A 144,179-nucleotide genomic window follows, 5' to 3' on the forward strand; every position below is an offset into this window, starting at 1 on the left:
CAGGTGTAGAGTGCAGACTTTGTTTTAAAGTGCATTATAGGAGAGGGCGAGGGCATCACACAGTGTTTATTTTGAGAGTTTTAAGTACATAGTAGGAGATAGGGGCCATCACAAAGGGTGTATACAGTAGAAGGATTTTACTGACACGTACCATCAATCAATACTACAAACTACCGTATCTATAGCATATGATTTGATCGAAATACGATAACGCCGAAGTTGCTAAGCAACGCAAACCATGTGTATCCAAAAATGTCGGCGCAAGGTGTTTTAAAATGTTACAATTGATCAATACAAACAGATTGACGAGAACCGGTTGATTCTGTCGTGTTAACCGCTGTGACACAAGGATGATGAAATTGTTTCATTTATTTTCAAATCGGGCATAAGTCTCACAAATAGATAGCGGCATGTAATTCTTCGACGAAATCGATACAATGATGCGGTACGTGTCTACAGCTACTTCCTAGGCAATCTGGCTTTACGGAGATTTTGTGCCTGGACGCCAAAAGCCTTTTGCCTTATATACCATTCGTAGACTGCAAGACTTCAAAGTTTAAACCGCTGGGAACCGGTGAACAAGTGATCCTTATTCTTAATAGAGAAACTAAATACTACAAACAGCGTTTACGAAGTGTGGATATCCGACATTGATGTATGGGATTTTTTTAAAAATAATTCTCCGGTGGATTCTGAGAAATTTATTGTTCTGTCTTGAGGAGAAAGCAAAATGTAGAAGCGAAAAACCTATATATAGAGAGTATATGCCCTCTATGACGTCATTGGTCCAATATATTGAAAGTTTCTGATCGAGCATCTAAACAGATCTGACAGTTGATATAAAGGGACACACTTAATAGTTGGCCAAATGTGAATTCCCTAGTTTTCCCTTGGTGCGATAAAGCCGAGTGCTCCTAAGTTCTGCGTCTCTAGAACATAACACAATATAAAAAGACTGCCGTTAATTTTAGAACTCCCAGGGTGTAAAGCCATTGACAGGAAAGAGAACGGACATTTATCTGGACTTGGTAAAATCGATTGGAAGTGGTGACCGGTCGCACAAAGCACTCTTTTTGCCAATGGAGGGCAAACGACTGTCATCGACCGGCTTGAGGATGACCAAAGAAACAGCAGCAGCAGTCTATAGGCAAAGTTAATTTAAAACACAATTTATTTTAATTATGTGGCTGACTTTGAAATATCCAATTTATTCACATGAAACAATGATTAATTGGCTTATAGTGAAAGAGAAAAGTCGTGTTGTTTCCCTATGAGAGTAAAACTTCGATAAAACGCACATAATGCTCTCCACAATGTACCTCATTCGTTAAATCGCCAAACCTACTTCATACAAGATATTCCATTGTAAACTGTGATACAGGTGTATGTAAAGCAATCCATGTTCTTGTCTTCCATTTCATAGATATTACGTCGAAATAAGCTTTTCTACGAAAGTAAAAAAAAATCTCCATAAAACTCATCAATATGCCTTGCCTTGAAAGATTTTAATTGGACTATTTGAGACTAAAATATTCTCAACAGCTACGGTTATTAAAAGAGAGCATCGAAGGCGGCCGTGGTCACCCAATGTTACTTTATAGTGTTGTCACACTGAAATGTATTAACCGACATTATAGCATGACACTTCACGTGTTAGCTATACTAACGACAGGTTAATCAGTCTTAATATCTTAATTATATCTTAATTAGTGTTGTCACACTATAACTCAGTAGAAAACGAAAAATATAAAGAGGAGCATAGTTTATGATGTTTTGTTCTATATATAGGTTCCGATGTTAAACTGTATGGTAACAAACGCATGGCATCAAAATATTAACATCATAGTGACAAAGGACTGAGTGATATCAAGGTTTTAACGACGGCGAGATGTCGAGGTTTTTATTGAAGAATGACGAGGGCGTGATATCGAGGTTATACTAAAGAATGACAGACGAGGCGTAAAACCAATACTTTAACATAAGAGTGTTAAATGATGTGCTTTTATCGAGGTTTTGTTGTAGAATGTGAAACAGGGGCGTTGTACTGATGTTTTATTTCGGAGTGATGTACGAGGGGTTTATATATCGAATTGTTGATATTGAAGGACAAATGAGGGCGTTATATCGAGGTCTTAGTCTAGAGTGATAAGCGAAGAGTTTGTGTGGTTCATTGTTAAAGGACAAACGAATGCGTTGTGTATATCAAAGGTTTACTTACAGCGACTAAAAGTGGACGTTGTATCGTGGTTTTACTGTAATGTAAGGGACAGCGCCATGTCGAAGTTTTAATGTAGAGCAACAAACGATGGACATTATTTCAACGTTTCACTGTAGTTGGTGTAAAAAGACTGAAGAATTTGGCATGTTATCAGCATTTTGCGGTTCAGTACATAATGCATACAGACAGCAGTTTACCAACAAAGTATTATAATTCCCCTGGGAGCCGACATGTGGTGAGGTAATTATCTATGGCTCCGTCCATTAACGTGTAGACCAATCATAGTGGGAGTCTGAAGCCGGACATTTATATCGTAGTAAGGACTGGAGGGCAGTCACTTGGGACGAGTTGTCTCGTTATGTTGGCAATATGCTCCTTAATTTCCTCTCCAATCTATCTGCATTGACTCTGGGTCTCATGCAGTAGACGATCTGCCTACTGACCTGTCTTAGACTTTGATACAGACGCGGCGCATTCGAATGTGTCTTAGATAGCACCATTCCAACTGATATCCTGTCGATACCACTGCTGTAGCGTACAGCCAAGAAGTACGTTAGGACTTCTACGATTACAGATAAACCTGTTTAGTTCATTAGGAATTTATATGCACTTGTTTTGTCTCCACACATATAATGAACGATTTTCGTCGTCGCCGTCGCCGTCGTCGTCATCGTTGTTGTTGTTGCTGTATTTTTAACCAGTATACATTTTGTATATTGGCCTCCTATTTACTTAAGTATCCATCAGTGTTTTAGGCATAGTCACTGGATGTTCAAAAGCACATGACAATTACATTACAATAACTTTAACGCTATGTTGACTAAGTCACGTCGATCGACGCATTGCACGTCGCCTCAAATAGCACACACCATAGCTTTTCATCAGTCATGAAACGTGCGGGGAAACCCCTTATTACTTTAATGAAATAAGACCGATGATATTTCAGGTACCGAAAGTTTAAGTCAATTCAATGAGAATCGATCCCTCATTTTACTGTGTAGCCTATATTTCCTTACTGTGTAATTTACTGCCTGAAATATACTGAAATATACATGTGAATATAACGGACGAACGCAGCCTCCGAATTCAGAGTACACACGGCTATTTTGTGGCGTGGTAATTCAGAAAATAGCAAGGACGAAATGGTTTTATGAAATTCTTTAGCATTTATTTAGTGAGCATGTTTTCGTCCTGTTAGTAAGAGTCCAGATCTCATTTCTCACAATTTCCTTTTTAATTCAACAGATTGTTGATGAAACTGTCCTATATCTTTTGTGAAATCGATCACACTATATATATATATACTCTAACGTTTTAGTGGCCGTGGTGTCCGAGAAAGCGTCTAGATATCTACGTCACGGGTACGAGGCATACATGGGGCAGTCTCAAGGTGCTAGGTTTTCTTTCAGGGTACTCCGGTTTTTTCTGTATCATAACTATTAACCCAATACTGGCGTTTTTTTAATGCCGGATCCTAGATGTGAATAGGTCTCTCAACATTTGAACACTTCTTGAAAATTATCAATATTTCTTTCACAGCTTTTTTTTATTATATTTTCCATTTTCGTATATAATTTCAAAGTGGCAAAAGCAAATCTCAAATTTAAGTTTTCTGGTCAATGTTAAAGCAACATGAGGATGAAGACCAGGCAAAATTAATTTACATGTATTTGTATATAACAATTCCTAAATCATTTCTGTTCTCTCTTCTTTTTCGTCAGGATGCAGGCATTCATTGAGGAGAACACACCAGAAGATGGCCTGGTAGTGACTCCGGACAAGAAGAAAAATCCCTGGACAGAGACTCGCAAATGTGTTGTTATGTAGTGGCCGAAACGCACGCACAGGCGCGTTCGGGGAGGAACATGACGTGTGCATTTTCAAGTTCCACATAACACTCGAAATGATTGGAATGCAATGCTCGTGATATTCGTTCTCAGCAGACTATAAACGATGTATTTAATATCGTCCATTGATGGTTTTTACTGCAAAAAATATCATTCCTTTTCCTATGAAATTCTCAGCAATGTCGCAAAAATCAGGTGACGTCATTACTTGTCATTCCCGATCCAGTTGTGTGTATTCTTTTTTATAATCCATTATTTCTAACGAGACGGGTGGGACATATTTACAGAGTGTATGTGTGTATATATAAATATATGTATTTAGTTAGACAATTAGATGTCATATTGTATATATATATATATAGTTTAGTGTGCGATCTGGAAGGGAGACAACCAGGAAAATATTATACCAAAACTACGTGTAAATTTAGCAATACCGAAACATCAGTGTGTGTCATCGGCAAACAAATATTTAGCGAAAGCTTTTTTCATTGGCAGACAATTAAACATGGTTAGTAATTTTGACAAGACAAGTGAATACCTTCGTCCAGCAGTGTGTACTTGGCTATAGTAGGGCGCGACTGCCATTTATCATCTGCTAAAGTTATTGCGTGTTCCTTAATCCAGCGCATCGATCCGAGTGTGACGTCACGGCACCGCTGAAGGTGTTTTTTTCCTGTTACCGGGATTCCTATTGGAAAAAGAAATGAAGACCAAGCGCTCCACGCACGGCTGTGAAATTTTACTGCTTTGTGTCAGGAAAGTCTGTTAAAGTTATCAGCGATGAGCCAGTCACAACTGAATGACGTAATCAATTGTTTGATTAATTATTGACTTGAAAAGTCACAAATGAAGTCTCATTAAAATTTTACATGGAAATTATAGTTTAAAAGTCATTTAAAGCTTTTTAATTGAATGTGTATTTTATAAAATGAAAAATCCATCACGAATGTACTGAATCATTAAGCTTTGCAGTATTTGTAGCCAAATATACATTGATTACACTTAGCTAGTGATTTAAAAAAAAACAATGAATGCATTTATTTTGCACTGAAACCTCGTTACACTGCCATCGTTGATCAGACAATATTTGGATATTATAAAGAGGTTTGGCGATATACCAATGAAACTATATTTGAAAAGTGATGATGGAAAGGGGAAAAGAAAAAAAGCGATAATTTATACTTCGGCAATTGATGGCCGGTATATTGGGGTATTCTGATATTATTTTTGTATACAAGCAGGTATCGGGGCCGCTCATCTAATGCTTTAGAAACGGTATATATATATATAAAGACGTTATATTGGTAATTATTGATACCACGTCCATCAAAAATTCTAGCTCATTATTTTCGAGCTGTCAAAATTTATATTTAAGATTTATTAGTGTTAAATGTAATTGAAATTCATATCACTTTATGAAAATGATTAAATAACATGTTAACGATATAATGTTAATATAAACATGTGTTGGCCATGCAAAATCTCACAAATTGATAACTGGTACATACACTGACATGTTAAAGTTATGAAATGGATCCCTTTTTTTCAAAAATGCATGCACTTTAATTCTAGATGAAAATAGATGTCAGATTTAAAAAGAAAAAATAAATGGGTACCCTTTTATAAAAATAAACTAATACATGTACTTTATATCTAAGAGAAAATCTTAATTATCATTGTGAAATATCTTTCCTTAACATGTATTTAATCTTGAATGTAAAAGGAGAAAGGGAAGGGGGGCAAATTTCTAGGTTCTAAGACATCCTGTATTTGGTAACCTGTTTGTTGTTGTGTACACTACAGTGATGTATAACCGTTTTAATTTTTAGAGTACATGAATTGACAACATCCAACCGATTATGTTATACTCTTGTGCCCGGGTAGTTTGCCTTTATAGTGGAAAACAATCTCGCTATACTGTCATTATTTGTCACCAGGCGTGTTGGCGTTATAATATTGTCATAACGTAACAGCAGAACACAAATTAAGGTACTATAGTTAGAATTAAACAATGCATTAGATATTAAAATCAAGTTATTTCGATTTAAAGATTTTTAACAACAATCTAGCTTACTGTAATGATTAGTAATTAGCAAAATAGTAACTATTATATTACCAGTAACTCATAAATTCTCCAAATTCTCGTCACCATTGAGTTTGTTAAAATATCGACTGTAATTGAGAATACTGCGTTTGTTTACTTTATGTAAATCAATAGGAGATAATATAAATTGTACCCAACTTAGACTGAGTTAGATCTCAACACGTAACATATATGTCTTATCTGAATATCTAAATCACGAAGTAAAAATTCTGTCGAGAGGATTTCACTATTAATCTTGAATACTTTTGTGTAGTAATTAGTTAAACTACAAATGTATGTACATCTAGACTTTAGGTAACGTTTAAACTAGGAATTTGATAGTAACATAGTTAGTGTTACATAGAAAAATATCAAAAGTTGACGATGATGTAGGGTTAGTTTCAACTCAAAATATATCATTTCAAACTATCGGATATTGCAATAAGCGATGAAAAGTTCAATGCAGTGCAGAACATTATTTTGGATTTTCTGGCGTAGTTTTTACTCCTCTCCGCTAGGATTCGCTACTAGTAAAACATGTACCCAGACAGGCAAGTCAGTCTTTAAAAAAAACGGAGTTCGTTGTAAGTACATTCCTGTTTTTGATATGGTTGATGACGTGAAAACATTATTCAATATTACATTTAAAATTTGATTTTATTTGAACACAACACAAGCTTCTTCAAAAGACTCCTTTCTAAGAGAGACCACAGCGCAGATCTATAAATCTATCAAACCTAACACGGTAACAAAGAACTTCATTTTTCATCGATCAGTTTTATGTTTTAGGGTGATATTATGAAAAGGTACTTCATATGAACGAGTACTTCAAACAGAATTGAGTATGTTCATGATCAAACTTGATTCAGTGAAAATTCATTCAACCATGAAAATTTCGCACTTGTCGCCCTTCACAATATTATAAACAAACTCCTATGCAAAAAAAATGTATAATCCAGTCTGCGTAAAAGACGTCCATACTGTGTGGTGCTAACTGGCCCAACCTCCAACACAAGAAACCCGACCCCGGGACATCGCCGGGTAAGCACCGCCCACCACTGTCTCTGTATGCACAAAATGTACTTGTATATACAAACGTTTCATGCGATGCAATAACCGAAAATAAAAACTGTTATCAAATCTTTATACTGCCACTTCTTGTTTGTTTGTTTGTTTGTTTGCTTTTTAATGGGTTGTTGAATATTGACTTAATGAACCGTGGACAGATAATAATTCCTTATATGAATATTAACATTTTTTCTTAACATTTGTAACAAAGACCTGACCCCACTTGTATAAAACATCTCAACTTGAGATTTCCTAAAGTCGAGATTTTCCTCAGCTAATATCTCCTTGAAAATATCTTGTATGAAAATTCCTCAAGGAATTTCAGGACATCCTAGCCGAGGACTTCCTCCTGTTCCTTGAGAAAATTTTATACAAGCCGTTTTTGAGGAGATATCAGATGAGGAAAATCTCAACTTGAGGAAATCTCAAGTTGAGATGTTTTATTTTTCGAATAATAAATATCCTGATTTTCATAAGTCAAAATACTTATCAATTTCATTTTTTTTTTTTTTTTTTTTTGCAAATGTTTGAAGATCAGATTATGTTTTGTTACAGTAAATCTAATTTTCGTTAAAATTGTTGCTGCCTATATAAATGGCATACTCGCGAATATAACATCACTTGAAGTATTTCACAATGTAAAACGAATGCTTTTGAACGTTTAATTTTCAGAATAAGGTTCAACGCATGGACAGCCTGTACAATCGACGTTAATTCCATTTGAGAGGAGATTCTGGTCTACTGTCATAATAAGCAATACTTACGACACGATTTAAGTTTTGGAATTGAATACAAACTGAAAACAACAACAACAACATTAGGCAAGAGCTATACAACAAGAACACAAATACTTTTAACAGGGTTTAGTTTAGTTTAATTTCGTCTTTTGGCTTCGTTTCGCAAAAAGAAGAAGAAGAAGAAGAACACACGCTGAACAAGGTTGACAAAATTAATGGCGACACACCATCAAAGTCCAGTCTTAACAAACACAGATTTTTCTGTCTTTAACTTGGTCAGTGCTCCAGGACTGTTGTTTGATGTTTTCACCGACCGAGACGCCACTTTGAAATTCGTTGCATCTGAAAATCAAGTTACGTAGCTATTTTGCAAACTTTCGTCTCCCGTATTACTAGTAATGATACTGTATGCCTATCTCGACATCAACATAGCTACGTTAAACTTTGAAACCTGTGTCGATAATTTAAACCAAACCTCACGTGATTAACAGAAAACATAACTGTTATGTAAATTCGATTTGTAATTATTTCAAAATGCACTAATGCACAAACATTTTTAAAGCCTTATTCCGGAAAACGATAAAAAAGATATATTAAAAACTTGAGTTGGTCTTGTTCCAGCACCCAACACACTGAACTAACTTACATGTCTGTGTGTAATTTGCAAGGGGAAGGTAATTGCGTTTGGTATACGATCACAAGAAAATAAAAATCCTTAAATGATGAAATCATTTTTAAAATTATACAAAATTTGTTATGATTTGGCAAACGAGATTCCCCAGAGAATCAAATAAAATTGAAATTCTTCGTTCAAACATAATTTCCACATCAACCTTATCTCTGTAGTGTGTTAGTAGATTACGTGTAAACGATGTTAGAATATAAATCAGGATGCTGGATGTACATGTCTATAGATGTCTGTGTTGGTTATTACCGTCGATTTTTTTATTTTATTTAAACAAATTTATATTGCAAAAAGGAAGCAAACAGATTGGGTATACGCTATCACAGCATCGTGTACAAAAGCTTCCTCCACAGTATATCTGTAGCAATAGAACAATGTCTCATTATGATCACAATGGAGAGATGCCATTTATATAGAATAAGATTTAAATGAAATAAAAGTACCACAGATGAAATTGTGCTTTTGAAACAAATTGTAATTTGGTTTGACATTTCGTAAAACATTTGTTCGATTTGGTATAATTTTGATTACATTAGCTTAGATGGAAGGCGTGTTTTTTTTTATTTAGAAGTCTGGTCTGCTTAAATGCGATTTCAAATTGCAAAAAAGGAAATCGCAATCCAACATATGTAATTCGCATAAAAATAAAAACTTTATTCGTTAAGAAATTACTTGTAATAGGGTACATACCGGCCTAACGATGGGGGTATCGAGAGCAACTTTTAAGTGATAAGCCTTTCCGCTTTACAAATGCCGTCTAGTCACTGCGTGTGCGGAAGGTGAATGCTAACTAAGATTTTGAAAAACTACTCCATTAGAATAGCTGAACAAATTTCGACTTAATTTGTAAACAAAAGACCTACGAGCCAATGACTATAATATATGAAGACCAATCCGCTATCAACTAAGTTTATTAACTGAAAAAGATTCAAACTTTTTGAGTATTTTTATTGTTGCTTTACATCACATTTAAGGATGTGCAAGATTTGGTTAGTGGAAGCAAAACCAGAGTGCCAGGAGAAAAACTACCGACCTGCGGCCAGTACCTGGTGACTGCCCAAAAAAAACTAACACATTCATTAACAAGTATATTATATCTCAACTTTAACCATTTCATCTTCTTAAAAAACATATCTATCATCACTAGCAAAGTATTTCTTGAAATGTTTAACCTTATTTTGACTTCGATCGTAAGTTAAAGCATACCGTATGGATTTTCGAACTGTAAATTTGAAAGAAAAAAAAACGTAACGGTCAGACACCCAAACCACTTGACCACAGCGGTCCCCGTATTTTATGTTGTAACGGAAACAGAAACAACAGTATTTATTTAAAACCAATTTTCATCTCAATAGCACCATTGGAACTAGATGATTAGTTTTTACTAAGTTTTTTTTTCAATATGGCTGTTATGATGGATGTATTTGGATTATGGACCAACCTAAAACTAACGTAGGTCGAGACCATCTCGGCAAGTTTATGTTGAATCCGAAAGTCGGAGTTGAGAAAAAGTTTAAAATGTCTTTTTAGGTAATGGCCATATTGTATTTCGAACAAACCTGAAAAATAACTAACACTTAATCAGAACCACTTCGTTACCAGTTCAGGCAAGTTTGAGTTAAATCCCACGGGATGAACTTGACAAATTTTGTATAGCCTTTCAATAACAATAAAACTTTAAAAAAATAACGCTCGGTTATGACTATCTGATGGTCATTTCAAGTAAGATTAAACTGAATCTCACTAACCGAATTTGAGAATTTTTCATGTGAAAAGTTTACTCGTGGCGTGGCGGACGACGACAGGCGAAACAAGCGGCTATAGCAATTAAAGATCTAAGCATTCGTTGACCAAACCAATGATGGAGAGGATTAACCTGATTACGATTCCAACGAAAATTGATTGGAAATAACTCAAGTCATTCTACTGTAAATAACCATTATTTTCTCTTGCCCGAGATATTTACTCGAGCGAGATTTCCTTTTCGAACTCTTAACCATTGAACGGTCGTCAAATGTCTTGTCAATATGAATGACAAATGGATAGGACGCCATGATTATTGATTTGTCACCTAGAATGGACTCTATGGAAGATTTCCAGAGGTCCAGTTCGAAAATTCAACCAGGACCCAGCGACAGAGTCAGTTACTTCAGCAGTAGAAACTAGTCTGGGGTTGATAGAACACAGAACGCTGTCAAACAGATGTAACAGTGAATATTTATCTTTCTCTATCGGCATAGATGAACCACGTGACTATTTCTTTCGCAACACTATGCCATATACAAAGGATCCCGACAGAGTCTGTTGCCTGCCGTAGTTTTTTTCTACTCTCCATTAGAGCGCTCTCTAGCGGAGAAATGTTGTACTAAGGCAGGTAATCCAGACAAAAGAAACGAATTTCAGCGAGCAGGGCAGCTTTCATTCCATTATCCGACGTTTTTTTTTAAATATCATACATTTATTTTCTGGTGAGTGTACATTACAAGAGATTATTTGCCCCAAGAAACAATCAAGAGTACCATTGAACAAGGTTCGAATGCTCATTGTACTATCCCGCAGTAAACGGTACTGTATACTGTATCATTGATAACCATGAACATAGTTTATGAACGCGAATACAACACACTAATTACATTTGGTCAACGACTATGTACTTTTACTATTATTGCGAATATTCGCATTATTTCACTTATTCATTTTTTAATTAAGATTTCGTTTGGCACCAATGGGCTTCCGTAGAAAACACACGCCGTTAGTTAAATAATATATGGTGTCCATCTACTTCTATTGGAGATACAATTTGTGTTCTCCTCGTTACCGTTCCGTATTTCCATAGGCTCAATATTTTATAATGCTTTACTAAACGTACCGGCAAACTATTCCTTGACGAGGGTTCCTGTGCGCCAGACACAATAAACGTATGGTCTGGCATGTGAGTAATAGTAGTAACTTTTCTCGGCGAGATACACGGAAGCGATTTTTGTAGGTCACGTACCGAGTGGCTTAGAGTATCTGGGTCAAACTACGTCGTAAAATAACAGCTCTTGGCAGACAAATCCTCTGACGTAAAGAATAATCAAAACCGCTTTCGGATAAGTACACTTCGAATGTGCTGTTTGGAGTCTTTTCAAAAACGCACATGGGTTGTATTATATGTTTAAATATTACCAGCGGTGGGAAGAGTTAAGGAATGACCGAGAAAATTAACAGAGTACTCGTAAATAAATCCATTCTAGTCTCCAAATCATAAAAGATGGAACTATGTCCAACAATCGTTCTTTATTTCATTATTTGAGGCCAGGTTCAACAATACACTGTGTTAAGGGGTTAAAGGTATCTGACCGTCATCTTTAGCCCTCCTCCCTGGGTGCCTACGTGGGGCAGTCGCCAGGTACTGGCCACAGGTCGGTGATTTTTTTTCTCCGGGAATTCCGGCTTTCCTCCACCAACCAAACCTAGGACAATCTTAAATTACCCTCCTGGCTGTTAATTGGAAGTTAAGGAACAATAAACGAAACCAAACAGGGTGGTGGGTTCGATGTCTACGTGGGTTAATTGTAAGGTACTGACCGCAAGTCGGTTGTTTTTTTCTCCGGGAACTCCTGCTTTCCTCCACCATCAGCAACCCCTGACACGACCTTAAATGACCCTGGCTTATCAGGTCGTTAAGCAACAATAAACCAAACCCGGTCAAACAATACATCGTGTTTGTTTACTGTGTTGTATTATTGAAGATATGTTTTTGTTTTGTCGTAACATAGAAAAATGTGTGTACTTTCAGTCTCATAATTATTTGATTAACTATGAGAAATAAAAGATAACAATGTTACATTTGTAATATTCATTCACCTCTTCTTTTATACTGGCAAGTAAAGCGACAAAGATGTTGGGAACATTACGCGTGATGTTTCAAAGGTTCGAAAAATATAGGAGACAACTTTGATCTGGCAGAGGTGATTTTTATCGGATTTAAAAAAAACTGTGACCTCAAATATCCAATACAAATAAGATTCCATATATACACATCACTTTGAAAATCCATAAGTCTTAGATACATGGAATGAAGAAATAGTTTTGTCGGCGTCGTGTTGAATAGTACAATATGTAAATAAGCGGATTTGCGTGTAACTATATAGGTCTCTGCTTTGAAGTACATTCATCTTTTGATATTAATTACATATCATAAAAAAGTTGACAATTGATAATGATTTTGTTGTGAAAACCGTGGACATTATCACCGCGAAATCTCGTGGGGCTCCCGTGACAGGTTGGCGCGAACCCGTGAGCAGGACAGCGTGCTCCAATCGGAACGCCTCGGCCGATTTCAGGCCCCACTTGTATAAAACATCTCAACTTGAGATTTCCTCAAGCCCAGATTTTCCTCAGCTAATATCTCCTTGAAAATATCTTGTATGGAAATTCCTCAAGGAATTTCAGGACATCCTAGCCGATGACTTCCTCCTGTTCCTTGAGAAAATTTTATACAAGCCGTTTATGAGGAGATATCAGCTGAGGAAAATCTCGACTTGAGGAAATCTCAAGTTGAGATGTTTTATGCAAGTGGGGCCAGGTCATCTGTTATGGCAGACACTGTGCTCGAAGCAAGGTGTTCCGAACGAGAGTGGACTTGATTTCTAACTGGCGCGACGATTTACCCAAATATATCCAAATACATCCAAATCGTACCCAAATATACCAAAACCTTACCCAAATACATCCAAATAAAGCCAAATCGTACCCAAATATACCAAAATCTTACCCAAATACATCCAAATCGTACCCAAATATACCAAAATCTTACCCAAATACATCCAATTAAAGCCAAATCGTACCCAAATATACCAAAATCTTACCCAAATACATCCAAATCGTACCCAAATATACCAAAATCTTACCCAAATACATCCAAATCGTACCCAAATATACCAAAATCTTACCCAAATACATCCAAATACATCCAAATCGTACCCAAATATACCAAAACCTTACCCAAATACATCCAAATCGTACCCAAATATACCAAAATCTTACCCAAATACATCCAAATCGTACCCAAATATACCAAAATCTTACCCAAATACATCCAAATAAAGCCAAATCGTACCCAAATATACCAAAAGCTTACCCAAATACATCCAAATCGTACCCAAATATACCAAAATCTTACCCAAATTCGTTCCCGTTTCATTTTTGTCCGTTTTTTGCCCGTTAGCCTATATGGTATTACGGAATTTATATGAATTGCCTTAGTAAATGGAAGCTAAAATTAGACAAAGATAATCTATTTTATCATGTAGTTTATTAGTAATAAAATATAATACCAGGAACGTATATAACAGATATACGTCCCTGATAATACAGAGCCTGTTACGACACGTTCCTGTAAATCGGTTTGGCTTTATTTGGGTATATTTGGGTAAAATTTGGCTTAATTTGGGTGTATTGGGGTGTATTTGGGTATATTTTGGTGTATTTGGGTAAATCGTCGCGCCCATTTCTAACCACGAAATCGGAGAGATGTATTCTCTATCATGAGTAAACTTCACTCTACCAGCTATTGGTTAGGAGCTAGGAGCTATCCTAGAAGATACAATGTGAATTACACACTGAAATTATCTGCAACATTTAAAAAAAAATATATGTGTAAATGAACAAATTCTCAAGACGAGGCTTACGAACCGGCTTTTGTCACTCTTCTTGTTTTATGTGTAATTGTCTGATTACATCTCACAATGTTACATATATAAAATATGGCATTTGACGGGTTAGGAAAAGTTGCAGCATACATTTATTTAGAAAGTAGATAAGGAAATATATTAATTGATTTTACTAATTAGTACGTAACGTAATTTTGTTGTCACCATGTCAACGAGGCTGATGTTTCGCTATGTATTACTTCCGGTAGAATATGGATGTTCACCGCTGTTCAAAAGATTTTGATATGTTGTAAGACATACTATACTTTTATGTAAATAATTCATACATTTCTGTCATTATAGGCCTACTGCTTTACTTCGTAACGTCATGAAATACATACGAACGCACCGACGCCAGACTGAGGATGGTCAGCGAATGCACCGATTGGTTTCTTGATCTCAACTGCGTTTAATGCGAACGGCTAACAGATACTCGCCGCGAAGCAGTAAATAAACTATGGATGATAACAAAACAGGGAAAGAAAAGTAATGCACTCCTAAAGAGTAACCACAAAAGTAATTGCAAAGATGTTAATTAACGCTAACACAATCGTGGAGAGCAAAAAGATTATACTAGTACCTTATGAAGCCCACCACGTCCCACGGTACGTAACAATTGTCAAAGTCTACATTCTTCAGTTAGTTACAGATTACTCGTACCAACATGTGATTGGTAAAAAAAGTATATTTGAGAACTGGTGTGAGGTTTTCAACATATTGTGTTATGTCATTCGTTAGAATCTCCATAAGTTCATAAATCAATTATGAATATGGTGTTGTGAAATCGAATTTCATTTATTTATTAGTCATATGTAGATTCATCTCGCTTCAAGTTTAACAATAGCAGATTACATGCAGAAGAAAAAGTCATACTAAGAACGTCAAATGCCATAAAATATTAGATTATATGTGTTTTTGTACTTATTAATAAAACTAATGAAGGATTTTGATATTCCAGTTATCATCAATGGATGCAGTCGGAAGAGCTCCAAAAGCTGACAGCATCGGAATCATTGTCATTGGGAGCTGAGTTCCAAATGCAGCAAAGCTGGAGACAAGATGAAGACAGTAAGTGTAATTACATTGTCATAATTAGTTTTATATCATGACATCTGTCTACAATGAAATGTTGCATAGTTCACTTGAAGCATTTGTATACAGAGGATAACCCGAAAGCAGATCAATAATATAAACAAAAACACATATCCCCCACCCCCAACTCCCATTTTTACCAGTCTGAGATATTGATACATCTAAAGAAAACAAATGTATCAAATTGAAATATGCTTCATACAAACCTGCACAATCAAACATTGAATTAGATCTATATTGTTTATCCTTCCATTTTTTTTCAGAATGCACTTTTATAGTACTTGACCTTGGGTTGTACAATGACTCCGAGAAAAGCAATGAGGATGAAATTTGTAAGTTGTTCTAAATGTCTATTTCGTCATTTCTTATTGAAGTGTTTCCATTGCTTTCAATTTTGAGTGGAAAGAGGCAGTAACAATAGTTCTATTACACTTAAAATGCATGAGATATTTTTGTGTCATTTATGATGATTTGACTGATTAATATTCTTTGAAGAAAAAATCCGTGTTACAGTGAAAAATATCTTTTTCCTTAATCTGTGGACAATATGTTGATTGCCTGACTTTGTTGATACAGCTGCAATGGTTGGCGATGTGAATCTGTTTTTCAATGACAAGGATAACAAGCATTCTGCAGAAATAGAAATCATGATTGCAGGTGAGAGATACACATATCTTTTTAGTGGATCTATCATCGATGATACCGATATTGATTCTTCATAGATACCAAGAAAACTTTTTATACCTATGTCACTTCTTTCTATAGCGAGGTGTTTTAGTTTGTGTCTTTTTTTCCCAGAACCAAGTGCTAGAAGAAAAGGCTTTGGAAAGGAATCACTACTATGCATGATGAAATATGGTAAAAACTTCATTAATTTAATCAGAATTCTGACAAAAGAATATGTTTTGTCAACTTACAAAGTATATTTTTTGTGAATAATTACATAGTTTATCAAAATTATGTTTTGTAGATTTTCCTGGTAAACATGATGTGGCAGACATTATTTCGCATATATGTTATGCATTGCAGGGAAAGAGATATTGAAGATTGAGGAGTTTACAGCTAAGATTGGCTTCAGTAATGAAGCAAGCATACAACTTTTCCAAAAACTAGGATTCAAAGAGGTATGTGTCAAGAGAAACAACTCTTATACTGAAGTAAATAGTATACATAGTGGCCTTGGACAGGTTTTTGGCATTAAAAAAAAAATTAGGGGAGATGCAAGGTTGTATGATTCTTCTTTTCAGTGAGTTTCTGATGAAACCTGAACTTTTGGCGGAAACCCAATCAGAAAAGAGGGGTTCATACACTATCTTAGGACAAGTGTTTATTAAGAATGCCTACTTTCTATTATTCTTGCACTTTCTCTATGGAAGTGATGTTCTTCAACTAGTCAAGAGAGATAACTCCTGTCCACTAAACACCATTCATGTCACCCGTTTCTGAAAATTTTAATTTTCATATAACTGCCCTAAAAACTGCAATGTAAAACATCTTTAATAGATAATCAATAATAGGAATTCAAAAAATAATGTATACAACAATTAGAAAAAAAGGTTCGATAAATTATATCAATCAACAATGCACAAGAAAGAGATGAATTGCTTATTCTCAGAGAGATTAATAGAATTGTCATAGATTTGCATATGGAAATATATTTTATAACGGAGAACTTTCACACAGAAGACAAGTATGTGTTGTTTTGTTTTTGGTGAGTTTTTTTTTTCTGTTTTTTTTTTTTTTTTTTTTTGTTGGTTTTTTTGGGGGCGGGGGTGGGGGCTTGGGTTTTAATTAGAATTAGTGTTGTTCCGATTAATCGAGTTAATCGAGTATCACTTGTTTGATATGTTTGATCAATTAATCGATTAAGAAATCTGTAATCGATCATCGTGATGTATGAAAATAGATTATTTTAACATTGAAATTATTTTCAACATTAATAAAATTATTTTTAAAAAATGATATTTGTTTATATTAAAAAGTATTCTGTGCAATAAACGAATAACAAGCACACAAAACGATGGTGTAGGTACAACAGTTTTAGTAATTACGTGAATTGCTGTTAAAACATAACACAAAATACATATTTAGACTTGAATAATATCCAAAAACACAATTAAGAATTCATCGATTTTAATGGATTTTAATCTATCAGTGATCGGTTACACAAAGTTGATGATAGATCAGGAAGTTTCAACCGATTCCCAACACTAATTAGAATTTATGAAGTTTTTCTATCATCATTAAAATCAGATCGCAATTTAAAAGTTCCTGAAGTTGAAATCACCTGCCTATTTATCACCTACATGCATTTTTTGCATATTTTAACATTAAAAAATTGAGCGATGTTACAATTACATCTGTACTGTCATCCTCTCGTATCAAAATTTGCTAAAGTGTTTGTCAGAAAAAAATGAGAATGTAGCTGAGAATTTACAGAAATGCCAGCAACAAATTTATTGAAATATTGTTTTAACTCTGTCTTTATGCAAGTAACAGGTAAAAGAAATATGTCATCATATTCACTATATGCTTTGAATTGAAATGAATGGGGTTATACAGATGTGTATATTTGCTGTGTTATATCCAGGCAAAATTAAGTTTTCACCTAATTGTAGAGATTTCTTAATTCTGGCTTCACTGCACCACCTCCCTCTCCTCCAACCCTAGCCCTAACACATTCCATCTTTCCATACGAAAATTGCCCCTCTATCAAGAAATATTTTGATTATTCTTAATTATGCAAATTACATATTAATTTATGAAGGGTCAGTTGATTTAACCGATAACATACCCTTCAACATTTTCAATTAAATTTATAGGAAACCCACAATACCATCATACCTGAACCATATTTTTAGATTGGTGTCAAGAGAGATAACTCTTCCACCTCGATAAAATGAATAATTATTGGTTGTTTTGTACAGGTGTCCAGAAGTGATGTCTTTGAGGAAGTCACCTTGAAGTACTCAGTACCAGACCACGCCCCCACACCAACAACAGACCTACAGGTGTTTCAGATAGGACCTTACCGATTAAAATCTGCTGAATAAATTTCCTGTTTTTGTTATGTTCTATGAGCCACAAATCCAATAATTTCCAACCAGCACTGCTTAAGTTCTATTTAAGGATGTACCCTTCTGTGAAGTGAAAAAAAAATCCAGTCTTAAACTTTTTTTCTGATGATTATTTTATGAAAGGTGTGATCTTAACAAGTAGATTAAAAGCACGATAACAATATGTTGCTGCACTACTTTTTTCAGTACAGGTTTCAGAATAAGTATAACATGAAATAATTAATTTTCATGTGTATCTTTTTTTTTCTGAATAACATACATTTCTTGTTATTTTCATGGAAACCGTTTTTTTAAAATATGTTTTTTGTCTTTCATTACAAGATAAAGTAATGATACTTGGATATTAAGAAAGAATATCACCAAAAATGCTAAGTTTCCATTGGCTTTAATGATAGCAACCAATAAATGAAAATGTTCCAAAATTACCTAAATCCTTTATTCCACTTCTTTCTAGTTTTATACTTTTTAATACTTTGTATTTGGAAAGAGAAATTTTCAATTATACTTCTCATGATTAAAAAGGAGAGGGTACTTAGGTTTTATTGCTTTCCAATTTTCACCCAGAAGAACAGTTTTCCAAAGATCAAGAAACAAGCTAAATTATTTGTTTTTGGGTCCTAAAAATCCAGAAAAGTGATCAACCATGTCCGAATTTACGAATCTGAAATCTGTGATTTGTGGTGATAATTAATGCAATATTGAGTTGAAGTCTACGTAAGATTTCCAGAAAAATATTCAAGAGAAGTACCTTACTAACCAGAAAACGTTGAAATTGTTGATGTTTATTTTCTTTTGAATGATGTCCTACTTCCGGTCAAAACATGAGTGAGCTATTTTATATTGAATATGTCCTACTTCCGGTCAAAACATGGGGGAATGCATGCTTAAGTAAGAGATAATATTAATAGGTCTTCGTCTTTTTTTTCCTCTGCACATTTCAGTTTTTGCACTGGCTTATAATCATGAAGAGTAATCACTCAATCATCCTTGTGCGATGTATGACCCACCTTTACCGTCAAAATGATCATATTTTGTTTTTTTTTGTAATACAGATTTACATAAAGGAGTTATTTCCCTTCTCCGCTGAAAACATTAAGATATCGGAATTTAGATTTCTTCCACGATCTTTTTTATAGATCTGATCGAAATCTTTTGTTTAGCACATTAGCCGGACTGAGTGTAAATGAAATATGAAATCTGAATTCAGTTGCATTGAATAACAAGTGGTGGACGTCCAGCATGGTTTTCAGTGTCTCATATAGCCATTGGCTACAACATGTACAAGAAGACTCCGCAACTCCGCATTACTGTTCATGGGATAATAAGCAAAGCTAATTAGAACCTAGTTAAAACGCCTCAACTTAACCATGAAGCTGTATAACTTGGTATCTAACTGCAGTTAGTCCTTTACAACCAACCTTGTGTCTGACCTTTATCTTACCATAACCACATCACATATCTTGATTTACCACTGATTATTACACCTTATCATTCAGTGTTAACTTCTTTATATCTTAACCAGGTTTTAACTTGTCAGTTAACCTTCATGTTTTTAAACCCCTTTTTAACCTTTGTACACCGAGCTACATGTATATCAACTTATATCTACCTTATACTTTTCTAGCCTGAATGCGTAACTCTGTATTCTGTCCTTTATAACTAGGTCTTACCCTGTTTAAGGATAACGTATAACTAACGAGGCGATAACCTAGTTAATCGATTGACTCTAGTTATGGTACAAGACTCTAAGTAATTCCGTAATTGTATTAGGGAACCTTCCGTACACGGTTGCTACCACAGCCCACGTATTTTCCCTACCACTCCTTTTTTTCGTTCAGTCTTGCCATATCTTGTCCAGCATTCCTAACAATAGACATCGTATTTATGACTTCGATGATGATCAAATTGTCTTAATGTCTTTATAAGAGTTTATATGTTTTCGACGTATTATTTATTACAAGATGCAAAAAAACAATTCCCTCGCTAGCGTCTCTTGCCAATCAACTAGAAAAGCGCACAACGCTGTTATCCCGTCTGTAAAACGCTAGCCATATGCCCAAATATAGAAGCAATGTTACCAGATAAGTGCTTTTGAACCTCAAGCAGATAGGAAATATCGAATGTTCAATTATCCTTGTTAATAGATTACCTATAAATACAATCACTTCCACCAGATGTAGATAGAACTTATGTTGCTATCTAGAGGTGCTCGACTCGACAAATGTATCCTTTGTTCCCTTATTAACGGCCCGTCCTATTTACTTGGTATCAGTTACTGACGACTGAAATGAGTTCACAAGATTTGATGAGAAAAAGAGGCGCATACCTATTAATGGACGTATCATCCCCTGTACTCTCTGTTGTCAGCCGTCCAGTAATGGCTGGCATTGATAATGACTAGTACCTGAGGACAGTTTTGATAAAAAAAAAATGGTAAATTGCTATAGGTTACATGTGAGAGAGTGCCCTCATCTTCAATAAAGCCAATAGGTCTTTACATAAGCTGTACAGCTTATGCCCAATCTCTATGCTATTGAAAGGCAATATCTTCCATACAACTACTTGTTATGGTTTTTTGTCCGTTATAAAGGGCCTTCGGTGTCCATTTCCCGAAGGGGATTATCGAGACACCTAAACTTACATTACCGCTCTCGATTTAACTTTATAACTTTGTATTTGTTTTTTGTTCTATGAATGTAATGTAATTTATGTAATATTTGTGTTTTGCTAAAAGGGACAGTTTGTCTCGAAAAATTGACAATTCACTTGTCCGTACTGTCGTTATTACTTCATTGATCCTATATATATATATATGTATATATAATTTCAATCTGAATCAACCAATATTGTAGGGAAAGGATGCCCTCGCTGCACTAGGAATATTATATACACGCAACATTATACTTACATAACATAAGATGCCAACATCACCGTTTAAATTTAAAGATCCTTTTACCGTCATTATGTAAGTGCAAATATGACATCATCATCACTTCCTGTATAAAGATGCACTCAATGCCATTTTCTGTATAAAAGTACAAATTACCCTTACTGTCATTATTTTATTGTAAATATGCCCCAACTGCAATTGCCTCACTGTACAGACGCCAACATGAGCAAAACTGTCGTAATAAAAACCCACGGTTGTTCGTGGTGTGATACGAGAATTGATAGGCTCTATTTAGGCCATGTTCTATATTCCCTCTTTATATTAATTAAATTTTGTAACATATATCTTGTGTAATATGATGAGAAGGAAAGTAACAATGAGAGAACACGTATAGATTAGCTTTGTAACGTGTCCCTCTGTTGTGGCTTTGTGCATGCTCTTAGTACAACGCATAGAGGCACTGCACTCTTATTATTTCTATCATCCCATGAAAGATACGTCTTCTGCGCATGCTGTACAAGTGGCAAATGTCAAACGAGATTTGGGGCGAGAGCTTCTCTAACTGGCAGATTCGGTCTATTACGTCTGTTGATGACCCTAATAACGGACAACATCTATTGTCTATGACATGAGTGGTCATGATAGTGCAACATTTGACTAGAGTTTTGACCACCAGGTCAGCGCCCTCGTTCGCCTTTATACGAGAGTCAGTGCTGGAATTATCGGCATACACAGACCAGCATATTGTTTTCTCTTGAAGTTTTGGGAAGAAATCAATGGACATTTTGGGAGTTATCCCTGTACAGATATCGGAATCAATAAGAGACCTATAGTTATAGGGGTCCATTATACTAGGATGTCAGTGTATCGACCTGGAAACGTTTTCATGAATGTTTTTCATAATAACACCCAATTCAAAAGTTAAGTTGAGAATAAAGAATTCAATGTTTGGTTTGCATTTTCAACTTTCGTCGCCCGTCAGTCGTCTGGTTTGCCAATTAAACGAACTCTTCTCAATAACCAAAGGACGTATAATTCTGACATTTGACTAGAAATCACCTTGACACATATTCAATGTAACAGGGGTCAAATTTATTAAAATCTTCAAATGGCTTTTTCTTAATAACAAAAAGGTATAGAATCGCAATGTTTCGTTAGAATGTTCCTTAGTTGAAGCATGAAAATAGTTTGCAAAAGGTAATTATATTGAACTATATTCCAGACCACAGGGGCTAAATCTGTTGAAACATTTCACACGGCTTCTTCTGATAAATAGGAGGCCTAGAATTTGATATTTGGCTTGAAGGTTCCTATGATGAAGCCCCCGAAGGAGGTAAGAAATACCTTGACCTGTATCTATGTTGTAGCACGAAGGAAGTAAAATGACCTTGACCTGTATTCAATGTCACAGTAGTCGAATTTGTGCAACATTGAAACGTCTGATTAACCAAAGGTCTAGGATCTTTATATGTAACAGGTAGGATTTTTGGGATAACACCGACAAAGTGTGCCAAATGAAATGACTTTGATATATGTCAAAGGTCAAAGTGGTCATTTTTTTTTAATTTATATGACTTCTCATAAACCAAAAGAACCTCAAAAAATTTTGATATTTTTTTAAAAAAGAAAATGTTCTTGACTCACATTCAAAGTTACAGAGGTCAGCTTTGTTGAAAGGAATTCTTGATACCAAGGAAGCCTAGAGCCTTAGTACAGTTGTCTGACAGGTTCCTGCTATTAAGTTTGGCAAAACATTTGAGAAGTTCTGGTGCTTAATTCAGGTTCGTATTTTCCTCGATATTTTACGAGGATATATGATGATGTGTATAAACTCACTGACCAAACTGTAAAGGGACTGCCTCAAGTTTTGTTCTGCAATTTGTTTTAAAGAATTACAGTTAACACATTTAGTAGCACATTCAGTGGAGTTGCAGTAAACTATAAGTTACCAATAATTAAACAGGGAATAACTTAGATATGCTTAAGAGCAAATAGGAAATGAAGAAAAAAATAAGCGACATTCAGAAATGGAAGGTGATTTTTCCACTTTGACATTGAAAAACTATGTAAATTCGCTGAAGCGATAGACCATTCATGATCTTAAGTAAAAATGACTTCAGGGTTATTTCTTTTTAATTTTCGAATAACATCCGCGACTGGCACAAAACTACATTCATTTTTTATCATTATTGTCATATAAAAATTAATGAGATCTACTGGTATCTGTACATCGCGGCTCCAAATTAAGCTATTTTAAGAAAATGGTACTCAAAGATCTAGAGCGAAACAAATGAACGATGATTAATTTCATTTATTCGTTTACAAACGGAGATCGATTACTGTGTTTGTGTGTGATAGCTTTGTTAATCAATGTCACCGCAGTGGACGGGTTTCAACGTCGTAAACTCTCAAAAATAATTACAGAAAATTTGTTTGATATCTAAAGATGGCTGAAGGACATGACGTGATTAATGCATGTCTCATATTTCAAAAAGAGGCTGTCAGTACACGATCTCAAGAATAAAATGCCAATGCCATTAATGGTGTGTTTCTCTGTTTTAATGGGTTACATAATTACAACGAAAACGGCATAATTGCTTATGTCTTTAGACGTGCCAGGTAAAATAGTTATGTGACGTGCAAACGATTCAAGTAAAACGCTTAATTGGAAATAAGTGTTTAAGAGACTAATGACAATGTACGTTATTTCTTATTCTGACGTCACCAACGATGTCAAAGGTCAAAAAACCATCAGATCGAAAAGACGTTAAGTGTCATCTACTGATGTAATTGGTAGCCATAAGGACTTGCGCAACTAAATCCATCACTATATGTTCTTAATCTGATATTTGACAACTGTCTAGATTCGTATAAACATATACACAGCAAAGGCCATGCAAAAATATAATTTAGCAGGTTAAATGACATTTTGGACTGTCGTTACCTTCAGAATCAACAACCGGAAGTTTACAACCTAATTGCTATTACTATAAAGGGGACGCTAGGTTTATTATGAAATCAAAATTTAGATATGGACTTCTATCGTACGAAACAGAATCAAAGCCGTTCATTGGCTGATTTAATTAACTTTAACAATATCAATGTATGATTGCACAACATTCGGTATTACAGAGTAGGAATCATTACAGAATACGACATTGATGGCACAAACGTAAATGCATTTAAGGCTCTACTTCAGCTGTGTGGATTAGTGAAGATAAATTGGTAAAGATGAATGTTGTATTCTGGTGGTATGCTCTTTAGCGAGGTAGTCGCCAGCTGCTGCAAGGAGACCCCCACCGGGACCCTGGTTGTTCACAACGCCATCTATCAGCAAACTCTCAACGAATTTGACGCAAATGATTGAGAACCATGTATGTCTATGCAATGACCAAACGTAACTATAGACTATATTTGTCAATGTCAAGAGTGTTAGATATTGTCATTACGTCATCGATGCAGATTTCAATAAAGTAAAATGCCGATAATTGTGTTTTGTTTGCATATACTTTCACCGAAAGGCCGGGTCCTTTTCCCATTGCGTGAGGTTAGCTATATGAATACTGTGTAAGCAACATGTCGCCCGATGATCCTATAGCTTTTTGTAAACGACTAGAAAATCTTTTCTAGAACTGAGGCTCACTATTGATCAGACATCGGAAACTCTCTCTCGTAAAATCTGAGATAGCATCAGCGTGTGTGTAACAATGACGTGAGTTGTGACCCGTATAGTATAAAATTCTCATTCTGATGTTCCAGAGTTACTTCCCTTGAGTTCACGTCATCATATGGTAATTTGTAATTTTATTCTAATTTACAATATTCGCTATAAGCCGATTACTTTTACTTATAACTCTTGTTGACCTGTGCAGTTTTGGCAAAGATTCAATATGAAACATATATAATACTAGATTTTATCTCAAATATTGAGTCTTTTTACCATATTAGAAAGTTAAACCCAGTTATATGCCAGATATCACTATTTTGACTACCATATATGAATATTCAAATTATGACTTTACCGGATGAAAGCACTTTGACTAGTTCTGTAATGGATATGAAACATTTTGATACCAGTACAGTATTGGATTGGAGAATTTCGGATTGGACTTGAATTGATAGTTTTAAAATGGATAGCAAAATGCTGATTCGATTTGTACTTGATATGAACATTTCAATCTGTACTTTTCCGGATATGAGAACTTTAAGCATACTCAGTGTGAATTTCTAACACATATATATTGCTTACGTCTTGCCTTTAAATAACAAGTAATTTATTGACTACAATGTACGTCCATCGTATATTTTGCGCCAGAACTAGAAATCAAAGATACGACAGACTCTTCTACATCAGCTGCTTATCTCGATCTTTTCCTAGAACGGAACCAACACGGACAGCTTTCAATCGAGCTGTATGATAAACGTAATAATTTCAATTTCCCTATTGTAAATTTTCCATTTCTGGATAGCAATATCCCTGCATCTCCAACCTATGGTATTTACATGTCACAGTTGATTTGGTATTCCAAGAACTGTTTCCATTATCATGATTATGCAAGAAGTCTTCAACTCACTGACAAACACATAACAAAGAGTTCAAAAGATGCAGGTTGATGAAAATTATGGGGAAGTTTTATGGTGGCCATGTTAATATCTCATTGAGAAATATTCTGTTTTGCGACATGAAGCTGGACGTATTTGATGCTCGTTAGTTTGCCAGTTTGTTCTGTTGTTACATACCTTGTTCTCATTTGAAAATTTGACATCACTTACTTGGATTGACCAAGGTTTTTACATGGCGGGTGTCATCGATGAAGCAGAAGACGCTTACTCTTCCGGAACACCTGGTTTTATTCTCCTTGTACTTTTTTGTTCATATCTTGCCCTAGTTTATGGAATTTTAGTTTGAATTAGGATTACACTGCCATGTTGGTATCTTCTTTATGTTTTTTTTTTTTTTTTTTTTTGTGAACTTTGATGTGTCTTTTACCGAAGATTTGGCTACAATTGTTACAACAGAATATGAGATTGATATGAGAGCATATCATAAAAATGTAGTTAGCCGTACGCTTTAAGCTAGCCTTTATCCAAACTGACCTTCATTTATTTCTAGGTTAGCATTTAGCCAATAGCGGTATTTGATACATCGACCGAAGCAATAAATTTAATTAAATATTCTTAGTTTTCCGCTAATGCCAATGAACCAGATAAAAAGGCGATACGTAAGTGATATTAGCAGTTCAAAGGGACCATTAGTGATGACGGAGTAAATGTCAGAGGTGTCATCATACAACCACGGCAGGCAGTTTTTCCTGCAGTCATCAAATCGTGATGACCGCGGACTACTGCCTCGATTTATGTAGAAGGAATATAATTCTATCAGACAGCACACCCAGATCTGATATTTGAAGTATGATCGGCTTAATGGATCGTCACTGTTAAAAAGAGAGAAAAGAAGAATTAATGAATAAATAAAATTGACAAATTTCAATTACCTATTTTATCTCTCGCAACGCCTTTATTCGGTAACCCCCACCTCCCCACCCCCACTCTCCCCAAAAATGTAAATAAAAAATATAAATAAATACAGTAATGAATCTAAAATTTCAAATGATTTTCTTTCGTCAAACTAACTAAGCTTTGAACTTTTTTTCTGATCGATTTCTGCGTTGACACTTTGTACTGCCTGCTTAGCCAGTAAATACTTAAGCTAATATAAGATATCTTTTACACGATTGTTAATAATCAATCAGGTGAAAGATTAATTTTGAACGTATGTATATATATATGTTCAAAATTAATCTTTCATCTGATTGATATATATATATATATATACATATATATATGTAATCCTGCAATTGGCACAGTCATTGTTGGAACACACCTGTCTTTTTTTCTGTATTCGCCTTGGGTAAATTAGCCTGGTTTTACCCAATCAATTTTTAGGGGGTCGCGAGGGGGAATATGCCCAGCATAGGAAATGTAATGCTTTATCATTATGATAACGATATGATGGTTATAATTCACCTCACTTATTTCCGCCTTAAAGGAAATTGATAGAACTCTGCATGCAATGAGGCCGGTGTCATTGTTATTTCAACGCTTCTCTTCTCGCCTCGTCAAACATGAAGCCATCCCTAAAAGCAAACATTTGGATGACATTGTGCTGTCTAAAGAAAGTCGTTTGCGCGTAGAGATATGGCATCTCGTGACAGTAAATATTAAGGAAACCTGCATTTTTATGAAACGATAACGACTAAAAGAAAATGCATGTAGACGATATTTAGAAAATGATTTACTAGATCGACTTAAGTCAAATCACAAAGATCGATCCTTAGTGACAAAATAAATCTTCTTTGCATCGACATGTTTCGACGCGGGAAAGAAAAATGTGTCTATCATCTCAACAAATATTACGACTTCCCATGTGCTGTTTACAAATCTGAAGACCGAGTTCTCGTTCCCATCAAACTCGAGACTCGGGCTGGTCTAGTAGTGATGGATAATTATCATGAATGATGTGCCAACCATGTTAAACTTAACCGTGCTATGGAAATAAAAATTAAATCCGAAATTTGTCAACGCCATAAGCCGATGAATGAAGGCCGACTTCTAGGAACGAGGAAGCAATCCATCAAAACAGGGGAGCGACAGTTGATACACAAATCTTACCGTTTAGGACTAGAGTTTGTTCTGCTACAAGCATCTAATCCTGCGAGAGCTTCTTTTTTTTCTTATTACTGAAATAAGTTCAGGCAAATCAGTAAGGGATATTTTACACAGAGACCAAATTAACATCACATTTTCACAAGGTTTAAACAACAGTAAACCCACCAAGTTTACTAACGTAGGATGAACATGACAAATTTCATTTTGAAGAAGGTAACGAACGCCTTACATTTCTGGAAGCGTCTATTTCAACTTAAAGCATTCATTTAGCAGAAGGCAATTTCATGGATATTGAGATATTGTGAATACTAAGAAATGTCCTGTATGTGTATCGTAATGTTGTTGTCTATGAGAACTTTAATATCGCTATTTGAAAAGTCAGTTATGACAGGTTTCACGGTATCCCGAAGGAAATATTCTCCTCCGATTGTACAATCAAAGTGTTGTATTCTAGCATTCATTACCTTGCTTTGTAGTTTGCAAACAAATTCGTGTTTATATGCAATAAGTAAGAGATAATGTTTTGCGCTCTGGAGGAAATACAAATTATGAAACCATGAATAAATAATTATTTGCAGAAACAGGAGTGGTACTGCATTGAGAGTCTACGTACGTTATACAAACATCCTCATTCGTAACGTTGAGATTCATGTCAATAATCTTTTGTAGGGTTTCACACAAAGCTAATCTTTGGATTTGTTTTTAATACATGATAGCGAAATGCGAGAAAAAATAATACAAAAAATCCGATGACTGCTGTCTACCTAGGACGTTTCACTTAGGACGAAATCACGTTTTCCTCAAACATAAAAATATGCAATTATAGACCACTGACAAGGTAGATATAGTATATCAACTTCAAAAACAGAATTCAAATAGTGTGATGTCATAGTTGTGTATCATACGCATAACAAAACGTTTTAAATCACTTTACAGTAACACAATTCGTTATTGTATTGTATTTTCTATTTTAGTTAAAATGAGAAACAGATGTATGATTTTATTGAATTGTGAATCACCAATACATGCATGTCGATAGGTCTGGATTTTCTGGTATGTCATTGTTGTGGTCAAGCGTTTGTTAATGCACAATTAAGATATTTCAGGGACACTCAAGTTAAAAGGTATGTTTGGCCTGCTTTGTTTTGAACAGGTCGGTCAATATGCCTTCCTGTAAGTTATAATGTGATAATATAGTTTGGAAAATACAATTGTTTTAATAATAAGCAATTTTTTGTTTTTTTTTTTTTTTTTGTTTTTTTTTTAAACGAAACCGAACATCTATCTATCCCTAGTAAACACCGTGCTGTTATTTTTAAAAAATCCTACATTGGTATAGGGGCATTTAATCTTTTTAACTATCGGTATATATATTTATTGCGTACAATACAATACATGAAACTTGATATGAGAGAGAGCAGAAAAGTACAAGGACTAATTTTCATCTTGTCTATCGTTAAACGTAACTTCCGGCCTGTTCTTGTAATTGATGTTTCGCACTAGAACATCAACGAATGTAAAGTACTTGGCGCAGAGCACGGATTGTCCTGGCGGTCGATCAATGCTGCAATACTGAATACAGAGGTATAAACAGTGATCTTGGCCGGAACATCAGTCTGTTTTCTTCCGTTTCTTTTTTTATAACAGCATCGTCCTTATGACCTTCAGATATATATATACAATATCCTTAAGACTGTGTTCAGTTATTCCATACATCAGTGGACGTGCGAGAATGTGCTGCTCTTTTCATGTTCTTTCTTTCCACAGATGAACTCTTCTCGCTAGTTTTGGTAGCCATGAAAATGAAACAGAATAACAAAGATCAATTCTGACTATGTGGTGATGTGTGTGTGGATGTTTATTCGTAGAATAGTCAGATTGGAATGTTTTGTCGTTGTTATGGAATGGTTTATTGATTTATCACAGTATAATCGAGTAAACATTTCTCGTTATCGGATAAATACTTAACACAGCATCCTATATGTTTATATGTAAAACGACATTTTTAAAGACAAAAGAAGAAACAGGATGATAAAGTTTTTTTTTCTGACTATATATCATTAATCAGTGTTGACTTATTGTGTACAACAGATATTACAATCTGACAATATTGACAATCCAAGATATTGAGTCTGAAGCGCTAATCCCTTGTTGAACAGAATTGATGCAAACTTTTCAGAGATAAGCACGGACTAAGAATCGCATGAAGTAATTATACTGAAACTTGATGGATATGTAACAGTTTGAATGACAGATGTATTGCCATCCAGATGTTGGTACTCGCACAAGCAATAGTTTTGATACACCATAGGTTATTCACATCTACAAAGATAGGTGATGATCTTATTTCCGGAATTGTGAACTTTCCATGTCTGGATAGCAACAACCCTGCATCCCCAACCTATGGTGTTTATATATCATAGATGAGTCGATATTCAAGGGGTTGTTCTCAATATCACGATTTCCGTGCAAAAAGGTGTCGACAAATGACAGAAGGTGTTTCGAATGATAAAGGTTGATGAAGAGCACGGGAATTTTTCTTTCTTTTTATCGTGATAATGATCTCATTTGGAAATATTGTGTTTCATTGTGAGATATTAAACTGGTGTTTAATGCTTCATAGTGAGTCTAGTGGTTCCGTTGTTATTTACCTCGTCCTCATTTGGGAACGTGACATTACTCACTTGGACTGACCAAGAGTTTACGTTTTGGGTGCAGTCGATAAAGTAGAAGACACTTACCCTTCCGGAATACATGGACTTGTTTGAATTTGGTTTTAGATGAAAACTTGATTACTTGTCGGTTTTTAGAATACCTGTTACGGAGAAAAATTGGAATATGAGCTAAAATATCCACGAGTCCCAAACGTATCACACCAGTACACCTACATAATATCAAAGAGAACACAATCTATGTAAATAGAGTATCGAATACCGTGGGGTCACTGTCTGCGCTAGGATTATAGTGTCTAATAATATAGTGAATGCGTCTGGTGGACAATATAGGCTATGCTATATAGAATGTAATTTTTGAGAGTTTCTATTTTTCGGAAATTTTGAGATTGCAGTAAAACCGCGGAAAATCTATTGAAAATAACATTTCTAGTAGAAACCATTGTCCGTTTTATAAGGAATCCGTTTTAATTCAAGCTCTTAATAAAACCGCAAAAATTGAATGTCTCTGTACCTTAGGCTAGGTACTTTATCTCACTTGCTTTAGTTGACAGGAGACAAGCTTCTTGGTTCGCGGTGTGAATTTATAAAGGTTTTGGCAAATAATTCACACTCATGTTTGTAAGGATTCCTTCGATAGTTTTACCCAGTTGTCATCATTGTATCAGTTTCAATAGTAGCTTCAATAACTGGTATTCCTCACTTTGAAATTTTCAGAAGTAGGAGATCTTGCATGACTTTTCTTTTCATGCGAGAATCAAGCAAATGATCATTTTAATCTTACCTCATCTCTCTAATTCGAAAAAAAAAAATCAAAAAAATAATTTGTATTATTGTATTATAAATTTCTTAATAATTTGTCACTTAACTAAAATACCTTTTAATGTAACTCATATTAAGTTTTCCTTGATAACATTCTCCTATCTACTCCTATCTTGAGTGACGTCAAAATGCGTATGACGCTATATGAATATGACGTCACGATTGGACGATGGAATCTTCGGCCAACCAAAGCACTGTTAGGCGTTACTTTACGTCACAATTTCTGAAATGGGTGTTATTACAATGATAACAAGGTAATGATGTAGTCAACCCAAATTATAAAAAAAACTGTTCCCTAAATAACTACAAGCACAACACAGATAAACATTTATGACGAGAATTTTATTAAGTCATTGGAACATATACCGTATTAGGCGTTTGGTATATTTATTTATTTTCAAATTAAACATAGATTAAAATAGCATGAAATTGCTCTTTTGTTATTCAAACAAAACATCAGTACAACATGAATATCAACAGCTGGTCAATCCATGTACCTACGGACCTAAAACAAATCACAAGTGACGTCATTGCTATAAATACCTTTTAATATCAGAGACATTTTTGTTGAGACAAAATAAATTCGCACTTTTAATACTCATCGCTGCAAAAGCGTTATTGCACAAATCACTTTATTGCGATAGTTTTGTGTATATGACAAGCAACAATAAAGCACCGGATGATATATATACATATATGTGTGTATATACAGACGTTTATAAATTGCAAACAGTCTAAAGCTGTCCACTCTTCTATTTTGAAAACAATATTGGTCTGGTCACATGACCCGTCAAAATTAAAGACAAATGACAATGGAAAAATGAAATTTACTGGGAATGGTTTAACAAGCCAAATCAACATTTATTCAAGAAGCAATGTCGACATTCAAACTGACGCTAATTATCTATAAGCGTCAGGCCTAAAGAATAGCAATGATAATATGTTTCCCGAGCTAGTTTGTTTTCCCATCTTTTGAAATGGGAAAACTGAAATTTAATCGTTAACATTAAGAGATGGCTACATTAAACGTAAAACATCTCCTCTTTAACCGTTTTAAGGCTGCTATAAATACCCTGTTTTTCGCTCAGTACGTTGAAAATAATTCTGAATGATTTTTCAACATATCTATTTTTACAGTAGATAATTTTACAACTTAAGCGACCCATATTGGATAAATATTACGTTGGCATGCAATGAAATAGTGTTGATTGTGATAGGGAAATCAGAAACTGATGTCTTTATCAGTATCATTTGTAAGTAAGATAGTTTGCATTTTCTGGTAAAACTAATACTAGCATGTTCACATTAGGAAAAATCTTCCTTTTTAATCGATTTTTGCTCATTTCATTGAAACATCCGTATAACTGTGTAATCAAAAATACCTTCTCAGCTCCAGATTAGAAATCTCTATAAAAACCGTATCACAGGACGACTAGACATGCCGATATCATCCGTATCGGACGATCAGATATCACAGTAGGACGACTAGACACATTGATAACGTCTACATGACTGTCGATCAAATATTTTCATACAGATTTTACCATCGCAGATTTTATCTCTTTTACCAAATGGTGACCAGACGAGCAGACCGAAACTTTAAATATCAGTATCACACCTCCTTCATTATCTGTATCACACGGCAACCGGTCGGGTTCAAAGAGCCAGTAACCATTCTGAGATCCTTCGTTCGCGAAGCTTTTCGTCTAGTTTTGTGTCGATACCATGGCTTTGTAGAAATGAAGTGAGTGGATTGATATTGTCCGCATCGGTAGTAATATCTTCTTCTGTCTCATCGGATATTGATTGGGCACATGGTTTTAACCAAGTATCGCTGAAGTATTTTTTAATTTCCTTTACATCGCATCTCCTCTCTACTTTTGCTTCCAAAGTTTTACGGAAAAATCGGAGGATTCTTGGTGTAAATTTTCTCCATTGCGAAGGTGTTTTTGTACATTTGCGTCTTTGCCACAGCGAAAATTCATTATAATATATATCACTTATTTCCGCATTTTCCCAAGGAAAATTTCCTGTCATCATACAGAATAACAACACCCCAAATGCCCAAACATCACCAGAGGAAGATACTGTTATACTTTCGTTTTTAACCGCTTCACACACTTCCGGTGGCGTGTATGGTATGCTTCCGTTAACTTTACGTAAAATGAGTCCTTCTTTTCTTGTCATACCAAAGTCGGTTAGCTTTACCTTACGAAAATCTGGCTCGAAAATGAGAATGTTTTCGGGTTTTATATCCCTATGTACGAGATCATTGCTGTGCATGAAATCCAAAGCAGACGACACCTGCTTTATAACGTTTTTCACGTCATTTTCCGCCATTCCTTGTTGCGGAGGAATTTTCTCAAATAAATCTCCATACGCAGCAAATTCCTGCGCAAAGACAAATGCTGTTCTGGTTTCGAACGCCACATTGTAAGTGTCCACAACATTGGAGTGAGGCGAAAGAAAGTAGCTGAAGCGAAATTCGCGCTCAAACTCACGCAGCTTCGTATTGCTCTTTGACAACACTTTCAAAGCAACGTTCTTCCCTGTTTCTCTACACCTTGCGAAAAGCACCTGACCGTACGTGCCCCTTCCAAGCTCCCTTGTAACGTCATAATGGTCCTTAAGTGTAAGTCTGAGTAGGTTATCGGCCGTGCTGCAACGCGGGGATCTTGGGATGACTCGGAGAGAGTCTGTTTTCAGTTCAGTCATCATCTTGAAAAAAGTTTGTTGTTCGCTTTCCTGTAAAAAAGGTAAAAAAGAGGTTAGGAATTACAATCAATCAAATTTCGTAAAGCACATTTATTCATCAATTAACATTATTTTCTTCTTTTTCTTCAAATTCTCAGGAATATCTGTCAGTTTCTTGTTTTGTGGAATCTACGTTCAATTAAGTACTTAAAGACGCTTTCGTAATCTTTGATTAAATTTTACCTTAACTTATACCTAGAAACCATTTTATTTTTGTTTTACTTACTTAATTATTTATTTTTTCATTTACTTATTTATCCATTCTACAAGAACTAAAAAACAACATAACGCTTACACGCCCACTTAATTAAGGATATTGACATCTATAGTTAAAAAAAATTGTTACCATTTCATGGTGAGTAAAAGATCGAAGAATAAAGCAAGTGATGGGAAAAACGAAGGAAAGTAACACCATTGATTTACACAAATAGTGAGCAAAAATACCTAAAATAAAATATTCTAAACTCCTGTTTTGTACTTACACAAAGGGAAAGGTATTTTGAAATAGATACTGGTTTTTTATCAGATAGGTTTGCGGCAGTTATCTGGATTTCCATCTTTTGTCTTTTGTTGTTTTTTTTTTCGCCTAACGCGACCAAAGACTTTTTGATATGCCAAAGAAGACACCGCATGTATGCTTTCTTTTTTGCACGATATTTTTTATGTGAATTTGTTTTGTTGTGCAATACAGAGAATAATATTTCGGAGTACGGTTACACCAGGGAATTTACAGGTACTTGAATTTGTAGAGAATTTAATGTGAATGATAAGTGTATGTAGATTTTCAGGATGCTGTTGTAAAGTGCCCACCGACAAATTTTAAGCACGTAATTTAAAACATGCCCATTGTTACGTTTCGGGTTAGAATTACAAACTTGCTTACCCTAACCATTTATACAGAGACATAAATTGTTTACAATTCTCAATGACTTATGTGAAACAACTAGATTTCTTCAGTCTTTAAACACAAATATTTAAAAATGCAGGTTTTGCTTTAAAAAGTAACAACTACCTGTATTTTGTAACATTGAAAAACACAAATATATTTTTAAATGAGATTTTTAATGAAAATTACCACATTCCCCTTTCGAAAGCTAGAACCTAGTAATGCCGAATTAAATGTTAGTACATTTGACATATTTGAGAAGACGACATTGACAATGTGTGTGTACTATGAGGCTTTGACTGCTGTTAGTAGTGTTCAATAAAATAACTGAAGAAGATGTACTCTAAGGGCTAAAATAACCTCAAGCAAACTAATCTGACAATGTTAATGACGCGATTCGATCAGTTTCGTGTGTTTCCCATTTGTATCCTCGTATGGCCAGATAGTGCAGTTCTATAGATCTAAAAATACCCACCGATTATACCGTCAGTGTGCCGAAAGCCATTTATTCTAATTATCTCAGATTGACCTACATGATAAGAACATGCTAATTCATTATCTTGGTTCTTTGATCATCAAAAAAAATTGACTGGATCGTAAAGTCCTTTCCATGTTTTATTAAGTGCGGCCAATAAACGATTGTACGCGGCATTTGACTGTCGTTATAGCGAGATTTAGCGATAAACCGAGGGATTTATTAATGATGTCAGTACTATTGGTTTTGAATGAGATGGCAAATGTCAAGAGGGGCGTTATATCAGTGTAGGGCCTGAAACTATGACGTTATATAGAGGTTTAAATGTGATTTAATAGGGACAGAATATCTTGGACAAATAATTGACGTTGTATCGAGGTTTTGTTCTATAGAAATGAAGCATGGTATCAAGACACAATTTTAAGACATAATGTGAATCAAGATTCTTTAAATCAAATCAAAAGTGTTTGTTTGAAGAAGCAGTCTACACAAACGTTAAAACCTCGTTAAACTGGAAGAGGGTTTGTGTATGTCTAGTGCCTCTCTGTAACTGGATCTAATTTGATCACTTTGGATTTTCTTGAGTCGCCTCCTAGGTTTAAAATGCATGCTCTTAACATCAATGACGAGTCCTAGACAGTAAAAAAAAAACTGTATGATGCAGTTTAATTCATCGTTTGGCTCTACTGTTTACTTATTTCAATTTGTATTGAAACGTGCTACTCTCTTAATGTCTTTTGTACAGTCTTAGTAATCAATAAACCCCACCTTGAATATCAACTCATTTCACCGGTTTATAATTTAGATATTTAAAGAGGGCGATTCACAAGTCAACCTCGTGTTACCTTTTGTTTTCAAATCGTTCTAAAAGTTTTAAAATTCTTAACATTATTTTTTTAAGAATGTTCTAGAAAAATATACACATACATATAAATGAATGATACTGTTGGTGCAATTAATTTCAGTGGTAGTTCCGCAGCTGTTTAATTTGTTGAAGGCAGTGTATGACAATTATCGTAGTGTAAATGGAGCGTTATATTCTATTGTGTATTAAATCAGAGATAAACACAACAGTTCTTAGTTAGACTGTCCAAGACAATGATTAATGCACACTATTTAATGAACAGATAATCTTCCACACGCATTCCTGTCTTTCTGATCTTTAAACTTTTTTCTATTGATACAATGGTGGCTTTGTCTTATTTTAAGAAAAAAATATTATCATAATGATGAAAGAGATGTGTTTTAGAGGCTGATTGCGAAAAACAGAGTCCCTCGAAAATTCACAAAATTGTATACTTTTGGTGTAACTATTCAGGTAGCGGGAAACAGTTAAGTTGTACTTTTTCTGAAATTATTGGTCATACATGTATAACATGTTGGTTATGAAACATACACTCTTACACAAACATATCTATATATATATGTATGTATAATCTACATAACAATTACATTAAAGGTAGAGAAATAAAGGTTGTGTCAATATGAAATATCCCCTGCTTTCTGACGTGTGATTGTCATGGTTACCAACTCAAAAAATGCTAAAAGTGCAAAACTACTATTGATTACAACCTAACACTACAATTTAAATCTATTTCTGAACACCTTTCTTTAAACTAGGATACTGTCATGTAAATAAAGCATATACATTTCCGTAAATTCCAACTCGGAACATGACCATGTGTAAACACTAAGGAAATTACATTTCCTGTAAAGTTATTTTTGAAGTGTAGACACAGATTCGAGACAGCACGAATATTAATCTCCAACACAATGCAAAATATTATTCTGAAAAATATGAAACCTCATGTTCACTTCAACATGCAAGACCAATTTTAGCAAGGATTCGTTTTGTAATTTTAATTAAGATCTTTATAATGGGAAAATACAATGATCAAAAGTATCGCCCATGGCCACACCGAGAAACTATGTACTGCTACCTCAATAATGTGTCTTTAAACAAAAGAATGAAAATGATCACACTAACAAAGTGCCTTAATGAAAACAGCAAATAAAATACCCACATGTCAACAGAGTTATAGCCTAATCTTAAATTCAATAAAACTAGGGCAAACTTTTAACAAAAGAAATATTAAGATGCAGACTCCTGGAAAAGTTAAAGGATAATAAACCAGGTGTTTCACAAGAGTAAGTGTTTTCTGCTTATTTGAACGTTGTGGATACTGATCTTTAAAAAACCTTTCACCAAAACACTATCACTTTGTCTACTAAATGATTATCAAAGTGATGATGTTTTTTTTTTCTTGTGTGAACAGTTACACAGTCAGCAAAATATTATTCAATATCATTTATTTCACTCGTTAATTTTTGAAGCCTACAGGCCCTGTTTACGAGAGAGATTATCTTCCCCTTCAAAACAAACTACAAGAAAATAAGTAAGGCTGTTGTTTTTTGAGAGTCATCGGCGATTGAAGGTTAAGCAAATCCTCGAATGTGGGACATGAACACTCCAAATTATTAACCCATAAACGACACGTTATATCTGACCGAATATTTTTATTAGAAATGTTATCTTTGCATCTATAAATAGTCTTGTGGCACATATACTGACGTCACGAAATATATAGCATAATGGTATTTGTGCACATCCATATCTCTATTACTGTTACTTAATTACCTTTATAGATTTTTGTTACTCTGCTCGATGTCCCAATTTTTCAGGCCCCTTGCATCATTAATAAGTTTCATAAGGAAAAAAACAGCGATTTCATTCAAAGTTTTATTCTACAAACAGATTTAATTGAACAAAATTTTACCTTGTCTTGAACTGGTTTTTAAAAGACCTAGCTCACACAAAAGGAGGTGTTTTTTCTTGCCGCGGAAAGCACTATAATGATGCTACTGAGGCCTCACTCCAAGATCAAAACAAAATTCCGAGATATATTACATTTCCTAATGATATATAGTCTAAGTTTAAATGATCTGTAGACGTCTGGTCTTTATGTATCCCGTCTAGGTCCTTTACAACAATGTTAATTTACAAGTCGATGTCTGTCATTTATTGTCTGCGAAACCTTGCATGGTATTGATATTTTGTAACGAGAGACCTGTCTAGCTTTAATGCGGACATGGCGCTTTAGTTACTGTAAAAGAGAAAATGAGTTTATCCGTGACCTTAAGTTGGGTGTCAAACACGATCATCATGCCTTAATGACATTGATTTATGTCGATGGAATGATTTCTTTCTTTTGTTAATATTTTGCCCTAGTTTTACAGAGTTTGAATTTCGATGATTATATTGAAATGTTGGTATTTTCTTGTTTTTAGTTTGTTTTTTATCTTTTTTATTATTCATTTGTTCATATAACAATATTTTCCACTTTACTTCGTATGTGAATGTGAAAATAGGCCAGTTATAAATCACGTTACCGTGACCGACTTAATTCGTAAGGTCTGGTAGCTGAAAACAGAATTGGAACAAAGCTAACCCTAGTATCATGTTTGTGATAATTTGAACAATAACATTGTTTTACTTCACATCTCCTGACATTGCTCCCCAAGAAATCTATGACCAACACAAAATCTGATGTTTTGAAAAGCATAATATATACAGCTGACCTTTTTCCAAAAATCACTATCTTCTCCCTGAGCGGTCACAAAATGGCCCCATTTTGCATCCCACATTTATCATTTGTAATCCGGAGCTAGTTTACCTGGCACTTGATATTCATTTCAACCTATGGATTCAACTTCACTAAAGAGTTCTAGATGGATGAAGCAGCTGTATGGTGCAATTTATTTCATTATTTAGCTCTACAGTATCTAAATCTATAATTGTATTAAAGGTGCTTTGATTTAAACATATTTTATTGCACATAAGTAGCAATAGGATTGGGTTTACAACTTATATATAGAGCCCTTTCCAAACATATTAATACACACACATTATATTTACAAGGTGGCAGTAGGATATAATAACAATGAAACAACTATAAACAAGTTTAGAGAAAAAGGGGGGCGGGGGGGGATGGATGAGGTGTATAACACGAGCTTTGTATGTTTAGAATACTTTGTATATATGTAGATCATGCAGTTGCTTATAGGTGCTATTCACCTGTGTGTCTTTCATACAATTTCGTGTTATTTTACGTATAAACCTCATGCATCTTAAAACGTGTTAATTTACTGTATTTTTATTACATAATTTGATTCTACATTATTAGTCAGAAGATATAATTATCATCATACATAAAGAACAATTTTATATAACATGGCGTTGTCATATTATATCTTCACACCAAAACACCATCTAGGTTAGAAAGAATAATTCTAATATTGTAAGTATAGTATTTCTGCAGAAAGATTGAAGCTAATTGTCCTACATTTTTGCACAATAATAAAAGTAATCATATAAGTTGCCAAGTACGAGCACCGCAAATATTTAAAGCATTGTAAAACATAAGTTTTGACCTGCGCGACGGTTAAATCTGGAAAAAATACACAATTCAATGATGCTTTTTGATGGATAGAATTTTTGCAGGTTTATCAAACGTTTCAATAAAAAATGAAGTACTTTTCGCTAAGGTCATCAAGACAGGGCCTTTTATATCAGTTTTTTGAAGGCATGTATGTTTTGCTGAATTCATGACAGAACTTGTGAGTTTCTTGATTTACAATATGTTCTTGATGTTTACTTTTCATAGCAGTTTGACTCAATCCTCGCAAACACTGCAGCAAAAATGTAAATCTCTTGAAATGATATTCCTTAAGTATGTCAATCTTTATCAAAAATAACTATATACAAACGTTCTATTTAAACACAGACGAGCTTTTATTCTGAAATGAATATAAAGCGGCACAGTAAAATTGATTTATTTGATTATTAATTCCGAGATTCACTAGGGAAGCTCGTTCTAATCGTTTATACGTTCAACACGGTCTTGCATTATCGAATAGTTTCTGTGCCCGGCTATACAATACAATTGTAAGCATGTTCTGTTCAAATTAATCTGGAAAGTTGTCTTCTTGTAAAAACACTTAAACACAATCCGTCTCCGGCACATTCCATTACAGATATAGCATTCCAAAGATCTTTTCCGTTGGGAAAAACAAGGATTAGATTCATGGAGACAAGGAGTGGTTTCCAGTGGAATGAATAAACACAACGAATGCATGGGCTGGTCTTATAACCTAAGTGAAAGATACAGTATTGAGATTTATCATACTAAATGGTTTTGTATAAGCTTTAATAACAAGAGGTATTGTTCAATAGGGAGATACTTTAGAATATCTGCATGAAGGAAATATTATATTTCAAATTACATCATTGTTGAAAAGAATTGTAAAAGAATCCCAAAACCCACGCAAATTAGTAAATTTATTCGGCGCCAATAATATGCTAGTCACATTTTCGCCTCTGATTCTATTTAGATAGGAAATTGATAGTGAACGGTGGCTGACCGATTTATCGAACAGAATTGCTATCTCTTTCTAGGTCCACCGACTTACTATCGAAAGCTCTGAGATTATATTGATGAATCGTTGAATATCATTAAAACATTTGTTGCTCGTGACTCAATAGGTTGCACTGCAGAAAACTGTTCTCGGCGAATTAGTCATATGTATGTATATAGCATGCATCTGTCTCTCTGGAATAGATTGACAACCAAAATATGTAAAAGGACACATTGAATCTCGGCGTACAGTCACTCGTGTGTTGTTTTGAATATCTACGCCTCCATATCATGATAAACTAAATCTCCACAGTTCTCTTCAAGTTGTAAGTATAATTCAATTTGTTATCGTTAAATTGGGACGATCTGATTTTTTAATCATAAATCAAAATGAATATTAAATTGAATATTATCAATTATTCATCCGCTTTGTATTCTACTCGTATACCTTAACGTTAACAACAGAAACGCCAGAATGCAGAAAGAAGCAAAGAGACGACAGAGAAAATAAAACATAACAGAAAATATCGATGATTCGAAGAGTCCCATGCCAGTGGTAATTTCGGTTCTTGGTCAATAAAATCGGGAACGCCTCGAGTGGTCTCTCACATTCTGCAGTATTTCCGGACAGACTGCCTCGTTATTTGAATTTATTTTGTCTTACACGGAAGTCTGTTATAAACAGTGGTGTCGATCGATCAGGTGAGAGACACACTTAAGAAAATTCTCAGTATATCGTTTGAGGCCACGAACGTTGTTAACGACGACTCCTAATTTGAGGGGGGAGTCAGAGAGCACCAGAATAAGACCTGGGATAAAGTGAACAAAGCAAAAATATTGTTAATACCGTGTTCCAATATTTCCGTTATTGTGTTTCCCTTTTTACTGTTCCTTTCATTTGAATCAGACTATCAGAAAATGATTCAAAGACAGATTTTAAAGATACGAGTACACTATTAAATCTTTTCAATTCTTTACTGTAAATCACTGTTGTTAATGTTTCTGAAACTCTTACCAATGACTTTTCACCGAAATTATTACATACACCGTGTTTTTTTTTCTATATTACGAGTGTCAAGATCCGTATTTTCATGTGGTTATAAGCATGTTGTCATTAATGCTGTGTTAACAGGTGATTATAGTTCAGAGCTTCCTGTATAATCTTGTGAAACCAGAGGCTGGTTCATGATTGAACACTAATAGCGCACTGTGGGACTAGTTATGTGACCCATTTGTTACTAAGTATGGAGATACAACATTTTTAGCGAGCAACTACACACAGGATAAACAATTAAATCGTCGGACTAAAATTTCATGTTTCTGTTTATAAGAAATAAATTTTCGTTGCTATTTGATTTTGTGGGTTAATAGGAATTGTTGATTTCTCAATCAACAGAAATGAAATACTCACAAAAATAATTATTTTACATTATAAAAATACATAAATCTAATCTATGATATGTTTCATTATGTTTTATGATGACAACACCTGGGATTTTTGTTGCTTTTTACATAATTAGTAAATCATACTCACTGAATTTGGATATAGTTTCATGCAGAATTCCACTCTCATTTATAAATAATCCAATATTACTGTGAGCGAAATGTCACATGTGGATATAGTTCTGATTATCTGATATATGAAAATAACGAAATTTATCAAATCATGTGGTTAGTGCACATCCCCGTCTAGATTTTAACTTTTTTTAAATTACTTTTTATTTTCCTCAGTCGCCTCCTAGGCGTAAATGTTTAGACAATTATCATCACTGTTGAGTCTTAAAAAGACGAAAAAGCTGCTTGATGCAATTAAACGCATTGTTCGGCTATGCTCTATCAAACTATCTAATTCATCTTTTGTAAATCTTTATCTTTAGTCGTTCATATCCATGCTTAATTGTAGCAAAGGTATTGTGACAATGATTCTTTATAAAATAACCAGTAGGAGTTGCAATTTATGGTATGATAAAAAACATTCATTATGTGACTACTAACACGCCGTTTTTATTGGCAATGAAACGGCTACGTCATGTAATCGAAATGGCCAAGTCTTACACTGTAGATTGCAAATAATTATTTTGGTTAAAATAGATTTAGATTATCGCCAAAAGCCAGTAATATGCGGAGGGGATGTAAGTATATACAATATTGATGATTTTATAACATTTTTGGTCGTTATGAATCGAAAAGATATTGAAAGCAAACATATCATAATGAACTAGAAAGTTCCGTCACCTACAAAATATCACAACAGCTCAATGCCGGAGTATCGATTGGATTCAATTTTGGCTAATTGGGTTGGACTTAGCAAAAGCAATGCATGTTTCCTTTTAAATTGATGTTAAAATATTAAGCACACATAGGCGTGAAAAAGAAAATGGAAAATAAGACACAAAAATGTTGGCGTGATTGTTGACGGTAACGCAAGCAATTAGTGAATTGTCTGATAGTGAAAATTTAACCAAGAGGATTGTACATCACGTCGTTTGTTTACTGGTGGCAGGGCATGGAGTCAGCCACAAGTGTGTAAGAATGGTTAATATCGAACATCTGATGGTGAGACACATGCATGTGTCAAGTTTACTTTGGTTAGACACATTGCATTGTCAACGTGTACGTTGGTGAGACACATACTATTGTCTATTTTGTATTTCATTGTAAATTTGTATGTCTGCGAGACACATTCATTTTGTAAGTGTCTGTGAGATATATTAAATTGTCAAGTGTATGGTGGCGAGACACATTAAAATTTCATTTGTCTATCATTGGAAATATAGCACACAACCAAAATGTAGTGATGAAACTGGAACCACGGTATCACATTTCAAGACATTCTGATAAATGTAAAAAATAAAAAAGACAAATTTTTTTTACCATAAAAGAAGGTAAAACATCGTATACTGAATACACAGACTCATTCTTCGTGGTGTCTACACGATGATCAATACACATAAACGTTCTGTAGTCCTGTAGCTCGACAGGTTAGCTGATGCCACTTAAGGCTCTCTATACTTCGCTGCGGAAGCTTCCGTCCCACATTTACTGGGACCTTTGCCAATATTTTGAGGAATATTCAAACATAAAATCGATTTTGACGTTGAAAACAATTCTAGATTACCAATTGTGTAGCACATTTGCTTTAGATTTGTACGGTTCAAGTCTTACTATATTGTTTTTTGATTGGAAAATACTTCACACATCAAACGCACATTACGTAATGAAAAGCTGTTAGCCCGTCTCTCTGATCAATACAGTATTGTAAGTTGAACGTGGAATAATGATGTAGGATTTACATACGTGGCTTTGTATCATAAGAAATGATATAGTCGTTATGTATTGAAGTATAGGGATTTTAACTATGGCCATAAAACAGCTGGTTCATAAAATGACTGAAGCTTCATCATCGAAGCCCAATTTTGCAGAGGTAGGTGGAATGTGGTCACTCCTTATGGTGAACACTCCCACTGATTATCGCTAGAAAACATTATGTTGATGCTAGAACTGCGATGTCCAGCATATTTTTTGGAAAATTAAACCTTGATATAAAAAAACCTTAATCTAATGTATTAAAATCTCGACATAATGCACAAAATTAACCCTTGATATGAGATAATTTGTTCCTATATGGTATAAATTCGGTATGTCGTCTATCGTTGATATATAGAAACAACTTCGTATGTTGTATCTTATTCGTATAAAATTAAACCTTGATACAAGAAACGTATGCATATATATAGTAAAATTTATATCCGTATGTGTCACTAGTGTTAAATACCCTTGGAGTATTTTTCATAGGCTGTTTAAGTCAGAAATCGATTGTGATGTCATGATATGCACAGTCACGTTGCGTCATGAATGGCAAATGGTGTGACAAAAAGGCTAGCTTTAATTCCATTACAATTGAAATTTTAATTTTTTTTTTAATGATTTCAATTCCCCTTAAAAATAAAATATATCGTTTCATAAAATCTCATGAAATAAAAATCATCATTTAACATTCTACATATATGTATATACAAAGAGGAATTGTGGCGGTATAACAAGGGTTGATTTTGTATATACAGGACAGATGACGGCAGTATAACAAAGGTGGTATACTTTATATATAAACAGGTAGTTATTGGTAAAGCAACGACTAGATAAGGCTATATACTGATGTAGCTGATTTTTATAGAAGTTCTGTAACACTGACACAATATGTACTTGACGTTCTTTTCAAATACTAAAATTTAAGAAATTTATTCAATTTTTTTGGCTGTTGTACCTCCCCTATCTTGGTTTTTGTACTTTATTTCGAACATTTCGATTTCCCTCAAGCACCTCCTAGATTTCCATGGTTTGGGTCCTTAGCATCACTGAAGAGTCCTAGAAGCGGCTGAATGAAGCACTTTGCTTCACTATTTAGATCTAGTCTATGACATTCTAAATTGGTACTGAAATGTGCTATATACATATGTCTTTTGAGCAAGATGATTCCCATAATAACAAGAATATTTGTACATGGATTAAAACGTCTATAACTATGAATACGAAGATGCGTTTTGTAAATTGGCAGTGACGTCATTCCATTGACAATGGCGAGACACTGGAGTCAGACTGGCTTAACTAGTATGACAACATTCTGACACCATAAACATCAGTGACAACCATTCAGTAGACCAATTGGTAGAGAGATTGCTTACACATAAAAGGTCATGTTGTGTTTCCTATATATATACTTTTGTATATACATCATACATTGGTGTATTGATTAGTCGAGTAAATGTCACCACAACATACACTTTTCCTTATTTCATATTTTGTCAAGAACTCGTAAACACATCCCGGGAGCAAATATACGGCAAACAGATAACACTCCCTTGCAACAAAAAACCTCAAAATCCATAAAACCGGCATAGACATTTTTGGGTTTTTTTATTTAATAAAACTTGTAAATAAATATATCCTATTCTCTTAGATCATTGTGCTCAGAAGTGTTAGTGTTGCATGCGAAATATTAAGAAACTGATCCACAAATCCTTGTGCATGTAGAAAGTAACATGTGTTGTCGAGTAGTTTGCGTGCAATGGGATGTGACGGAGCGTGATACCATTTGGCACTTAATACATAGTAAGAGTATAGCAATGGCGAAATCTTCTAGTTTTCTGCCAATAATAATGTTTTGGGGAAAAAAAGGAAAAAAAATAGAAATAGGGTTGATTACATGTATTGAATTAGAGCCCTGTATTAGACGGTGTATTTAGTGTTTACCTCCTGCCTCGCATCTCTCCAATGAATTCTGTTGCCGGAATGCGAGAATGTGAACATTAATTACGGCGAGGGGAACGTCACTATCTTACACGAGACAGTGTAAACAACATCTGTACACTACCAAGTCCCATATATACCTAGTTGATAAAGCCTAAGTAAATAAGTTTTGTTTTCCACAAAGACGTTCTCGTCAACACCAAAAGGGAGTTGTTTTTAAAGCTTTATATTTGAGAATGATGTTATGTAGGAGTCTGATTTACATTGTGTTCATTAAGACAACAATGTTTTAACCCGTGTGAAAGTTCACAAAATCTCTGATGATGTGTTCTTCCATCACCCAAACCTGGTACGTCCTTAAATGACCATGGCGGTTAACAGGACGTAAAACAACAAATAAAAAAAAAACAAATGCTAAAGAAAAAATATAAACGTTACAGAAATTTTGGATCCAACTGTTTAATGATGACGTGTGACTTTACAGAAACAATGAATGAAGATACAGTATTATGTATATGGTAGTCGGGGAATAAACTCAAAATAGTTCTATGCATTAAAACCAGGGTTAACTTGCATTAAAACACGGGTTAACTTGCATGAAAACCTGGGTTAACTACATGCTATACCATACAATTGAAAAGTAGATCGCTACAAGAAATACTCGTACAGCGGTTTATTTAGAATATTAAGCATTCAAGACATTAAAGATGAAAGCAATGACCTTTAAATTTCGTATCAGGTTTTGGAGTTCCCTCTGTCTAACTTGCATTATCAAAAGGAATGTCAGCTACTTTGCACCCGTTAGAAATGCCAGCTGAGTACGGGCTAACACTTGCGTTGTCGAAATCAACAGAAATGAAGAGGCATTTACATAAGCATTTTGTTTTTAAAAAAGCACACACACCCTTCCCCTCCTCCGTACATGATGAGACCTCGTATTGCTTGTATCATGTGGCAAGTATAGGGCGTCGTAGAATGTATATGATATTGATCTGTTTAAGCTTAAAAACATTTGATATGTTTATGTGCACACGTTGAAAATATCTCATAATTAACTATGTAAGTCATGTCCCCTGTAAAACAATCATTACATTGACGACTCCATTTAGCTGTTACATACAATTAGCAGACAGTTAAATATGATCCGCTTGAAATTCCGAGGTGAGAATATCTAGTTTGTACAAGTGTACTTGTAAGGTACAGTTCAGGACACACAACTCATAACTTTCCCTGTTCGGTATTCCCACTTGAGCGAATGCCTAACATTTAAAGCCGAAAGCGAGATGTTAAGATAGTGTATTAAATAGTGCTTATGAAGCGGAAAATACCAGTAGGATAAAGAGGGAAAGTAAATGAATTTCTGTCTCTTTTAAGTCTTTGAACTGAAAGGTCAGCTTTTTTCTACATTATTCCCCTCTGATGAATAGCTATTGGGCCACAGCAACCACAGTCTTTATCTAAATCCCAGACCTGCCAGACGAGAACATATTAAGATACTAAGAAAGTACCAAAATGTCAACATAATGATAATCCAAATTCAAATTCCATAAAACAAGGGCAAAATAGGAACAAAAGAAAGATTTACACCGAGACTCGTGAAAAAGTACAAGGAGAATAAGACCAGGTGTTCCGGAAGAGTAGCTATGACATCTGTTGAAAAATACGGATTGAAAAATGTTACAAATTGTCCTATTGTCTAAGGCTCATTTTCGTGAATAATAATTCTCGAAATCTCACAAGATTTGAACTAATCCTTTGTACCCGAAACGAAACTGTTACTAATATCTTACTAGAATCGTTGTTAAATCCCATTCGCAGGACAACAGGACCAGTTATTGGACTGCTGTCCTTTCAATATAATCACAATATCACATTGTCGCATTGTATCTTAATGGAGGAAACTTTGCTACGTGATTTGAGGCTATCAAAACAATAAACTATCAAACAATGTCAAGTTAGAAGTCTATTCGAAAAGAAAACAGTCCAAAAGGTGAAATAGATTCCTTGTTCACAGAATACAATAGGAGGAATTTTCGAGATATATGTGCCTTACGCTATGTTTCTACATAATTGATCCATTACTGTAAATCACTTAAATTTCGCGTGGGTCGCAGGACAACAGGACCAGTTATTGGACTGCTGTCCTTTCAATATAATCACAATATCACATTGTCGCATTGTATCTTAATGGAGGAAACTTTGCTACGTGATTTGAGGCTATCAAAACAATAAACTATCAAACAATGTCAAGTTAGAAGTCTATTCGAAAAGAAAACAGTCCAAAAGGTGAAATAGATTCCTTGTTCACAGAATACAATAGGAGGAATTTTCGAGATATATGTGCCTTACGCTATGTTTCTACATAATTGATCCATTACTGTAAATCACTTAGATTTCGCGTGGGTTTTATTTTCGCGTGGACATTATATCGCGAATTCAAATCCCTCGCGATTATTTGTACGAAAATAGCCATCAATATTGATTCGATTGCTGATATCAGAGTCTTGACGAGCCCTGGTCTCTAATAGCTTGTTATTCTTTAATTTAAAGTCATTTCTAGATCAGCGGTTGTGAAATAATGTATCCGTGGATATGTCTTAAGAGGTAAGTCCTCGAAATAAAGTATTCGCGAAACTTAAGTGATTTACAGTATCCCAAAGACACGTGCTCCTTCCTCCCCATCTGCTTCCTTTTCATATTTCTCTCCTGTCTTTGCGAGTTGCTTTAATAAATGTAACTGCAATATCTTTATATCTCTCCATGAATATAAGCGGTGTAAACTCAACAATTATTGGGTACAATTCCAGCGTAGTACCAAAAATCACAGTTAAAAAATAAAACCAGTAAAAATCAATTGTTTTGAATCGAGTTTGGCAAAATTCAATTCCTTAGACCAGTAACGCCAATGTACCCAAAATTGAATTTTGGAAACAGTTAATATTAACACAATGTATTTTTCCTATCATTTATCAGTTTTATAAATAGGATTAACAATTAATAATTAAAAACAAACAACCGATATGGTTTAGTATTAGATAAATCAAAACGAAATCGTGTAGAAGTACATCAATTTTCTGTCTTATTGGTGCGTGATTTATTTCCAGACACATACTGATAAAATGTTTCATTTAATGTCCTTTAGAGGTTTTCTAATCAATAGTGATAGTAAGGATACAACAGCACTACGGTTTGTTATCACAACTCATAACAGGCTTGTGCTGAAATCGCTCACCGTTATTACGACAAAATAAAAATCTCGGTTATCAAACACTTTGCCTATTAATAGCAGAACGTTTTGGAGCAGTGTACGTGCGCTTACAACGCTATGTGTCCCTCGCTCTATCGCGTATAGTTATTTATACAAATCGCCAACATAAAAATGTTGATGTAAAGATAGTCTATTTTTATAACACCGCTAGTATACGTTATCACTAGAGATCTGTAGACTTTTGGAACAGATAGGATATCTTTTAAACATGTTTATTAGAAGATGATTCACATTCCGTTCGACACATTAAGGTCTTCGTCTTGCAAATTAAACAAAAACAGAATTGAACATGACGTCAGCGCACGTGTGTGTTGGCGTGTGATGATGTGAGTAGTGCACAGGAGGAGTTCATGTAGTGGAGCCACGGTGTTTTTCGCTCTAGACTGAGCACCAACAAGTGGTAACACTATGTGTGTAGATATCGTTCTATAAACATTTCAAAACATGTTTCATTTCTAAATGAAAAAAATACCCTTTTGACGCCAGCCACTACAACATGTTTGTAATATCTTTTTTCTATTTTTATTAACTGACCTAAAATAATTTTTTTTTTATTAAACAAATGTAATTTGTCATTTCAAATGTGGAAATGCATATTCTTGTAACAATATATACAGGAGATCACTCCCGCAGTATTGCATACGTTTCTTGGTCTTCAAAAGTAAAAAGTATTTCTTTGTCATCAGTGATAAATGTCAACCGTTGTCAATAATCATGTGCCTAAGAATCTATGCAAAATATTGCTCTTTGGTATTCGTTGTCAATTATCAATGTTAACTTCCTGTCAATGATCAACGTTTGTTCGTTGTCAATTATCAATGTTAACTTCCTGTCAATGATCAACGTTTGTTCGTTGTCAATTGTCAATGTTTACTTCCTGTCAATGATCAACGTTTGTTCGTTGTCAATTATCAATGTTAACTTCCTGTCAATGATCAACGTGTGTTCGTTGTCAATTATCAATGTTTACTTCCTGTCAATGATCAACGTTTGTTCGTTGTCAATTATCAATGTTTACTTCCTGTCAATGATCAACATTTGTTCGTTGTCAATTATCAATGTTTACTTCCTGTCAATGATCAACGTTTGTTCGTTGTCAATTATCAATGTTTACTTCCTGTCAATGATCAACATTTGTTCGTTGTCAATTATCAATGTTTACTTCCTGTCAATGATCATTATTTGTTCGTTGTCAATTATCAATGTTAACTTCCTGTCAATGATCAACGTTTATTCGTCTGTAATTAATCACTTCGTTTCGTCAGTAATTAATATTCCTTTTTCGTGTGTATTAAATCATCTTGTTTTGCCGATATTCCTTGTTCGGCAGTAATTAAAATCATTTTGTTTGGTCAGTAAGCAATATTCCTTTGTCGTCTGTAATTAATCATTTCGTTTCGTCAGAAGTCGATATTCCTGTTTCGTTTGTAACTAACCATTTCGTTTCGTTAATTATCAATATTCCTTTGTAGCTTGTTATCATCAATCCATCGTTATAGAACATCAATACTTCATTAGTGTCAGTTATCATCCTTATTTGTTGTAAATAATCAGTGTTTATATTTTTATCATTATCAACGTGTATATATATTGTGAATGATAAACGTTTTTCTCTAAATGATAATCAACGTTAATTTGTTAAATAAACGTTTATTCATTATCAATGATCAACACTAACTACTTGTCAATAATCAATAGTTATTCGTTGTCAATGATAAATGTTTACTCGTTGTCAGTGATCAACAATTACTTCTTCTCAATGATCAACGTTTATTTGTCTGTAATGAATCATTTCGTTTCGTCAGTAATTAATATTCCTTTTTCGTGTGTATTGAATTATCCCGTTTTGTCAATAGTCAATATTCCTTTTTCGTCAGTAATTAAATCACTTCGTTTTGTCAGTAATCGATAATAATTCTATTTCGTTTGTAATTAATCATTTCGTTTCGACAGTGAGCAATATTCCTATTTCATTTGTAACCAACTATTTCGTTTCGTTAATTATCAATATTCCTATATAATTGCTTATCACCGATCCTTCGTTGTAGAACATCAAAACTTGATAGGTGTCAGTTTATTCGTTGTCAATGATCAATGTTTACTTCTTGTCAATGATCAATGTTTACTTCTTGTCAATGATCAATGTTTACGTTTTGTCAATGATCAATGTTTACTTCTTGTCAATGATCAATGTTTACTTCTTGTCAATGATCAACGTCAACCTCTTGTCAATGATCAATGTTTACTTCTTGTCAATGATCAATGTTAACTTCTTGTCAATGATCAACGTTTACTTCTTGTCAATGATCAATGTTTATTCGTTGTCAATGATCAATGTTTATTCGTTGTCAATGATCAATGTTTACTTCTTGTCAATGATCAATGTTTACGTTTTGCAAATGATCAATGTTTACTTCTTGTCAATGATCAATGTTTACTTCTTGTCAATGATCAATGTTTACTTCTTGTCAATGATCAATGTTTACTTCTTGTCAATGATCAATGTTTATTCGTTGTCAATGATCAATGTTTACTTCTTGTCAATGATCAATGTTTACTTCTTGTCAATGATCAATGTTTACTTCTTGTCAATGATCAATGTTTACTTCTTGTCAATGATCAATGTTTACTTCTTGTCAATGATCAATGTTTATTCGTTGTCAGTGATCAATGTTTACTTCTTGTCAATGATCAATGTTTACTTCTTGTCAATGATCAATGTTTATTCGTTGTCAATGATCAATGTTTACTTCTTGTCAATGATCAATGTTTACTTCTTGTCAATGATCAATTTTTATTCGTTGTCAATGATCAATGTTTACTTCTTGTCAATGATCAATGTTTACTTCTTGTCAATGATCAATGTTTATTCGTTGTCAGTGATCAATGTTTACTTCTTGTCAATGATCAATGTTTACTTCTTGTCAATGATCAACGTTTACTTCTTGTCAATGATCAATGTTTACTTCTTGTCAATGATCAATGTTTACTTCTTGTCAATGATCAATGTTTACTTATTGTCAATGATCAACGTTTACTTCTTGTCAATGATCAACGTTTACTTCTTGTCAATGATCAATGTTTATTCGTTGTCAATAATCAATGTTTACTTCTTGTCAATGATCAATGTTTACTTCTTGTCAATGATCAATGTTTATTCGTTGTCAATAATCAATGTTTACTTCTTGTCAATGATCAATGTTTATTCGTTGTCAATTATCAATGTTTACTTCTTGTCAATGATCAATGTTTACTTCTTGTCAATAATCAATGTTTACTTCTTGTCAATGATCAATGTTTACTTCTTGTCAATGATCAATGTTTATTTATTGTAAATGATTATTGCTTCTTTCTTGTTGACATTAAACGTATATTTGTTACCAATCAACACACTTTATTTTTCTCAATGTAAAAATGTTTATATGTTTTTAATATAAAATGTTTATTTGATGACAATTATCAACGTTTATTTAATATCAATAACCAATCGGTCGTATGTATCGATAGTAAATATGTTCTCTCTGATAGTTTTTGTCCTTTCTCGCCAGCGATCAATACCCATTTAAGGAGTGTTCAAAAGACGCAGAAGTGAATAGCAAATTAGATTACAAATTTATAACAAGGAAACTGTATTATACAGTATTTCCTCCATTCAGGACCCGTCAAGGGAACTACAATATTAGTAGACAGCTGAAGAAAATCAAAGTTTCAAAAATTAATGGAAGATTAATTGACCTCATAATTCTACAAACATAATTTTCATTGTAGGATGACTTATAAGTACCGCCAAGTACATGTTTGTGTAAATATTCTAATGCATTAGGAGGTGCATGGGGGCTGACGACAAATCTCTGGAACACAAGTCCACCTGCGGGACTTACCACTTGCAATTTCAAACTTACTCAAAATTACGAAAGGACACACGCGTGGATAGCTACTTTCGGTACAAAATGATATAAGAAACAGCATAGCCAATCAATGCAGTAAAATATACCATACGGTTCGGATTGTCACAGACGCTAGAGTCCTTAAATGGAGATAATCAAAGAGGAAAATTCAGATTTGTGGAAATTGGAGACCTATCTTCTGTAGATATACTATTAATCACCTCATTTTCGTGAGTATTTAATTTTGCGAAAGATGAGAGACTGTCTTACATGATTTCGAGGGTACCATACTACAGAAGTCATTTATTTAAGGGCAACATCAGCAATCAGCGATTTAAATTCGCGAGTAATGCTGCTCGCGAATAAACGCGAGATATAATCCCTCGCGAAAAATACGTAATTTACAATAATTAATTATCTTTATTGTCAACACTTTCCAAATTATGGTTTACATCAACGTGAAAAAGACTTAATTTTCATTACTTCCTATGAATTCCCAGCGTGCAATTCCAGTCTTCGATTGTATTTGAAAGACTTGACAAGTGAATGAGGCGATGCTAGTGTCTCTAGTTATTAAGAAGGAGATGTCAGTCTAAATACCCTAAATCTCAAAAACGAGCCGACCTCAAAAATAAGTCTATTCTGAAAATAAGCATGTGGTTTCGTCCATGAACAAATCTACATTTGCTTACTGTTAAAGAAAGTCTGTCACGTCTTTTGTCGCGTTTTTAGCGTAAAATATCTTTAGGATTACAAGTTTTAATAGACTACTATGGAGAAAGCAGTCAGTCAACGTTATAATCACTCTTTTTACACAAGTTCTGACTCAAACCAAAAGTATGTATATTTTCTGCATATTTGTACCAAAGCTCCTGGCTATCATTTATTTCTATTTTTCTACCTTACTGTAAAACAATAAAATACATCACCGCAAAAAGCAAAAGTGAAAACAAATCAGCAATGACGCAAAAGAACTGAAAAAGCAAAGCGAATTAAGTAAGGATTCAATGCTGATAGATTGAATTGATAAAATAAAAAGTGTATGAAACTCCTATCGTGGACAAAGAACAAGTGCGTGTAATCATAGGCAAATCTATGTATGTTCACGTCATCGCACAGAATGAAAACTCCGTGCAGTGATGCTGCAGACATATTGCAGAAGTTTGTATCTCTAACGGTTAAAAAGTTATGGAAAAAAGAGGAAGACGGGTCTATTTAATATTTATCGTTCATTCACAGGGTGGATATAACAGGATGAAAGTCAGCACCAGCTCTTTTTTCCCTAATTTTATCGGGTTTTTTTTTTATTTATTTATCTTTTTTATCTTTTATATATGAAAAAATAAGTAGGGGTCGATTCATTTCTTTGTTGCTTTAAACGTTATGCTTGTCAGTACCAAGTGCTTGTAAACACTAGTTGCAATGTTTTTAGTCTGACGGGTTTTCCGCATGGCTGTATTTGTTGTCGATCTCTCCACGATTGACTTCCTCTGTATCTATCAATATATCTTTATATCACTCCATTCTTTACTGTTCACACTATTCTGATGTTAATGAATAAAACGTTAAATATATATTACAACTGTTTCAATTAAAAACGAGACGGATTTTTATTTAAAAATCACAAAATAGTAATTAAGACACAATTATCGTCCATATATGGAATTAGTTAATTAAAATTACTTATTGCTTAACGCATTTTGCTGGTTACAAATTATGATATTAGATTTCTAGCTTGTATAATATTGACAGAAGATATATCTGGTCACACATTTTCCTAATCACCAATTATGATATAAGATAACAAATAAGTTTGGTAAATATGCAGTATTGATCATCATTTAGTATTGGTAAACTGGTTAATAAACACTACTGCCAGTAGTGTTTATACAATACATCAATTAACACATGATTTCCGTAATGATACAATATTGATTGACACATGCCACTTCAGAAGATAATATTAGTTGACACATGTCATTTCAGAAGATAATATTAGTTGACACATGTCACTTCAGAAGATATATCTGTTGACACATAATACTGCCTAGAAGACATTGATTTTCACAAAAGATTGTTTAGAAAGGAACACTGCATGACACGTATCATTGGTATTGAGACTGTTTGAGGTAATATTGGTTGACATGTAACAATGGTTAAAGTCGATTCTATAAATCCACTATCACTGTGTCGGACATGTTTAGCACCATAAAGGTAACTAACCTTAACAATCTCCGAAAATAGCCTAGCGTAGTTCCGCCGTTAATGTTTACGACCATTAGAAAGGGAATACGGCCTGTCCTCCTGTCTTCCTGCTACAACGTCTCATACCAACGACCATCAAATAAGGCAATATTTAGTAGTTTGGAAATGGCAAACGGATCGTAAACCAAAACTTGTTAAGGTCATCGGTATCTTGAAATGGAATTATAATTCGAATAGACTTTGTGCTACTACACAAGAGATACAACCACCAATTGTAAATCAGGAACATTTTGATAGTATAAAAGGGAAAATGGGCTGCATTGAATCACAGGGACAAGGCACAAATTCCCAACCCACAGTCAATATATAGACTATGTATTATACTGACTATACATAAGTGGACCGTGGACTCGGAATTCGTGCTAAGTTCCTGTGATTTCAACAAATACAGATAGTATTATCAGAAGAGGTTTTCATTGGAATCTTTAAAACGCGTTTTTATGACGATATTAAAACGTGCTATATTTACTAACTGTTTACAAATACATACCTTATAGATGCTAGGCTCATACATAAACTCATGACTGCACGAGCTGGAAAGGAAGGTCGAGTTACGTCACCTATTCATCCGTACTGTTCTAATGCGCGTGCATTGCTTGCCAGTGTAGTTATGATCCGAAAAGCTGTAGTACACCAGTATATATATATATATATTATATGGATGCGGAGGCTGATCCTCTATAGTATGTCCATGATAGTTTCTTCCTTTCTATCGTTATGTTAAAACAGCATCATCTGTGCTGTGCCGTGCTCTCGTGCCTATTTTTAAATGCATCCCCAGAAAAGAAGAAAATCGATGGTCACATGATGGCGTACTGTAGATTCTCGGTTCAGCGGTTAAAGCGTTTGGTTAGCCACCAAGTATAGTCGAACAGCCGAGTCAGAGGAAACTAGATGTCCACGATTCGTTCGAACATCTTTATATATATGACGTCCCAAGTAGTAGTAGTAAGACATAGCTTGTTACACTACAAATAGAAATATTCAGTTCAAACATTTAAAATGACGAATTACACTGTACTGGGATATCTGTGTAGCAATGGAAATGTGTTCAAATTTTAAAAAGAAAATTGTTAAAAGTTCCGATTTTTTTTCTACATTGCGTATCTCTGTCTATTTACGTTACTGATACTCAAAGTATATACTAGGAACTAGGCACTGGTACTCAATGTAGACATACAGAACTAGACACTAATACTCAATGTAGACATACAGAACTAGACACTAATACTCAATTTAGACATACAGAACTAGACACTAATACTCATTTTAGACAAACAAAACTAGACACTAATACTCAGTGTAGACATACAGAACTAGACACTGATATTCAATGTATAAACTAGGAACCAGATACTGGTACTCAATGTAGACACACAAAACCAGACACTGATACTCAATGCAGACACACAGAACTAGACACTAATATTGAATGTAGACACACAGAACTAGACACTCATACCCAATGTAGACACACAGAGCTAGACACTGATACTCAATGCAGATATACAGAACTAGACACTGATACTCAATGCAGACACACAGAACTAGACACTGATACTCAATGTAGACACACAGAACTAGACACTCATACCCAATGTAGACACACAGAGCTAGACACTGATACTCAATGCAGATATACAGAACTAGACACTGATACTCAATGCAGACACACAGAACTAGACACTGATACTCAATGTAGACACACAGAACTAGACACTGATACTCATCGTAGACACACAGAGCTAGACACTGATACCCAATGTAGACACACAGAACTAGACACTGATACCCAATGTAGACACACAGAACTAGACACTGATATTGAATGTAGACACACAGAACTAGACACTGATATTGAATGTAGACACACAGAACTAGACACTGATACCCAATGTAGACACACAGAGCTAGACACTGATACTCAATGCAGACATACAGAACTAGACACTGATACTCAATGTAGACACACAGAACTAGACACTGATAATCAATGCAGACACACAGAACTAGACACTGATACTCATCGTAGACACACAGAGCTAGACACTGATACCCAATGTAGACACACAGAACTAGACACTGATACCCAATGTAGACACACAGAACTAGACACTGATATTGAATGTAGACACACAGAACTAGACACTGATATTGAATGTAGACACACAGAACTAGACACTGATACCCAATGTAGACACACAGAGCTAGACACTGATACTCAATGCAGACATACAGAACTAGACACTGATACTCAATGTAGACACACAGAACTAGACACTGATAATCAATGCAGACACACAAAACCAGACACTGATACTGAAAGTATATACTAGGAACTAGTACACAAAGAACAAGACACTGGTACACATTGTAGACACACAGAACTATACAGTGAAAGTCATTGTAGATAAACAGAACTAGACACTGATACTTAATGTAGACACACAGAACTAGACACTGATACCCAAGGTAGACACACAGAACTAGACATTGATACTAATTGTAGACACACAGAACTAGACACTGATACTCAATGTAGACACACAAAGCTAGACACTGATACTCAATGTAGACACACAGAACTAGACACTGATACTCAATGTAGACACACGGAACTAGACACAGATACTCAATGAAGACACACAGAACTAGACACTGGTACACATTGTAGACACACAGAACCAGACACTGATACTCATTGCAGACACATAGAGCTAGACACTGATACTCATTGTAGACACACCGAACTAGACACTGATACCCATTGTACTCACACAGAGCTAGACACTGATACTCAATGAAGACACACAGAACTAGACACTGGTACACATTGTAGACACACAGAACTAGACACTGATACTCATCGTAGACACACCGAACAAGACCCTGATACTCAATGTAGACACACAGAACTAGACACTGGTACTCAATGTAGACACACAGAACTAGACACTGATACTCATTGTAGACACACAGAACTAGACACTGGTACTCATTGTAGACACACAGAACTAGACACGGATACTCAATGTAGACACACCTAACCAGACACTGATACTCAATGTAGACACACAGAACTAGACACTGGTATTCAATGTAGACACGCAGAATTAAAAACTGGTACACATTGTAGACACACAGAACCAGATACTAGTACACATTGTAGACACACCGAACCAGACCCTGATACTCAATGTAGACACACAGAACAAGACACTGATACCCATCGTAGACACACCGAACAAGACACTGATACTCATTTTAGACACACCGGACTAGACACTAATACTCATTGCAGACACACAAAATTAGACACTGATACTCATCGTAGACACACCGAACCAGACACTGATACTCATTGTAGACACACGGATCTAGACACTGATACTCATTGTAGACACACCTAACCAGACACTGATACTCAAGGTAGACACACGGAACTAGACACTGATACTCAATGTAGACACACAGAACTAGACACTGGTACACATTGTAGACACACAGAACCAGACACTGGTACACATTGTAGACATACAGAACCAGACACTGATACTCATTGTAGACACACAGAACTAGACACTGATACTCATTGTAGACACACCAAACTAGACACTAACACTCAATGTAGACACACGGAACTAGACACTGATACTCAATGTAGACACACAGAACCAGAGACTGGTACATATTGTAGACACACAGAACCAGACACTGATACTCAATGTAGACACACAGAACTAGACACTAGTACTCAATGTAGACACACGGAACTAGACACTGATACTCAATGTAGACACACAGAACTAGACACTGGTACTCAATGTAGACACACAGAACTAGACACTGATACTCAATGAAGATACACAGAACTAGACACTGGTACTCACTGTAGACACTCAGATCCACAGGATGATACTCAAAGTAAACACTGACAATAAAATGTAGAGACACGGAAATTCAGAAAGTATTAAGTATCAGAGTCTTGTTCCGTTCCATTCGTTTTCCGTATTGAGTATCGTTCTTATTTAAAACATACGTATGTTTCATTTGAGTAAACTCGCTACTTCCGTACGTACCCTACCATTGAATATCTAATTGGTTTTGTTTTTAAAACGAAAACAAAAAATATTCTGATATCAAAACTACTGCTGCAAGATTTCTCAATATTTCTGTTGTGTTTGCAATTTAGAACAGTGACATCACTGCAATGGAATGACAAAGATTTACATGGCGGGTTTCATCGATGAAGCAGAAGACGCTTACCCTACCGAAACATTCAAGGGTCTCGGTGTAAATCTTTATTTTGTTAATACTTTGGCCCTGTTTCAGAGAATTTTAGTCTGAATTAAGATTCAGTCTACAAGTCGGTATTTTCATGGTTTTTTTCATTGTATGGTGGGTGTCATCATTAATTTTACCTTCGCTTAAATCAGCACCGCAATCTGCTATTACCTCAGTTGACATGTTCATACGTTTATTTATAAAATGGGATGGGTTGATTTCTGTTCGTTATATAGTTCATCGTTATATAGTTCACTCTCCACCGTCCCTTAGATCAATACATTGAAATCGACACCAAACGACACTTCCTGTCTGAGTCTGCCGGACAGTGAATCAGCAATGATTGAATATGTGCTGTGTAATTGCGATGATCTTTTGTTAAATACCTACATTGTAAGAAAGGACAGAATGGCTTTATCTAAAGATCCGGCACCTTCAAAAAGACTTCCGGATTACGGCGCTTTATTTGGCTGTCGTCTGTCTGTCCCTTCGCTCTTCAGTGGCTACACTGACAGTACTGTACGGTATCCGTCTGGCTTCTTAATTTATCGTGACCACGGTAGCACAATTTTTTGTCTATCATTCTTCAAATCGTCCGTCTAGCTTCTCGCTCCATAGGTGACAGTGATTATACCGACCATGTTGCCTGTTTTTCGTTTTAACTCGCTCTCTCTAGTCGCGCGTGGATGAGTTTGTTCGTTCCCTGTGCCAAATCGACTCGTTTGTGGACACCAGTCATGTTTCCTTTAAAGTTATGAAGCGGTGAAGGGGCGGTGACCATACGATTGCGAATATGTGCCACATTTGACTTATTGTGGTGAAAGAAAAAGAAATACAAAAACAAACCCAACAAAAAGCAAATCGGATTTTTGTATTATATATGTGTGTGTATTTTTAAAGTGCATCTGATCTCGTTTGTACATAGAAGTATACATATTAGAAAAAGATACTTAATATTTTTATTTTGTGGAGCAAATCTCGTTTGCAAGTATAAAAGTCTGTAAAAAGAGACTTATATCTTTCTATTGCGTTGTCACAGACTAAAAACGTTATATTTGTTACCATTGGCATTCTTGGTCAATTCAAGCTTCCGTTGGACACCGGACACAGACACACTGCTATGGTTTCTTGAGTCAGGGTTAAAAGGCTGTGAACCAGTTTGGTATTAACCCATACTTATGTAAACGTTTTGACGACTGTAAATAGATATTAAGCAGAAAAAATAATCCGGATACGGATAGGGAAAATTCACAAACAAACCAACACACATCAATACGATTTCAAATTGGAAGCCATTTCTTAAGGGTTGGCGATTTGTCTGTCTGTCTAGGAACGGTTCTGTGCCTTGTCTCCTTGGCGCGTACCAATGAAAGACTAACATTGGCAACGCAGCCGGAATGTATAACAGAGCGTATTAAAGGAATATAAAGAGATCACATTACGACCTAAAAATTTGATTACCATAGCGTTTTGCTCAGTCTATCAGGGACATAGTGGTGTTTTGTAGTCATTGAACAACATACCAGTAACACGTACGCCGTTCTGATAGTAATACTGTACCAGACATAAAACGGTTACCATGTTACTGTAATTCACTCATTTTCGAGGGGATTTATTTCTCGTTGATTTCTTTGGTATTCTCCATGCACGGATTTATATGTCCACCAACTATTCAAATTAGTAGTAGTCTTATTAAGTTATCTTCATTATACGATAGCATATGTCCACGAGAAAACGATTCTTGGCTGTCTGTGACCCTTCTTTGCAGAGTTATGCCTCTTCGAAAATTCTTCGAGAATAGAGTTCTTTTTTTTTTTTTACTTTTCTTGATTATGCTTAGAGTTATCAAAATGCAATTTTTTTATGAGTTCTTGGTCAAAAGTTGCGCACCGAGTTCCCTTCCTGGCAGTCTGTAACCCTTCTTGGCAGTGATATGTCCATTTGAACTTGGAAAATTTCTCAGGAATATTGCTTTGCGCAGTTTTCCCTTTATGCTTCGAGTTTTAGAAATGAAATTTGATATTACAACTTTATGGTTGATCGTTGCACATCCAGTTTGATTTCTGGGTGACCGTGACACTTTATGCAGGCGGCACATACAGTTCCGAGGAACCCTTGTTCTTTGTTCAGAATTTTTTTCTTTTGTGGGTTTTTGTTATTTTATGAATTGACCATTTAGGTTTGACAAAAAATATATTGTTATCAAAGCTTCCCCCATTTCCAAGCTGACAGCCGTCATGCTAGCGTCTATCGCTTTCTCTTAATTTTTCACCGTTTCTAAAATCCCTATTGCGTGTTTCAATCAACATATTGGTTAATTGTTAGTTATTGAATCGACGGACACTGATATGTTTAAATACTCGCAAATACTTACATACATAGAAAACATAATATCTCTCCTTGAAATATTCAGTTTTTGCAATCGAACAAACCTGACATAATAATATCATATTTCACACAACATTTAACACCATTGTAACATGACTGATAGTCAACTTTTTGCCATCTTCATCCTTGTAACAAATTAGACCATAGATTCGCTCGATTTGAAATTGTGTAGACAATAAAACAACGGTATAACATTTTGTTGTTTTGTAATGTTTTACTAATCAATACGAATATAACATCAATTTTTGTTGAAAAATTTCCCTGAAGACTTAAGTGGGCGTCACTTACTTTTGAATATACAGCGTACTATTAAAAGCAATAAAACTATTATTAGAAATTGCTGAAAAGAGTTTTACGAAGCAACTGACTAACGTGGTACCCCTCTATCTTTTAGTGTAATTCTTTCCTCTTTCTCGAAAACAAGAACAATATTAATAACATATTAATATTATTTTCCCCAATCAACAGGACGGATCAGCTCTTCAAGGGGATCACATATGTACTTTGTTTTGTTATTTTGATATTGCTGTTCAATGTTGTTAATTAGTCCAATTGCGATGCCTGTTGCTAGGCAATCCAGTCCTTCGTAAATCCGATTATTATACTAATTATCACGTGAAGGTGCTTGTCATGTTTGTACGTCTAGATTCAAAATATCTTATAATCGCTTTTATTGTTTCCTGATCTGCAATAAAATTCATGTAAAAAATAACAAAGCTAAATAATAACATCTGGAAAGGGTCTGACTTGTGTATGGACACTGTGATACAGATTTATAGATCTTAGAAGCTTTCATGATAAAAATGAATGTCAGTTATATCATCACATATCATATAAACTTTTTGAATATACGTTTCACATTTCAATACGTTTGTCAGTCTCTTTGGATGGGAGGAGTCAGTGGTTGAAAATCAAATCAAAGTTGTTAAAATTTATATTGTAATAGATTTTTAGCTTTTTGTCGAAAATGGGCGTAACTGACATAGAATATGTATGATGGTGAAAGTAGCAACTAGCAATTTCGATCACTGGTTTTATTATTTTTTGTTTTGGTCTGTTTTTGCAATTTGCAATTTTCATTCTGTTCCTATAACGAATCGATACAACCAACAAGCCCCCAATCTCAGCAAATACATACATGAAATATGAATGTAAAACGCCGCGTATTTGCTAGAGCTCCTGCCAAATAATATCATCTATATGATTATGAATGCGTTTGCTCAATCTTCCTTCAAATAACCCGCTTTTTGTGAAAGGATTATCAAATTATTTCGAAAGAGGGACAGGAACTAGTATCTACTGATATTTTTTTAACGTCTTATTTGTCTCGTATCTTACGTTCACAATATTTTCTTGGTAATTTCCGAAAAATAACAGAGTTTGAAGAACACTCCCCACCCCTCTCAGGTCCACTTCTACTGACATGATCAAACATTTTCAGGAAAAAAGTCAACACCAATAAAACGATAGTGTAATGCAAATAAAGATTACGAAAAAGCGCGGGAAGAATAAATGTCAAGCGTTTCGTGACAGGGGAAGCGTTTTCTGCTTTATCAACGGAATACATAGTTTAGATGATTTAATATCATAGTTCGTCTAATGTATCATGTTGCCATCAAGAAATGGAAAATTCACTGATGGAGAAATAATTGAAAGTCGTAAATGTTACCATATAGACACGGACATTTCATTAGTGGAAAATCTTTAAATGATGATATATAAGTAGTTTAGTGGCAAGCTGTCCTTGCTGAGTTGTAAATAAAGTGATCTTACGGGATCTTCGGTGACGCTGTTGTTATACAGATACAAGACATGCATAATTTGATTTATATAAAGCACCTGATAGGAGTATACATGTATATCTAATATCGTATGTGTGAAAAGAGTCTTACAGTTATAAAACGAATCATGACGAGTTTTACAAATCCTATAAAAATATAAAAAAAAAGTTTTGTTGCGCACATTCGTTTTTTTTTTAGACTGAAACAAAATCTACATTAGCGATATTCTCGCATCATGTCCCCTTTTCCATGATGCCACATTGCACAATGACGTCATGAAGTTATGACGTCAAACTGAAAACAATGAGGTATTTAGCCTATCAAAGATCCTCTAGTTAATATTACAAATGTCACACCAAAAAAATGTAAATTGACATAGTTCGTTATGTGATCAAATTTGGTTCAAAACTTGTTTAGTGAGTACCTCATTATATGACAGAGTTAATGCCCTTTGCTATTTTTACGCTAAAGCAAGTAAGGACTTGCTATCAAAACTCGATTCTTTTCTTTCAATATTCCTTCTTAGCCTTAAACTATTAAATATCATGTTTTAAGAGAAAATCCGCAATATTTTACCAGATAACAGGTGCGTATTAAACCAGCACGTACACCACCTGTATCCGTACATCAGGGCCTGCCTCGTGCCATATGTTTTAGCCAGCCAGTATCAATGTAGATGACGTCAATTTCTAATTGGTGTCTTTATTCCATTTCTAGTGTACTTAACTCATATATTTAATGCAAAAATTGCTCATTGAGATTGTACCACGACTTTAAAAAAAATGAGAAGATAATTAATCAAAAAAACATATAGAATGGTTTGTTATTTTTACTGACGGTGATCAAGAAGATTTGTAGTATCTTTAGATAGCATTCAATCACTCTCTACCTTCTATCACAAATCTGTAAACGGCTGAAGTCATTCAGATATTCTAGAAAAATAAACTTTGGAGACATTATACGATAAATCTTGTTTTATGCTTTTCTTTTTATAATATCTTATATACATATATTCCCTGGTTGGTTTTTTTTCATCTGGTCGTTATTTTCCTGTCTTGGTGGATTTTATCTGATGGAACTGTCTGATATACATTCACCATGTTGAACATATGACTTTCGACGTAAGATTTTGTAGTATTTACAATATACAATATTTCCATCACATCAGGTTATTGATATTTCTAAACTTCATTTTTAATTGGATTGTGAATATATATATATATATCATACAATTTTTAAGTAATGCAGGTATCGGTCATTTGGGTTGCCTAGGGTCAGAGTCTAGATTATATGTAACAGCAAATTAACTCGTGACCATTACACGTGTCGTTTAAATTCAATATTACGAGTAACCTATTCAATTTTTTTGATAAAGATAACATACCAAACTCAATTTTTGGTGAATTTTCCAATGTGTTGGTAAGAGGGACATGAGAATCCGCAATATGTGTTTTTATACAGTAAGTTTTGCACATGTATACAAACTTTCCCTGTTAACAAAACATGTACATATGTACGTGCGCTAGTTACCATTTCTTGTCGGCCAATATTGATATAACAGCAAGTGCCAGAGGCAGCTTTGTGCGATTAGCCGTAGACTTAAGTGATGCTACCATCAACAGAATTTGTATTTACTACACCTAAATCGTGTTGTACGATGGAAATCGACAGATAAGTACATTTTTCTTATTATTGTTTAACCTGAATTTCTCAGGCTAAGTGTTTGGGTGTGTCCAGAGGGACTTGTGAATTAATCACAGAATGTTTAGTTGTCTTCCGACGTCCTTGAGAGCTCAAATTCATACTTTGTAAAAATGCCATCCTGAGTCAATAAACGATTTGTAATTATCTTTTGAAGGATGGTATTTAATCGAAGGTAGCTCTGAAACCTCGCCAAAATTATCCAAATATAATTTGTATCAATTTTGACGTGCCTGAGATTATGACGCAGTCATAGCTGATTTCGTCATCAACTTCGGCAAATACATTGCTGATCAAACACTTCACAATAGTAAACATGACCTTTGAACCATGACCTTTGTTTTGAAAAAAAAATATGTTGAAATGCTTACTTTTAAAACAGAAATTTAATAATATCAAATATATAGTAAGCATTCATTGCATTTAGAGGTGATTCAAGTTCAATACTGACAGACAGAAAACTACAGCTTTACTAGTGGCATATATATGTTTATATTGCACAAGTTCTTCCAACATTTAAATTCAAGGGTTCTCTGTAAATTTTACCTTACCTCATAGTCTACGGCCAACTCCATAACCGTTAATAATCATGTTTACATCTTTAACATTCGAGCTAACATAGCTCACATAGATGATATTGAAAATAAAATCAACACACTGAATCTGGATTCACATTTTATTACTTACTATTGGTCAATGCGTGTAGTATTTGATAGAAAATTAAGAAAAAAGTAACCATTTTGATTTCCATATTGAACATTCTGGAGCAGTCAACATGAAAAAGGGAAAAGAAAAGATTGCATAATTTGCCGGTTTTTTGCCATTGATAATGACTGCTTGGACGCTTATCTCCTCATAAATACTTATTCTGCTTCCAGTGACGTCATGATCTCCATGGCAAAGTACTTGATGTTTGCTGCTCGGCACTCGACACTTAGTCAAGAAATAAAGCTGACCCGTTCCGAATCCAGTATAATTGACCGATAGCAAGATGACGTCATCATCGTACCACCGACATGACAGTTCAGTGTAATAACACTATAAAACGACACTTCTGCTGGCACTTTTTTTCAAGAAGGGGTCGTTCAAAACAGGATGACTTCGAGAAAGACATGATGGCAGAATAGATTGTGCGTCACTTGGACATGTCCAAAATCGAATTTTCAACCCTTAGGGCTTCCTAGCGTAGATATAGTATTTCAGTATAGACAATTTATATCCGACACGCTCTGAATGAAAAAGCTCAGACTGATGGCCAGCCAACATCGACCCAACAAGCCGCATTTTAGTACGTGCAGACATTTGTATCGACCGATTTACATTTTTCTTGTGACCTTGAATCGAAGTGTTTATAGGGTGTATGTGTGTCATTGAACGGAAGTTAGATATAAATAACCAATATATACTCGTGGTCAATTTCAGAATTGTTTGGGTTTAGTCATCAAATCAAATCTACTAGAAATCAAACGAAATACAATATACAGTGTTTGCAACAGTAGTTTTATGTCTTTTAAAACAAACAGTAATCGTTCTGCACTTCGAATTTAAAACATTCTACCCCTCCGCCACCGATATGGCTAAATAAATTATACAAATTTACTATCTCTTCTCTATACTTTTCCATGGTGAGTAAAGTTTGAAATTCCAAATGATGGTTACCAGTCAACGTCATAGCTCATTACTATTCGGTACTTTCCGGTCGTTACTCGACATTTTCCGTCGTTATTTTTTTTAATTATATTTGATTTGATCGATTAATAAATTTATGATTTGTGAGTATTCTTCCAATGTCATGCCTCAAAACAATTTCCACAATAGGGAAATACTCAGCGCGTGTCGATCACACGTTTTTATGTCACGATTTCGAGAAACTGTAATCAATATGTTTCATGGTTGCGAGAAAAGTGTTTTTATCAATTTGAAAAAAAAAAGAGAAAAAGAAATACCAATTACTGATGCAGACCAGAATATCACAAACGAGGCGTTGATGTATGGCGTCACTAAATTAATTAAACAACAGCGACCTTTTCGCTCTCAACTAATTTGTTTTAAGAAAAACTTCTATCAAGCAATCACTTTTCTGTCGTTTGCATGATCGAGCTCATCCTGTCGTTGGGATGATGTAAATTATAGCCGTTTTTTTTTATGTTTTTTGCTTTTAATTACAATTTTACTACAATAAACAAACAATCAAGACCAACTTTCGTTATAGATTAACACTGGTGTACAGAAAAAATTGACAAGTCCAACTTTCATTTCAAATATTGTTGTGTTACATTATCTGTGGATACAATAACTCTTTAAAGTAAATTCCTAAACATCAAATATCCTATTCCAATATCAAACGTTTGAGAAAATATCAATACACGAACTTGATTTGAAATTTGAGAACGTGAGAATGGAAATATATTGTTCTTCGAGTCCGTGTCATTTCTACATGTTTTTCCAGTCACAATTTAGGATGCAGTTCTGAAATATGTCTGTTCGAGGTCGAGTATAGGAAAACACTCGGGTATGTACATTATGAATGACGAGTGCGATGCTCTGATCTGAAGATGGTATTGGGCCACTTGTCAAACTTTTCTTCTCCTGTCTCCTCTCCTTAAGCGCATCGTAACAGTGACATCAGTCAAAGACATGGACGTACCATTAATGTCCAGGACGCTTTTTAAATGTTTTGTCATATACAGACCAAATATCAACAGCCCAAATATAGCATTACCGTTACCATCCAACGTTCACAAGTGCAAAAGAGGGACGAGGTAAGGGGCGGGAACTGGAAATAAGGCTATGACCGTTAATGAACTGTACGGATACTCTTGGGAGACCTGCAAAATGAATATGCCGAACGAAAAAACAAATAAATAAATAAATCTGTTACACATCGCATTACGTTTTCAGCCTTTCTAGGGAAGCCGATGTCTGCTCGTCGATGCATTGAATGTTACAAGTGTTTAGTGATCATCACACCAATGCCATCTCCTAACACCTATTGCAGAAGACGGGTGAATTTCTGAGTGGCCGTACCAAACCCTGTGCCGAGAACCTGGTTTGCATTTAGAATATGAGAGATCAAAGCAAATTCTAGAGTTATGGGATCGCTTCAAGGTCATCACAGCTCTTCTAACATCAGATAATCCAAATTCAGATATTCTTTGGACACATGTAGATGAGTGGAGCAACCTGTTTGTGCCGGTGTATCAGTGCCGTGATTTTACGCTGTATATGCACTTATTGCGGTACCATGTAACTGAGCTTATAAAAAAGACACAAAAATGTTGTGCACTTTACACAGCAAGGCCTCGAAAAGGCTAATGACAACATCACAAAGCAGTTTTTTAGGGCAACAAATCACAATAGGAACACTACTTTAAAACAGATACTGGAAAATCAGAATAGGACGTTTGCGCTTGAAAAAAATGTCAACGCCAGAAGGAAAAACAAACAGAGTGTACCAAATACCACATAGGAAGTCATCATAAAACAAATGTCTTCAAAATCCTGCTGACATCTAAGTAATTTTTCCATATGTTCTTGCTTTAAATGCAACAAATTAGTTAAGTTGGCCCTGGTATCTAATGACTGGCTTACAATAGACATCTACTTACACATATCTCATCCTATATTATGTATAAAGTGGCAAAACAATGGTCATAGTAAATTGATTAAAGTGAAGGTTTTCAGGGTTTCATTTAGGTAAATTTCATCAGTACAGGTCATGTGGGCATCTTGTAATTTTAAGTGCATGTGTATTTCATACACATTTTTTATTTCATAGTTTTTTTTTAAAAAAACTAAGTTGAATCATAGCACTGAGGTGTACCAGAATTTATTTTAACTAAGAATGTTTTTGCGATAAATTTGTGCGTTGGTCCCGTGTGATGATGTTTATAAAATGATGACTACATATCCTTTGAGTGTCTTGAAGACTTTAAAATGGTTATGTCTTTTTACATTCTATAATTTTAATGAACTTCTGTAACAGGTATTTATGCAAGATTTTTGTTCAGACGTTTTCGCCAAGTCAGCTTTTCGTAAAGACATTTTTATTATTGTACATTCATTGAATTTAGATTTAAATTACTCTTTGTTTGTGGTCCATCGCCTGTCTTTCTATCTTTAAACAAAACTTGTTACTGCCATTAAGTATTTCTTCAAAAGTACTGGATGGATCACACTCAAAAATTTAGATATGTAGGTTTTTCTTCATTGATATTATAAGATAAAGGTAAATGTGCTCAGAAAGAATTAAGCTCTTGGTAAATGCAGTGGTGTCTTGTATTATTGATTTAAGTGAAGTTTTCAGTGCAGGCCATTTGGGCCTCTTGTAATTATATATTGTATTTCATAAAATAAAGTCTATAAATTTTATGAACTTCTGAAACGCATATAATGATAAGTTTAGATGGGTATTTCATGGATGTATTTTACATGATACCCGATTTATATTTTATAAGACGTTATACATGCAATGTCTATCTTTATTTCTTCATGTTTTTAGTCTGTATTTACATTTGTTATTTTCATTAATATACCAAGATATGGTGTTTCTATTTTTTTTTTTTAATTATTATTTATTCTTATTTTGTTAGTAATTCTAGTATTTGTTATAATTTACAAAATGATTAATGGCATTAAAGAGATACAGTTGAAATTTCGCTCTTGTTTTTCCTTCTGTATGGGGTGTGAAATTGTATGTGCACCGGATGGTGTACATAGCTGAAATGAACTTAAAAAGACAGCTTTAAATTTAATTGGCCAATACTGCAAATGCCCAGTGTCTGTTCTTAGATATATTATGGTGATTCCTGAACAGGAACTAGTTGATTGGAGATTTCGTTTTAAAAATAGAGGGTATTCGAAGCGCAGGGGCATACGAAGATGGCTGTATTTCGCTAGTTTTATGCTTCGAAACTTAAAAAAATGACCACACTTTTTTAATGAGCTGTTCATATTGAAAGTTTTATGATAGAACTTGATAATTGTTTTAGTTATCCTGAAACCTGGGCCTAAAAACGGTTTCAACTCATTTCGACCACAGACGACCTGTTCAAATTACGTGACGCAAACCAGTACATTCGGGGCAGTGCCCCAGTCCAGACTGCACATGAAACTGGGTGTTTATGGCATCACAAGTATATATAAAGATAAAATTAATTTTATCCCTTGGAGGCGATATTGGGGTTTCTCAACCCGAGGGGAAAGCTGATCAGGTTAGCAGAGACGAGGCGTGTCCCTTATCACCAACAAATTAAGAAATGTAGCCCGCTGACCTTATTAGTAACTAGTATGAGTGTCTGGTTTTGTGGTCTCGGTGCGTCGCATTGTAGATATGATTACATTGATGTGACGTCAGTTGATTGTTACAATGACGTCATACCGTTGTCCTGACAGAGGAATCCCTTTTTCAATACCTTAGGATGAGACTAATCGATTTTTTACCCCCTTTAGTGTGAAATAAGGGGATTTCAACCCGAGGGGGATTATTATTAAGTTGTCAACAGAGGCTTGAAAGGGCAAGCAATATCCTAATCATATCCCCTATCGTTCTCATTTCCTCTTAAAATGCCTCTCGATACATCTTTGAATAGAATCAATATTCAATGGGATTCTCCATTAACGAATTGGTTTCTCTTTAACACTGTAGTTAACACATTAGACAGGACTGACTCAGCTTGTAGAAGAAACAACAGGAATCTCAGGTGTGATAGCATAATTTATTTTTACATTTTTATCACAACAGTCTGATCACTAACATATTGTTATCAGTGTTGGTTCCTATACAAAGCACTTGACATGACTCATAACACAAATACTGTAAACCAGCTGGGCCATACAGTTCAAAACACTGACTAACTCAACAGAAAATCAATTCTTACACAGAAATTCAAAAAAGGAACAAAAATGGATTTTATTTACTATAATAAACTACTTACAGATTGATTTGAAAAAAAAAAAAAAAAAAAATTGGGGAGGTCGGGGGAGGTCCTAATTTATCATTATTAACTCCTTAGAGATTGATTTGAAAACAAGAATACACAAAATATACAAAAATACTTTTTTTTTTTTTTTTTGGGGGGGGGGGAGGGGGAATTTAAAAAAAAAGAAGGAATTTTGGAGTATTATTGTGAATCTTATCATTAAGTAAAGTAGACCCCAAGTGTCAATGTGTCAGTGACTAAGATATTACAATGTACATATAAAAACAAAGTAAAAAAAGAAAATATGACTGTAATAAAAAGACATACATATGAAAGTAAGAAATTTTTAAATATAAAAAAAATTACTGGCTATTATCTAAAAATTCTTCGTTTTTAAAAATTTGTCAAACATGATCCCCATTTGAAACTCACAGTCATTTCTGTTGGAAATTCATCATACAACCCTTTATATGTTACAAAATTTTAAAACAATTTTCTGTAGAGAATTAATTCGGATGATTTTGCAGGTGAAGAACTGATAGGATGTCACAAGGATGGACATATTGTAAAGTATCTAGTGGGTAAGCGGCACACAATTTTGGTGGCAATCATTGCTTGGTTAGTATGTGGTTAACAAAGAATAACTTAAATTAAATCAATTACTTTTTTTAGGTCATCAACTTTGAAAAAGGACATAAAATACTGCTTCATGAAATTCCAGAACTAACCACCACGAAAACAAGCCCTTGAGGAGAAAACGGATTTGTTTGAGATTTATTCATGCAATCAAACCTGATAAAGCTTAAAATGAAGAGAAAATTTTTTCTTTGAAATTTTAAGCAAGAGAATATCAAATGTACTGAAGTCATTTCTTACATCCCAATCATAAACCTTAGGAAAAAACCAAAAATCTCTAACATCAGTACCAGGTTGGAAGCATTTTAACAAAAGAGTGTTACAAATGAAGAATATTTGAAAGGCAGTTTTTTAAAACCTGAAAAATGATAGAAGTTTAGGGGTTTTTTTTGCTGGGGTGGAGGTTTGTGTCTAATTATATTCTATTTGATACAGGAACTTATAGGACCTTTCTGTCAAACATTAACGATGTAGAATACTGAAAATCATAATACTATCAAATGTCACCACTTCATTTGTTATCACACATATTTATGACAACCATTACTATTCAATAAAATGGAAAACACAGACTCATTAAATACTTAATACATATGGAGATGAGAAAGGAAAGATGAGATGTGAAAAATAAACTATAAAATTTTAAACAGAAATAAAGAATGAGGTAAGTTTTTCAGATGGATTGACAGACAAGTGCTAACTGAGATAGAAAGAAAAATGGGAAAGGGACATCTACAGAGAGGTGTCTCAAAGCATTCCATAAACAGCATATGGAATTGAGAAGTTTATTTGATACAGAATGAACGGAAGACATATATATTTTCTTGTCTTGCATCAGCCTGCGATACAAATGGCAAAGTCATTTTTTGTTCCAATACTTGACAATTACATGTAATGGATACGAAACTAACCTTTATTAAAGTGGCTGGTCAGTTACTTTTTTCCCAACAAAATCATCATTTTAATGACAATGAATTTCTGATACAAAAATTACTTCTGGAAAAAGAAAATCTGCCTGTTAATACTCTGGTATGTTTAACTGCTCAAAGATTTATTCCTTAAATATCATGTGATGTTTACATAATATCTGCTTTATTTATAACCTGAAATAGCCGAAAGGATCGACCTAGAAATTTCTCAAGAATGCAGTGACAGGTAATGGAAAATCAGTCATCATGAAAGACTTCACACACAGGTTATAAAATAGAATAGATTGCTTACAATAAATAACTGACAATCTCTGATACACTGTACAACTTATACACAAATGTCCCAGGGTTGGCACACCTGTTGAACAATCCTTTATATATATATATACTAGTACAGACACCTTTTTGTTAAGGTATGTATATCACAAATAGCTGACGTTGGCCCTGAATTAATAAGCACCAGGCCGATCATCGCTCCTTGTCATGCTTTGAAAAGTCTCTGGATCTATGTTAACCATCTTCATGGCCATCAGTGTCTATGGTTATGTCCTGTGAATGCCTTAAAGAACTGGATCCAGGTCAATCCTATTCGTGGAGAGTGGCATCTGGGTGGATCTAGGTCAATCATCTTTGCGGAAGATGGCGTCTCGGTGGCTATAGGTCAAACGTCCTTAAGGAGAGTAGCATCTAGCTTATGTGCTGTGAATGAAATAGAAAACAGGACTGTAAGAGGAGTAATATTGAGAGGAAACTGCAGTTGGTTTTGTGGTTACCCTTTATCTTTATAAATGTTGACATAGATCACAGTACTTTCGAATTCTGTGAGCAAGAGTTATTCCCAAAGTGCCAGTGAAAATATAAATATTTTTGGAAAACCGCGAAATTTGAGCCTCATGAAAATATAGGATTTCATATATATTGTATCATTTAGATCTAAACCATTCTTTGAATCATCAATATATAGCCATAACAGTTAGAATAGTTTTAAACCCAGAAAGGATTTGTAAGAATAACAGAAATGAGTTCAGAGTGATACTTTGGAACAGAAAGGGACACAATGGAACCGACATGGGTCATGGGAACTGGACAACCCCAATAAAATCCCTGTTTAACAAAATCATTTATACATAACACTAATAGATACAATATTACTAATAACTTCTAATACGGAGACATCTGTTTGATGTCACGGAAGACAATACTTGTAGTCATGAATGGTTCAGCGGGCTTTACCAATGGATATTTATAATACAGGATTGACAGGATATTTGTTAAATCTTTCGTTATGAATTTTTTGCGGTATTATACCTTTGGGGAAATCAGGTTACCTCTGCTGCTGTCAAAATATATTTTATGAATCTCTATATAGCACGGATATCTAATTAAACTACAAAAATATCAAACTGTTTGAAGTCCAATTATTGCTAATTAATCTTCAATCTTGACCAATGTAATGGATCAACTTCACGTTGATCTTATTTATGATAGAAACCTCTCATTACAAGGTCTGACGTAAGACAACAGACGTTTCCAACATGTGACAGATGTTATGAACATGTGCATGTCTATATCAAGACTGAGTTAGAATACTGAAGAATCATATCTTGTTCTCTTTAATCACATAATGACCTGAAAACCTTTATTTATTGAAGTGTACAGTATGCTCTAATCACCTGTAAAGTCCAGAAACTTTTAAGCAAACAAAGAACTATCTGAAGGAATTTTTTATTATCAATTCTCAAAATTGACAAAAACTTTATGCTTATCATTCAAAAGTTCAATTAAAGCATGATAAATCTACATCTGTTGAGATTTAGAATGTTCTGGCACAAAACCAAATAAGGTTAATGTATTACGTATGCTATAAGAAAAGTACTGTCAAATCTAAATGAAAGTTTATAACATTGATGAATCTGAGTACCATTGGTTGAGAAATCACAATTACTGTTTCTAGTATGATTTTACCTCATATTACTACTTAGAATTCAACCTCAAACTCAAAAAATATCACTAGCATGCAACTATGTCAACCTTTTTTTTATCCGATGTTTAAAACATAAATTACCCTAAAAGATGGCAAAGAATGAATGCATTATTTGACAAAGAACTTATCTTTTTAATAGAATTAAAAAAAAAGGAGTATGTAAAACAAGTCCAGGACATATATTTTAAGGAGATTCGAAGTGAAATTCCAAAAAATTTGAAGAACTACTTCCACACAATATGAGACCTTGATAAATAAGATTATAAAAATGTCATCAATTTGGATCAAATGAAGGTGAAATGGAAAAGATTGGGAAATCTACAAAGCTTGAAATAAATCTGGAAGACATGACCTTGCTAGGAAATATTGATGATACTGCCTGCTAGAATCAAAACTTTGCTTTAAGTTTCAGGCCTTGGATCTTTAAATCTATACATCTGAATGTAGCCACAGTGCAATAAGTTTCATTTGTATACCTACATATATAAAGTTACAGTATAAAACTCGTGGGTTAAAATCTGCCATGATGTCTGATGTGTGATGTTGAAGAAAGAAATACCTAAAATACTTTCTTATTGTGCACAGTATTATATGAGCTAACAATGTTTTGACTAATCATTAACTTATAGGGACATAGCTCTGTGAAGTTGGTACAGTTCATTTTCCAAAATGCAAGTTATCAAGAGGCTTAAAAGAAGGATTGATAATGGAAAGGTCAGAGAATGTGTAATTGTCAAACATAGAGTACCACAATTTTTCGGATTTTGCTTAAATCATCAAGGTGCTTAAGAATTGTAGCTGATTCACGGGCCAGTATGATCTACAGCTTTAGGTGTTCTTGACCTAATGTGTACAACCAAACCATGCGAGGTAAAATTTGTTTTACTGCCTATCCAGCAGAACTCTGGTGGAAAGTATCTATACATTCTATATGATTCTATTGCTGATGATGTTAATGCATACAGGCTAATTTTGCAAGCAACTCCGACTTCCATACCTGGTACTATAAGCATTGTGTTTTTTGCGCACTATGGAATCAGTACACAGAGTGAGACAGATATAAAAATGTCATTGCTCACACTAAAAAGGAAACCTGTAATTTTTCCTCTTTGAGGAAAACAATATTATTTATTTAGAAGGGAGCATTTGCTGTCATGGACAAACTTTTATAATAGACTTATTTCCTTGTTTCTTGTTTATTCTCATTTTTTTTTTATTTACACGGATACTTACAGTCTTGTGGAAGCCAAGATATCTTCACACAGTTTTTTGTAATGCCATGTGTCTCCCTTAACCCTCTTGCGACAGACTCCTATATAGGGCATCTTTGGAATGGCACACACCTCCATGTCAAATGCCAGCTTGACTTTGCCCCAGTCATCGGTCACTGTACACCGCAGGGTGTAACTACAACAGGCAATTCAGTGATAACAAATTTCTATTCGGGAGAGTTTCCAATAGCAATAATTCAAGATGGCTGCCATGTGTAATTCAGTGATACGCCATAGTTCAAGATGGCTGCCATGTGTAATTCAGTGATACAAATTTCTACTCAGGAGAGTTACCAATAGCAATAATTCAAGATGGCTGCCATGGAAACCACCTGGAATGTTATATGGATTTGAATTTTTCTTTAGGATGTTTAGGTCTCATTAAAGGGAGTAAATAATAGAAATTGTTTTACAGTTGAACCCAATCATGACTAAAACTTAAAGAGCCAAACCCACTCCTCGACCAATAATATGTAAAAAATAAAAAAAAAAATTCATGATTTCCTATTTTTCTCGGGTAGCTAAAGTTCTGACTAACCATGTAATGCTGCAATTTAAAAGTAAATCACTACCTATCTAACATAAAAAATAGTTTTAAAAAAGAATTTGAAACGACTCGGTGCTAATTTATAATCATGGGGGAAGTCCTGCCCTCTGATGCATGCAATGCGGCAGAAAGCGTGCGCGGGAAACGGGGAAGAAAACATGTTCTGGCGGACTCTGAGGCGAAAAGAAGGAAGATGGCTGGTTCATACTCTATCGCTCTCTGTTTGGCTCTGGTGTAGTATAACTCTAAAATCATATTCATAAATACTCTTATCATCGAATATTCGCGTTTGATAGATCCATTTCATGATGTTCTATAAGTTTGTTAGTGTATTGTAGCCCCCATTTGAGGGCCTCTTTGCAATTAATCGTAGATTTTCTCATAATCTGCACATTTTTGTGTCATATCTAAGCATTGAAAGATGTGATCAATACATACGTTAGATGATTTCCATACAGGATATATAGAGTATTGATTGCCCCTCCCCATTTTTGTTTTGGTTCTGACCGCTTCTGAACGTATCACGTGGTTTTTCCCCATCAATATTCATATCCTGGTGTTGATTAATAAGACTAATTCCGGCACCGATATCTCCGGTACCCTTTCATTTTTAAGTTCGAAACTTTATACAAGTCTTTATTTATATATTATTTATAAGTATACAACAACATTTCCAGTTAATAAGATATGAAAAATATCTATTACGGAGTGGGTCTGGCTCTTTAAGTCTACGAGAAACCTTTGGTGTTAACTGCAGCTCTTTTCACAGTTAACTTTCTACAGAACAATTTTGTCCAAATTTCAAATCATTTTAGGTTATTCAACAGTTCTTTCAAAATGCAACAAAGTGCTTCTTTTGTTTTATTAGAGAATGGATTTGAAAATTTGAAATTTATGTTTGTCATAATTTTAGGTTCTTTATGCCATGATCTAGATTTAAACATTTGATTGCTGTAGAACTACAGCAACTTTCTTTGATGCTGTTGTTGATATCATTGCACTGATGACTTACTTTGATAACTTTTTACTTACTCGCTCTGCTTGTAAGGTATGAATTTCTTTTCGATGACGCCTTTAAGCCGTGACATCACCAAATCTGGGCTAAATTCACTTGTTCTGTATACATTGTGTAAAGCCTACAACAGATCAGATCATTTTTCAAGAATGATTCGAATACTAGTTTGAACTAAAGCACTTTTTGATTGTTTTGTTGTTTCTACTCTGAATATTCTTGCCCAAAAATAACATTATCACAAGGCTGAAATATATACATCTGTCCCGACAAATATCTGATGCATTAAAATTGTGTTTCAAATCTAACAACCAAATGTTGATAAAAGTCTACTACATTTCAAAGTAAAAAACATTCAACTAAGCCAGGAAATCACAAGACAAAATTTTAAAATGGGCAATAACTCTTACAAACTAAGAATTATAAAATGTCTGTGAAACATGAATGTAGTAGTAGATGGACCTGGATAACACTAAATGCTCCCCATGAAATTAAAAGAGATTGATCAAAGTTCATAAAGGACGAAGAACACCATTCCTTGATATACATGTACCTTTACTTTCCTTGGTCCCTCCCCAGTAGACCCTCTTTGTTTCTTAGGCGTCAGCATATTAAACACTCTCTCCAGACTTCCGAACACAGAGCCCTTTCTTGTCTTCGTAGCTGAGCCTGGTGTTTCTGGCTCCCCTCGTTGTAAACCCTCATCCACTGATGCAGCCCTGTTATAGTTATCCACATGTCTAAAATATCACAATAGCATACTCTTCACAACTCTCAGTAACGCCCAGGCTGGGTCCTTTACACTTGAAGCAAAAGCCAAGCAGTGCGCTCTGAGGGTAGTTGTATATCTAAGCCACTAATACTTCTTCTAAGTCAGCTATGATCTGCAGCACTACACAACAATACTTTACAACATGAAACCTACATCTCGTCCCAGTTCATATCAAATCTAGAAATGAGTCCTTCCTCAGCCAACATATTTGTTTGCATGATTATCATTTTTTCACATACCATGTTTTGAAAATTCTAAATTTTTTAAACTTTTTGCTAAATATTGTTTGTATGCCTTGTATCTCAGTAAATATTTTAGGATTTTAGAATTTTAGATTAAAACGATTAGTCACATGAATGGTATTTCTTTATCTCTAGTGTTTCAGTAATTTCCTATAGAATTATCCAATAATACTTGAAACTCCCCTGCTGCTAACTTTCAATTGCACAATCGAAAACTAACAAAATTGCATATTCATGTGACTGTAATGTCTAAAATACAAGAAAACTTCTGTTTTGGATCCAACTCGGAAGGCAGTCATTACAACATTCACTGATGGTTTTGATTGAATTTTGTAATAAGAAAGAAGACAAGTTAGCCCTAAATTCAAACACCACACATCAAACTGAAGATCTCTCACAAGCTACATGATTTGAGTAAATGAGCTTCTGTAAAGATTTGCTGGTCTACTTCCTAAACTAGCAGATACACTTTTAAAATTTAACGCTCATTCAAGCCTGTATATATGATCATTAAGTGTTATTGGCTCAAAGCCATTGTTATTAAAGCAGCCCAGGATATATAAAATTATTTTCATATTTCATAACATTAAATTGTTTTTAAAATTTGGTTGCATTTACGTGATAAATGTTCTGGATACAATGACTATGAATGTAAGATAGATTTCATTATGTGTGGTTCATAGATCAGGGGAAGTAATTCTGTTAATTTTTAAAACTTCGATTGAAAATATTAAACTAATAAATTTCATATTTGCCCATGTTATTTTTGCCTGCCGTTCAGAATATTTGTCTTCACCTAGTGTTATTACATATTTCCATTATATGTTTTAAGACGAAACATATACATTGAATCTATGGCAGATTTACCAATTATATAAGATACACACTAATCGTATCCATACAACTTTTAACTGATAATCATTAGAGAAACTTAGCACACTATGCAAGATTATATAAAAAGTATGAACTTGCAAGCAAGATAAAAAAGTTCAACTAGCAAAATAATGTCCGTACTGCAGAATATAAACTGATTGCACTACTACTATGTCAAAAATCAAAATTCTCAATGTGAAAATGTCTCTACCTCAACAGGACTTTATATATATGAAAGTGTGCAAGCAGGATACAAGAGTGTTTTTGTGATTACAATGATACATGACATAGAAAAAGAGTGAAGAATATTACTATTATTATCATTACAGTCTTAACGACCCGTCAACATATAAAAGGTCATTTCCAAATAGGGCCATTAACAGTGAAGAAAGTTCCCCTTCAAAATCCTATTTTCCACAACTTATTTATGACAAAAATCTAAAAGCTATTTTCTTAAATTGTACATTAAATAAGACTTTTAATTCAATGTAAGGCTGAAAACATGAATCACTTACTTTTTGCTTGCGCTTAGTGGTTCATCCTTGGGCAGATTATTGAGTTGAGAATCATAGGACCGAGACGGAGAAAGTGTGGAGTTCAGGTAAGACAAATCCGATTTCTTTCCAGGTGTACATACTGGAATAACACAAAATGTTACACATTGAACAGAAATTCAAAAAACTCTGTTATTGCATACATAAAATATCTAGCTAGGAAATGACTTGACATGACCACTAAGAAAATAAAAGTCCCACTTTTTAGCAATTTTCCTCAGACAGCATTTTTAAAACTATGATTTTAACTATAGCATCATTTAATAAAATGTTTCAGTCAAAGTTTGAAGCAAATATCTTACAAATCGTTACATCAATGAATTATCAACAAGATGTGTTTATGAAACATTATGCCCTGTATTACAACAAAATTCTGAACTGAATCATTGAAAATGTAAAGTATGTGCTAATTGCATGCTTTCAACTGTAGGTCAAAGGTTATGGTCAAGGTCACTGGGTCAAACATTTTGGTCCATCAGAAAAGTCTTGTCACAAGGAATACACATGCAAGATATGAAAGCCTTACATCTTACAGTGCAATAATTATGGGCAAGACAACAAACAAGTTGACAACAAACAAACAGCACCAAAAACAATATGCCCTCTTTCGTTCTTTGGGCAAAAATAAAATCAATATTTACTATAAGAAAGTCACATCACCCCTTTCAATCTAAAACACACTCATCAGTTATCCTTGAATGTATAAAGCAACTTCCTAGAGCGAAGGGGAGATAACAAGGTCAAAACATTGATGATAATTCAAAGTAGCATTGACTGTAACAAGCTGAAACACAGCAACATCCAAGATCTTCTCACATTTAACCTATTCATAGTTTCCGAGAAAACATTTAGAAATGATGTTGCTATGATACAAAAAAAGCAAAGAGAGTGTGTACAAGCTTAATCGGTACCCTCATATAAAACCACTTCTTTATCTCCCTTAGAAAACAATGAGGATAAAATATTTTACATGAATCGTCTATAGTTGTGGGGAGTTGCTTGGCCATCAGCGGTGACCTTGGCTTCGGAGGAGGTTCCAGAATGATCTCTTTAGGGGTCTTTATCACAGACTTGGGTTTAGGTGTCCTGTAACTAGGGGTTTGAGGGACAAGGAAGTTTTTATTATCCTCCATTGGAGAATTTTCCTTATCCTCATCCTTTGCCCCAAACGTAAGGCGTTCTCTAGCACGTGGTCGTCCTCTCTCTTCACAACCGTAAGGTGTTGGCCTAGGACCTAGATCACAGTTCTGTTGGTGGCTTTGTTTGTCTTTGGGGGTCAAGGCCATTCGTGGTGATGCTTCGATGTGATTGTTGGGATCTGCACTCAGACTTCTGGCCTATAACAAATACACACTTATAATGTTCTTCAGGTGTATGATTACAAACATTTATTTACAGTTGTCAATATTAATAAGTACAAATTTTCATTTCATATGAAAATTTGTGAAACAAACAATTTCAGTCACATGTGAAATGGAAACAAACATAAGACCATTTTTAGACCTTCTTTAACACATTATCAATTTTTTCCAAATATTACAAAACATGGCGGAACTGCTAAGAAACATACTCTGTTCCTGTTGCCAGCCGGTGTGTCCTCATATGACTGGGATCTGTTCTTTTGGAAGAGGCGAACAGGCCGACCCTTCAGTTTCTTCTCAAACAAGAGGAAGTAGGTAGCAGTCAGGTAATCATATTTCCACTGAAAATTGAAGATTTTTTCACTGTTAAGAAATCAATCATAACAATATCAAAAAATTACAAAAAGTCTATCATCAAACCTTTATCAGACTGCCTGAACAGCATCACTGTTTCTATCATCAAACCTTTATCAGACTGCCTGAACAGCATCACTGTTTCTATCATCAAACCTTTATCAGACAGCCTGAACAGCATCACTGTTTCTATCATCAAACCTTTATCAGACTGCCTGAACAGCATCACTGTTTCTATCATCAAACCTTTATCAGACTGCCTAAACATCATCACTGTTTCTATCATCAAACCTTTATCAGACTGCCTGAACAGCATCACTGTTTCTATCATCAAACCTTTATCAGACTGCCTAAACATCATCACTGTTTCTATCATCAAACCTTTATCAGACTGCCTGAACAGCATCACTGTTTCTATCATCAAACCTTTATCAGACTGCCTAAACATCATCACTGTTTCTATCATCAAACCTTTATCAGACTGCCTGAACAGCATCAATGTTTCAATCATCAAACCTTTATCAGACTGCCTAAACATCATCACTGTTTCTATCATCAAACCTTTATCAGACTGCCTGAACAGCATCACTGTTTCTATCATCAAATCTTTATCAGACTGCCTAAACATCATCACTGTTTCTATCATCAAACCTTTATCAGACTGCCTGAACAGCATCACTGTTTCTATCATCAAATCTTTATCAGACTGCCTAAACATCATCACTGTTTCTATCATCAAATCTTTATCAGACTGCCTGAACAGCATCGCTGTTTCTATCATCAAATCTTTATCAGACTGCCTGAACAGCATCGCTGTTTCTATCATCAAACCTTTATCAGACTGCCTGAACAGCATCACTGTTTCTATCATCAAATCTTTATCAGACTGCCTGAACAGCATCACTGTTTCTATCATCAAACCTTTATCAGACTGCCTGAACAGCATCGCTGTTTCAATCATGAAACCTTTATCAGACTGCCTGAACAGCATCACTGTTTCTATCATCAAACCTTTATCAGACTGCCTGAACAGCATCACTGTTTCTATCATCAAACCTTTATCAGACTGCCTGAACAGCATCACTGTTTCAATCATCAAACCTTTATCAGACAGCCTGAACAGCATCACTGTTTCTATCATGAAACCTTTATCAGACAGCCTGAACAGCATCACTGTTTCAATCATCAAACCTTTATCAGACTGCCTGAACAGCATCACTGTTCCTATCATCAAACCTTTGTTTATTTCCAATGTATTTAAGATGAAGAATTAAGCATATTTTTGTGGTATCCATGAAAATTTTAATCTATCAAAGGTCTTCCAAATTCTACTGCAAAATGAACATGTAATATTAAACAGTATGAATCTTATTTTTGTGAATTCCAATAGCTTTTTAATGGTCTGAATCTATAGCAATATATCGAAAAACCTTTAGGATTTCACTGTTAAAATCCATGTCCCCTCAGTGCAAAATTCACCTGTCGGTAAAAAAAAAAAACCCAAAAACAAATCATAGCACAGTATGTATATAAGTATTCTCTCTGGTTTCATTTTTCAACTGTATGATAACCCTAGTCAAATATCACAAGACAGCTATAAAAACGAGAGTAAATTGTGAAAACTTCTACTACCTCTGATACAGTATTTTCCATCTCTTTCTTTGTTTTACCGTAGTGGACTGCCAGTTCTGTAATACAGTCATCATCCAATAATTTTCTCTGAAAAAAAAAAAAAAAAAAACCAAAACTATAACTATAAATGTTAACATGAGAGATAAACAAGATATTAAAATCTAGAACCTTCAAAATTTTGTCCTTTTCTTCGTTTGAAAAATTTGACACTTGAAAAACTACAGTGTAGAAACGTTGATTTATACATTAGAGCACTCAACTTTTATTGCACTCGTCTTACCAATGTACATTGTATTGACTCAACATTCTGGAATCATTTGTGACTACCGTATTAAGATTGTGAAAAAAAGCTTGAATAAAGTTGTAACCACTCTTTTGTGACCATATTATGAGAGAAGTCGAGTGTGGATGTACATCATTTGTGACTATGCCAGGAGTGATAAGGGGATTAATCTAGAAAATATTCACCACCAAAAAGGGTAGTATACCTAAAGTTTAGTGTTTTCCTCACTGAACATAAATTCCCCATCAAGAAAATATATTGAAAACATGGGGAACTTCCCCCTAAAAGTGAAAATTTTCCCCAATACTGACCTGATTAGTATATTTTTACTTAACATATTTTCATATCATGCCATTATCACAAAGAAATATCATTCCTACATCAATATTGTCCTATTTTTATACACATGTCACATATCTTTTGATTCTATTCCTCTTTTGAATTCTGACTAAAAGGACTGTCTAAAATTTCTCCATTTCTCAAAATAGGCCAAAATTTCCCTTTTCCACAAAGAGTAGTATACCCTGACTTCTAGATTAATCATTGTCATTTTTAACCTTATTAGAGGTGATACTAGAGGAAAAGTGCAGATATGTATACTGGCACTTCATTTTGATCTTGTTTAGAGTGATGTAAGAGTTTTGATGAGATTATAATTCATTTGTGATGAAGTCTGGAGTGATGAGAGTGCTCAATTATGGACATATTTCATTTGTGACCATATAAGGAGTGATGAGAGTTTTATTTTTTGATGTCATACTTCATTTGTGACCATATAAGGAATTATCCCAATTTTTTGTGATGTCACACTTCATTTGTGACCATATAAGGAGTGATAACAGTTTTTTGTGTGGTTCATACTTTGTATTTACTCTGCCATTCAACAGGTATATTGAAGCTCTTGGTCAGCCAGGGGTGTGTAATAAGCTGCTGTATAGTGATCCTTCTCTTGGGGTCCACCTTCAGCATCATAGCTATCAGGTCCTTACTCTCCTCGGACAACCAGGACGGCGAGTCATATTTCCCACTCTGTATGAGAAAGAGAAATCAGTTCCTAATGTGCTATAATGTTGTCTCAGAGGGAAATTAACCTTATAGAAGTCGTCAGCTAACACAACAGATAATACATTTCACCTAGGTAAAGAGGTTACATAGGTGAGAATATGTTTTTTCTCTCGTTACTCTGTTTTATCCTGATGTAGGATTTTATTTTGTTTCATGAACTCCAACAAGAGTAATGAAGTTTTTTTTTAATCGATATTTTTCCATAAAGTAGCAGAATCAAGCTGGATGCTGGAATTTAAAATCCTACGGAATGATAATAATATGAAATATTTATATAATGCATTATCTAATTTACAGGATTACTTAAAATGTGCTTTCAGCCAAGTACATAAATAACCATCCATCTAGTGTTATATGATGTACAGAAGCAAATACACATATATTTCAGTATGAGTATGTACCTTAAGCACATCATATGATAAATTAGGTGGAGATTAAGAGATAACCCAATCATGTTTGGAAATTTGCAACAGTAGAACTAATTTTCTATTCAATATTCTAATTCATATAAATTTGAACCAATCTTTATTGCTCTTGCCAGGAATCATGATGTAAGTAAAGGTGTTATAATATTCATGGCATATTCAGAATCATTTACAATAAGTATCCAGGATAAATATAATTGCGTGACCAGTGAGTAAAAACAATTTTCATTAACCAATCAAATTACATGTAACATCTTGATTCATCATATGACAGTATTTTTTAAGAATACCTGTATTTTTCTGTATAGCTGTGGTATTTTTTCATCATCAAAGGGGAGATAACCACAAAGAAGTGCATACAACAGGATTCCCATACTCCAAAGATCTGCCTGTAAAATACAGCATTTAATATAACAGGAGTCCCATACTCCAAAGATCTGCCTGTAAAATACAGCATCTAATATAACAGGATTCCCATACTCCAAAGATCTGCCTGTAAAATACAGCATCTAATATAACAGGATTCCCATACTCCAAAGATCTGTCTGTAAAATTCATCATCTTTGATAAGCATTATCATTAAATGTAAGTGGTGAGCAAAGACACCAGACCGAGATCGTTTACTACAAAATGTCAATTTGTAAGTAAAAATCTGTCTTTATTTTTGTTTGTTAGGTTCATTGCTTTTCGGCTATTTTTAGACAAAGTCTCTCTATGACAGCTTGTGGCTACCTCAGTGAACAACATACAGGAGGCCTGTCATGCCTTCCAGAGCAATACAGGTAAAGTGCTTTGCCGAAGGACATGACCACATCAGCACAGACCAGACCATTTCTCAGTTTCCTGAGAAACACAAATCGCCAGGGGTAGGGAGCATTGATGTGTACAATATTTTAAATTGGTCAAAGTTAAAAAACAGGCACTTATATCAACACCTACCTCAGATCCAAGATACTCTTTTCCTGACACTAACTCAGGGGCTGCATAAGCTGGACTGCCACAACAAGTGTACAGGTGATTCTCCATACCTCCCTGTCAACAAATCATACGATTTCATTTCTGTGTTGACTTATCATACTCTTCCAGGTGTTCTGTTTCATAACGAAATGAAAATATTACTGATATCACAACTTTTCTTTTGATCTAAAAAAAGGTTTCAATATATAATCTACAAGTACAGAAGTTTCAATAATGGGCTCCATTTAATTTTTTGTCTTGTTCTATTTTTAAGAGGCCTAATTTTCTACTATGTTCCTTAACCAAAATCTGTTTGCATTACCAAATATTTGCTTAGACAAGCAACAACTATATGAATTTACTTGTTGACACTGAATGAAACAGCATCCCCAATCCCTGTCTCCTTCAAGGCCAAAATCAATCCATATGTTTTTATCTTTTAACAGAAATCTGTGGTCATTCCTTCTTTAATGCTACAAATGAGAGCTTGATGTAGGTCATCTATCTCAAGAAATATTCAATGATATACGATACCTTCGGCTTGGCGCACAAACCGAAATCAATTAATTTCAGATTCTGATCTTCATCCAAAAGCAAATTCTCCTGGAAAAAAAAAAAAATTTATATGGTGTGTTAATATCTTTCTCTTTTTATATAAAAGGAAAGAGCTAAGACAAATAGTTTGTTGTAAACTGTCCTTACAAAATCAAGATCGTTATCAAGAAATGTAGATTTGTCATTTATAATAAGCGTGTCAAAACCATGGAATATGAATCAGAGAAAGTTTACAAAAAAAAAAAAAAAATGAAATAATTTTTATCATCTATATTTTAAATATATATACACTGTAGTTTATATCATTCAAAATCTTACAAATGCAAGATCCATATCCTAAATTGTTTTTACAAGTTGGATTAAATTTTTAAAACTACACCAGAATTTTGATTACAAAGTTTAATTACTATATCTCAAAGATGCTGTGAAGTTTGTTGAAAGACTATAGACTTTGTTCATCTAAGTATCTAAAGGAAAGAAATAATTGGGATGATGACATCATCCCTAACACTATTCAACTCAAATCATACTATTTGAATTCTTTACCGGCTTTAAATCTCGGTGAGCATAACCCTGGCTGTGAATGTAGCCAACAGCAGACACAATCTGACGGAAAAATATTCGGGCTTCGTCTTCTTCCAAGCGATCCTTTGATACAATGTAGTCAAAAAGTTCTCCTTCAGGGCAGTACTGAAACACAAAAGCAGATAAAATGTACATTTTGAAAAAACCAGAAAGAAAGTCTGTGCATATGTACAAACAATCATTACCAGTTATATCAGGAACTTTTAATTCGATATTCCATCCAAATTGCAAAATTTATGGATGTTCAGTACCTTTTACGAACTCATTCTAATGACTTTTAAAACTATTAGCAAAAAATATCTCTCCTGTGGTAAGTTAAGACGGGCAAAATTGGTGGGAATACTCCCAGTCAAACCGTCTAAATATAATGCATTGAGAAATCAGGAAGTCAGGGTCACTAGATCATAGATTTTATGCAGAGTATTGGGTAAATACACAAGTGTGCATGCTGTTCATTAAATTTCTGTTGAGATTACAATTTTATCTCTTCATTAGGCTTATCTTATGTTGATTTCATAATTTACACAAATATTTCGTTCTGTTTGGCCTATATCAATGCAAACCTGTTATGACGCAATCAGGACAGTGCAAACATTTGTAAACCGATCTAGCTAGATCTATAAAGAATTCTGCAAATGAAATATATGTTTGTTTTAAAGCCAAACTGAGGTATACAATTTCCGTAAGAACATCCCCCTCCCCCCCTCACAAGTTTAATAAATTTAAATTTATAATTTTACACAATTTTCTTCAAAGCATCCTATGAAATAATAGCTTGTGCTTAATATCCTTTTAAATTAATCAATATCATTTACCTCTAAGACCATGAAGAATTTTGTGTCTGTTTCTATGACTTGGAATAATTTACATATGTGTTGGTGACACAGGACTTTCATAGCTTCAATCTCTGTCTTAACACGAGGTAAATCTTCCTGTAAATAAATAGGACTGGTGTCGTTAGTTTACATTGTTACAAAGTTGTTACAAAGGGAAAAAACTACAGAAGAAAACAGTGTATTAGAAGCAATCAATGTTGGACAAGTTTAAATAAAAATCAACTTCTTAAACAAATTTTCAACAATTTCTTCCTGAATATTTAGATTTACTAAATGGACAATGTTATCAATTTTTATTTATTATGGAAAAACTTCTTTTCATTATTATTCCAGGCATCAGTTTCAAGGTTTCTTACTTCAGGGAATTCTTACACTTGAAATTTTCCATTGGATTAAAAGAAAATGTCTTTGAATCTTGTTTTTTCTGTAAGAATGTTTTCTTAAAGATAAATCAAGTTAAGGTAAGCAATCCAAGAAGATCAAACCGAGAAATCAAATTCCATCTGTATGTGATCAGCGACTTAGATAATAATGATATTATACATTTTTTCGATTATTATCTTACCCCCAGAGATTTTTTATCCATGATCTTGATGGCAACCTTTTCTCCAGTCAAGGCATGATAGGCTAATTTCACTTTAGCAAATCCACCTGCAACACATTATTTTTTCAGTGAAAAAGTCAATTAGCAAGATTCTGATATTCAAGAGTTTGCAGTCAAAAAGAGAAATCCCAGGTTTTATTTTGAGCTGATATGGAGTATGTAAATTCAGGGCTCCCGATCTGCCAGATTTGGGGCCAATCTTCGCCCCCATTCCCAAAATAGTATCTTTTTTTCCCAATTTAGAGCCCAAGTTTTCCTAATCTAAGGAAAACACCATTATTTTTCCAAATTCTAAGGGCCTCAGGCCCAAGTCCCAAATGGGTTGTGAGAGCCCTAAAATATATGAAGAATCAAAATTTATCCTTCTGTTGTTTTTTTCAATTGCCCAGATAGTTGATAAGAGTAATCTTCTAAATTGCTTAAACTTGATGAAAGTTATCAGCAATGGCTACAATCCATTCTTTTCCAGGAATTTTGTTGAATTCTTCTTCTACCTGTTATACTTCAGAACTAATTCATGACTTGTAGTTAGTTGACAGTAGTTTACTTAGTAGACAATTATCTGCTATCCTTTGATTGCACACAAGAAATGCTGCAAAAACAAGATATCTATTGATATTCAGTAAGTTTGCAAATTATCAACTCAATTTCAAAATTTTGTTAAAAACAATATTCAACTCATTTATACTACATTAAAGTATTTATTTATTTTTATATCGCTCAGGTATTTACTTAACTCCGAATGCCTTCTTCTTCTTATTAGATGAGTTTCAATGCTTTTCAATTTTCTTGACAGTAGAATTCATTTCATCAATGTCTTTTCCTTTTTTTTTTTTTTTTTATTAAACTGTCAACAATGATATCGACTGAGTGTTACAGGGTTTCCCTTAATATTGTCTATTGGTTTTTCAAATTAAACGGATTATATCAATTTCACCTTTTGCAAATCGATGATTTTCTGAACTGAACTAATGATTTCTTGGACACCTGATCATGAGCAATGTGTTCTACAAGCAATAGACCAGTTTATATTAATGTTGATCAGGGTTTTCCATAAGAGCCGGTCGCCGGCCATATTGACCGGCTACTTTGATCATTTGGCCGCCTACACCAATCCAGTTCCGTAATAATGTTCCGTACACGACTACACGTACACGGCAGGTCACCCCCACCTCGCCGCATTGTGGCTCGGGTCAGCTGGCTTTGCCAGCCTCCTACTTTCATTACACAGCCTACTACTAACAAAATTATGGAAAACCCTGGTTGATGTTCAAAGTCTATACTTACCTGAACCAATGGTTTCCCTGAGGTGGTACAAACCCCGCAGCTCTGAATACGATGAAGTCATGGTGGAGTCTGTAGACGCAGTCACAACTCATACACTGTCCAAGATGTCTGCAGACAAAAATATACATTTTTACTTTATGTACTGTTTAATAGTATTAATAAAAATCTGTCTATGTCGTTTCTATCATTCAAGGTAAAACTCAATGTGATATTTCTTTCAAAATAATAATTCTACTGGTATGTAGAGGATTTTTTCTGTTCCTCTTGTATGATAAAACTACGTAGATAGAGAGATTAAGAGTGTACACATGGGTTGTTCTAGAATTTGGAGCATACTAATCATTGTGAAGAAGGGGAATTCTTAGTCTATTTTGAGAAAAAGAAATATTTCGGTCAGCCCATTTGTTCTGAATTCAAAAGAGGGATGAGATCAAAATAAACGTTATACTTGCAGATTACATGAATAAAATAGGACAACATTGAGGTTAGAATGATATTTCTTTTTCACGATGGCATGAGTTGGAAATATGATTTGCTTATACTAATTAGCTCTGTCTTGGGGAGTTAATTCCCCATGTATTCAGTATGTTTTCTTAATAAGGAATTTGTTTATATGGGGTGGGGGCAGCTGTAGCAGCTGATTGATGGAGGAAATTCCACTGAGTAGTTGTGTGAGGATATATGTCAGATACAAATTTACAGGCATTTTTGGATGCATTTGAAAACATGAGGATTGCATGTTGAGATCTGGTTCTTTTGTCTGATGGAATTCGGAAATCTGTAGGATATATTGCAAAAAGATGTATTGGAGTGATTTTTTTTCAACTTGATGTCTTAACACATCTGTCTTGCGAGGAACCAGCTATGTGTCTGGTGTACAAGACAACAAAGTTTATGCCAAAATAAAAATTATAAGGAATATCTGCTAAACTTTTGTTTAATATTGATCAAATTTGTGTATCTTTCAAATTAAAAGGTTTAATATCAAAGCAAATGAATACCAGAACTTCCATTTTGACAAGTTAGTTCCAAGACTCAAATTACTGTTACTTGCTCAAAAAGTGAAATTAAAACCAATAAGATAATATTGAGTTGACAAATGGTTTTTTGAAAGTAAGGATTCAGAGCTGGTCTTAAGGAGTCAAAAATATTCCATGTTTAATTGAAGCTGTAAATAGTGAATGCTGTAGACTGTGCTGATGTTAAATCAATTGGAATCTTATCACCATATTGATGACACACATGGACTGTCATTATACAATGTTGGCGTCTAACTGATTGTATTATGAATGTCTAGACATATATATTGCATTAAGCTGTAAGCGACACGATATATTTATTGATATAGCAAAGCCTTGGGGCAGATTGCTTGACTGTCAACACATTTCCCGCCCACTTTTTTCACGAACCATATTATTCGCATATGGGGTCTATTTAGAATTTACAGTCATGACGAATAAATAAAAAAGCACAATTTGAAGTTAATGACAACATGGAAATTGTACATAAACGTTGCAATTGACCACTGAACACGATTTCAAACGGACATGCTGATATGTAACCATAAATATACAATAATGCAGCCATATTCAAAACCCGAATTCACTTATCTGGACCACATTACGGCGCTGAAAATAAACCATTCATGAAAATATAAATAAATTTAGAGAACAGAACGTCAGAAATACACACGTAATTTACCTGGCATTAATGTTATCAACACAAACTCCTTATTTACATAATATCATGAGATATATTTTGTTCCTCTCTAACCGGAAGTCTTCAATCGAGCACCTGTAAATTGTTTGAAACTCGCACACTTTCCTAGACTAACCAATCAAATGCTTCCTGCGTCATATCATTCGAGTTATCGTTCTTTGTACTTAATTCTTGCCGTTTCATAGTCATAAGTTAGTTAGTTTATTTGTTTGTTTTGAATCTAAATTTTAAACTACTTATTTTTTTCATAGTTAATTACAATATCATACACACAAAAAATTACAGATGATGTAGTATTGGTCTACTATGAGCGAACATTTTTTTGTAACTGGAAATGCTGACAAATTTTAGACAGAATAAAAATACTTTTTTTCAAAGTGATCTATCAGTTATATTACCACTTCATTTTACAACTATTTTTTCTGTTTAAACGATTTTAACCACACACATTTTTCATTCCCGTTGTAATTAGATCGCAGTTTGACAATTCATTGATTTGGAATTATCTGCTAACTTATCAATTACATTTTTACGTGTCTTTATTGTATCTTTACTTTCATTGTCTTGGCAAAAAGAATACTGAAGTATTTGCTGAGAATAGAAGAAAAACAAGGAGATTTTTTTTCAGTAAATATCCGTCTATATGTAAATAACTATAATGACAACTACTTTTTTCCTGTTTTTTTTTAATGGTCGATTAAGAGAAGTATGATGAATATAAACTAGTTTTGCATGTTATCTATTTTATACAAACGAATTTGCTTGTTATCTAGAAATAATTCGGTTTTGAAATATTTTTGCTTACATGTCACCAGTGTAATTTTGAAAGAACGAAAGAATTTGTGACTGGCGCAGCCAATGAAAAACGCTCAGTTATTTTTTTTTTAATCCTGCAAATTCAGTCGAACTGAAATTATTGTGTTTGATACAGCTTCTTGGGTTGAAACCCTTGAAACATTGGCGAGTGCTTTAAAGCTTATATTGGACCCTCAAACTCTAGTCTTACCATTCTCCATTATAGACTTATTATATCCTCTACAGACTTGATAGATGTTGATAGCGATGGATACGGAAAGAATGTCGTCGAGATAGAAATGATCTCATGTAAACCATATTTCGTCCATAAGGGCCAGTACTGTAATTTTCGAAGTCCTGTTATGGGGCTACACTCTAAATCCACATCAATTAAGGTCCGGTATCTTTTAACGTTACATTATGTCCGCATGGTTCATTTCATTTTCATCAAAGGTAGTCAGATGTGCTTGATTCCAGGATCATCCACAATGTAGTACGTACAGAGTTTGGCATATTCACGGAACGTACTAAAATTGAAAGTGAGGTCCTTCATAGATTCCCGAAAATGGCGTGCATAGTTTTAAGACAGCCTTCAAAAATTAAAACAACAGCACCGCATTGATTTGTATGTAGACTGACGAGGCTCAACAATGCCGCTGACAAAGCCTGTATCTACATGTCCGTTCCGATTGATGATTAATGTTACATTCGGCAGTGGAAGGGTCTTTGACATTCAGTTTTGGGCACAATCGAAAAAAATGGATTACACAAGAATACATGTATGTTGGATTTCGACAAATCATCTGACACTGGCCCGTTTTATATCTAGGTTTTTGGTGATGCTTTCTTTTCCGTGTTTATTTTTTAGACTGATTGTAACGGTCGTTCTTTCAGAGTTTAAATAAATAAATAAAAAAATAAATAAAATAAAATAAAATAAAATAAAATATAATAAAATGAGACCCTGCTACATGTGAATAATGCATACTGTTAATGCTATTTTCACGAGGTTTTCTATTTTTCATATTTTAAATAGAAGAAAATAAATAAATAAATAAACAAATAAATAAATAAAATAAAATAAAATAAAATAAAAGTTATTGGATGATACAAATGACCCAGACGTGACGAAACCATTCCATTCTGTTGTCGTTTTGATGAAAGCTAAAATGCTTTAACATGAAATAAATAAAGAAACAATATTTTCCATATTGCAAATGATAATGTAAAAAACGACAAGATTAAATGATAAGTAGCCAATGATATAGAACTTGAGAATCACAAGAATTATCAATTTTTCCTGTACCGAAATGACGCTGGTTCATCCAGAGGCATTCCATCATTTACTCTCCTGCAATCCAAGATTCCTAATTGAATTCACCTTTGAAAAATTGTAAAGTTAATGAAATGTTCATATTTCACATCAGATAAGAAATCAACACCAAATCACAATCATAGACGGTTCTTTGCCTACATCGACCAAAAATGTTTTCCGGAATTTTTCTCCGCTTTCTTATGAAATTTAGTGTGTACATTCAAGATGGCGCTCTCCATGTTTCCACGATGGCAAAGCAGATGCTGAAAGTTCAGTCGCATTTCTCCACGTTATCGTTCTTCTTATATCATTTTTAGTTGTTATACCAGAGGACAAACATGGGTATTTTAGAGAAAATCCAAGAGATAGAGCGGGAAATATCCCGTACCCAGAAAAACAAAGGTATCCACGATAGTGAAAATTGCACTCGTGTGAAAATTTTGACCACAAATGGGCATAAACATTTCTGGACCTATCACAAGTATAATTAAGTAAAATCAGCGAATTGCATATTACTGACATATTCAAACTATCCCTGTTCAATTTAGCAGAATGTTCTATATTTGTTCTTTTGTTCCAGCCACGGAGTACCATCTGGGGTTACTGAAAGCAAAGTTGGCAAAGTATAGACAACAACTCATAGAACCCACGGGGAAGTCCGGAGCAAAGGTTCTGATATAAAATGTTTATAGATATCTCAATAGAGTTTATACCTCTCACTGATTCATAAATTGCCATGTATTTATATATCATTTAATGCCATTTACTTTGATAATTGTATGGATCCCTTGATTCAATCAATTTTTTTCTCTCTCAGAAACATGATTCTGTACTAATTCCGTCTATTTTTTTCATTCACACTTTCTCATAAACTTATTCAACCTTAAACAATGAAAAACAAAAAATAGGTCAGCTAAAAGATATAATTTTTATTTAATTTGTCTGTCAGACAAAATTAGTTTGTACATGATACTTAAGTGCAGCCTTTCTAGCAGTTATGATTGCTTCTATTATAAAATGACAGATATGTAAAGGTATGTTTTTATGTCAAATATTAAATAAATGTCTAACAGCAGTGTACCTGTGGCTATTATACATGTACAGCAGGGTTTTCCATAAGAGCCAGTCGCCGGCCAATTTGACCGGCTACTTTGATCATTTGGCCGCCTACACCAATCCAGTTCCGTAATAATGTTCTGTACACGACTACACGTACACGGCAGGCCAGCCTCCTACTTTCACTACACAGCCTACTACTAACAAAAGTATGGAAAACCCTGTACAGGGCTCTCGATCTGCCAGATTTGGGGCCGAATTCCCAATACAAAATAGTATCTTTTTTCCCAATTTAGACCCCAAGTTTTCCCAATTCTAAGGAAAACGCCGCTGTTTTTCCCAATTCTAAGGGCCCCGGGCCCCAGTCCCAAAATGGGGTGTGAGAGCCCTGATGTAGCTCAGTGGCTTTGAGTGTTGACCAATGTAATCTCAGATGAAGATCTGAGATATGTGATTTGACACTCCCTGCCTGTGGCAGTTTGTGTTTCTCAAAAAGCTGAGAAATGGACCAGTCTGTACTAATGTGATTGTGTCCTTGGGCACTTTATTCTAATTGATTTGGACAGCATGCAATTGGCCTCCCATATGTTGTTCAGTGAGCCAGCCACCAGCTACTACATTTGAATGTTGTCTGAACTTGACATGAAAAAATTTTCAGTGAATAGACTGTAATTAGTTAATAGTGGCATCAGAAAAAATGTGCTGTCAGAGTTTTCTTCATCATTGATATTATCTTTGTGTGATTTTTTACAGGGAGAGGGATTTGATGTTATGAAATCAGGAGATGCAAGAGTTGCATTGATTGGATTCCCCTCTGTAGGAAAGGTGATTAGTTTTAGATTTGTAATTTGCATACCTAGGAAGCATACACTACATCTACTATTGAACATTCTCATTCAACTGCCTGGTGAAAATAGTCAATTATAATGCATGTAACTATCAAATTATCATATCCAGGTGTAATTGTTTCCCCTACATCCATTCCATTTAGGGACTAATAACTCCTGAGGAAAGGAAGGGTTCATGTGCTACATGTTTCTGTGAATTCAGGAAGAAAATAACTCATAAATTGATGATTTGCCATAATTTCTTACATTTACTATAAATGGACAATCTGCTTCCTCCCAGACAACTTTACTCTCAGGCCTTCTGAAAAAAGGTGTTCCCATTTAGTGTCATGATAGTACAAATTGTTTGGTTTAGTTTTCCTTTTGACATAGTCCATGTCTTCTTCTACAATGAAGAATTTTCATGCTTTCTATGAAAAATGAATGAGCACAGCCCTAAACCTCCAGTATTTTATTTTCCAGTCTACACTACTGAATACACTGACATCTACACACAGTGAATCTGCTTCATATGAATTTACAACACTTACATGTATACCAGGTGTTATAGAGGTAAGTTACCTGTTTACCAGGTGTTATAGAGGTAAGTTACCTGTTTACCAGGTGTTATAGAGGTAAGTTACCTGTTTACCAGGTGTTATAAAGGTAAGTTACCTGTTTACCAGGTGTTATAGAGGTAAGTTACCTGTTTACCAGGTGTTATAGAGGTAAGTTACCTGTTTACCAGGTGTTATAGAGGTAAGTTACCTGTTTACCAGGTGTTATAAAGGTAAGTTACCTGTTAACCAGGTGTAATAGAGGTAAGTTACCTGTTTACCAGGTGTTATAGAGTTAGATTACCTGTTTACCAGGTGTAATAGAGGTAAGTTACCTGTTTACCAGGTGTAATAGAGGTAAGTTACTTGTTTACCAGGTGTTATAGAGGTAAGTTACCTGTTAACCAGGTGTTATAGAGGTAAGTTACCTGTTTACTAGGTGTTATAGAGGTAAGTTACCTGTTTACCAGGTGTTATAGAGGTAGTTTACCTGTTTACCAGGTGTTATAGAGGTAAGTTACCTGTTTACTAGGTGTTATAGAAGTAAGTTACCTGTTTACTAGGTTTAATAGAAGTAAGTAACCTGTTAACTAGGTTTCATAGAAGTAAGTAACCTGTTTACTAGGTGTTATAGAAGTAAGTAACCTGTTAGCTAGGTGTCATAGAAGTAAGTAACCTGTTTACTAGGTGTTATAGAAGTAAGTAACCTGTTAACTAGGTTTAATAGAAGTAAGTAACCTGTTTACTAGGTGTTATAGAAGTAAGTAACCTGTTTACTAGGTTTAATAGAAGTAAGTAACCTGTTTACTAGGTTTAATAGAAGTAAGTAATAGAGGTAAGTTAACTGTTTACCAGGTGTTATAGAAGTTACCTGTTTACTAGGTTTAATAGAAGTAAGTAACCTGTTTACTAGTTGTTATAGAAGTAAGTAACCTGTTTACTAGTTGTTATAGAAGTAAGTAACCTGTTTACTAGGTTTAATAGAAGTAAGTAACCTGTTTACTAGGTGTTATAGAAGTAAGTAACCTGTTTACTAGGTGTTATAGAAGTAAGTAACCTGTTTACTAGGTGTTATAGAAGTAAGTAACCTGTTTACTAGGTGTTATAGAAGTAAGTAACCTGTTTACTAGGTGTTATAGAAGTAACTTACCTGTTTACTAGGTGTTATAGAAGTAAGTAACCTGTTTACTAGGTGTTATAGAAGTAAGTAACCTGTTTACTAGGTGTTATAGAAGTAAGTAACCTGTTTACTAATTGTTATAGAAGTAAGTAACCTGTTTACTAGGTGTTATAGAAGTAAGTAACCTCTTTACTAGGTGTTATAGAGGTAACTTACCTGTTTACCAGGTGTTATAGAAGTAACTTACCTGTTTACCAGTATTTATTACCAAGTACATTTTACTTTACTAATGAACCCATGGATTTTGAAGATGAACACATTTTTTGCTAGAATGCTTTGTCTTTTTTGGCGTTGTCAGTTATTTTTATTTTGTCATATGTAAGTTAATTTTAGTAAAAAGAAAAATTCCTCAATAGTTAGGTACAAGTTTGATAAAAGATTTTCTCTGGTTTCAATGAAATGTTGGTAATTAACTTCCTTCATTTTAATGGGGACCATTGCTAAAGAATTCTGTTGTATTTCAGTACAATGGTGCTAATATCCAGTTGCTTGATTTACCTGGTATCATAGAAGGAGCTGCAGCAGGTTTGTAGTGTGCCGCTACCAAAACCATGATAGCATTAAACTATAGTAGAAGATGTTGAGTATATTGTTTCAATTTCATTGTCTAGTGTTTTCAAAATCTAACCCATATAGACAAGAATAAATGTTTTCCTAGATTCGTGCAGTGTGAATTGGAATATTGAATTAAACATTTGATTTTTGTATTAACATCACGATTTTTTAAAAGAAGTACAGTAATTCATTGAATAAAAAAGTTACATAACTTTCTATTTCTTCAGACCACATATATGGATTGACCAATCACAGAATTTGTTACTAACAAGTAATGCAAATCTAGAATTTATGTTTTATTTTAACTTAGTACTATGTACCGTCTAAACCTATTTTATTTTAGGTAAGGGTCGAGGACGTCAAGTTATCGCTGTTGCCAGAACAGCTGATGTTGTTATCATGATGTTGGATGCTACAAAAAAAGAAATTCAGAGGTAAGACTTAAAATTTTATTACGAGATGAATTTATATCAATAATGATCTTTAAGTACAAGTGTTCTTCACTAATATGCATGGATTTGTAAGGCTATCTTGTTATATTCTATAGGCCATTAAAACTTTATTTTGCATTGTCTAATTGAAGATTATATACATTAAGATGATATAGAAGATTGTACAAAAGACACACAGGTGAATAGCGCCTATTCATAATTTAGAGTGAGATACAGTAGAGCCAAACAATGAATTAAAATGCATCATACAGCTGTTTCATCCTTTTAGGACTCGTCAGCTGCTGTATCATGAACATGCAGTCATGTTTAAAATTGTCTGGATCATATAATAAATGTACAATGCTATCTGATAAGTAACTACAGAAGAGTGTTTGGCTGATATAGAAATATGTTTTTTCCTGATTTAAGATTTATCTGGGAGCAGCCTCATAAATATCTGGAAACTGCGACATATTTATCTGGCAGCCACCAAGAGTTGGGTCTTGATCTGAAATTCCAAGCATTGAAGCTTTTCTTTATATTGTACTTTTTCTGATAACAAAATTGTAAATATATGCAAAATATTATACTTTCTCAAGTTGTGATAGTTCCAGCTTATGGAATAAAGATATTGTCTCATCCATGGTTCGCTGATGTGAAAGAGCAATCAGCAGATTACTGTAGCAAATGACAGACACTGCATAATTAATTGGTGGCTGGCAGATGAAATATTTCTACATTCAGGAAAAACATATTCCTGCCTGAGTCTGATATGTTTCTGTTGATAACATTCATTACATGATTTTTCTTTCACATGTTATGTAATGTAGTGGAGTTGTGATTGGCTTAAGGTTTCTATTTCGACATGGCTTTATGACTTGATGTAAAATGTGATGTTAACAAAAGAGTGATAAAGGGGGGAGAACTCACCAATTAAGATTCTGTGTCAGTCTTATTATACCTTATGTCTTGCAAATGTATTAACCCTTTCAAGAATTTTTCTTTTCGCCACACTAGAGGCTTCGTAAAATGAAGAAAAAAAGAGAGACTTGTCTTATCAATACAATTTATTGTATTATGCATGCACAGACAGAATCTTTAGTTACATCATATATGTACAAAATAAAGAATATGATGATATAAAGCTCTCCAAAACTTTGACATACCTTGGTACTTTATGTTATTTCTGGCTTGGTTGCCACATCTGAAGGCATTGCTGTACGATGAAAAAGACATTTTGTGTGATATTGATTGTGATTAATACTTATGTTTAACAGAGAACTTCTGACAAAAGAGTTGGAAAGTGTTGGAATCAGACTCAATAAACGAAAACCAAATATCTATTTCAAGGTAAATATTTTTATTGTATTTAGTGTAAGTATTAAATACATTTTCGTCATTTTTTGTAAGTTTAACAACCTTGGTATATCAATATTCTATAATGTGAAAAAATGTAGGTAACTTAATACATGTATACCTGTCCAGCATATATAATATATAGTTTCTCATTTAGGTTTTCATTTCATCATCACGACATTATATTATCTACAAGTGTGTGATACCATTCCATTATCAACTGATAATGCCGTAGTTGGTAAAAAAAAAAAAACCAAAAAGCACTCTATGGACATGTAGGCTATTTTGTGAAGACATTACATATATGTACACACAACAATCATTTGATAAAGGAAGGATATCTAATGATTTCCTGTTGAATAAATATGAAAAATAATTTGATTCTGTCTTTGAGAAATATCATTGTTGATTAGTAGTCTTTGCAAGTCAGAGGAGGAGTGGGGGGTGGGGCACACTTAGAAATCTCCAATAAAGATCTGAGGTGTATGGTTGGCACTATTTTTGGCTGCTTGTGTTCCTCAGGAAGTGAAGGAATAGACCAGCCTATGCTATATTGGTTGTGACCTCGGGCAAGACATTTCACCTCATTTGTTTAGGTTGGCATATGATGGACCTCCTGTATGTTGTTCAGGGAATTAGTCACCTGGAGGCATCACCCAGAAGATAAATTGGCTTTGACGGGTGATATACCCAGCAAACAAACATTCAGGATGTATATAGTGTTACATTGTTTCACATTGGACATTCTTGTTTTCATGTAAAATTAATGAATTTCTTTTCTCTGTCCACAGCAAAAGAAAGGAGGGGGGATATCATTCAACTCTACTTTACCACTGACAAAGTGTAATGAAAAAATGGTGCAGATGATTCTTCATGAATGGAGTATCCTTACAAACCATGATTAATGATACATTACTGTGGTGGTTTTACTTTACTGGGCTACCATAGCTATCTACTGTGGTCATTTTAATTGACTGGGCTAACATAGCTATTTACCATGGTCATTTTACTTTACTGGGCTACCATAGCTGTATACTGTGGTCATTTTACTTTACTGGGCTACCATAGTTATAATTACTGTTACTATGACAGTCTAGTTAGAAAAATCAGTAACTCAATTTATGATTAAGACTTAAATTCAAAATTTTGATTTTTTTTATACATTTTTGTACAGAACTACATGTATGAGAATACAGGGAATGAGTACATATTATATAACCAGAACACTGACGTTGGTCTGTTGGACAAAGCTTAGAAATAGCATTAAAAAACCTGTAACCAACCATGTGTACATATGTTTAAGAACCAAAGGCCAAATTCTTACCTGAATATATATATATATATATAAAATATATTTCCATTTTTTTTTTAAATTGCAGCACAAACTGAATAATTTTTTCAGTAATAGGTGTTTAGTGTGGTGATTAAAAGAATCAGTTTCTTTGTAATATACAGAAGTTTTGTTCTTAACCTTAGAAAGAAATATTCAATGCTGAAGTTTTGTTCCGAGAAGATTGCACGTCTGATGAATTTGTGGATGTCATACTTGGTAGTAGAGTGTACCTAGAATGTATCTATGTAAGTACTTATGAAATGTAGAAACTAACTTTATATGTCAGCGTCAAATCTAAATTTCATGAGATTAAATTCTGAACGATAATAATGAGCAGTCCTTTTATTCTCTGGCTAATTGGCTTGTTATTATCTATAAATATAAAGAGTACTTAATAACATACCAAATCACTCTTAATACAATGATTATTTAGCAGTAACATTTCTTTTATTATATATAAGTTTATAATGATTCTGAATCAAATGTATATACATATTCCAAATTTCCTTTTAATATCATGTTAATATGATGTTCCTTTTAATATCACATCAGTATAATAATATGATCCCAGTTAACTTGTCAACTTGTTACATAATGTTCCTCATTAATGTATCCTTTAAGCATTACTTGCTTTGTAATGTTATCCATATTCAGTATGACAACGATGATGATGATGATGATGATGATGATGATGATGATGTTTCAGGTTTATAACAAGATTGATCAGATTTCTATAGAAGAAGTTGATAGATTAGCTAGGATGCCTGACACTGTTGTTGTGAGGTAAGATTGTGGGTTTTTCTTTTTTTTCTCGATACAATGAATTATTGCAAAAAATCTTCAGTAGCATTTTTGACAAGCCTTAGACAGTGAATTTACTGGCAATATTGACATATCTAACATGAAGATTTATAAAAAGCTTTGATGTTACATTTGTCCTAACTTTGAAGTTAAGTTGATAATCTTAATAAATTTCTGAGATGCTTTTAACTTTCTTTGCCAAATTTTCAGACTGAAGTTTTGGTAAGGCATTGCGCTTACTTATTTTCATCTAACTATGTACAGGGAAATGCATGGCCCCATTTCATGACTATTCTGTTAATCATTTGAATGTAATTTCTTGATATATTTACTTTTCAGTTGCAATGTGAAATTGAACCTTGATTACTTGCTGGAGAAAGTTTGGGAATATCTGGCCTTGGTACGAGTTTACACAAAGAAACGTGGAGGTAGGTAACATAAAGGCTCGTCAAAATCGATACAAAGGAAGAAAATATATCAATAACATGTTGTCAAAAAAAATAATTTGTTGGTAAATAAAGCTTACAACTGAAGTAGCATGAAACTTGCTCAATGTCACTACTACAATGGGTAGATGTGCATGAAGGGGTGAATTTTTGGTTCTTTGATTTTTGTAAGATTTATGCCATTTTCAACTTTGTATCTGTAGCTTGCTCATAGTGGAGCCTTGTGAATGCAACTCCTAAAATAATCATCAGATTTTCACGAAACTTGCTCAATGTCACTACTACAATGGGTAGATGTGCATGAAGGGGTGAATTTTTGGTTCTTTGATTTTTGTAAGATTTATGCCATTTTCAACTTTGTATCTGTAGCTTGCTCTTAGTGAATCTTTATATTTTGTGGCGGCGTATATTGTGTCCACGGCACTCTTGTTTCTGTTAGTCCCAAATGCTCTGTCCTTGAAATGTCTATCTACTCCTTTAATCACCATGCTGTAAATGGGAAAATTCTTTTTATGATTTCACTTGGATCAAAATCAGATCTAATCTGTTACTCTAAAGCTTAGCAAAAATCTCTTTTCCCTCCACAGTTGTTGTAGCTGGTATTGACACTGTGTATATACATTTTCTTTATGCTGTTACAGAGAGGCCTGATTTTGAAGGAGGACTGATCTTGAGGCGAGGGTGTACTGTTGAACATGTGGTATGCACTGTAGGAGAGCCAACATTTCCTATTGGACAGAACATTATGTTGTTGACATTTGACCAAAGTGCTCCAAATCAAATCAATTTTACTCATTATTCAGTTCCATGCCCATTGATCTAAAGCAAATTATCAGTCAAAACTTGTAATCCTAGGGTGAAATAGATGTTTTACTGGAACAGCTTAACAATCTTGATCCTTGATCAATGGTATATGCTAATTATTGTTTGGTGTTTATTTCCAGTGCCATACGATACACAGGACGATTGTAAACACATTCAAGTATGCCTTAGTTTGGGTAAGTCATTTCTCACAAGCTCTATAATTACTGTGGTTTGTAGAGTTGGGTATCATTACACAAATTTTGTGGAATTGACTTCTCCTGTAGATAGTTTTTACCATATTGGTGGTTAACATACAAATCTGATTTGTAATCAGCTGAAAACATGCCCAAGATGTTTTGGGAGGTTGTGGTTTTCCTTTGAAATGCACCTGGATGCAGTCAACTCAGTTTTGTTAATGTGATTTAAGTGGGATATTCTCAAAATTCTGGAAACGGTATTTTCGTTGTGCAAATGAATAAATGTCATATTGTCCCTCTTTCCTTTTTTACTAAGATTATTCTTTTATCAACTTCTGATTTCATGTGGTTTTATTTAAATATTTACAGGGAACAAGCGTCAAATACAGTCCCCAGCGTGTTGGTTTAAACCACCTGATGAACCACGATGATGTCATTCAAATTGTGAAAAAGTAGCATTTGTCTTTGATCCCAGAATTTACCCATTTTCTTTTGTGATGTCCCACAGGGCCATGATCTGCTCTACTGAAGGACATTACATTTATTTACAGACAGTTTTGCCAATGCTGCTGTGTAAAGATATTACAAAACTGGATATGATTACTAATAGTGCTTCAATTATATAAAAACAATTTGAACAGAAACTTCAAAGACTACAGGAAAGTGTGCTTTGTGATAATATTATTCTTAATTATGATGTAACTTAAATGCACCAACTGGAGTTTCTTTGCGAGTCTTGTTTTGTTAATTTGTAAAAAAGTTACAAAACGTCAATAAATACGATTACATGCCTGAGTGTTTTATGTGTTCTTTCATGAGTGGTAAGAGCCTGACATTTTGTTATCAAGTAGGGAATGATATATAATGAACAGTTCTTCAGCTCTGGTTCTGAATCAAGCATTGCTTGTCTTTTGTCTTCAGTTCTTTCTTTTTAAATATTTTATTCCAGTACTATATACCCTGGCAGAGATTGATCATGATCTGTTCCTTTTATTGTAAAATTTTTAATGTAAAATACAAATTTTCAATCAACAAATTGACCAATGGCTACCCCAAAGTAAATGATATCTAGTTGGTAACTTGACAAACTTTGTCAAAAATCAGCAAGTCAGCACTGTATATACAATAAGTGTTAAATGCATTAAGCACACTTCTGTGATAAGATTTTTTGTGACTAACAAATACCTGACTTTCATGACACATGAATCTATCATCTTTATAAACACCTTAATTAGCATCTGACTTAACCAACATCTAACAGAAAAGCACACCTCCATAATTTTGGCAACACCTCACTCTCCTCACACCTGGGCTCGTATTCATGAAACCATTCTCATGCTCAAGCATAGATTTTGTGAACCAGCAAACTTTTTATAATTCATCTAAATCATATAAAATAATACAAATGTCAAAATTAAACATTGAATAGAGCTTTGATTTGAAGTCCTTTCAAAATTGTTTTCAAATCTTTGGCAAAACCAGCCTTATTTATTAGTTTTTATCTTAAACAAGACATAAGGCTTGAGCACAAAATTCATGCTTGAGCATGAGAACGGTTTCATGAATATGGGCCCTGATTTTGTCATCACCTCTGATTATACCAGGATAATCTTGCCTGATATTTTCAGTACCTAATTTAACCCAAAACCTGACTTTGCTGACTTGACATGACATATTTAATTTTGTAGAGCTGAATGGAATTTGGCTTATTTTTTGAGAAAAAATTTTGATGTGATTTTTTTTTTTTTTAGCAGAAAAAAATACTATGTAACAAAACACTGGGTCGTCAAACTGTAAATAAGAAAATCATTACAGTTGTCAATTGAATAAGTTATCTATTACTATCTCTCAGAAATTACAATAAACCCCCACCCCCATGTGAAAAAAAAATAAATCGAGAATACATGAGGTTTGATTTGCAGTACGGTATTCTAGAAAATCTGATGTTCAAAAACGGTCAAAGGGGAGGTAATTTGTTTTGTTTAGGACAGTGTAGTCTCCCTTCATCAGCCTCTCCGAGAAGAAGATGGTGACAACAGCGAACGATAAAAGGCTGAATCCTGTCGCGGTGTTACTTGTCACGTCGGGAACACGGGGTGACAGGCTTCTATATAAATATCCAATAGAACCAGACGTAACAACAGACAGGGATAAGTGTAAGAATCTAAACTACTAACGCTAAAGTTCTTGTCAGACCACAGGGTCTTGAAGTCTACGACAGACAGTCCACATACACTTCTAGGCCTTGTGATAAAATCAGGAATTATCTATCAGTAATTATATCATGTAATACTATTTGTGACATGCTTTCTTCTATTGAACTTCATTAAAAGAGTTTTGCTAGCCTAACATGGCCATGCTAGTCGCACGTTTACCCCCTCCCCCCCTCACCCGTGCACTCTTCTACACACAGGGGTCCATTTTAAATGATAGGAATATGATATGGGTCATGCATAAACATACAACTATATGAGATGGGTCTTACATTTAGGTGTATGTATATGCGAGATACATGTTATATATCCTGTCATTTGTAACGAACCACTGTGCCCTATATTAGGAAGAATTTTACCTCAGTGACAACTCTACACACTTCAGGTGTAAAACATCTGTTGAAGTTGAGCGAAAATATCACCTTACTAGCCTTAGCTAATCGGAATTTCCCTTTAGTCGAGCGATAGATTGTCCGACTAGAGATCGAAGGGTTGCTTGTTTGAACTCCAGTGGTAGAAGGGTGTTTTTCACTCCTCCTTCCTATTACAGATTGGTGTCATTGACAACTCCAAGGTAGAAGCTATAGACTGATATTGAATTATAGTTGAAGTCTTTTTGAAGGAAGGAATAGTGTAGAAATTTAGAGTAAAGGTCACCTTGCTAGCCTCCTTTAGTCGAGCAGTTGAGTGTCCAGCTAGAGACTGAAGGGTCGCTAGTTTGAACCCCAGCAATTACTCCTTCCAATTACATATCCATGTGTCTCTCTTCTTCAAAATGAAGTAAATATGTAGTGAAACTAGACAGGTATGATCGGCGACGACCAGATAGCTCAGTAGGTACAGCATCGTCTAGAGTTCAGAAGGTCTTGGATTTGAACCCCGGTCTGGCGGCACATTTTTCCACTCCTATCACAAACATATATAGATGGAAATCACCATGAAAATGTCATGAAATATATAAAAGGCAACTTGTTGATTTTTGGCTGAGTTCAGAGTTTTGCTGTGACTCTACAAATATATTTATGCCTCAAGGTTACCTCTCTTATGGAAAAATAAGATTTTGATAATTATAAATGCATAATAAAGACCTTAGACTAAAGGAGACAAAATGTGACAAGTAGGAATGAAAAAAAGTTAAAAGATGATTTAGATAGATGCTAAACATGATCTCTTCAACATTCCATTTTAGAGTTGTACCTTTTCAGCAAAACCATGTGCAGCCAGGAATCCTTATGCAGTGAAAATATCTGAAGACCTTCAAGCATGCAAGTAAGTTCTCTGTAAATTGCCAGTACAAGTGTTGTATTTTGGCTTCACAGTTTAGAAGTCTGTCAATCTAATTTTTTAAAAATACACCACCATTGAATGTAAAAGATGAAAGGAAGACATTATTTCAGTTTTAAATTCTTTTTTTATTTCAATGATTCAAATTTTCCTGGTTTGACAAAAAACTTGAAGCAAAATATAATTTCAAGGGAATTCTTGAGAAGGACTGTGTATCTCTTCATTAATTTGATATTATGAATCTTTTTTGTGGGAGGGAGTAATTGTGAGGAGGTACCGTTTTGGGGAGAGGGAGAGAAGGGCATTGGGGAGAGGGGTTTAGAAGTTCTGGCCACCTTTAAATTTGAAAGACAATCTCCCTTAGTTATACTGTAGCGAAAGACAGTAAGGATTTTCTTGTCAAGTTGTAAAGTATAAAGTGTATATTAGGAGTTTAATCTCCCCATAGAAAGTAAGTGCAGGTACCATTAAACTTTCAAACCATTTATGTGTCACCTTAACTCTCAAGTTTTTCTTTTGTAGGAGCCAAAGGCTGAGTAGTAAAAAACACACTAACACATTGGACAGTGTCAGGTATAGTATGCATCATAAATGTGACTCTCAAGAAACAAGACCATACCTGGTAATAAGATTCTGCAAAAGTCACACAAGTGAATAGCACCTTTCAATACAGATTTTGAGTTAGATGTAGTAGAGTCAAACAATGAATTATACTGCATACAGCATTTTTGTCCTTCTAGGACTCCATAGTTATGTCAAGGGCCTTATAATCACATGTGTCCATATATCCCAGATTAAGAGTTTCCTACAGAATTAGGTTTATTGTAGAATTACACTGTAAATAATCAGTATTGTGAATATTCTTCATCTTTTTTGGATAATGAAACGGCCAGATTGGTCATGACTTGATTGATTCTTTGTCTGGGTCGAGTAATGGAACAGCCAGATTGGTCATGACTTGATTGATTCTTTGTCTGGGTCGAGTAATGGAACAGCCAGATTGGTCATGACTGGATTGATTCTTTGTCTGGGTCGAGTAATGGAATGGCCAGATTGGTCATTACTCGGTTGAAACTTTTGCAGGGCTGAGAGAGCCAGATTAATGGTTACTGAATTGATACTGAAATAGAAAAACTTGATTCTTGTGGAATAGAACTTGATGCAGTTATTAATGATTTATAGTTCAAATGATTTGATAAACAAAAAGTGCAATGCGGAGGAAAACATGCATTTTTGAGACCATAGTTAATAAAAACAATTTTTTTCTTTTCAGATTCAGCGATCAGATACTTGCCAACCTGTTAGCAGTGAAGTCTGATTTATGTAGTAAGAGGTTTAATGTGAAGGTGGATGACATTCACTTCATTGGCTACCCCATGTTATTTGACCCCTGTACAAGTCAGGCTACAAGCAAATCATCACATCAGATCATTTCTTTCAGCATTATTTTAGCTCTCAAGGTATCTAATAATTGCCACTCTTTTTGTCTGTCAAGGAATTTACACTTTTATAATATGGTGTTATTTCATTATTAACACAACTTTAAATCTTAATCTTTTTTTGCCAAGTTCTTTTAGGTCACCTGAGAAAAAGTCTTCTGGTGACCTATAGCGATTGCTTTTTTGTCTGGCATATTGTGTGTTGTACATCGTCCATCACAAACTGTTGACAGAGACTGACCCTTAGGGGCAGATGGGTGGGACCAAAAGATGGATTAGATTACCAAAAGTCTTCTTCTCAGCACCCAGATATGGTAGAATTATAAAATCTTTCTGGATTTCAGGAAATCAAGCTGCTTGACCAAAAATAATGAATTTGAAGACCTGAGGATATCTTGCATTTCCGTTGGGAGGGGGTTGGGGAGGGCATAAAGTTTGCTACAGTTTATTGCATTGTATTGAACCCTTGATATGTGACGGCAGTTAATTTTATGCACAATTTACATTTCATGTACAATGCAGTTCAAGTTATCTTACTCTAACAAGTTTATTTCTGTGACATATGTTACAAGAACAATTAGGTGATTTATAAGACTGTTGGGCCTCTTGTCTATTTCATTGAATGGCTAGAGGCTGACTGGACATATAGTATTTTCCATCTGTTTTTTAAACTTCATATGGAATTTATAGAGCTGTTTCGCATTACATTCATACATGAGTGTTATCTGTAGCTTTGGTCTAAGCTTGTTGAAATAATTTAATGATGTCAAGAGTTGAAATTGCCCAATCTTAAAGCAAGAGGTGAATTGATGGGAGTGATGAATGATGGGGTGAGGGGTAGGTACCTGTAATGTTATTGTTCTTTTCTGGTGTTGATAGTAACACCTATCCTGATGATTGTTGATATCTTTTATATTAATTGTAGACACACCTAAATCTGTCTGTGATAAATTGCTACCATGACTTGATGAAGCAACTGACTGTAGCCGTACACTATGAGGAGCGACGGCGACATTATCTCTCCCAGCAGGCAAAGATTATGTTGGGCGTCCATGATGAGGTCGCAGCCATGCCTGAGGAAGGTTAGCCAGCTGTTCAGTCACCTTCAAACTCTGCCTTGTATTACACTGTTGATGTACTTACTCTCTCTTATCAAGTACCAAACTATAAATATCTCTGTGGTTAAAATTTCTTTCTCAGAATTCCTTCAGATTGAACTTCTAAACGACAGACTGATGGACTTTGCTTTGCTGCGTTTGCAGATAAAGGATTCAACAGTAATTCTTAGATAAATATTTGTGACATATTTTATGATTTTTTATTGAGTTAATATAGCTTGATATTTTCTTAAATGTTAAGATTTTGCTGGAGACTTTCCTTGACTTTCATTGTGTTTCTTAAATCAATAGAATATGTTACGATACTGTGGAAATGGCGACAATGTTTCTTCAAAAGAGATAACAAACAAAAAACTTGTACATGTCATATCACTACTTCATAAGTTCATACAATGGAACCTTGTTATTTTTAATTACTATCACTCAAAGACTCCGTTTAGTTCTAATGATTTTGTCAGTCCCTGCCTTAGTTTACACAAAACATTTACACTCGCTTAAATTGAACACTCCGTTATCTCAAAGTTTTCCCATGGTCTTGCGAGTTCAAGATAAAGAGGTTCGACTATATATGTATATATATTTGGTTTATTTCAAATATAAATATAAGCATTTAATACAGGTTCAGATGGCGATGTTTCTGTTTTATAGATTCTTCAGAGTCACCATTTTCTGTAATATTGAAGAGGAGCCCGTTGGCTCAGGATCTGAAATCAATGTTTGAAAGGTAAAAGAAATTAAAGTAACTTGCCACCAATTATTTTTGTACCTCCTGGGAAGTAGAGTTTATGACTTATTTGTCCTTTGTGAGAAGAAAAATAATTTTGGTTTCCTGGTCCCAGAAGAACCATGGTGAGATGCTTCTTTTAGTTGGTGTTGTTTAATGTAATGATTCAATCAATGCCATAGTTTTAAGAGGCATACTTATTTTACTAACACAGGAGATTTTTTTCTGGATTTATTTTAAATGTTTGATATTTTCATTTGTCTCTATTACAGTCTATGCGACACCGGTGTGGTCAAGTTACTGGTCAATAACTTTATACTTGTGAGCTTCTGTTTACCACACAAGATACACAGACAGCCCTGGGCCTCCAGAAATCTGTTTATTGAGGTGAGTTGTATCCTGATAAATACTCAACATATATCTATTTTATATTTTATTTTCCAGAATTTATGTGCATATTATACAAAATGGAATCAGTAATAAGGGGAGTTTTTCCCTTTTTATCTCATCAGCCTGGAGAGTAAATGAGGTTATGTTGTGGCATGTTGGCCATCAGTTTACCTATGTTTACATTTGATGCATTTTGATTTTCATTACATCAAAATTTTCCTAAAGAGGTATTTTGTGTTAAAGTGGTAAACCATTGGTATTGTATTGGGCCTGTAACATGCTAGAATGAAGGGCTATCAGGTTTGTTCTAATGAATGACTTTGAACTACATCAATCTTGAACCACATTCAAGGTCACATGGTCCAAACATATTAAAAAAATCTTCTTTTTTGTTTTTGGTGACTCATAGAGACATTGTCATGGTACATTATGTACATGTATAGGAGTGTGTCTGACATTTTTCGAAAAGACAGCTGTCCAGTTTGCTAAATTGACTTAAAAGTTGCAGAATATATTAGAGATTCAGTTGCATTAGGTCTCTTGTTAATGTTATGGTTAAAAAAAGAAGAAAATAAAATTTTAGAAAAATCGGCACAAAATCAAATTAATTTGTAATTTGAACATTTTATTTTTTTGCAGCCAGGGAAGATTCAACATTGCCTGGAGATGTTGAGGTTAGTAAAAAACAGTAAATGATAACTTTAATTAAGAGTTATATTTTCTGTTACATGAATTAAAAAAAAGAAATAAGTGTACAGGAACAAGAAAGGTTAATGTTCTCTTAGATTTAAGTACAGGAACAACAAACATGTTACCTACTCACATAGTCACTAGTATATAATCTATTCTTAATTTATATGTAAGGTGCTAGTAACATAAATGCGTATTATGCAGTTTTTATCTCAGAATCTCTAACCTTTGTTTTAAAGGCTTCTTAAACATTTCTTAGTAAAAGTGTTTAAACTTGCTCAGTAGCCCTTGAATGTACGTCATTAAACATTTAAAAGTTTCGTTTGAAGGCCATTAAAGGGCTGCTTCAAATCTGTTGATATTTACTTTTGTGATTAGTTCTCTATATACTGTACTCTTAATTAGAAAATATTCATCTTTAATTCAGGTAATAATGAACAAAGATAATTTCAAGAAAATTCGTCCTTCTATGCTTTTTAAAAAAAATCTGTAAAGGGGTTATTGAAGCAATTTTTACATGATTATTTTACCAAAAATAGATGTGGAAATGATGATACTGCATGAAAAATATGTTGATGGGTGAGGAGTTTTAAACATGTGTTGCTGGAGAAATATTGCATTAGATTGATATTAACACTTAACTGTAAATACCCAGAACCTTGAAATCAAGGGAGTCAGATTTATATAGAATGTCATTGCCTCTACAGACCTTATCATGGAATTCTGTTGTTGACTGACAAGCAGAGCCTGCAGGAGTTCCTTCCCTTAGATGGAACTCAATCCCTCAACAGACTGATAACAGTCACAAACCCTCTAAAGAGTCTGCAGACCTTGGCCTTGGAGGCTGACCTCAATCTGTCCCAGGTATACACAAAAAAGGTTAAGGGTCACCAATCTATTTTGATTTCAAATAACAAAATGTTAAACATTCTCGACACTCATGGAGTTACGCTCACTATCGCTTGCAGTATCTTAATACTCAAGGATTACACTCACTATTGCTCTCTATACCTTAACACTGGTGGGGTTATGTTCACTAGTGCTCTCTGTATCTTAATACTCCAGGGGTTATGCTCACTATCACTCTCAATGTCTGCATTCTCCAGTGGTTACACTCAGTATTGCTAGCTGTACCACGATACTCGAAGAGTTAGACTCATTGTCGCTCTCTGCACTTCTCGTGGCAAAATTGAAGGTTCCAGTGTGACACATTGTGGATAAGAAGGGAAGACTAGCTTGATTCTTTGAGGTACATGAAACCAATCTCTAGGTTGAATAATGGTACATGTACTGGCTTAGAGAATGGATGTCTCTTCTACGTAATCTTCAAAGTAGCGAATCAATGTGTGATTGGTCAGATTGGCTGAAAGATCGAGGACATATTGTTTTTGTGCTGTCTGTTTGTCTGTTGTCAACTGAAACCTTGCCCATAATTGTTGCACAGTACGAAGTAGGGTTTTCATATTTGGCATGTGTGTTCCATATGACAAAACCTTTCTGGTTGTGCCAAAAGTTTTGACCATGTCACCATCACTGTGATCTTTTACCTACATTTGAAAGTAAAAAACAAAGCCATTACCACAATGAAGACATAAGTGTTTCACAGAGTGTGCATGCAATTAGCACATTCCTTATACAGTACATTTATAATGTCCCACTTCTGAATTTGGTTGCAACGGGGGCATAGTGTTTATAAACTTGTCTTGTTTTTTCTTGAAACCTGCTCTAGACCAATCAGATTACTTCACTTGTGCTTCAATTTTACCAGGAAAAGTTTCAGGGGTGCAGAGAGAAAAAGGGATCGTAACCCCTGGAGTATTGAGGATGAATGAGATTTCAGATTAAGTGTGTGGTGGTTACTAAGCCATCAGTTGATCTCAGACTTTTTCTTTACTATGATACTCAATGTTATTTTGACTTATTCCTTGGACAGTAGTAGTTCACTTGAAATGTTTTTATATCCAAAAGGTGTTCCAGATGGTCACCCATTTAGTGTACTGGGCCAAGGCAACAGTCATATTTCCTGTGTGTGGCACCAATGTCTACGTTCTATCTCCGACTGTTGTCTTGTAAGTACATCTGCATGGATTTTCCACATCCTGTCTCCTGTAATTGTCTTGTTAATTTAAGCACATCTGAAGGATCTAATCCATGCCCTGTCTTCTACTCTTGTCTCCACAAGGTCTATTCCTAATCCTGTCTCCTGTAGTAGTAATGTAAGAAATTATTAATGTTACTTCGTGTATTATTGTTCTCAAATAGTAGTTTCTACTTCTACCATAATCTTTGTCTACCAGTGGGGCCTAGCATTTTGAAGCCCGACATTTGTACTATATGGTGACTTATAGATAATGAATTGGAACATTTTCAAGTTCTCTCTCTTTTACAGAAAAAGAATGTCCCATTGTGTTAGGTTTGGTTCAGCAATAATGAATTGAGAACATCACAACAGATTTATTTTAAGTAAATAAGTATCATAACATCAAGCCCTGCACTTTAGCATACCAAAATTAAGATGATCATTGGTCAAGGTAAAAAGGTCAAAGGTGACATGCAGAGGAGCAAGAGCATTGATGTCTTACTGGCATTTTTGTTTATTATAGACTGAAAATCGAAACACAATTAAATGGAAATTGTCTTAATTGTCTTAAACAATTAAATTAAAGCAATTATCAAGCATTATTTCTGATTGTACATGTACACCTGTTTTTCTGTTACAGAAATTCAAGTTTAAATGAAAAATTTGCAGCAACATTTCTAGACAAATCACTCTCAGTTGAGTTGTCTAGATTCTCTTATCCTGTTCAGCTACGAGACACTAGAGATATATTGGATCATCCAAAAAATCAGGTAAAAACCATTTGTTTTTTTAAATTGTTTAGGATTGTTGGATGGATCATACACTGTTTACAGACAGTGTTTTGTTAGTGGGATCCTGAAGGCATTGACATTTGGTTTTTTTTAGGTGAAACTTTACATTCAAGGTCAAAACAGAGGATGTGAACGAATAAATTAAGTAAGATATCAATAGATATGTCACATGGTTGTCATGGGTACAGTTTTATTTTAGTCTCCTGATAAAGTCTCCTTGGAATGTTTCTGGTGAATTCCCTCATCAAGACTTGCAAGTGGAGGTATTAGCAATTAGTAGAAGTGTTTCCATCAAAATCAACATCTCTGCTCTTCAAGTTTAGAAGATACAATAATTTCTATTCAGCAATAAGCCTGTATGATTTGACAACTAAGGCTACTACTGTACACAGGGAAGCACTGACATTTGAGGGTTTTTTTTCTTGTCCACTTTGTCTTATTACACTGTTCTTTTTCTCCGATAATTAAATTTGCTCTAAATTTTCTTATAAATAGATTTGAGTTCTCATATCATACATTACCTGGTATTCCCTTTTATTTTTTACCCTGTTGTCAAAAGAGTGAAACAATCGAAACTTAAAACTGCAGAAAAAAAATTCCATATATGTTACATTATTGCATTAAAGTGCAATAAAGCCTACCTAATGACTTGAAATTAGAAATCTCAATGTTGGTCCCATGGACTCAATGCAGGGTATGGTAATCGTATGATTGTAATTTTCCACAGGAGGAGAAAGTACAGATAGTGCTGTGGCTTCTGCAACATAGACTGATCTTTCAGCAACATACATACACGTTCTTTGTGCCACGTATATCAAGAAGGAAGAAGACATCAGAAGATGTGAGCCGTATCATGCCTATATTACCAGAAGAGGAGAGTTTGGCCTTTGAAAATCGCACTGAAATGCAACAAGCTTCCAGTATATCAGATGTGGCATCAGGTTTGTGTACAAAATATCTTAGCTATTGGCAGACCTGCTCAAAGTTTTAATAATAATGTAGCTAACCTTTCAAAACAAAAAGTACTTAGATAAAAAATATAATAAAATGCAGACAACAACATATCATTTTGCCTTAAGATTTAAAAAAAAAAAAAATTCAGTTAGACCATGTTATTTTTTTCTCATGTTTGTTAGAATAGCAAGGGAGTTAATGACTGGTACGGATAATATATCTTTTTACACCAAATATTTAAACCTTAATTAAAGTGGTGAAATGTTTTCTTCATTTGAATAACAGCCTCTCAATTACCAAGAGACCTAGAGTCAGTTGAGATAGTAGCATACTGGGGAAAAAGAGCTTTGATATTTGTTGAAATTATTTACCTTCATAAACTTTCAAGGTCACAAGGATAAAAAAAATTTTAAAATCTTCAAAGGCCCATGACAAGTGTGTTTGGATAGAATCTAAAATCTTATTGTGGTAAATAAATTACTTCACATTGGACCTATTGTAAAGAAGGGTTTCCTGAATACACAAGTTACTAAACAAGTGAATGATATGGTTCAATTGGGCCTCTTGTGCTGTAGTCTCATGTAATATGACAGAACATATTCGAAGATTAAATGTATATATACAGCCATTGTCTTTCTTCAGGTAGGTGTGTTCTTCAGTGGAGCACTCCACTTGAACTTGGATACTTTCAGGTATTCAGGGCAATCAACAAGAATATGTACAATATAGGCAGGGAAAGGTTAATTGAAACACTTGATCTTGTTACAATTTTAACCTTTCCCTGCCTCTCTGACATAACGCATTGTCATGAAATGAAGAGAGCCTCTGCACTCTAGTACTTCAGTAAGCAGCTGTCTTGAATCTTTTTTCTCCAAATTTATCCTTTTAAAAAGGCCTGTGGTCCTATCACCAAAAACCTTGGGAAAAAAATGAAAGGGAGAGGTCACTGCTGACATGCAATATGAAGGAGTCATTGCTGGATAAATGGTAAATATTTCACTTCTGTCTCTTTCTTTTCCAGTCAACAGTGATGAAAGTGTGAGCTTAGGATCAAACTCAATCAACGCAATGTTTTCTAAGTCGCCTTCCTCAGAGATAGCCAGCGACAGTTCACAGGTTTCAGAGGACATGAGGGCTGTTTATAGAAACAGCCAAGATGGACTGTCACATTTATCCAAAGAAGAGAAAGAGTGTGTTTTAAGTGTTTCTGCTGCCAAAAACCCAGATGATTTGAAACTATTTTCAAGGTAAGTTAAAAAAAGCATTCCGAAGCTCATTTCTATAAATATACTAATGAAGCAACATCATTTTAAGCATTAATACACAATGATGATTTAAGCTTTCATTTGCTCTGGCTTACAGACTTGAATTAAACTGTGTTCTAATTTGTTTTTGAAAGTATTTGAAAGTAATTTTCTTGTTTTTTTGTTTAAAGGTTGTGTTCATACTTCAATGGAAAGCACCATTTAGAAGAGATCATGTACTATGAAAATCTTCATCGAGCCCACTTAGTGACATTACTAGACAAATTTAGGGATGTTCTCATCATGTGCCAATACCAGGACCCAGCCACAGCTTTGGGGATCAGATGATACCTGTCAAATATGATATTGTGCATTATTAAACCATTCTCACTTCTGTTACAACTTTTGTTCAATTTTAACACGAAATGTTTGCCATGTATATCCACTAAAAAGCATATGCCTGGTAATAATCCAGACACATCAACCTTGAAAATCCAAGATGGTCACCTGTTGGTTATTTTGTTCAACTGTTCACACTCAAATTTGATTTGGCATAAAGGACAGAGGGAAACCTACATAACAAATTTGAAAAAAATATTTGTGGTTGTTAAGAATGTCAAAATCCAAGATGGCTGCCTGACAACCATTTGTTTCCCTGATCAGTTTCAAAACTATACAGGTACAACTAAAAACCATGAGAATATACAAATTAGAGAAATATTCTTCCAGTACAAACAAAAGTCAACTGCCAACAGAAATCCCAGATGGAACTCACACCCACATTTCTTTGGCCCTTTATTCTTTAAAAGTTGGAACATTATATTTCTTTTTCATCATCCGAACCATGCTTCTTAAGAAATACTTGGCGCAAAATTCAAGTCAATACCATAGAAGACCATATGTCAGCCTTTTCAATTTTCTGATCAGTCCCAATAAAAGGAAAAAATGAAAGAATCATCCGTTACTTAGCAGTAATAGCAGTAACACATTTTCATTTTCAAAATCCAAGATGGCCCTCTGTCAGTCACTTTAGACACAACTATTACTAAGGATCAAGAGGAATCTACTTTAAAAAATAGAGAAATATCTATCTAGTAATCCAGACTTCTCTAGGAATAACAGCAACTTTTAATATCAAAGTCAAAGAATGTTGTCCGTCAGCCATTTTGTCTTTCTGATCAGTTCCAAAATCACAATGACAACTCGGGGAAAAAGGAATCCTACATTTAAAAGTTTAAGATCCATTTATTACTTCTTATGAAAATAACTTCTTGGTCAAAATCCAAGATGGCCACCTGTCAGCCATGTTGTTTTTCTAATCAATCCTAAAATCAAAAGGACACATCCAAGGGAAGGCTACATGTGAAATACGAGATTCAACCAGTACTTCTGAAAATCCAGTTTAAATGCAAAACCAGATTAGTGTTCTATAATTTTCTGCATAGGATCTGACAAAATCCCATAAGGGATTATGTTTTGGAGATATAGTCCCTTGTACCCATTTATATGATGGCTAATCAAACAATACTGGTTGTCTAAGGAGAAGCACCGGATGCATCATTCTCAAATTTCACAAGTGGCCGTCTTGGATTCCGACACTATTTAATATTTTGACTGCCCATTTGATTTTGGGATTGATCGAAAGAACCATTTGGCAATCTTAAAATTTGACAATGAAAGGTTTGTGAATCCCATTTCCTGAAAAGTGCAAGATGAATCTTGCTCAAATTTCATGTAAAGGTTTATGTTAGTCCCTAAATGTGCACTTCTTATTTTGACACAAATTACAGAAAGGAAATGACGGACAGGCAGCAGGTATGTTGGATTTTTGACAAATCTCAACATTTTCCTTGGTTTTGAAATGTCCCCATGATTTTGGTACAGATCAAGAAAAACAAAATGGCTTACAGATGACCATTTTGGGATTTGGCATTTTTAACATTTCTTTGCAGGAAATTTCAAATTTCATTAGGGCAAAAATTGAGGAGAGAAGGGAAAGATCAAACTTTCAAACTCTCTGGGATTTTGTTTTGAGACTCACAAGTGAAACCAAATGGGCAACATCTCAAGTTTCGTTATAACTCCTCAAGTATTAAAGGATATTTCTCGACACAATGTGCATGTTGGACTTCATGAGACTGCTCAATGAAACAAACTATGTATATTTATAAAATTTCGAGACTGATCAGTGATATCCGTCTGAGATTTTCATTTTTAGGTCAGCTGTTAAATATCCTGGGGGATACTGGATGGGGATTGAATGTACAGGAAATTCTGCTTTCAAACTTCTGCAACTTGATACCTTGCAGCAAGGTGATGGTCGATATCAAGCTTATTTCAGTGAACTATACATTTGTTGGTGATGTAGCATTGTCTGATCACTTCCAATTCATTGTCCACTAGTTCAACAGTGGTACACTAGACCAGATTGTGCTTCAGTCTATGTAGACATGTAAAATGGACTGTACAAATGACACACAAGAAAATAGCAGTCTCTTACAATCTTACTGCAAAAAAATTTGGCATAGTATAACAAATGAGGACAACTGCATCAACAGCTGTTTTTTCCTTGATGCCAAGGTCTGAATGTGCTGATACCCAAGAGAGACCCAAGTTTGCAATAAATAGTGTATCCCAGCTGACTTCCATCGCAATAACCTTCCCTTCCTTGTTAAGTGTATTATGGGAATGACATTTCTGTTGCCTTTAAATTCAGATGCATGGTGAGGTCAAATCAGATTACTTTTTGTATTCAGAATGATTTTAAGCTGTAGGCAGCATACATCTGCATTTCTAGAATTTATGATTTATATATACCAACACAACACAACTTTGATCATATCAAATAATCACATTTTATGAGGTCCACTGTTCCAACATAGTTACATGTATTTATTGTGAATGTATCTATTTACCAATCAACAATATCACACTCAGTTGTTATCAAATCCAAACAACACTATAAATAGAAATATGCAGTTTTGGAAAATCTTGGGTGTCTAAAAAGTTCCTTTTCGAAGATGCCACTGCGATGTTTTTTAAAAGTCTTTCTATTCCTTAAATTTGTTCTTAATTATCACCAAGACGCCATTTGATGTAAAGTGCCTGGAATTTATCAAAGCCAGACAGTACACCAGCACCTGCAACACCTCTGAGAATGTTTGCTCCAGCACCCTTCATCATGGACATGAAGCCCTCATTCTTCAGGATGGTCTTGGCACAGTCAATTGAGCCATTGTATTTCACAGCCTCGCCGGAGGTCATCATCATTCTCCTCCTGATTGTATCAATGGGGTATGAGATCAGGCCTGATGTGACGGTCACCACATAACCAAGACAGAAGGAAGCAAACACTCCAGCCCCTTCTCCAAGTACAATTGGCTTCAGACTGTCGTAGAATCCGAAGTAGCATCCTCTGTATACGACAATACCAACACAGGAGATGACAAAACCTCTGTATAGACCACCAATTCCATCAGTTTTCAAGGTCTTCTTGTATACATCTATCAGACCATTGAATTGGCGCTCGCCTCCCTTCTTCCCAGATTTTGCATCATTGGCTAGACGAGTACGGGCGTAGTCGAGGGAATACACAAAGCAGAGTGACATTGCTCCAGCAACACCACCAGATCCAATGTTCTTTGCAAACTGCACTCCATATGGATCTTGTTTAGAGCTTTTGAACAAAATCTTGATCTTGTCTTTGAATGCAAAATTTAAAGCCTGTGTTGGAAAGTATCTGATGCAGTTTGCCAAGTTTCCTCTCCAGAATGGCAGAAGTCCTTCGTTCTTGTATGTACGGACTGTGCAGTCGATGACACCTTTGTATGGCTCTGACAAACGACCAGTTTTCAACATTTCCTCCTGATTTTGAACAAGCAACTTGATCCTCTCAATGGGGGCGGCTGCTGTCTTTGAAATGACAGCTGCTGCACCACTGAGGGCGAAATTCTCTGCAAATCCAAGTTTCTTTGACATCTGAAATATACAAAATAGCAAAATTGTATACACCTTGTAAGACACCACATTGCTTTAATGGAATCCATATGAATTGATTTTAGTCATAAAATTGAGAAATGAAGCAGTTTTTAGGATCACCTTGACACAGCTGATATTACGAGTGAGCAAATTTACATAATTCTGAACGTTTTTTTTTTATCTCTGCAAAATCTTGGCATCAGACACTTGAAGATACCACCATGATTTGTTTCGAAGTTTTAAGTGGGTCTAATACATGTATCATATGTAACAACTCCATTCTGAAGCTACAGATTTAAATATTAATGTCAACTGTCAGTACAACAGATTACCCAAACATCTTGTGCCTACTTAAAATGGGACAAAATGTTTTGCTTGCGTTCAGCAATAGGTAGCAAGTACTTTTTGGGTTCATGGTCCTGACCAAATTGCAGTAAAACCAAACTCAAATATTTATGACGGCCCTTAGAATGAATACTAAGTACAAACAAATGAGAATTTATTTCATACCAAGGGCTTTGAGGAATATGTAAATTTTAATTTCATTTCAAAATATAAAGCTTTAATAACAGCGCTAGCCTACTACCGATCATTATCTAAATCTACTCGAAATCATCTCTTTTCAAAATTTCATGTTTAATGAATCAACTAGAGATAATGTCAGGGTCAACCAAGTAGCAGAACCGTTCTTTCGATGGGGTTTAAGTTCATATATTAACTCATATTAATTACATGTAATACATTGTCTGAATGCCAACCCTTGTACAGGTCGCAAAATTGGGTGCACAAGTCTTTCTATACGGCAGAATTCTTCTAACTATTATTGACTGCAACCAACAAAAAAATAAAATTGTGATCAGATAGTCTAAACCTCTGGAATACAGATAGTCTAAACCTCTGGACTAGCGATCTGACTATGCAGCTTAATTGTGTATATTAATGATCTGTAACATTATCCCCTTTAGTATCACTGACCTATGGGACAAACTTCGTACAGAAGCTTTCACAGGTTAAAACTGGCAACCTCAGATTTCAAGAATGTCTAAAGCAATGCCACCTTTTAGGACTCAGTTATATCAAATGTTTGACAATGTCCCTTGTCAGGCCCTATAAACTCTATTCAGTCAGACAGACTACCTTCTGTCCTGTTTTCACACAACACCTGCCAAGACATTTTTCTTTTCAGAAATGCAACAATTCTCTCATGACACTATGTCATATAATCAAGGCTTTCTGCACATTTAGTGGCCGTAACCTGTTTCAAAATTGCCTAGTAACCAGCCTTGTATACCACTGTGAAAATTACAACCAATACAGATATTGTTCATTGCTTCATTAAAAGCTTTCATCAAGGTACATATTATACTTCAATTTTAGGCTGTCCTTAAAGAAATAGCGTTCAAGTTAAGGAATCCCAAAAAGGATTACCCTCGGACTAGAGCTACTAGTCCCCACAAGTCACCTGGAACATTGTGCTTCAATGCTTTCGGAGGGCACCCTACAGGATATCTGGTCTATTCACTGCCAACAACTATAAGATGTAATGAAGGGTATGCCAAGTGGTCTGCCATCCAAGGCTAGTTCTGGACATTGTTTAACTACTGATCATGGACACACCTTTCAAAGTCACAAAAGCTAGGTCCTCTGTATGGAGCTGAATTGCCCATATCCATGACCAGTCATACTGTTACTGACATGTGTTAAGTGAAGACTCAATAGTCATTAACTAATGGCTTAGCAACAAAAATTGGTTGCTACACTTGAGCAGTGCATCTACCACAATATATTTTGGTTGCATTTCTTTTGAAACTATCTCGGACTAAACTTCTCCATATACAAGCAAGTTGACAAGGTCATGTCAGAAGTCAGAGAATCGGCAAATAACTTTTTTTGCATTGCACAAGTTAAATAATATGCATTCAAACCATCTACTGTGTATGTTTAACCATGTTTTAATAAATAAATTTGTCATAAGTGTTCGGATTTTTAAAAAAAGGCTAGGAACTTTTCAATGTCATGTCAAGTGTAGGTTACAAAGGTAGTAATCATGTCTATGCCGGTAAAATCTAACAATAAAAAGGCAAATTGTTACAGCCAATAATCAGAAAAAATAATAGTAACGGATGTGATGTTATATGCCGTTGCTATCGCAAATATACAAAAAGAAAGCAAACCTTGATTTCTTTCCGTTGTCGTTCAATATCAGAGGAGAGGCAGTCACTACCGGCAAACCCACGAGTTGGTTTGGAAAGGATGGAAACGAGGTAGACACGTGACAAACGGCCACACAACCCCGGATGTTCCTTGTGACGTAGGCCTAAGCCAATCCCGTTTTGCTGTATACCGCTACCGCTATCTGAATTTGATAGAGCGATCAGTAGCATTGTCATTATGCGGACTAGCTAGTTGGTTTTCTTATCGACATTTGGTCAAGTTGTCGGATCTGTATTTAGTGATATACATGTTGATAGTGGTATGATTAAACTAATAAATGACAACAGATGGATATACTAGTCCATGGAATAGTAGTTCTTAACAGATGTAAACATACAAATCCTGTTAGAAATGCTGTTCGGATCAGTCGAACCCGTCGTGAAAACGAAAGTAGAATGTTCACGTTTAAATCAGAGTAATTGTTCTGTAATTTGTAATCATAATTCGGGCTTTGGACAGGGACGTATTATACGTCCCTGGTTTAGAGTATAATTGTTTTTTTTTTTTTATCAAAATTTCTAAGATCGTGATAGATTTATCTGTCTTTTTATTATTTGTTTTAATTCTGCTGCCGTTGTTGTATCATTTTAAAAGGTCTCGCTTATTCTTGTAAATAGCACAATATTCAGTTGATATATATATATATCCTTTGCTTTAGCTTTAATACGAAATAGATACTGCCCAATTTACACACCCTTTTGAACTAGCTGTTTCATGGCTTCACTCAGGTAGAAGAGATAGGAAGGAAATTTCGCAAAATTACCGTGTTTAATACGATTTAAAATCTTGTCGTTTACGCTTTTGAAGTTAGGACATCTGATGAATTATGGGATACGAGAAATTGACGCAGATGGAAAAGTCTTCATCAACAATGTGTTGGTTATGCCTTAGCAGATGACATTTCATTATACGTCAGCGGAATTCAGCCCTTTCGTCTTCATCCTAACAATTTAAATGTTTTATAAAAGAGTGTCATAAGGCACCAAGTATACAAAAACACGTAATTGTCGGCAGGTCATTTCTAGTTATCAGAATTTTTAAGCGAGTGCATGTGAATTTCATTCTATTCCAAATTTTGAATTTCAACTCGCCATAGGCCCACTTTCTTGGAAAAATTCAAAACTTGTTACATTTAAAAAAAAATTCTTATATGAGATAGAATGTAGGGAAAGGGTAAGATGATTATTCTTCCGCTAAGTAAAGCTAAATTACTTTTTCAAGTTAATAGGTAAATAATGAAATCTACATGAAATGTAAGTGTAGAATTCATAGAACAAGGTGTACATGTATATATTTGACACATTATTTATTATGTACATCACAGATCGATTTCTGACGTGGTAATGTATATGTGCAAAATTTAAGAAATATTGTGACGTGCCGACGCATGTGCAACAGAACACAAATTATGGTGTGATGTCCTAATCTGAAGCTATTGCATGTATGTGTGATATGGAATTTTGATTGAGATTTCATTTCATATAAGATTTTATGAATCGTTTTATTTTTCATTTCATTGCAAGTATTGCCGTTGTGCGCCTTTTTCAATTCGAGACGAAATTCATAAAATCTTAAATGAAGTGTATATATGAAATATGAATAAAAAATAGTTTTGTTTAAACCTATTTATTTGAAAAATTCAAACTTAGCATACTTTTTCATATCGTTAATTTTGTTTCTCTGTTGCTTGATTATAATATTATTATTATTACAATCTTAACGGCCTGTTAAAAGGTCATCAGGGCCATCAACCGGTGAAACACACAGCGATCCAAAACGGAAATAACATTAAACAAACTTCAAGGTAAAAGACAAATGCTGAAAATTTTAAATGGTTATATAATCGCAAATGATTAAAATGGTAAGTCATAGTCTATAATATAGACCAACATCTTCCACATAACCTAGAATTTTATTGATCTCAACAGTTTCAAAAAGAGTCAAAAGACTTGTAACGTTACGATAAAAAAATTCTCGAGTAGACAGAAAGTCAATGCAGTTCAATAAAAACGTTTATCGATGAATGACTCATCATATCCTATGTACCGACCAAACCAGGAAATTATGCTTGATTAAAATTTTAATACGTAACTCAGAAAATATAGCTTGACAGGTTTTTAAGTAAATATGGAAGAAATGAAGTCAAACGGAGGCAGCCATTTTATTGCACCAATCAGTTTAATTCACGACGGAACGCCATTGTCCTACTTGAGTGTTGCGTTAGTGAATTCACTGGATAACCGGTGAAGATCAAAGAGAATATATTACATTTCTTATTTGTTTCTTAATTTGGTTTCCTTTATTGATTCAGTTAAGACACATTGTAAATTTGGGTTTATGATAAAAAAATAACGTACATATAGGATGGAACATCCCCGATACTCCAGGGGTTACGACTTCTTTCGCTCTCTGCATCTCCTGGAACACGCCACAGCAAAATTGAAGGCACAAGCGAACTTGATCGGTTCCAAGAAAAAAAACCTGAAAAAAAATCACAGGCTGTTCATAGGCTCCTTTTACAAAAAAAACCCAACTTCAAAGCCATTATGCATACAGTTATGCGATTTCGAGATTCGTTTGATGAATATTAAAGAATCAAATTAGTCTTCTCTTCTTGTCCACAAGGTGTCGTACATGGGACCTTAAATTTTGCCATGACATGTTCCAGTGGTGATAGTAACCCCTGAAGTATCGAGTATGAGGATGGAAACTCGCAATCAGTTTAAGGTCACACAGACTGTCAGTTAATTATTCACATACATCAGGTAAAAAGATGCATTAAATAGATTTTGTTGTAATATTAACGAAAAAAAAGGTTGATATGCCATTTAAGATGAAATAATATTTCTAATGAGAACTGGAAAGTGTATCATGGCAGCGTGGATTTAAAAACGGTATCCTGGTCTAATGTATGATAGAAGCATATTGTTTTTACATTTAAACTATTTAATGTTCCGAATGATATTTAAATAGGGGCTAGTAGTGTTTTTAAAATAAGATCGATATTTTATTAATCAAAACTAAATTAGCTGAATTTTCCAAAACTTTCTCCTTTAAAATTTTCAAAACACTCCGTCAATGTGAACTTGATTTATCTCCCTTTGAACAAATTAAACAGTAAAAAGTATTAAGATGACTTTGATAAGCCGTGAATTGTTTTACGATATTGCAGACAGGCGAGTGAGAAAATGAGTTTTTGTTTAGTTTAAACATATCTATTTGGCAAAACCATGTCAAAAGGATTGGCCTGTAAGTTTTCAACTTATGAAAGACTTCTCCCGAAAACAATTGGATGTAATTATATAACAGTATAATAGTAGTCACATGATGACATTTAGAAAGATGATGCAAGCTATGTTATACACTAATATACATTGATTTAATTACAGTACGAGTAGGAACGAGAGAGAGAGAGAGAGAGAGAGAGAGAGAGAGAGGGGGGGGGGGGGGGGGGGTCTGTGTGTGTGTGTGTGAAACATGGGCATCTGACATTGGAAGGATGCACAGGAACATTCAATTGACAAATCAAATAAAAGTTGAAATAATTATATTAATGTAACTAAAACAATACTTTTGAAAGTTTGAAAGAATGAAGAAATAACACTGAGTATCAGGCAAATCTACCCGACCTTCCCCGGAGATTCTGTGCAGATTTAGCAATTCTCGTGTTAGCAGTGGACGACATTTTGCATCTCCTTGACAGAGAATATCCACATTTATATCGCCTTCGTACCATGATAGTTTTGTATAAAGGATTGCACGTAGATTAGCGTACAAAGGGCAAATAATAATAATAATAAGGTGGTAGGCTAACAGGCTTCACGGGGATGCCCACATTGACACCCGATAATTCCGGTGCAAGTAAGCATTTTTATTTAGTATTTTTGTAGTCTTTTTAGTGAATTGTAAAATAACAAAATGATCAGTAAGTTTATCCTTCAAATGACTAGACACATACAGGTCTAAAATGTGAAAAAAGCATTCACAAAATAGATCTTATACAGATATTCCGAAAATCAAATACATGTAGCCATACCAATCATACACTGTCTCCCTAATCATGCTTGACTCCGGACCACAAAAAATGTCCATTTATATGCTGTGTGTATAGAATAGGTAAAATAGATATTCCAGTCTTTGTTACATCTTACATAATACCATGTATGTCCAAAAAATTAACCGTATCTAATTTAATTTTTGTAGTCAAAAGTGTTATTCACTTGAAAGTGTGTGCTTTGTACAGTCCGTGCAGGAAATTACAGGATAGACTCTGTTAGTGCTAAATTGCCAAGAGGTTAGCATTAAAGATTTGATATCCTTCAAAAATGAAGATATATATATATATATACATGTGAAATTTATTGATCTTTTCCGGGTTAGTACTCCTCCTAGTTTGGTTTCTGACGTCTGGCAAATCGCTTTGGTCAAAACAGATTTATGATGTAGTTTGATTAAAGTGCTATATAGCTCAGTCAGTCTAAAACATCTTACCCAAATTGTGTCGAAAGGTGTTGTTCATTCTCGTGTCTTTAGTGCGATTGATCAATTCTACATCCTGTGCTGCACGACATTAGACATTAAGCGTCCGATTACGCTTGTTGATCATGTAATACTGATATACAAAATAAAAGGAAGGATCGACTCTATCTTTGTACAATATACCATTGTAATGATAAGAACACTTGAACACATGAAACTAAATTGACGTATCGTATAGCCTTATGATTTCTTTTTTTTTATTTTCTGTTCCTTCTCAGAAGGAAATTGGTCCTATCGCTGAATAAAGTGACGATTCGATTCGGCAATTTAAATGGTATTTCTAATTCAAATTAAAAAAAAAATGTTACAGCCAGGTAGGCAACATTTATACACCTATTTTCATATTTTATGCGTGAAAAATTAATACGGCGTTTCAACCAATCAGCAGCAGAGAAACAAATGGAAATTTGAGAGGTGTTCCGAATTGATATCAGATAATCTTCCGAAAGTTCATAACATCGTCTGCTTGCAAAGTACTCTTCAACAACATAGAATACCATGAAACGACGTAAGGAATCACCTTTCGAGCAGATTTAGTGTTGTGACTAATATTTTGTCCAATTTCACCTATGTGACATGTCACTGAGTGGTCGACTTCTAACATGTAAGTAGTTTGGGATATATTTGTGGAAAAATGAAGAATCCTTTTTGAGAATTTTTGGTCCAAGATTCGTGATCATCTTATAAATAGACTAACAATTTACTGACAAGTAAGCTGAGCGAAAATTTTTTCGGCAATAAAATCCTCATTTTGTCTTCAAGTCATATTCTGATTTTCATACCACCATTCTATTACTCTTACTTTCTCTGTTTTATTATTTTGCTGTGTCTCTTGTTTGTCAACAGTCTGAATATGGCAACAGCAGGTCATCAGATAAGAAATTTTCGCATTGGTCGAATGGAACAGAGTGATGCATTGGGAAATGATTACCACGATGCTGCCAGAAATGGAAATAAGAAGAAATTAAAGAAAATAATTGAAAGAGGTACGTGCAATCTTCAAAAAAGACTACTGCCATGGCATATGGAATGTGACACTTAATTGGCAGCATTTTTGTATATATGTAGATAGGCCTTTAAAATCATGCTACATTGTGTTTTTCCTCTGTCTGTATTTATCAGTAAATCAGTAATAATTCTTATGACCTATAGATTTTATTTTTAAAAATTCTTCCGTTTAGATGTATTCAAATGCAAAGGATGATTGATGAACTGTAATGATGAGAAATTAACTGTAGTGTTCTTAAATGTTAAGCATTGATAATATCATTAGTAGGAAAAATATGGCATCTGTGTCAATAATAACATAATATTCCAATGTTCTCACTTCATTTTTCACTACCAAAATTCTTGCAAATTTCCACATGTACACCTTGGGGGAAACGGGTATCTGGAATTCCCTGTCCTCACATTTCAATTTGGCCCTTAAGTACACAGGCAGGAAAACACAGACCCATATGGTATCACCATTCTACATAAAAATGATAGTGGCAGTAGACTTTTGATAATGAAAACTAGAATATTTACCCTTTCTATATTCTTTTTCTAATACGATTAAAAAAAAATGAATGTTTGGGGGATAACATGAAGGTCTGGGCTTCTTATCAATCTAACATGTTAGTGTTGGTTATGTCAATAAATCTTTTACTCTTATTCATATTTTGAGTTTGTCATTGAGATGGACATCATATTCAATATTCAAAATATTTCATCTTTTTATAATACAGACTTATCTGCTCTTGTTAGTAGGTATTGATTATTATGGCATTTTTGTGAGAAAGCAACATAAATATGGACAAAATAGAGACCTACATGAGTGCTATGAACATAGTTATTTTGTGATTGAAACCTACATATTAAAAAAAACAATATGTCCTATAGTTATCAACCTTTTACAATACATAGCACTGTTTGATTTTCAATCAAACCATTTTGTTTTCCAGGTATTCAAGTTGATTACCCAAATGATCAGGGCCAGTCTCCTTTGTTTATTGCCTGCTTTGAAAATGAACCATCTGCATGTGATTTATTGCTTAGGAATGGAGCCAATCCAAATGAGTATGTAACCTTAAGAGTTTTACACATGATTTACATAGGCGTCTACAACATTTTATATTTGAAGTCATTATTAGAGAAGAACAAAGTGTATTACCTTAGGATACCTCAGGGTCTTCTATGGAAGTTGGTCTATTCGACCACTATGTCTGCATCTCATTTATTAGTTTCGTCATTTCTACTGTTTACGTGACATCTATCTCTGGTGATGTTCAAATTGTTGTTGTATTTGATGTCCTGGTCTTTCCAAATTTATCCCATCTTGCTTCAGAACATTTAATAGTTTTTGCTTGCACCTCTGATTCTGGTAGGTTATTCCAATTTTCCGCTGTTCTGTAAGTGAAGCTGAACTTCCTCACATTGTATTACAAGCAGTTACAAGCAAAAGGCTACATATCTATTCTATAAAACTAGCAAAGTGTGATGTCATAGTCAATGCATTATTGAGGTCTGACATTGAAAATGAGAAGCAGATCCTTTAGATCGGATAGAATTTTACTGTACCTGTGAATGACTGAGGGTGTGGTAATTTCAGTGAGAATCATGGGCAAAAAAGATTTTCATTAAATGTGAAGGGTTTTGATGTTAATGCTTTCTTTTATTTCAGCACTATAGAGGTTTCTCTTGTCAAGATTTTAAAATGTGTGATTTTTTTGTGACAAGCTTTCATACATTTCTGTAATAACTTGTTCCCTTATTTAATCATCAGGAGGAGTAATGATGGAACCACACCTGTACATATGGCTTCATATTCAGGTAATGTCAAACTTTTATCTGATGTGTTAGCTTCAGGAGGAGATCTGCGCTTCCATGATAATTATGGACGAACAACAAAAGACTGGGCACTTTGTCAACCAGAACCAAAGAAAAGACTGAAAATGCTTGAATTCCTAGAGAAGACAAAGTTATTTGCAATGACAACTACTGGAAGAGATATAAGAGCTGGCAACAAGATGTCGAGTCATGTACATGTGTAAGTGTAAACTAGATTTGTTGAATTTATTGATGTATTTTTTATGGCATTGAGCAGTGCAATAGATAAACCAATTTTTGCAGTTTCAGCAAAAATGCCAAAAACTGCTATCAGATTTTTGTATTGTTGCTATAAGTCTTGGCTTAGTACAGGATAACTATTAGTTTTTCCACAGATGAATAACTAAGCATTGACTGCTAAAGATGTTTTTTTATGTATTTCTAAAATTCCAGTTGTAAATTATGTAACAGGAGCGCTTTCTCTATTTTCAGTGGAAACCTAAAAGTTAATTGAACATTATCTAAAACGGTAGATGTATACATTGGTTTTGCTTATATCTTTAGCATACAAGATCAATTGACTTTAAAGTAGGAAGTGAAAGTCATATCAAAACCTTTAACTTACGTTGGTGAACAAGATAGTGATGATCTTAAAGTAATCTGTATATCAATCTTAAATAAATTCTTGAATCTTTGTTTCAGAAATAAGAACAATTCATTGATGCATATTATAATGAACAAAATTAAAGGTGGAATTGATGCGAATATTGATCAGTTAAAGAGCTCTCACAGTATGGGATTCGGAAAGGTAATGTTCTACACACAGGGTAAATGAAATTTTATTCATCTTGCTGTAATTATTAAAGTAACATTAGTCTTGATACTTAGTCTCTTACTATGAAGATATGTATCTAATATGTCAGTTACCAAGTAATCCTGAACTGAAATCACATAGTGTAAAACAATTATGAAACTTCGGTACTGAGATTTACGTTAAAACTATTTTCTTTAATGACTACTAATTTTCATGGCTGCCATGTCAACACATGTTTGCAGTGATTGACATTCACAAAACAGATGAATTTTTTTACTATACTTAATACTACAAATCTTTTAACACCTCTGATTTTGTAGGAATCAATTTTTGTGAATTTGTTTCAATCTCCAAATCTGCAAAGTAAATTGCACATCACAGAAGTTGATTTACATCTTAAAAAAATGCTCTGTCTCTTTTAGAAAAGTTGAAGTCCTAGGACATGTATGTCTGAATTCTTATGTAATATGAATTATATTTTCAAGGTGTATTTAGATGGTGACTCAAGTAGTGGCTTTATGACAAGTATACCATTGATATCAGAGAGCTGCCTCAAGCACAGCAGTGACGGAATAACATTTGAAAATGGGGCTTTTATGGTAATGGAAAGGTACATTTTAATAGCATTTTCATCATTTTGAATATGATTTTGACAGAGATGAATTGTAAAATATGGGTACTTGTATGTATAATACCAAAACAAAGTTAGAATCAGAAAGTGCATCATTCAGCTGTAACATCAAGTATAAGGACCTGAATTATGAGCCTTGTAGGTAACTGAGGAAAAAAATATGGTTGAAATAAGTGTCGAAAATTAAATGGGATGATAGATGTACATGAATATCCATTTTCTTTTTCATAACTGTGACATCATCATCATCTGTATAATTTTACTGCCTTCTCACCTCACAACTCATCTTCCTAACCATTTAGTCATGATTTTCTGCTAGTTGATTGTTTGGTAATTCAGTTTTACTTTGAATGATCATGTATCAATTGCCATCCACTAATATCAACTTTGTCTGTGCAATATCTTGTGCTAGCAAATTTCAAAGTGATGCATTGTGAAATCTCCTTGCTTGTTCTTTTCAACATAATGCTGTATTTATCCTTCAACACAATCAAGGGATTAGATAATATTGTCCCTGACTCATAGTCAAAGTGTTGGCAAATATTAAACTGATTGATGAAATATCAAATTAATTTTAACTTTCAAGGAATCCATTTTTTTAAATTTTATTCTTGCAGTATGTTATGGCAGTCTACTAAAGTAACAGCCAAAAGATTACATCGCGAGGCTGAAGCAGGTGGAGAAGTAGACTTACTTATTACTGAGGCAGAATTTGTTGGGTAACTTTAACATTTTTTACATTATAAGATTTTACAAACGTTGATGAAATTCATTAACCTTTTAATCCTTTTAAAAGTATGAATGTAAAAATGAGAGAAAATGGCTTAACTTATCATTCAACAATATAAAAATTAAAAACAAAGTTCTGAAAGTCTCCTTCACTGAAATCTTCTCCCTATGCCACCCCATTTTCAAGGATTTGACAATTTTAATCTTTTTACCCTTGATATTGTACTACACACCAACTGCCTTTGATTATGTTTATTTCTTACATAACATTCAGGGTCAGTGACCATAGGGAATTCCAAGTTATATCAATTTTATATCTTGGATAAACCTCCTAGTTGAGGTTTCAGATTGAACCATGTTCTCATCACATTGCCGACCTTTCATTTGATTTTCACTATGTTTCATTTTTTATTCAGGAAGTTGCGACATCCAAATGTTTTGCTATTGATGGGGATCTGTCAGACAAACAATCTAGATGGAATGGTTTTATTGTTTGAGAATGTCAGTTTGGGATCTCTTTATTATCATTTACATGAAAAGGTAAACTTTGATTTAATTAATTATTTTTCTAATTAAAAAAAAAAACAAAACCTTGCAAAGCAAATAAAATAAGATGTCAGATATGGTAAACTGGAATTATCATATCAATAGTTCTTTGTTATGTCTGAGGGGGTATTTGTGTATGTTACCATGTTATATAAGTTTGTGGTATGCTTATTTAAACTTCATTTAAATGTATGTTTAAGTTTTGAGTGTGGACGATCTTGATATCACTTGTTGATTATATCTATCATTATTATTATCATTAGTTGTTATTAATCATTAATACATTGAGGCTGATTACTTTGCTTGATGAAATGTAAATGATATTCACTATTTATTCATTAGGTATTGTGTGGGTAGCCGTTAAATTTTGGTTTGTTCAATAACCTAACATTTTTAAACATTGAAATTTATGGTGAACTTTTCCTGTGATTTATGATGCAACACATGTTTAATGTATATAGTGTGAAAATTGTTTTCGTTTTTGGCAGTGCGAACGAATGTCAACCAACTTGGTACATGAAATCCTGGTACAGATATGTAATGGTATCATCTTTGTACATGACCAGAATTTATTGCATTGCTACATTACATCACATGCTGTTCTCCTTGTGTCACCTCATACAGCTAAACTTGGAAACCTGGAATATGCTATTGAAAAGTATGTAATCCATATATGAAATCATCTGAACAGTATAAATCCTTTTTCACATTGGTTGAGGGAACTTGAATTCCTCAAATTGACCTGTGTTATTATCCAACTAGCAAATGAAATAAAAGTTTCCTTTTTAGAATTTTGCTTGTCTGAAACTGTTCACAAATCATAATAGCAGACAAACCTACCATGAAGGACACCTCTATATAGACAGGACATAGTACCATAGGGTCTTGACACAAATTCCCAACCTACAGTCAGTATATATGTGCTATAGTTGTTATAATACATCATCTATTGAACATAGGTTAGAAATTTGTGACAGATCCGTGTGAACATTCCTCTCTTCAAAACCCACATATCTAAATTGAAATTCTTTGAAATTTTACGTCGATATAAAGGCCTCTTGCCTTTACTTTGACTGCCCTTTGTAGACATGTATGGTTTCCATGATTCAGTATTTTAACATGACCCATTGAAAGCTTTCTAAAGATAGTACATTGTTCTTCATGAAATCCATTTGCCAGAAAACTTTCAGAACCCTTTAGCTATAAGCAATAAAATAACAGAACTATATAAGTTTTCTGAGTGTATTATAGAAAAACTACATCTACTGAAGAATGCTTCTACAAAGTGTATTTTCAATGAAATTCAAATAAAAATGAATCACTTTTACATCTGTCAAACTATTTTTGAAAGGGGAAAAAGTGAGGTCGGAAAAAGATCTTTAGTAGTGACGAACAAGCACCAAAATGCAGCCTACAACTGGATGTCTCCAGAGATCATTAGTGGGTCTTGTCCTTCTGAAGCTTCAGATATGTACAGCTTTTGTGCCGTCATGTGGGAATGTTTTGAAAGTAAGAGATATCTAATATGTAACAACCAAATGGATCAGAATTAGTTGCTTTATGAATTGATCATTCCAGAGAGATAAATGTACGTAAAGTAAATCATTTGTTTTAATCAAATTTTTAATTTTTAATAAAATCAGTGGTTGAAATTCCTGGTAGTAATTTCCTAATTCTAGACCCAGTAGATGAAAGTCCTTGACTTTCAGTTAGAGGTTAGATGAGCTATGTATTTACTTTCTCAGCTTATTGCTGGATGAATAATGAGTATCTAGTTTTGTGGTTTCAGATCTGATTCCCTGGGAAAGCTGTGATGCAGCATCAATTAGACATAAAATGTTTAATGATGGAGAGCAATTGACACTGAATACAGGAAGGACACCTCAGTTATTTCTAACTCTGATGGAATATGGTTTACAGCTGGACCCTCAACACCGTCAGCTGAGTTTCAACCATGTCCGAGATATCTTGGGATTGTCAACTGAAGTATGCTTCTTTATCAAGAAAAAGAAAAAAAAGGAAATCTGCAGTCAAATAGAAGACTAATTGGCTTTTGTTATTTACAGCATTTTAAAATTGTTCGTAGAATTCTCTCAGATTTTGACAAAAACTTTCTAAACCTTGGTATTCTTTTTCATTATAGCATGTAGAATAATATCAATGGTGTTTTTTGGCCTGGCATTTTAGATATATTCTTATGGATATAATAATGTATTCCTCTTTGGCATGGACTGTCTGTATTGTTACTCTTATATATTTAATATATTTAATTTTATATACCAGGTATATTTAATAAAACTTTATTATAATACACATCGTGTAGTTTGATAATTCAGATCCTCCATAGTACTATTTGCATGATGAAATCTAATCTGCTCATGTAAGCATGTGGTATTGTTATAAACTATGATGCAGGTTTAATCATTTATATAGTCACATCTTCTTTTCTTCATGTATTTTGTTTCTGAAATACAAACTAAGTTGAAGGAAATAGGTTAATTCTAATTTCTTATTAATGATGAACACTACTTCAAGAAAAAGGAGCCAATTTGTTAATCAATGTTTGAAAGCTAAACTGATGCAAAATGTTAAAATACTCTCTTTTGTTTGGCATTTGAAATCACTCCGTCAAATTGATGAATTCTTTTTTTCAGAAAGTAAAGCAATATATCTCCAATCTTTTGCCAAAAGAACAACCATTTGACAGCAACAGAGAAACTTTCACACAACAGGAATCATCCAGATCTAGGCAACGGTCTAGCAGAGGAAAAGGGAGAGATGAAATGAGACAAGAGCAAATGCCACATTCCAGTGAAAAACCTCAGCGTCCCAAAAAACAACCTGTTGGACAAAAAGTAAAACGGTGAGAGTTGTCATACAATGGGACTCTTTTTTCTTTTTAGAATAGAACTTTTTTTTTTCATTTGGAATCTTTTCCATGAAAATCATTCTGTTTTTTTTAACTATATTTGTAAATTTTATGAGGTGTTGATATGAGCAAATTGGTGATGTTGTTCAATCTGATCTCCACATCTTTCATTATTCTGTTATATTCAACATAACACACCAATCTTGTGCATAATGCAATCAAACTTTTCTTTAAAATCATTGCTTATCATGTTATCTGACAAATTTGTTGTGCCTATTTCAGGCATGATCAAAACCAGTCAAGTAAAGAAACAAAACCCAGGAATGGAAGTCATCCTACAGGTGCAAATAGTTCCCCAGCAAAAGGATACGAGTACATGTCTAAGGATGGTGTTTCTTTTGATATCAAAAAGTAATTTGTGTTTGTGACTTTCACATATTATGCAAAAACTAAAAAGTTTAGATTATTACAACACTGCATTGAATTTTGATTGAAAAAAAAAATCCATTTCTTAAAATTGTGTTAGCTTTGTTAACATGGCTTTTTTATAACATTAATATAAGGTCTAGATATTTTTTACATGAGTGATTCTCTCTCTTTTTTTTTTTTTTTTTAATTTTTTTTGTTTTTCTTTTCTTTGGGGGGTGGTGGGTGGGGGGTGGTGGTGTTTGAGCCAGGCTTTAAACCATGTTCAAGGATTTTATGATAAATTCTACCAATTTTTGAAACTTTTAAGAAGGCTTAATGATGATGTGTAGTTGTGAGTTTCCTACATGTTCTGAAGAGAACAATAAAAATTTGTTTCTGTATTTTCATTATTTGCAGGACACATTGGGATTTACAGGAGGGACAAAATCATCATGAGTATTTCTACAGGGTCAAAGTTTTACCAAAGAAAGAAAACATCAGCAATTATCAACAAGATTACAGTCAAGATCAGCAGGTATGTGATGAGAAACACAACCAGCAAATAGTGAATCACAGACAACTGCAACAGCAACACCATCCAGTGGAATTGTATGAAAAGCATCACCCGCAGCAAGGGTATGATCCTCGATGTCCTCAACAAGGGTATGGTGAACAACACTTTCAGCAAGGCTATGACCAAGACTTATATGAAAAGCATCCACTTGAGCAGGGGTATCATAAGCCACATCACAAACAAGAATATAATAAACAACAACACCAGCTGCAGGAGCAGCGAAGGTATGACCAAATGACTTGTGATCAACAGTGTGAAAACATGCAGTATGGTCAGTATGAACCTGAAAATGAAGGGGCTTATCCTGACAAAGTCATCAGTAACATCACATCCAGTGAAAGTGAGGAGTCATGCAGTACTCAAACAAGGTCAGTTACACAGTGAAACCAGCCTAAATCAGTACCATAAAAAACATCAGATTGTTCTGATTTGTCAGGGTGTCAGAATACAAGGTGTTGAGGTGGTAGCTTCTCGTTGTATTGAAACAAGATGTCATAAAATTCAGGAGTTGATTGGTTACCTTTCATTGTATATAAATGTAAAGACTCAGTATTTATCATTTTTCATCAATTTTAAATTTTTTGGGTTTGAAAAATAAGTATTTAGACTACAAGCTGTTAAGGAATATTGCATCTATGTTAATTGAAGCTCTACAGCTTTGACAATATTTGATCTACATATTACTGTCTGATAATCAAATTTGTCAGACTGAGGGCAATTCAAAATATAATTTAAAATGGAATTGAATATGGTGATGTTGCAACATTACCATCAAATCTCCAAACATCACTATCAAGTCTACAAGAAATTCTCCCAACATCACCATAAAATCTCATAAAATCCCTATTAGGTCTCTTTCCATCATCATTTTAACTTAATTTCTGCTAATATGTCTTCAGTGTGATGTCAGTCTCATGACATGATGCTGTTACTCTGTGTAAATATGATTCTAAATTGTCATGGTTTTGGTCATTCATCTCCAGTCAAGATGCAGATCATCAACTAAATTCAAGCCTTGCAAAGCCATTAGCTACTAGATTTAGCTACCTACAGATTCAGCAGGTCAAGAGCCCAACAGGGGTCAGTGTCAAACCAGCTAGTCATTGTACAGCACCTTTTGAAGTAATAGAGAAAGATACTGAAAAAAATCTCAGTACTGCTGGAAGTGTATTTGCTTTATACAACATGGACTGTTTTGAAGGAAATGAAAGTACACCAAACAGAAAATCAATTGCTGTACAGAATCAGCATTACAGCACTATGCCCAGAAAGAGGAAAAGAATGGGAATGACACCTGAACTTAGGAAGGAAACACAAATGTGAGTTTTTTTTGTTTTTATTAAAAAGTTACTACATCATTAATGAATTAAGATATATTGTAAACTGTGTTACATATACCTTACTACATATTAGATAAAAGTTTGTTCTTTATGCATAAAATTGAAACATTTTGTGATCTTAACTATATGTACTGTTTCAGGTTGCTGAAACAACCAGGGAGTGTTCGTAATTTGGTGGACTTATACCAGCATCAGGAAAGCAGTGTAAGCTTGTTTAATTTTATGTGATAGTTTTATGAAATAAAAACTTTAAAATCATCCATACACGGTTATTAATTATGCAATACTTTTCACTTGAATTCTGGCATGGTTTTTCTGTGGAGAAAACTTCTGACCAATTACTGATTAAATTGATGACCTTCATATCAATATTTTTCCAGTCTATTTTTTGAAGTAGTTTTCATTTACCTGGGAAACTACTTGAGGAAGCAATTGGGGTCATCCTTGTTGATAACAGTAATTTAGAGCTGTTTCATTATCTTTTAGCACAAGTTGAAGCAGGCAGTTTTACATGGAAATATAAAGGACTGCATGGATGGAGATAATTGCATTTATCCAGTAAGTATGGTATAAAAAAGTATAATAAATGTCAAATATTCTAATTTTTCACAAAAAATTGTTCAGGTCTTACAGCTATATTTTCAAGTTTTTTCTCTAATGATTTTTCTTACTTTCATTCAAACATAAATTGGCTATTAAAAACCTTGACTGATCAATCACAAAAACTATAAAATATTCCTGGAACAATCAACATGTTGCTGATATTGAAGTATCATTCATACTGTGCTATTTCTGGGAGTATTTTTTTTAAAATTTTGCATTGCCTGCTAACACATCAACTCAAACTTATAGTTAGGTAGGCTAACTACAGGACATGGCGATAATTTTTTGTTATATCAATTTCACTAAGATGTGATAAATGTGGGTAAGCTTACCACAAGACATGGGCTTACAGCTGGACAAATGTGGTAAAATTAAATTCTCAATGCTTAATAGAAATTGGATAAGCAAGATATCAGCAGTGAAAAAGATATGAAAATCTCAAACGACTACAACAATCATGGAACGGAGCAGCAAAATCATTCAGGTGAGAAAATATATTGAATTATCATACTATTTGACTTTTTTCACATAATTCTAATTTCTTCATAAGTTGCTTGTCCTGACAGACTGGCACATAAATTAAATTTGAATAGTTGTGTAGTCTGTAGTATTAAGAGTCCTGACCTACAAGTCTTTATTCTTATAATCTAATTTTTTGTCTTAGTGAAGTTTAATGTCCTCTATCAATTTCAATTTGAGATTTGAGATTTGATGTTTTACACTTTAGTGTCCTCTATCAATTTCAATTTTCAATTTGAGATTTGATGTTTTACACTAAATGAATTTTTTTGAATGTTAATTGTTGCTATCATGATGATCTTGTCTGGCATATAGCTGAAACCAATACAACACAGCATGGTTAGTCTAGGAACCAGTTAAATACTTGAGACTTATGTGATAACAATGACCAAATAACCTAATGTTTCCTGTTATCTCAAACATTCTCATAGCTTTCAATGTCTTTTTGTAATAGAATGCATATTTTGTTAAAAGTTTTTTCTATGAGATCTGTTATCTCAAAACCAGGTCACTCTTACCTAATAACACCCCATCCATCTATCCTATCATGCAGTAATTCCTATTTTCTGCTGAGATATATGACCCAGAATCTTAAAATAAGATATATCTTATCAGTGACACAATTTTAATAGGAGACAGGATATTACAACTGGCTATCTTACAGACAATGATTGTAAGAGCTTATATAATTGTTAATGAAGAATGATTTGCCCACATGTGGCCTTAGATTGTAGGTCAGCCATCACCCCAAATGTAACAATTATAAGTGATAAGAAATTAAACATACATCTACAGGTGGCAAATCCAACAGAAAAGTGAGGAATTCAACATCCCCAGCAAAACAGTATGAGGAAAATTATGCACCTCCGTCTTCTGTCAAAGATGTTATGAACAGCAGTAGCCTGACTACTGTCTCACCCTGTGATAGTGGTATGCTAATTTGTTACATGTGTACACATCTATACATGTGCAATAGATAGTAGTATCTGCATGTGTATTGTGTACAATACTATTCAGAATACATATGTACATTTAAAAGCAAACCTAGAATTCCAGATTTATGATAGTATGTTTAGATGTTCATAAATTTCATATTCCCACAATAACCATTATTAAAGAGGGGGTTGGTTTTAATCATTGTACTTTACTAGCTTGTGTGCATGTTTATTGTCAAACATTGTTAAACTATTATAACCTTTTGGAAATATATTTCCAGGATTTGTCATATACATATCGCTGTGACTAGCTAAATCATCAGTTTTCTTAATTACAGCCATTTTCATCAAAAAAACTTGTATTTAAACTGGATGTATATCCATGATTGTTGTCCTTTTAGATAATTCACTAGCAGGTGACTAAATGATAATAGTTGTGTATGGTGACATATATACATAAAGATATATTTTGAATTGGGATCTTTTGATTTACCCCTGGTAGTCACTTCATGCTTGATGATGTTCTCATAGATATACCAATAATAATGTATAATGCATACATGCATGTAATTTATAGAGGGGAGCCCATTCCAAATTTAGTTCTACACTTTTGCATTTTATGTGATACAACAAAGGTAGAAATTTATACACATGATAGATTTAAGCAAAAACAAACGTTATGACATTAATTTAAAACTATGAGAGTGTAAAAAAATAAAAACAAAATTTTAAAATTCATCTGAAATCACAAGTATAGTAACTTGAACCTTCAGTTGTCGATTGGAATTGTGTATATGTATGGTAATCTTTCAGAGTTGATACGGCTAGTTTCAAAGGGTTTACATATTATATACCAGGTATATACACAACTAAATGTGTACATAAATCTAAGCATTTCCATTTTAATCAGGTTCATCTTTGTGTGACAACAGCAGTGTTGCCTCTGAACTCATTGAGAAATGGGTGACAAATGAAATAATAAAAGTGAGGAACTCAATGAGTGAAGAAATTTTTCATGCTTTGGATATAAAAGAAAATATCAGTAAGTTTATAAAATCAAACAAAATTACCTTTTATGGGACACAACCCAGTTTATTAATGCAGATCTAGAATCTACGTTAACAAACCTTCTGTCTGATATTGTTTATACATTTAGAAGAAGTTTAACTGATCGCTTTGGATAAGGTGAGTGGTTTTGTTGATGGAAGGGGTTGTTGGGTTGACTTTAATTCAATGAAAAGAGGCCAAAAGCCCTGTATCACTCACTAGGTTTAGTTTACTAAAATTGATAAATTTTAGCTAAATGGAAGGTATTTGAACATTTGTTTCTATTTCCTCTATTACGCCCTGCCCCTCTTCCTTAATGGGGTTAGATGCACTGTTTGCACTTAACTAAGTTCTCTTAAACAATGATGCTTCAAATCAAATCAGGACAAAATTGATTCATTCCAACAAAAGGATTTTTAAGACTTTGTTTATTTCTACTAATGAACTCTGCCCCTAGGAAGCTGAGACCCACCTTTTATATGATACTGATTTCCTATCACCCAAACATGCTTCAGACCAAATTTGAACAATATCCTGTAATTCCTGAAGACAGATTTTAAAGAAATTGATAGAATTTCCCCATTGGGCCCTATGGGTCTGGTGAGCTAATAATTAATAATCTCATTGCATGCAAGTTAATTTCTAAAACTTTTAATGAGGATGGGATGAAAACTAAAGTTGATTCCTTTGGAATTGAGCAGGTCAATTCATATCTTGGAATTTAACTTTTGAGAAGGAAAAATAAAATTTCTGTTTGAAAGTTCTAAACCATTCAAATATTGACATTTTGAAATAATTCAAACATTCAGTACTCTCAATAGCATTAAAAATTCATTTTTCACTTTGTGAAGATGTATTTATATAATATTGTTTTTGCTTAAATCCATCCACCATAATCCTTGCCTGATCTTCCTTTTTCACTATATCATTCAGGTCTAATTGTCATATTTCTCTAAAACTTCTTCCTTAATTCTTTTTGTCAAGAAAACATTTAGTTGTTCAACTGATGATCAGTTTCTTCTCACAGTTTTAACACCACTCAATGGGACTGGATCATTTATAATATCTGCATTTTAATACTCATTTTAAGTCATACATTTGCTACTTCACTGTACCAACACTAGCAACGTAAGTGATTTCTTAGAAATGAACTTAGAAAGTGATGTCCTAACAAACATTTTGTGGTCTCTGATAATTGTTTTTCATTAGGAGCAACCAATTTAGGACTACTGTCATTATTAAAACTTCTTTCCCATAGGAGTTCAAAAGGAAGTCTGTAATATAGTTGTATTGTAATAAAAACAATTTCATGAAACAGTCAAATCACTTCATTGTACTTGTAGACTTGTAGGTTTCCTGATATTCCAGTGTCCATGCATTTGACAGAACGATAAACTATTCTATAAATAATTTTGATATTGATGTTAGTGGGATTTAAGTTTTTTCTATAAAGATACCAGCTGAAGTAAAAATTGAGTAACTTTTTCAGCATCGAATGCAAGAATAAGGAGTCCTTTGTTTGATGATAGCCCACAGTGTGATTCTATTCCTTCCAATGTGAAAGCAAAGAAAGTGAATAAGGTATTTGTAAAGTTTGTCTCATCTGTACATACATTTACTTTACATATTACAAATTGTAGTTTTCTCTAAATCTGAATGGTTAGAACTCAAGGTATTCTTTCTTTATGAATTACTTGATGTATGGAGATATCTGATCTAAGTACCATGTGCAGTGGTTCTGCAGTATTTATTATAATGCTTTCGGTGCAAATGAAAGAATTAATTTCCTAACAGGGTGACAACACAACTCTTTTCATTTATTTCACTTTATGTGAACATCAACATGGATGGAGGAGGAAATCATTTACTTAGCATTGAAGCTTCTCTTTCTGTTGAGAAATTTTTAATTCTTCCACACCCTACATTTGGAAATCAAGTCAGAATTTACCCTAGTAGGTCACATTGTAACTTGAATGGTTTGAGACAGAAATCAGAATAAGATCAAATACTCTACTCTAAGCTGTGGCCCTTTCTCAATTTTATTTTAGATGGGAAAGAAGGCAGAGGTTGAGGAATTTTATTTTGATGATGAACTATGTCAAGACGTAGAACAAAGTAACATACAACTGCATTCACCAGTATCAACTTCCCCAGCTTCGTATGGACTCAAGGCACGTAGAAGTTCCTTTATCATCACACCTCAAAATTGCAATGAAATTGGAGAAAAAAAACTGAGAGGTTTGTTTTGATGAAACAAGTCTTTTTCTCAGAGCATCAAAGTTACTTCATATTTTACATAACAATTCTTTCACGAAAGAAATTAATTTTATAAACACCCCATCTTCTAAGATACTCATTCAGATGGGGAAACTATTTTACCTTTTCATTTCTCATATTGAAAAATCTGGATTGTACTGACTAAAGCTTAACTGGGACATGTCTGATCAGTGATCAGCTATTTTTATATATCAGTTAAGAGAGATACTTGTTTAAGTTAAAATTGAAAAGGATATGGAATTAAAGGGATAGCAGATTTAAAAGGATTGGATATTTAAAGGGATCAGACATTTAGAGGAACTGAAAAAGGCTTATTCAGCAACACCATTGTGACATACATGTGCACCAGGTATATACAGGACATGTTACTACAAACCTCATATAATACACAGCAGTTCTTGTGCTTTAATTCTGATTATTTTGCTTGATTTCATTTCAGAAGGAACAATGTACAACCA

General features: G+C 34.2%; 6 protein-coding genes across 7 annotated transcripts in view; 3 read left to right on the forward strand and 3 right to left on the reverse strand.

Moving 5' to 3' along the window:
• Positions 1–14,811: 14,811 nt before the first annotated feature.
• LOC132553447 (N-acetyltransferase 9-like protein) lies at positions 14,812–18,480 on the forward strand. Of its 2 annotated transcripts, XM_060217692.1 has the most exons (7): positions 14,812–14,939; positions 15,293–15,402; positions 15,690–15,758; positions 16,003–16,083; positions 16,225–16,284; positions 16,456–16,550; positions 18,354–18,480. In XM_060217692.1, the coding sequence occupies exons 1-7, from the start codon at positions 14,863–14,865 to the stop codon at positions 18,477–18,479; spliced, it is 618 nt and encodes a 205-aa protein (XP_060073675.1). In that variant the 5' UTR covers positions 14,812–14,862; the 3' UTR covers position 18,480. The 2 variants fall into 2 exon arrangements, with proteins under 2 accessions (XP_060073675.1, XP_060073676.1); XM_060217693.1 differs by lacking the exon at positions 16,225–16,284.
• A 13,434-nt stretch (positions 18,481–31,914) lies between these two features.
• LOC132553444 (serine/threonine-protein kinase SBK1-like) lies at positions 31,915–56,505 on the reverse strand. The gene is made up of 2 exons (XM_060217689.1): positions 56,243–56,505; positions 31,915–34,301 (listed from the first exon to the last, which is right to left on the reverse strand). The coding sequence occupies exons 1-2, from the start codon at positions 56,264–56,266 to the stop codon at positions 33,213–33,215; spliced, it is 1,113 nt and encodes a 370-aa protein (XP_060073672.1). The 5' UTR covers positions 56,267–56,505; the 3' UTR covers positions 31,915–33,212.
• Positions 56,506–73,748: 17,243 nt separating this feature from the next.
• LOC132553449 (maternal embryonic leucine zipper kinase-like) lies at positions 73,749–92,336 on the reverse strand. Its single transcript, XM_060217694.1, has 17 exons — positions 92,293–92,336; positions 90,592–90,699; positions 89,266–89,351; positions 88,680–88,796; positions 87,826–87,969; positions 87,259–87,327; positions 86,707–86,799; positions 86,058–86,156; positions 85,139–85,306; positions 83,995–84,081; positions 82,218–82,349; positions 81,618–81,984; positions 80,609–80,729; positions 78,760–78,946; positions 78,227–78,330; positions 76,610–76,783; positions 73,749–74,091 (listed from the first exon to the last, which is right to left on the reverse strand). The coding sequence occupies exons 2-17, from the start codon at positions 90,650–90,652 to the stop codon at positions 74,085–74,087; spliced, it is 2,016 nt and encodes a 671-aa protein (XP_060073677.1). The 5' UTR covers positions 90,653–90,699; positions 92,293–92,336; the 3' UTR covers positions 73,749–74,084.
• A 2,318-nt stretch (positions 92,337–94,654) lies between these two features.
• LOC132553432 (GATOR complex protein NPRL3-like) lies at positions 94,655–117,284 on the forward strand. Its single transcript, XM_060217676.1, is given in 28 exon segments — positions 94,655–94,822; positions 95,001–95,089; positions 96,230–96,301; positions 96,787–96,876; positions 98,505–98,565; positions 98,939–99,029; positions 100,304–100,376; positions 101,174–101,264; positions 101,863–101,960; positions 102,422–102,498; positions 102,856–102,948; positions 103,608–103,662; positions 103,907–103,960; positions 104,333–104,457; positions 106,016–106,097; positions 107,382–107,390; positions 107,652–107,672; positions 108,747–108,920; positions 109,825–109,981; positions 110,666–110,741; positions 111,014–111,128; positions 111,771–111,805; positions 112,529–112,685; positions 113,790–113,890; positions 114,542–114,671; positions 115,420–115,633; positions 116,668–116,893; positions 117,082–117,284. Coding segments are annotated over 28 exon segments (2,787 nt in total). The 5' UTR covers positions 94,655–94,758; the 3' UTR covers positions 117,239–117,284.
• A 2,437-nt stretch (positions 117,285–119,721) lies between these two features.
• On the reverse strand, positions 119,722–123,143 carry LOC132553440 (uncharacterized). Its single transcript, XM_060217683.1, has 2 exons — positions 123,043–123,143; positions 119,722–120,868 (listed from the first exon to the last, which is right to left on the reverse strand). Exon 2 carries the CDS (start codon positions 120,866–120,868, stop codon positions 119,960–119,962), a length of 909 nt encoding a protein of 302 aa, XP_060073666.1. The 5' UTR covers positions 123,043–123,143; the 3' UTR covers positions 119,722–119,959.
• Positions 123,144–128,474: 5,331 nt separating this feature from the next.
• The window catches only part of LOC132553451 (uncharacterized), a 16,726-nt gene continuing 1,021 nt past the window's right edge, over positions 128,475–144,179 (forward strand). The window contains exons 1-22 of the mRNA XM_060217696.1: positions 128,475–128,607; positions 129,565–129,679; positions 130,386–130,649; positions 131,132–131,237; positions 131,729–131,853; positions 132,492–132,593; positions 133,020–133,143; positions 133,638–133,807; positions 134,501–134,658; positions 134,939–135,135; positions 135,804–136,012; positions 136,301–136,429; positions 136,844–137,368; positions 137,978–138,319; positions 138,481–138,544; positions 138,827–138,898; positions 139,337–139,427; positions 140,258–140,392; positions 141,308–141,439; positions 142,934–143,025; positions 143,493–143,682; positions 144,161–144,179. The exon at positions 144,161–144,179 is cut by the window's right edge and continues 53 nt beyond it. Of these exons, the coding sequence (XP_060073679.1) occupies positions 128,475–128,607; positions 129,565–129,679; positions 130,386–130,649; positions 131,132–131,237; positions 131,729–131,853; positions 132,492–132,593; positions 133,020–133,143; positions 133,638–133,807; positions 134,501–134,658; positions 134,939–135,135; positions 135,804–136,012; positions 136,301–136,429; positions 136,844–137,368; positions 137,978–138,319; positions 138,481–138,544; positions 138,827–138,898; positions 139,337–139,427; positions 140,258–140,392; positions 141,308–141,439; positions 142,934–143,025; positions 143,493–143,682; positions 144,161–144,179 (3,494 nt within the window). The remainder of the gene's footprint in view (positions 128,608–129,564; positions 129,680–130,385; positions 130,650–131,131; positions 131,238–131,728; positions 131,854–132,491; positions 132,594–133,019; positions 133,144–133,637; positions 133,808–134,500; positions 134,659–134,938; positions 135,136–135,803; positions 136,013–136,300; positions 136,430–136,843; positions 137,369–137,977; positions 138,320–138,480; positions 138,545–138,826; positions 138,899–139,336; positions 139,428–140,257; positions 140,393–141,307; positions 141,440–142,933; positions 143,026–143,492; positions 143,683–144,160) is intronic.

The sequence above is a fragment of the Ylistrum balloti genome, unplaced genomic scaffold, assembly GCF_031769215.1.
Source record: "Ylistrum balloti isolate Yb309-2 unplaced genomic scaffold, AGI_CSIRO_Ybal_v1 Utg370328, whole genome shotgun sequence".
NCBI classification, from domain to species: Eukaryota; Metazoa; Mollusca; class Bivalvia; order Pectinida; family Pectinidae; genus Ylistrum; species Ylistrum balloti.

Coding starts and splice junctions, on each gene's coding strand:
- LOC132553449 (XM_060217694.1), bottom strand. CDS start 90,652: ATGACTTCATCGTATTCAGAGCTGCGGGGTTTGTACCACCTCAGGGAA. Junction 89,352..90,591: donor CAGGGAAACCATTGGTTCAG/GTAAGTATAGAC, acceptor AATGTGTTGCAG/GTGGATTTGCTAAAGTGAAA. Junction 84,082..85,138: donor AATGGCAGAGTAAATACAAA/GTATGAACCACA, acceptor TTTTTTTTTCAG/AGAAAATTATTGGATGATGA.
- LOC132553444 (XM_060217689.1), bottom strand. CDS start 56,266: ATGTATGAGCCTAGCATCTATAAG. Junction 34,302..56,242: donor ATGAGCCTAGCATCTATAAG/GTATGTATTTGT, acceptor CCTTTTTTACAG/GAAAGCGAACAACAAACTTT.
- LOC132553440 (XM_060217683.1), bottom strand. CDS start 120,868: ATGTCAAAGAAACTTGGATTTGCAGAGAATTTCGCCCTCAGTGGTGCA.
- LOC132553447 (XM_060217692.1), top strand. CDS start 14,863: ATGTTAATTAACGCTAACACAATCGTGGAGAGCAAAAAGATTATACTA. Junction 15,403..15,689: donor CTGGAGACAAGATGAAGACA/GTAAGTGTAATT, acceptor ATTTTTTTTCAG/AATGCACTTTTATAGTACTT. Junction 16,551..18,353: donor AAAAACTAGGATTCAAAGAG/GTATGTGTCAAG, acceptor TGTTTTGTACAG/GTGTCCAGAAGTGATGTCTT.